The sequence below is a fragment of the Ranitomeya variabilis genome, chromosome 1, assembly GCF_051348905.1.
Source record: "Ranitomeya variabilis isolate aRanVar5 chromosome 1, aRanVar5.hap1, whole genome shotgun sequence".
Lineage (NCBI taxonomy): Eukaryota > Metazoa > Chordata > Amphibia > Anura > Dendrobatidae > Ranitomeya > Ranitomeya variabilis.
In genome coordinates this window covers 586,616,483-586,733,002 of record NC_135232.1, presented here as the reverse complement: position 1 = coordinate 586,733,002, position 116,520 = coordinate 586,616,483, and the positions used below count along the sequence as shown (strand labels likewise).

Sequence of the window (116,520 nt, the reverse complement as noted above, 5' to 3'; positions counted from 1 at the left end):
GGTAATCCATTTGGAACAAGGGGCCCAAATTTGGGGTGCTTTCCCTGCGGTCACTGCCTTGCCTGCGCCAATGTCCTTCGATGTTCAAGTTTCACGTCTGCTGATGGAAAAAAAGAATTCGATATTAGAGAGCGGATCTCGTGTAGTACAACCAACGTGATCTATTATGCGACGTGCCCGTGTCCTATGATCTATATTGGACTCACCACACGGGAATTGAGAGTCCGTGTTCGTGAACATGTGCGGGACATTGGTGCGGCCAAGACAGTGACCGACACTTCAGATCTTAAACCAATCCCACGTCACTTTCTGCTAAAACATAAATGTAACACAAATTTATTGAAAGTGAGGGGAATTGATGCTTTACATTTGGGTATTCGGGGTGGGGACAATAAAAAGCTGCTTGCCCAGAAAGAAACAAGGTGGATAGTGCGACTTGGCACTATGTCACCAGTGGGCCTTAATGAGGCTCTCAGTTTTGCCCCCTACTTATGACATGGTTCCATTCTTCCCCCCGCCCTACTGCTCGGGGGCATGTGCCTGGTACGGTTCCTCGTCCCGCAGCTTCTCTGTTATTATTAATCTATCATTGTGGTCCCTCCCTCCTTGGATGTCCTCATTCCCGCCATCTGGTGGACTTTTGGTTTTAACATTTTTTATGTTTTTCTGTATTTTTTAATTCTTTTTTTGTTCACATTATTAGTGAGATTTATGGACCCGATACTGCATCATGCACCTTGCAAATATATTTCTGGCTTCAATGGATACCACTCTAGTTTGGCGAAAGTGGAGTCACCATTGGATCTGCACAAAGATGAGACAAGAAACCAGCACCTTTATGGACATGTATCTAACAGATGGAGATTGGTCTCACGGATCCGATGTACAGAAAATGGACATTTTTTATAATTTAATTTATCTTGTGCATCGGACTGTTATGAGTGCAGCTTTATTTGGTGGACTCCCTAAACCATTTGTGTGATGGATATCGATAGCACATTACATTGGTGCTCTCATACAAGAACTTTCTCACTTATATATTACTTGTAACTGTGGCCGTGCGCATCGCGCTGCTGCCCGCCTCGTCCTGGTGTGGATCGGCGTCTCCTGGCCCGGTGGGCACGCTCCGGTACTTCATTTGCCCTGCGCGTGCGCACTCGGCCTGACGCCTTGATCCACTGCTAGGACCTGTCGGGCGCAGTGCGCATGCGCCGACAGCGCTACTTTCATTGGCCGCCGGTCATCATGTGACCGGGGCCATGGGTTATTTCAAGGTCCTCTCATGCAGTAACGTGTTATCCCCCTGAGGAAGTGGTCCTGTGTGGCCACGAAACGCGCGTTGGGGTTTCTCCCCACCAGTCTCCCCACCCGGTCTCTGCTCATGGTAGGTTGAAGCATTTGCTTCATTTATCCATCAAGGGATTTTCACCACTGGGTCCCCACTTGGGTGATTGTGCCCGGTTATATGGGTGCTAATATGCACCTACGGTGCTTTTCCTGCTCTTTACATCCCCAAATTAGGGGAGCATGATAGTGATCTATGTTATGGGCTTCATACCGGTTTTACATCTGGGGAGTGGTGTATGGGGGTCCATGTTAGCATTTTTCGGGCACTCGTTATGTGTTTTAGCTATTTACTACTTATATCTGCATTGTATGTATTTATTACTATTTGTCTAATTAAAATTTGTTTCAGTAAATCATTGCTCAGTATTTTCCTCCTTGTGTTTAGAGCTAGAGTATAGTAAACAATTCCAAGACCTTTATTTAGGCAAAAATATGAAAGGTCCATAAACGATCCACCACACAAAGAATAAAATAGTCCAGAACACGAATGCAGTTCAGTAACAGGATAAAAGTCCAACAATCCAGCAGAGGAGGATAGCATAGTCCATATACTCTTCCTTCTCTCTGATATGCTGTGTCCACATCATCAGTCCACACAGGACTGATCTGTGTCTCACCTCCCTGATATTTTTAGTCTCCCTCCTCATTCACAGGTCAGGTCAGGAGGGGGAAGGTCAAAGGGGCTCATTGTTTCATCAAGCTAGGTCACCATGTCATTAGCATACAATACAGTATTGTGGGGGCTGATATCAGATGGCAGCAACAGCCATTCATCAATTAGCAAATAACTCCTTCTACAAGAGAACACCATGAAAATAAGTAAAATAGAAATATACACACAAATGATGCACACATAGCATATCACACCATCACATGTCCTCTGCCAATTTTTCTAACCCAATCCTCCAATTGTCTGCCACTTCCACTTCCCCTACTTCCCCAACAACTCCGAGCCTACCATCACAGCCCGGCACTCCCCAGGTCCACCATGTCACTCCTTCCCCCAGAACCCAAAAGTTAATCACACTTTTTTTTTTTAAATTTAAAATTGTTTTTATTTTTGTTAATAAAAATTCTTTTGATTCACAATAACTTTCTCACTGTGTTTTCTTCAGCTTTTTATTTAAACATGTTTGTATTGTTGAGTGAAGTATTTATCTCTTTATTTAAAAATGTGTGTATTGTTGAGTGTATTGTTGAGTGAAGTATTAACGGGTGTTACAGTTAAGGTGTTATTGAAGTTACATTCAAGGTGTCAATATTACAGTCAGAAAAAAGTACAGGTACATAAAATTTCAGGTACATTTTGACTAAACCATTTAATCTTGCCATGACACACGTCCAATATCAGAGAAAAAGTAGGCACCCAATTTATCCCTCATTTGGGCAACTTCCATTGTAGTCCTCAGAGGGCGAGCATGATAATCCGGCAATGTGGTATTAACTGGTTCCTCAAGTTCGAAGTGGGGTTGCTCTTTTGCCAGGATGTAATTATGCAGAACACAGGCTTTCACAACCTTATCAATTGTCTCTACTTTCAGATTGATTAGTGTTCCCAAAATGCACCATTTAGCTGCCAGCAAACCAAAGGCACACTCTACAGTTCTTCGTGCTCTTGTCAGTCTGCAGTTGAAAATCATTTGGTGTGATTCAAGTCCTGACGAGTATGGTTTTATGAGGTTGGCACACATTTGAAACGCCTCATCCCCAACAACAAATGGCATTGGCGGTCCTTCAGTGTTCGTAAGAGGTTGTGGCATTGGAAAATTAAATACTAGGCGGACGACACCTCACCTAACGATGAGTACCAACTTTATTTACATACTCCAGCCTCTGCGGCATATTGTTCACTGAATTTGGCAGAGGTCAATTGGTTATAGGTCTACCATGTATATCTGCATTGGTTGGTGTTCATCATTTTTTCTATTCGACATCATGCTTGTATGAAGACATATATTCATTTGGCCCAGAGAGTATTAATCGTTGGTTTTCTGGTCAGCTTTGATCTGTTCGGTGGAAAATGCTTGTTTAAGTGTATTATAGTTGAGGTTAATGGAAAATGCAGTAATCTGTACAAAGGTACTTTTATCATAAATTATCCAGAATCGGAGGTACAAGTGCATTTTCATTTCCGTCATATGCCTACTAACATGTTCTCTTATTGTTTTTAATTGCAGGTGTGGGGTATAGGTCTCCCTATTTATAGGTGTGTTTTTGGTTTAGTCCATAGGGGTGCCTTTAGTATATTATTGTGTGGGTAGAGGGACCCAGTGGGCCAATCAGGGTCAATATAGGGACCCCAGGGCCAACCGTCGCCGAGCGGGGGCGCCAATACGCTTCCCTTAGGGCGCCAACCCCCGCAGACAGGCAGACTTCAGCATAGACACACATTAGGGTATGTCTCTTTTCCCATCCCAGTGTTTTCACGGTGTGTTTTTTATTATTTTTTGGTGTAGCCACAGGTTGGTGGCATTTTAATTATATTTAATAAAATTTATTTTTTAGGGTATTATATGATTACATTGAATGCAGATTGCACATTTTCTGTTAGTACAATAAACCTCATTTCAAGGCAGAAACATTACTGTGTCCAACAGTTATTAGATATATGAAACTGAAATAGCTGTTGCAATAAAAACAATTTTTATAAAACATTAAGCTTAAGATTAATAGGGTTGCCCAAACTTTTTCATATAGCTGTACTTACAGAATTAAACTACAAAATATAAAAACACATATATATGGCACACAGATGAATGACAAATGGCAGTTATTTGAACTTTTCTTTTCTTTGCTGATCAGTGATGTACAGCTTCTGGGTTGTCTCTCATCAAGCTCCAGCAATAGTCAGCCGTCATATGTGAGTCCCACCGGCCTTGATACCGTTCTTCCATTGTTTTAATGTCCTGATGAAAACGCTCCCCTTGTTCCTTGCTCACATCCCCAAGGTTCTCTGGAAAAAAGTCCAAATGGCTGTGTAAATAGTGAATCTTGATACTTATTCTACATCCAAGATTTCGCAGACTCATTAGTAGCTCTTCCACAATCTCTTCATAGTTGTCTGCTTTCTTATTCCCTAGAAAAATCTGCACCACATTACAAAATGCATTCCAAGCTTTGGGTCTCTCATAAGTGTTCTTATTTGAGGTCCATCAAATATTCCAGCCTTTTTCTTCTCTTCACTAAGACCAGGAAAAGTTGAACATATATAGTTAAAGCATTCTCCACTGTGATTGAGAGCTTTGACGAACTGCTTCATCAATCCAAGTTTTATGTGTAAGGGAGGAAAGACAATGTCCTTCCTATCCACTAGAGGATCATGGATGACATCCTTATCACCAGATGCCAAACTCATTGAGGCCATTCAGTTTTCACCCAATGCTCTGCTGTAGCTCTACTGTCCCAGTAGCACAGAAAACAAGGGTGTTTTCATAACATATGGGAATTATGCATGTTCAAAGAAAACAAAGATATTCTCACATTTATTGGGAGACTAAATGAAAACTAAATTTACCTTAGTGAACCGTACAAACCGGCACTTTTCATACACTACTTATATTTATCATGGAATTCTTGAAAATGGGCTATATACCTGTAGCGCAAAAACGTGATGTGATAGAGAAATTATAAGATCAGATTTGAATTCAGCACCCTCAAATTAGTCTAAAACTGTTCTTAACCCCTTAATCCCATATGACGTACTATCCCGTCAAGGTGACCTGGGACTTAATTCCCAGTGACGGGATAGAACGTCATATGCGATCGGCCATGCTCACGGGGGGAGTGCGGCCGATCGCGGATGGGTGTCAGCTGACTATCGCAGCTGACATCTGGCACTATGTGCCAGGAGCGGTCATGGACCACCCCCGACACATTAACCCCCGGCACACTGCGCTCAAACATGATCGCAGTGTACCGGCGGTACAGGGAAGCATTGCGCAGGGAGGGGGCTCCCTGCGTGCTTCCCTGAGACGATCGGTACAATGTGATGTACTCACCTTGTACCGAGCGTCTCCTCCCTGCAGTCCCCGGATCCAAAATGGCTGCGGGGCTGCATCCGGGTCCTGCAGGGAGTACTTCCGGGTCCACAGCAGGTGCTGGTAAGCCTGCACTGCTGTATGTCAGATCGCCGATCTGACAGAGTGCTGTGCAAACTGTCAGATCGGCGATCTGTGATGTCCCCCTGGGACAAAGTAAAACAGTAAAAAAAAAAAAATTTCCACATGTGTAAAAAAAAAATAAAAAATTCCTAAATAAAGAAAAAACATATATATTATTCCCATAAATACATTTCTTTATCTAAAAAAAACCCAAAACAATAAAAGTACACATATTTAGTATCGCCGCGTCCGTAACGACCCAACCTATAAAACTGTCCCACTAGTTAACCCCTTCAGTGAACACCATAAGAGAAAAAAAAAAAACGAGCCAAAAAACGCTTTATTATCATACCGCCAAACAAAAAGTGGAATAACATGCGATCAAAAATACGGATATAAATAACCATGATACCGCTGAAAACGTCACCTTGTCCCACAAAAAAACAAGCCACCATACAGCATCATAAGCAAAAAAATTAAAAAGTTATAGTCCTCAGAATAAAGCGATGCCAAAATAATTATTTTTTCTATAAAATAGCTTTTATCGTATAAAAGCGCCAAAACATTAAAAAATGATATAAATGAGGTATCGCTGTAATCATACTGACCCAAAGAATAAAACTGCTTTATCAATTTTACCAAATGTGGAACGGTATAAACGCCTCCCCCAAAAGAAATTCATGAATAGCTGGTTTTTGGTCATTCTGCCACACAAAAATCGGAATAAAAAGTGATCAAAAACTGTCACGTGTCCGAAAATGTTACCAATAAAAACGTCAACTCATCCCGCAAAAAACAAGACCTCACATGACTCTGTGGACCAAAATATGGAAAAATTATAGGTCCCAAAATGTGGAGGCGCAAAAACTTTTTTGCTATAAAAAGTGTCTTTTAGTGTGTGACAGCTGCCAATCATAAAAATCTGATATGAAAAACTCTATAAAAGTAAATCAAACCCCCCTTAATCACCCCCTTAGTTAGGGAAAAATAATAAAATAAAAAAAATGTATTTATTTCCATTAGGGCTAGGGTTAGGGCTAGGATTAGGGCTAGGGTTAGGGTTAGGGTTGGAGATAAAGTTAGGGTTAGGGTTGGGGCTAAAGTTAGGGTTGCGGCTAAAGTTAGGGTTAGGGTTGCGGCTAAAGTTAGGGTTAGGGTTGGGGCTAAAGTTAGGGTTAGGGTTTGGATTACATTTACGGTTGGGTTTAGGGTTGGGATTAGAATTAGGGGTGTGTCAGGGTTAGGGGTGTGGTTAGGGTTACCGTTGGGATTAGGGTTAGGGGTGTGTTTGGATTAGGGTTTCAGGTAGAACCGGGGAGTTTCCACTGTTCAGGCACATCAGGGGCTCTCCAAACGCGACATGGCGTCCGATCTCAATTCCAGCCAATTCTGCGTTGAAAAAGTAAAACAGTGCTCCTTCCCTTTCGAGCTCTCCCGTGCGCCCAAACAGGGGTTTACCCCAACATATGGGGTATCAGCGTACTCGGGACAAATTGGACAACAACTTTTGAGGTCCAAGGTCTCTTGTTATCCTTGGTAAAAAAATAAATTTGGGGGGCTAAAAATCATTTTTGTGGGAAAAAAAAGATTTTTTATTTTCACGGCTCTGCGTTGTAAACTGTAGTGAAACACTTGGGGGTTCAAAGGTCTCACAACACATCTAGATAAGTTCCTTGGGAGGTCTAGTTTCCAATATGGGGTGGGGGGTTTCTATTGTTTGGGTACATCAGGGGCTCTGCAAATGCAACGTGACGCCTGCAGACCAATCCATCTAAGTCTGCATTCCAAATGGCGCTCCTTCCCTTCCGAGCTCTGCCATGCGCCCAAACAGTGGTTCCCCCCCCCCCCCCCACATATTGCATATCAGCGTACTCAGGACAAATTGGACAACAACTTTTGGGGTCCAATTTATCCTGTTACCCTTGTGAAAATACAAAACTGGGGGCTAAAAAAATAATTTTTGTGAAAAAAAAGAGGAATTTTTATTTTCACGGCTCTGCGTTATAAACTGTAGTGAAACACTTGGGGGTTCAAAGCTCTCAAAACACATCTAGATAAGTTCCTTAGGGGGTCTACTTTCCAAAATAGTGTCACTTGTGGGGGGTTTTAATGTTTAGGCACATCAGGGGCTCTCCAAACGCAACATGGTGTCCCATCTTAATTCCAGTCAATTTTGCATTGAAAAGTAAAATGGCGCTCCTTCCCTTCCGAGCTCTGCTATGCGCCCAAACAGTGGTTTACCCCTACATATGGGGTATCGTTGTACTCAGGACAAATTGCACAACAACTTTTGTGGTCTAATTTCTTCTATTACCCTTGGGAAAATAAAAAATTGGGGGCGAAAAGATCATTTTTGTGAAAAAATATGATTTTTTATTTTTACGGCTCTGCATTATAAACTTCTGTGAAGCACTTGGTGGGTCAAAGTGATCACCACACATCTAGATACGTTCCTTAGGGGGTCTAATTTCCAAAATGGTGTCACTTGTGGGGGGTTTCAATGTTTAGGCACATCAGGGGCTCTCCAAACGCAACATGGCGTCCCATCTCAATTCCAGTCAATTTTGCATTGAAAAGTCAAATGGCGCTCCTTTCCTTCCGAGCTCTGCCATGCGCCCAAACAGTGGTTTACCCCCACATTTGGGGTATCAACGTACTCAGGACAAATTGTTCAACAACTTTTGGGGTCTATTTTCTCCTGTTACCCTTGGTAAAATAAAACAAATTGGAGCTGAAATAAATTTTGTGTGAAAAAAAGTTAAATGTTCATTTTTATTTAAACATTCCAAAAATTCCTGTGAAACACCTGAAGGGTTAATAAACTTCTTGAATGTGGTTTTGAGCACCTTGAGGGGTGCAGTTTTTAGAATGGTGTCACACTTGGGTATTTTCTATCATATAAACCCCTCAAAATTACTTCAAATGAGATGTGGTCCCTAAAAAAAAATGGTGTTGTAAAAATGAGATATTTCTGGTCAACTTTTTACCCTTATAACTCCCTAACAAAAAAAAAATTTTGTTCCAAAATTGTGCTGATGTAAAGTAGACATGTGGGAAATGTTACTTATTAAGTATTTTGCGTGATATATCTCTGTGATTTAAGGGCATAAAAATTCAAAGTTGGAAAATTGCGACATTTTCAAAATTTTCGCCAAATTTCCATTTTTTTCACAAATAAACGCAAGTTATATCGAATAAGTTTTACCACTAACATGAAGTACAATATTTCACGAGAAAACAATGTCAGAATCGCCAAGATCCGTTGAAGCGTTCCAGAGTTATAACCTCATAAAGGGACAGTGGTCAGAATTGTAAAAATTGGCCCGGTCATTAATGTGCAAACTACCCTCGGGGCTTAAGGGGTTAAAGTCCATGCCAGAAATTTTTTCTTTATTTTTGTAGACCAGTGTTATATCACATAAAAAGGGAACTGCAATGGGCACGGTTTGTGAACCCTTTTACGCTATTTTACTTTTGGTCAGAAAGTGAAAATGTTTTAAACTATGCTTTTGGCCTGAGTTGTTTTTTTGCCCTAATTTACTCTATTTTCTTCTGTAAATTATATTATTTTTGTCAGGCAGTGATAGGCAATACCTCATTTTCACAAAGTCCCACTCACTTTTAGAAATTAAGCAACAATTTACAACTTTTATATTCCAGTCTTCTGGGATTATATTATAGCTTTAAAGGACATTTTGACCCTTGACATTAAGGCCATGTGCACACGTTCAGGATTTTTCGCGAAAAAAAACGCTTACATATGCCTCCTATTACTTACAGGGTATTCCGCATTTTTTGTGCAAATGTTGCATTTTTTTCCGCGAAAAAATCGCATCGCTGAAAAAAAAGCAACATGTTCATTAAAAATGCGGAATTGCGGGGATTCCGCACACCTAGAAATGCATTGATCTGCTTACTTCCCGCACGGGGCTATGCCCACCATGCGGGAAGTAAGCAGATTATGTGCGGTTGGTACCCAGGGTGGAGGAGAGGAGACTCTCCTCCACGGACTGGGCACCATATAATTGGCAAAAAAAAAAGAATTAAAATAAAAAATAGTGATATACTCACCCTCTGATGGCCCCCGAAGTGTTCCCGCCTCTCCGGTGCATGCTCTCTCTTCCATTCCTATAGATGGTGTGGTTCAGGACCTGTGATGACGTCGCTGTCTTGTGATTGGTCGCGTGACCGCTCATGTGACTCACGCGACCAATCACAAGCTGCGACGTCATTGAAGGTCGTGAACCACACCGGCATCGATAGGAACGGACGCCGCTGAGGAGATTGGCTGTCTGCAGAGGGTGAGTATAAGCATTTTTTTTTATTATTATTATTATTTTTAAACATTCTATCTTTTACTATAGATGCTGCATAAGCTGCATCTATAGTAAAAAGTTGGTCACACTTGTCAAACAGTATGTTTGACAAGTGTGACCAACTTGTCAGTCAGTTTTCCAAGCGATGCTACAGATCGCTTGGAAAACTTTAGCATTCTGCAAGCTAATTACGCTTGCAGAATGCTAAAAAAAACGCGAAAAAAACGCAAAAAAAAAAAGCGGATTTCTTGCAGAAAATTTCCGGTTTTCTTCAGGAAATTTCTGCAAGAAATCCGGACGTGTGCACATACCCTCATGGCGTGTCAGTAATGTCGTATCTATGATAAATTACAGTTCACTTCTAGCACTAACTGCTGAATGTAGATGATAAAGCTACCACTGAAGCCTAAAGTGGTAACAATAAATATGCATTCTGTTCCTTCTAGTGAAGGACACAGGGAGCAACTTGATAAAAGTATACTAGAAATAGTAAAGGGATTTAACCCCATAACCGCCACATTACACATACCCCTACCACTTTAAAACATCACTTTGTAGCCCGATAAATGGTTGACACAAAAATGGCAAAATGTACTATTTTGTTTTAAAATATCATTCTGTGTCACAAAAGGACAGAAATATAATTTTTTTTTAATCTGTAAAATGTCCATTTTGAAGTACAGATTACTGTTTGGTTACTACTATTGTTGAGTGATACCTTCCGATATTGGGAAATATCGGACCTGATTGGATCGGACTGATGTCTAAAAAATATCAGATATCGCCGATTCCGATACCGGAAACCAATGCAAGTCACTGGGACACAAATATCGGAATGAAAATAAACCCTTTCTTTCCTTGTAGGTTAAAAAAGATCTGCAGTTTTGCTGTGAGAAACGCTGCAGATCCGGAGGGGGAGAAGTGCGTGGGCGGAGTGTGGGCGGTGCATGGGCGGAGACTTTGTATGTGCGGGGAAGATGTGCGTGTCTGTGTGCGGCAATCACGAGGGTCTGCAGGGATCGCGGGGCTGCTGGGGGTCTGCGGCGGGCTGTTGGGTGTCTGCTGCAGGCTGTGAGGGTCTGTGCCGGACTGTGGGGGGTCTGTGCTGGGCTTTTGGGGGTCTGCGGCGGGCTGTCGGGGGTCTGTGCTGGGCTGTGGGGGGGTCTGTTCCGGGCTGTGGGGGGTCTGTGCCGGGCTGTTGGGGGTCTGCGGCAGGCTGCCGGGGGTCTGCGGAGGGCTGTGGGGGGTCCTTGGTGGTGTGTGCGCATGCAGGCATCGTTCGATGGGACTACAAGTCCCATCGGGCTATGCCTGCTACAGAGACAGTGATTGACACATTAGCCAATGATGGGACAGTAGTAGTCCAATCATCCGGCTAATGTGTTGAATGTAAAAAAAAAAACACAAATATACAACAGAACATACAACATATAACATATGACAGAACATACTGTACAACATATGACAGAACATACAACATATGACAGAACGTACAACATATGACAGTATATAGAACATACAACATATGACAGTACATACAACATACAACATATGACAGTACATACATCATACAACATATGACAGAACATATAACATATGACAGTACATACAACATACAACATATGACAGTACATACATCATACAACATATGACAGAACATATAACATATGACAGTACATACAACATATGACAGTACATACAACATATGACAGTACATACAACATATAACATATGACAGTACATACAACATACAACATATGACAGAACATACAACATATGACAATACATACAACATGCAACATATGACAGAACATACAACATATGACAGAACATACAACATGACAGTACATGCAACATACAACATATGACAGTACATACAACATATAGAGTACATACAACATATGAGAGTACATACAACATACAACATATGACAGTACATACAACATATGACAGAACATACAACATATAACATATGACAGTACATACAACATATGACAGAACATACAACATATGTCAGTACATACAACATATGACAGAACATACAACATATGACAGTACATGCAACATACAACATATACAGTACATACAACATATGACAGAACATACAACATATGACAGTACATACAACATACAACATATGACAGTACATACAACATACAACATATGACCGTACATACAACATATGACAGAACATACAACATACATACTACATACATATAGACATACAATACATACATACAGTACATTCATACAATACATACATATAACATACAGTACATATAACATAGATTACATACTCACCATCACTTGTCACTTTGTTCCCCAAAGCCAGTGTCACCTGTAAAAAATATTAAAATAACAAACAAACAATATACTCCCTGATCCGCAGAAATCCACGAGTGTCCCACGACGATCTCCCGTGCAGAGCAGCAGCATCAGCTGAGGAAGGTATCCTTCTGCTCTGTATTCCTCCGGCACTGTAAAAAATAGTCCCTAGTCTCACTTTTGGCATTGCTGTGTGAGAAAGTTCCCACGCAGCAATTGCCATAAAGTGAGACCAGTGAACTACAGTAACCTCTCAGTGATGCACTGCAGGAGCTATTGTCTCCTGTCAGTGTGTCACTGGGGGTCCTATAGAGCAGTGACATCACCCAATGTCACTGTTCTATAGGGGAGATCGTCGTTAGACACACGTTATTAATTGGACTGCGTCGGACAGGGAGTATATGGTTTATTATTTTAAATTTTTTGCAGGCGCTGAAGTATGGTAAGTATGGTTAAATTAAGAATAATAAAATACTTTTTTCTGGCTGTGTCTTTATTTTGTTTTGAACTCTTTCACTACTCTAGGATTAAGAATGGATAGGTGTCTTATTAACGCCTCTCCATTATTAACCCGGCTTAATGTCACCTTACAATAGCAAGGTGACATTAACCCCTTATTACCCCATATCCCACCGCTACTCGGGAGTTGGAAGAGAGGGGCTAAGTGCCGGAATTGGTGCATCTTACAGATGCGCCATTTCTGGGGTGGCTGTGGACTGGTATTTGTAACCGGGGGGCCAGTATCCATGGCCCCTCTCTAGGTTATGACTATCAGCCTGCAGCTGTCTGCGTAGCCTTTCTGGCTATAAAATATAGGGGGACCTCACATCATTTTTTTGGGGGGTCCCCCTATTTTAATAGCCAGTAAAGGCTACGCAGACAGCTGTGGGCTGATATCCATAACCTGGGAGGGGCCATGGGTATTACCCCCTTTCCAGGCTACAAATATTGGCCCCCCGCCGTCGGCTTTTCCCCTCTAGCGCCGAAAGCCCACGCCATTTTTTCCCCATTTTTTCTTTATGTTCATTAATCAACATTGGCCTATCTATAGATATATATATCTATAGATATATCTATAAATACATAGATGTTTCTATCCATATATCTATCTGGCTAATTTCACACACCAGGTTTTTGCCATCAGGCACAATCCGGCGAGTTTTGAAAAAAAAAAAACGATCCGATCCAGAAAACACATACAGAGGAACGTTTTTTCTGTCCAGCGAAAAAACGCACAGCGACGGATCCGGCGAAAAATGTATGAAACTGAGATGTTAAATGATGAATCCGGCCTCCGAATCTGTTTTTTCATGCATGCTTGCATTCAAATCATGCACATTTTCCGTTTATTTATTTCCAAAAAGTGCATAAAAACCGCACCAAAAAGTGCATCAAAACGGCAACAAAAATGCATCAAAAACACATCAAAACTGCACCAAAAACTGCATCAAAACTGCATCAAAACTGCACCAAAAACTGCATCAAAAGCGCATCAAAAACTGCATCAAAACGGCACCAAAAACTGCATCAAAACCTGCAAAGTATTATATGCAACGAACACCCGCTCATAACCTGCATCAAAAGCTGCATCATAACTACACCAAAAACTGCACCAAAACCGCACCAAAAACTGCATCATAACTGCACCAAAACTGCATCAAAACTCGCACCAAATACTGCATCAAAAATTGCACCAAAAACTGCATCAAAACTGCACCAAAAACTGCACCAAAGCTGCATCAAAAACGGATCAAAAACTGCATCAAAATGGCACCAAAAATTGCATCAAAAACTGCATCATAACTGCACCAAAAACTGCATCAAAACTGCACCAAAAACTGCATCATAGCTGCACCAAAACTGCATCAAAAACTGCACCAAAACTGCATCAAAAACCGCAGCAAAAACTGCATCAAAAACTGCACGAAAAACTGCATCAAAACTGTACCAAAAACTGCATCAAAAACGCATTAAGGCTATGTTCACACTTTGCGGTTTTTGCTGCGGATTCGCAGCGGATTTGCCGCTGCGGATCCACAGCAGTTTTCCATGCAGGGTACAGTACAATGTTACCCTATGAAAAACAAAAACCGCTGTGCCCTCATTGCGGAAAATCCCTTTAAAAACCGCGCGGAATTGCTGCGGAAAAAAAGAAGGAGCATGTCACTTCTTTCTGCAGATTCCGCGGCGGTTTTCAACATGCACCAATAGGAAAGTGCTGTTGAAAACCCGCAGAGGAATCCGCAGATGAAAACGCAGGAAAATCCGCAGTGAAAACTGCAGCGGTTTTTGCACTGCGGTTTTTCCAAATCCGCTGCAGAAAAATCCTCAGCAAAATCTGCAAAGTGTGAACAAGCCCTAAAAACTGCACCAAAACCACACCAAAATCTGCACCAAAACCGCACCAAAAACTGCATCAAAACTGCATCAAAAACGGCATCATAACTGCACCAAAAAGTGCATCAAAACTGCACCAAGAACTGCATAAAAAACCACATCAAAAACTGCATCAAAAATTGCACCACAAACTGCATCAAAACTGCACCAGATTTTGATGCAGGTTTTGATGCAGTTTTTGGTGCGGTTTTTGATGCAGTTTTGGTGCAGTTATGATGCCGTTTTTGATGCAGTTTTGATGCAGTTTTTGGTGCGGTTTTTGATGCAGTTATGATGCAGTTTTTGCTGCGGTTTTTGATGCGTATTTAGGCTATGTGCACACTTTGCAAATTTCCTGCAGATCTGCAGCTTTTTTTCATGCAGAAATGCTGCAGTTCCGCAAGAGATTTAGGGTATGTGCACACGTTGCGGATTTTGCTGCGGATTTTTCTGCAGCGGATTTGGAAAATCCACAGTGCAAAACCACTGCGGTTTTCACTGCGGATTTTCACGCGGTTTCTTCTGCGGATTCCTCTGCGGGTTTTCAACTGCACTTTCCTATTGGTGCAGGTTGAAAACCGCTGCAGAATCCGCAGAAAGAAGTGACATGCTACTTCTTTTTTTCCGCAGCGTTTCCACGCGGAATTTTCCGTAGCATGTGCACTGCGGTTTTTGTTTTCCATAGGTTAACATTGTACTGTACACCGCATGGAAAACTGCTGTGGATCCGCAGCGTCAAAACCGCTGCGGATCCGCAGCAAAAACCTCAGCGTGTGCACATAGCCTTACAGTACAATGTAAATCAATGGCAAAACAAAAATGCTGTGCTAATAGTGCAGAAAAATCTGCACAGAAAACACAGCAGATTCAAAAAAGGACCATGTCAATTCTTTTTGCAGACCTGCTGCGTTTCTGCACCTATTCCATAATAGAAATGTGCAGGGGTAAAAAAAGAAAGAAATCTGCACAAAAATCTGCAACGTGTGCACATACCAAAAAAAGGTGCAGATTCTGACCTGCGTTTTCTGACAAGAAATTCAGAATCTGCACAGAAAATTCCACAGTCAAATCTGCAACGTGTGCACATAGCCTTATGTAGTTTTTTGTGCAATTTTGATGCAGTTTTTGGTGTGGTTATTGATGCAGTTTTGGTGCAGTTTTGATGCACTTTTTGGTGCAGTTATGATGCAGTTTTTGGTGCAGTTTTGATGCAGTTTTTGGTGCGGCTTTTGATGCAGTTTTGATGCAGTTTTTGGTGCATGATGCAGTTTTTGATGCGGTATTTGGTGCAGTTTTTATGTATTTTTTGGTGCAGTTTTGGTGCAGTTTTTGGTGCAGTTTTGATGCAGTTTTTGATACAGTTTTGGTGCAGTTATGATGCACTTTTTTGTGCGGTTTTTGATGCGCTTTTATGCAGGTTTTTGTGCAGTTTTGATGCAGTTTTTGGTGCAGTTATGATGCAGTTTTTGATGCAGGTTTTGATGCAGTTTTGGTGCTGTTTTGATACAGTTTTTGATGCATTTTTGATGCAGTTTTGGTGCAGTTTTTGATGCGTTTTTGATGCAGTTTTTGTGCATTTTTGGTGCAGTTTTGATGCAGTTTTTCCTGCAGTTTTGATGCATTTTTGTTGCAGTTTTGATGCAGTTTTTGGTGCGGTTTTGATGCAGTTTTTGGAAATAAATAAATAAACAGAAAATGTGCATGATTTGAATGGAAACATGCATGAAAAAACGGATTTGAAGGCTGGATTCATCATTGTGCATTTTTTTCCCTGGTTAGAAAAAAACGTTATCTGTATGTGTTTTCTGTCCGGCGGAAACAGCTTTTTTGACGAATCCGGCAAAAAACAGATGAAACGTGTGGCCATCAGGCGCAATCCGGCGCTAATACAACTCTATGAGAAAAAACGGATCCAGCAGAAAAAAAACGGATAGTTTTTTTTCAAAACTCGTCGGATTGTGCCTGACAGCAAAAACCTGATGTGTGATATTAGCCAGATAGATATATGAATAGAAACATCTATGTATCTATAGATATATCTATAGATAGATATATCCATAGATAGGCCAATGTTGATTAATGAACATAAAGAAAAAAATGGGAAAAAAATGGCGTGGGCTCCCACGCAATTTTCTGCACCAGAGGGGGAAAGCCGACGGCCGGGGGCCAATATTTGTAGCCTGGGAAGGGGTTAATACCCATGGCCCCTCCCAGGCAATGAATATCAGCCTGCAGCTGTCTGCGTAGCCTTTACTAGCTATTAAAATAGGGGGACCCCCCAAAAAATGACGTGGAGTCCCCCTATATTTTATAGCCAGAAAGGCTACGCAGACAGCTGCGGGCTGATATTCATAGCCTAGAGATGGGCCATGGATATTGCCCCCCCCACCCCGGCTACAAATACCAGTCTGCAGCCGCCCCAGAAATGGTGCATCTGTCACTTCTTTATAGGACCTTCAGTGACACACTGACAGAAGACAATGGCTGAGAGGTTACTGTAGTTCACTGGTCTCACTTTATGGCAATTGCTGCTTTGGAACTTTCTCACACAGCAGTGCCAAAAGTGAGACTAGGGACTATTTTTTACAGTGGCGGAGGAATACAGTGTGGAAGGATACCTCCCTCCCGTCATTGTATTCCTGGAGCCCCTAGAGAGCGGTCGCATCAGCTGATGCTGCTGCTCTCCACGGGAGATCGTCGTTGGACACTCGTGGATTTCTGCGGATCAGGGAGTATATTGTTTGTTTGATATTTTAATATTTTTTACAGGTGACACTGGCTTCGGGGATCAAAGTGACAAGTGATGGTGAGTATGTACTCTCTGTTATATGTACTGCATGTCAATATGTATGTAATGTATGAATGTACTGTATGTATGTATGAATGTAGTATGTACAGTACAGACCAAAAGTTTGGACACACCTTCTCATTTAAAGATTTTTCTGTATTTTCATGACTATGAAAATTGTCCATTCACACTGAAGGCATCAAAACTATGAATTAACACATGTGGAATTATATACTTAACAATAAAGTGTGAAACAACCAAAATTATATCTTATATTATAGGTTCTTCAAAGTAGCCACCTTTTGCTTTGATGACTGCTTTGCACACTTTTGTCATTCTCTTGATGAGCTTAAAGAGGTAGTCACCGGGAATGGTCTTCCAACAACCTTGAAGTAGTTCCAAGAGATGCTTAGCACTTGTTGACCCTTTTGCCTTCACTCTGTGGTCCAGCTCACCCCAAACCATCTCGATTGGGTTCTGGTCTGGTGGCTGTGGAGGCCAGGTCATCTGGCGTAGCACCCCATCACTCTCCTTCTTGGTCAAATAGCCCTTACACAGCCTGGAAGTGTGTTTGGGGTCATTTTCCTGTTGAAAAATAAATGATGGTCCAACTAAACGCAAACCGGATGGAATAGCATGCCGCTGCAAGATGCTGTGGTAGCCATGCTAGTTCAGTATGCCTTCAATTTTGCATAAATCCCCAACAGTGTCACCAGCAAAGCACCCCCACACCATCACACCTCCTCTTCCATGCTTCACGGTGGAAACCAGGCATGTAGAGTCCATCTGTTCACCTTTTCTGCGTCGCACAAAGACATGGTGGTTGGAACTAATGATCTCAAATTTGGACTCATCAGACCAAAGAACAGATTTTCACTGGTCTATTGTCCATTCCTTGTGTTCTTTAGCCCAAACAAGTCTCTTCTGCTTGTTGCCTGTCCTTAGCAGTGGTTTCCTAGCAGCTATTTTACCATGAAGGCCTGCTGCACAAAGTCTCCTCTTAACAGTTGTTGTAGAGATGTGTCTGCTGCTAGAACTCTGTGTGGCATTGACCTGGTCTCTAATCTGAGCTGCTGTTAACCTGCGATTTCTGAGGCTGGTGACTCGGATAAATTTATCCTCAGAAGCAGAGGTGACTCTTGGACTTCCTTTCCTGGGGCGGTCCTCATGTGAGCCAGTTTCTTTGTAGCGCTTGATGATTTTTGCCACTGCACTTGGGGACACTTTCAAAGTTTTCCCAATTTTTCGGACTGACTGACCTTCATTTCTTAAAGTAATGATGGCCACTCATTATACTTTACTTAGCTGCTTTTTTCTTGCCATAATACAAATTCTAACAGTCTATTCAGTAGGACTATCAGCTGTGTATCTATCAGACTTCTGCACAACACAACTGATGGTCCCAACACCATTTATAAGGCAAGAAATCCCACTTATTAAACCTGACAGGGCACACCTGTGAAGTGAAAACCATTCCGGGTGACTACCTCTTGAAGCTCATCAAGAGAATGCCAAGAGTGTGCAAAGCAGTCATCAAAGCAAACGGTGGCTACTTTGAAGAACCTAGAATATAAGACATAATTTCAGTTGTTTAACACTTTTTGTTAAGTATATAATTCCACATGTGTTAATTCAAAGTTTTAATGCCTTCAGTGTGAATGTACAATTTTCATAGTCATGGAAATGCAGAAAAATCTTTAAATGAGAAGGTGTGTCCAAACTTTTGGTCTGTACTGTATGTAGTATGTATGTAGTATGTTGCATGCATGTAGTATGTATGTTGCATGCATGTAGTATGTATGTTGTATGTATGTAGTATGTATGTTGTATGTATGTAGTATGTTGTATGTATGTATGTTGTATGTATGTAGTATTTATGCAGTATGTTGTATGTATGTTGTATGTATGAAGCATGTATGTATGTAGTATGTATGTTGTATGTATGTAGTATGTTATATGTATGTTGTATGTATGTTGTATGTATGTTGTATGTATGTAATATGCATGTTGTATGTATGTTGTATGTATGTATGTAGTATGTATGTTGTATGTATGTATTATGTATGTAGTATGTATGTTGTATGTATGTAGTATGTTGTATGTAGTATGTATGTTTGTGGGGGGTTTTTACATTCAACACATTAACCGGATGATAGGACTACTACTGTCCCATCAGTGTCAATCACTGTCATTGCAGCAGGCATAGCCCCATGGGACTTGTAGTCCCATCGGACGATGCCTGCGCACACACACAAAGACCCCCGAGAGGCCCGCACAGATCCCCAGCAGGCCCGCACAGACCCCCGGCAGGCCTGCACAGACCCACGGCAGGCCTGCACAGACCCACGGCAGGCCTGCACAGACCCCTGGCAGGCCCGCACAGACCCCCGGCAGGCCCGCACAGACCCCCGACGGTCACACACAGACCCCGCCCGCACACACAGACACGCAGTTTCCGCCAACGCACCACCCACACTCCATTATAGTGCATCATGACATCATTTCAGCAGCCAATCACAGCCATGCCATTAGTTAACATGGCTAACATGCCTAACAGGATGTGCCCACACTTCTTAGGATCCTCATTGGCTGAATAAAAGCAAACTGGCTCATTGCATTATGGGAACTTCCAATTCCGGTATTCGATATCCTAAAAGTATCAGAACTCAGTATCGGAACTCCAATAGAGCGAATATCGGTCGATACCCGATATTTCAGTATCGGAATGCTCAACACTAGTTACTAGTGTATTGTTATATGACCACTTACGTTTTGATTACTTCTTTTATGTATTTTGGCCATAATTTAACAGTTATTTTGCCCCTTTTTTGGAGGGAAAAGTGTTTTGTTTTTAGGCACTTTTATCTTTGTCCCAAATTGATTATGGATTTTGTGCCATTTTTACATTATTTTAGTACAAATTTTGGGAGGTTTGCTTGATAATGTAGTAGTTGTTTTTATTATCTGGATGCTTTCGGCTAGCTCATCATTTGCAAGTTTTCCAAATGTCCCAACATTTTTTGACAAATGTGCTCCAGTACCCTAATGGAGCTCAAAACCTGTCTAAATCAACACTCCATTTTCTTTTATATTTCAAAAAGTATTGAAGGGTCATGCAATATTTAATTATGAAAAGGAGGAAAAGAGCAAATAAAAATGCACTAAATTTATAATTTTCATGATTTTAGCACAAAATCTACCAGTGTGAAAAAAAAACGAAGTTAAGACAAAAATTGACTTAAAACCCCTAAAATGATGAATTGGGGCTTTTGTGTTTTACAAAATGTTCTTTTATTTTTATAAATGGTGGCTCATGGCAGGAAGACCTGTAGGCGTCACTGTTGTTACATGTCCTTACATAGTAAAATGTATGAATTCTTTAAGAACAATAGGAACTTTCATGAGTCCTTCTCTGTCCACAGGTCACCTATCTGGTCTGTGCGAGAAGTGGACTGCCCTGGAGCATCTGGAAAATTTTGGCTGGATGATTCCCTCTCACTCGCAGCAGCCAAAATAGAATGTCACCGGTCCAGTCTGTCAATGTTCCAAGCAATCTTTTCTCTTAATCTGAAACGTCAGCCAAGTCCACATTAAAAGGCCTCTACCGTAGGTAATTTTGGACATGTCTTATTCTCAAGATGCTTTTTGAGGATCCAGAAGAACTCGAGATCATGTTTCAAGCATTTTTTTCAGCTCTGCATTCTGTATCACTAGGGCAAAATGTGCCCCCGTTCTATAACATCTTGTTACATACCTGTCTCGGATTTGTTCCTTGCTTCCCTCACCTCAACCCACTAGACACTGCTGTGCTCCACGTCAGGCTTAGCAGACAGCCCTGCGTGATCCCATATGAGCATCCCCCCGGGCCTATATAAGGCCTGTCAGGACACACACCTGTGTCTTGATATTAAGACTTCAGTGTTGCTAGACTCTGTCTTGCTGTATATACCTTGACCTGCTCTCAGGTACTGTCTGCCGTCTCCTGGACATTGCTTGCCTGCCTGTGATTTCCTGTATTACGCCTACCTGCCTGCAGTCTCCTGGACATTTCCTGCCTGCCTGTGTGTTCCAGCATCCTGCCTACCAGCCTACGTTTTCCTGCATGTCTTCCACCTGCTTGCAGTTTCCTACCTGCCTATGGTCTCCTGAACGTCTCCTGCTTGGCTGCGGCTTCCTGCACCCCGCCTCCTGCAGTTCCCTGGACTTCGCCTGCTTGCGGTTTCTGCTATCCCACCTAACTCCCTGTGGTCTCCTTTATCCAGCCTACTTGCCTGCAGTCTCCTGTGTACCCACCTATCTTCTGCACCAAAGCCCGTGTGCCCACTCGGACTTTGGTCTTGGAGGATCCACCTCATTTAGGGAGTCTTACACATCCATATTTTTAAAAGGGGACTTGGTGTAAATGCCGCTGTACTCCTGAATCCAGCAATGTTTTTGTTTTGTTCCTGTGCTTTTCCATTCCTGAGATATGGCCTCCTCTTCTCTTTATGTAAATCTATTCTACTTAGCCAATTGGGTATGACCTTCAATTATCCTCCAAGGGTGTCTGGAGGTTCCCACCCAGATGGCTAACAAAAAATAACTAGATTAAGATACAGAAAGAAAAGGCCATATCTCAAGAACAGAGAAGCGCAGGAACAAAACAAAAACAATGGAATAAGATAATCAATGTGTTCATTCACTGACAACAAGCAGAGATCTTAAAAATGTGAGAAATCGGAAAACCCTAATTGATGCATCATTTGGTCATTTTTGTGTCTTCACTTCCTTTTAGCCTTGGCTGATTTTACACCAAATTTATCAGAATGGGGCACAACGTTTATTGAATTTTGTGCAAGTGTAGTGATATTTTTGCTCTTTTTTGCTTGTTTCGTGCTTTTTTTAGTGTTAATATGGCACATTAGTCTTCCACTGCTCTAAAAAGATATCGAAAAGATATGACAAGTGGGTAGTGAAATACATTTCCCCTTCAAAAAAAATTTGCAACTCTATAAAAAGTCACCAGAACTTGAAAAAAAAAGAATTCCAGACTCTTTTGGAAAGTTTCAGACATTTCCTTATGGAAAGTTTTACTGCAGTGATATTCCTAGCTTTTCATCTTAGACGAGGGCATGGTTCAGTCACACAGGGGCAGTCACTGCTGACCCCTCCTATAGGCAGCACTAAGACCAGCAGCACATCAGTGTCTCAGTAGAAACCATGATCTCAGGGCTGCTACCTCTCTGGCTTCTTCTACATCTGGTTAGTCCAGGTAAAGGACTCTTCTTATTTTAATATTTACTATCGACCTTCTATGTTTTTTAATTTATTCTTTTGACCTTTTTTAGGTTTTTTTTCCTACTCTGTTGTTGCTTTCTCTTAAGTTTTCCCTTTATATTTGAGCTTGAAGCCTCCTGGCACACTTTAAGAACTTTCCCCCATAGTTTATCTCTGGATAAAAGACCATAGGTTTACTTTTTATTTCTTTGAGCTGTATTACACCTTTTCAGGCTCAGGTATAGAGTTGGAGTTACTAGAATAAACAAAGACAAATGGCCTGTAAATTATATAACTTTTGTAAAGTTGGATAACTTCTTTAACAAATGTTTATTATCCCTATTCGTAATGAATGGTTGGGGTTTTCACCCAGTCTTAGACCGTGTGCTTGTTGTTGTTTTTTATTTATTTATTTATTTTTTACATTTTTCTGCTTTATCAGTTTTTCACACATACCCCCCTCAAAAAAATGGATGGAGTTTTCTGAAGCGTCCAGAAACATCTGGCCTGTGAAAAAAAAGACAGATCTTCAATGCTGTCTATGTATTTGCTTGTTTCTTTCGTGGACCTATTCACTGAAATGGAAGAGTTTGGACATCAAAACTGGCCAGTTTCAGGCATGTTTTCCCCCATAGAATAAGCAATTGTTAAAGTCAATAATGACCCTTTAAAAGGCTTGTCATATGACTTAGGATAAGAAACCAAATCAGACACTCAGTTTGCAAACACATGTTTCGGGGTGATTACCACTCATCAGTGCAAAGCAGAAAGTCTGATTCATCTAGGTGAGAGTCCTCTAAAAGGTGATTTAAGAGGTAACATATCTCCTTGTGGAGTGTGCCATATCAGTTTAAGAAGACGCATAGACCATGCAATGCTACTCTGGGAATCCAACAAGTCAATATCGAACCCTTTAAGAGCTTTGCCATGTGACTTAGGATAAGAATCCAAACCAGACACTCCATTTGCAGGCACGTTTTGTGGTGTTTGCCACTCATCAGTGCAAAACAAGAGATTTATTTAGCTGGGTGAGATGCCTCTGACATGGGGTACAACAGGAAAAGTTTCTCCTTGTGGAGATTGCTAAATCAGCATAGGAAATACATATTTTTGACATTTTCGAGGAGAATTGAATTCCACGCAAATAAATTTGCTCAACTTTAAATTAAATCAATGAACCTACAAAGGCATGTATACAGAGTTTTTAGAGAAGAAACTGAGAGGAAACTCTCCAGATCCTCTTCAAAAACTTGGAGCTTCCACTCCAAAAATTCTGCAAAAAAGACTCAGTGTGCACATACCCTTACTCCAAAGGAAGGCGTACTGGATTTTTAATAAGGATTCTTTAACACCAAAAGGGTTAATTGAACAGCATTGCCCAAATATGGTTTTTTTAAAGTTCACAGTTGATGAATAACATCTTGTAGTTTCATTTTTTTTTTTATTGCCAAATTTAGGTTTTGAGAGATTTCTCATAATATTTTATTACCTAGACGTATTGTTACCATCTTAGAGAACATACGGTTGGATTTTGATTATCTCGTGATATTCTGTAGTGCATGTGAAAATTAACATCAGGATTGTCTTGTGATCTCGTGTGTATTTGTAAGGGTATGTGCACACGTTGCGGATTCTCTGCGGATCCGCAGCGTTTTTTGCAGTGCAGAAACGCTGCAGATCAGCAATTGATTTACAGTACTATGTAAATCAATGAGAAAAAAAAAAGCTGTGCACACGTTGCGGAAAATCCGGTGCGGAAACGCTGCGGATTAAAAGAAGTAGCATGTCACTTCTTTTTTGTGGATCTGCAGCGTTTTTGTACCCATTCCATTATAGAAATCCACAGGGGTAAAAAATGCAGTAAATCCGCAAAAAAATCCGCAGCAAAAACGCACAAAAAACGCAACAAATTCGCAGCTGCGTTTTCTGCCAGGAGAGGCAGAATCCGCACCAGAAATTCCTAAGGCTAATCCGCAACGTGTGCACATAGCCTATAGGGTGCAGGGTTGAGTATGTCACCATGGAACAGACAGACCAACTGTTGGGGGGAATTTATTAACAGGGACAATATTCTCCTCGCAGGGAGAAAACAGTAGAAAATGAACTGAAAAGATAACTGTGCAAAATATGGGCGTCAAACAGTGTAACACAATTAAGTGGGATTTCTTGAGGAAAAGAACACTTATCAGTCTGATGAGGACTTGCTTGAAGGGTCGTCTTCTCCAACGTAGGCGCCGAGAAACAGCGGCACTTTTTGTCCCTCTGTTGTCCGTGGGCTGAGTAGTTTCTAGGAGCCCGCTGGCTGGGGTTTCGGGAGTGTGGTATGCACAGGCTCTGAGTCTTTAGCTTTTGCAGCACAGCCTATCCCGGGAAAACGATGCTCAGTCTATTATTAAGTCTCTTAACAGGAATCAGGGGCTCTGCACTGTTACCGTAGGTACCAGGGGTCATAGTCTCTGCATGGCCACTGTCTCGGCACGGGTGTCAAGGCGCCCCTCTCCAGTCACAGCAGAGTCCGCTTTCATGTACTCACAAGATGCAGTGTTTCTGGGCAATCTCCCCGTATTTGTCCTCTGACCGGGAGTCCTCTCTCCTCCCCGGAGCGCAGCTGCGTCGTGCCCTGACCGCTGCTCACGCTGCTCTGCCACTTGCACGCGCGCCTTTCCCGCTCTCTGCCCGGCTTCCTTCCTGTCCCAGTCTCCAAGTCTGCCCCCCGGGGAACCTATAGCACAGCTCAATGGTTCCAGGCATGGAGCAGAGAAGGTAACCACCCCCGGACTCTTCTTGTGTTCCATCTCCTTACATATTCATATACACTTGTACACAGGTTATGAGGGATCTCGACAGGAGGTTGTACCAAACATCTTGGCGCACTGACCCTAGACCTCCTGTGTATGAGGCTTGTGCAGATCCTTCTTTCTCTTCATGTGATCCCACAGAGGGGATGATGTGAGATCATGGATCTATGGGGCTGGATCATCACCTCCAGGACTTCTTGCTTTTCTTTACACTGAGGATAGTTCTTAAAGAAGTTGTCTGCTACTTGGACAATTCCTTCTTATACTACACGCTTGGCCCAGATTAAATAATAAAAACCATACTCACCTCCCGTGCCGGAGCAGTTCCCGCGGTGTCAACACTCACATTCCCGGTGCTCTCATGCGTTTGTTATTACAGGTGAGCCCGTGCTCAATCAGCCCTGGCATCATTGTCTCCACCTTTGGACAAATCGAACATCAGGAGGAAGTCCGGGCTGCAGCTGCACTTTCACTTCCCCTTGATGTTTTATTTGTCAGAAGGTGGGGACAGTGATGCCAACACTGATTGGGCACCAGGCTCACGTGTCATAACCACACAAGAGCCCTGGGACCGCAAGTGCTGACACTGCTGGAATGGTGCCGGCACATGACTTGGGTATAGGCTTTTATATTTAACTGGCGTCAAACATTAAGATCAAGAAGGGGTTGATTTAGTAGTGGACAACCCCTTTAATGACAATGGCTGGATGTTTGGGATCATTTCAGAATAAATGTGAAGGTAATCAGAAGCCTCGTGATGGTATTACATGATAGATAACTATCTGTATTTCCCAGCATTGAGGACATCATTAATCCTGACCAAATCCTCAACTCCATTTACTGAAATGCAACCCAAACTTCCAGGATCCACCACCACGCTTTACTGTTACTGCAGACCCTCATTATTGTGTCACTCTCCATCACATTGTGACTCATCAGTCCAGAGCACCTGCTGCCATTTTTCTGCACCAGGTTCCTATGTTTTTATGCATAGTTGAGTCACTTGGTCTTGTTTCCATGTTGAAAGTCTGGTTTATGGTCACAATTCTTCCGTTTAGACCACTTCTGGCCAAACTTCTCTGTACAGTACACGGTGTAGCTAAGTCCCACTGGTTGCTACTAGTTGTGAATTGATGGCACTGCTGGACATTTTCCAATTTCAAAGGGAGGTAAGCATGAAGTGTATTTCATCTGCTGCACTAAGTTTCCTTTGCCGATCACTGCGTCTTTGGTCCTCAATGCCGATTGGCGCCAAATTTATTCTGCAGCAGGACAAATGCTGAAAACATACTGCCAATGTCATTAAGATCTATCCTCAGTGTATAGAAGAACAAGGCGTTCTGGAGATGATGATCCGGTCCCCAAAAAGTCCTTATCTCACATCTGTTGAATCGTATGAAGAGATAGAAGGAGCAGCACAAGCCTCAAATGGAGGATCTGGGCTCAATGCTCCAAGAAGTTTGGACCAACTTCCGAGGATAGGAGCGGATACAAGTTCTGTGTGATGCTATTATTGCCATCTTTGAACACTTAAATCTGAGGGACACTGAAAAGCCTCTTTGTCATCATACGTAAAATGACCCCACGAGGGTTCGGTAGCTGACGGCACAACAAACAATGGGATGGAAAAGGGGGGAGGAGGGCCCTATCAATAGGGAAATGAAGGAATGGTCACCTCCTGCTCAAACCTGAGCCTGTCCCTGCGCTCCCCTAATGCCCTAAGTGGGTCCTTCCCCCCACCGCCGTCAGGATCCTTGTCCCTCACTGACACCTAGCACTGCCCTGGCTAGTGCACTGGCCGTAAAGGAGCACTAGCCTCACCACTGCAGATAGTAACACACAGGGGACAGTGACAAGCACAAAAGGGATGAGGAGCAAACACTACACTTAGCTTTCAGACAACGCTGCCAAGCTCCACACCTCAGATAGCACAGCAACTGGACTCCAAAACACCCGAAGTGGCTGACACCAGAGAGCTGCTCCTGCAAGGCTGGTGTCCATAGAAACTCTATCACCAACATTCAGCTGATGAATCAGGTGACCATTTAAAGGATGGTGAGAATGGTCACCACCACATCAGCTGACCTAACAGCAGTGCAGTTACATCAGATTGCCAGCTCTTCCCATACTCTCTGTCCTCATACTCATAGGGCTGTGATAGGTCAGTCAAAATGACTGACCGATCACAGCATGATTACGCAGGAGGTGCTGAAATATCAGCACCTCCAGCATGATCACCGAAGGAGCTCAGTGCTGCTAATGGCCGAGCTCCTGTAGTAACAGCCAGGGAAGGTGCCAGCACCACCCCTGGCTGTTTAACCACCTGAATGCTGTGAACAATAATGATTTCAGCATTTAGAAGTCAGGGAAAGAGAGGGAGCCCCATCTCCCTTCAGATCGGCGCCCCCACAACGTCATCATCATGACGACCACCAGGTCACCAAGCTACGGAACACACCTTAGAGTATGCTCAGAGTCTGGTCTAGGAAGCTTCTGTCAGTGCAGCACTGATAGGTATAAAGCATTGCAATGATTTTTACCATCGATCAAAGTGAAAAGGTAAAAGTCCTATAGAGGGACTAAGTAAAAAAGTAAAAAAAATTAAACAAATTGTAAAAATATTAAAACAAAATCACAAAATAAGAAAAATAAATAAAAAAAATTATACCCATAAATACATATTTTTACGTAAATAAAACAAAACATATAAAACTGTCACACTAGTGAACCCCTAGAGTAAATTCAGTAAAAAAAAAAAAAAATGTGGCAAACTATGGTTTTACATTATACTGCCAAACAAAAAGTGGAGTAAAACACGATCAAAACGACAAATGTAAATAAAAATGGTATAAATGAAAACATAATCTTGTCCAGCAAAAAACAAGCTACCATACAGCTCCATCAGTGAAAAATAAAAAAGTTTCAGCTCTCAAAATAAAGCGATGCAAAAACAATATTTTTTCAATAAAATAGTTTTCATTATGTAAAAGTGGCAAAACATAAAGAGGATAGAACTGTGGTATCACTGTAATTGTACTGACCCGAAGAATAAAGCTACCTTATCAATTTTACCAGACGGTGAACGGCATAAAAAAAAATCTGAGTTGCTTTTTTTGTTAATTCTCCCTCCCAAAAATTGCAATAGAAAGCGATAAAAAAATGTCATGTCAAATTATAACTATCAAAATATGCCTCGCAAAAACTAGTTTTTCCAATAAAAAGCATATTTTAGTGTTTGACAGCAGCCAAACAGAAAAAAACGATGTAAATCTGGTATCGCTGTAATCGCACCGACCCAAAGAATAAAGTCGCCTAATCACTTATACCACACAAGCAATGGCGTAAAAAATAAAAGCAATTCTTCACCTGCTGTTGATTTTTTTAATTCTGCCTCACAAAGATCGCTGTATGGCTTGGCTCATATTTATCCTGTGCTCTGTATTGAGTGCTTACACTGGGGTCTACCAGTAAATTTCCAAAATAAAGGATACGGACTGAACCCTTGGCAGAACATTCCCTATAATGAGGCAGATGGGGGCACTGTCGACGCCGTCTGACATGTGATCCCACAGTGTCCATCTTTTTAGACGTGCATAAAAGTGCGGTCAGCACAGTTTTTTGCACCTCTGTAAAGAAGGACACCACTGAACAGAGGCCAGACACAGTCCAGAGTAACTCTGCTGTCTCATTATAGTGAATGGATCCCTCGGTGGTTTCACCTGAATCACGCCATTCAGAGATTTAGATGGAAACCCTGATTAAGGGCTCAGCATAGAGCGCCAGATAAATGTGAACTGATCCAAATGGTTCTATACCCCAAAATGCCACAAATAAAAGCTTCTACTCAACCCACAAAAAAGCAAATTCTCACTCAGGTCCATCATCTGTTAAAAGAAATATAGGGGTGCCCTCATTACTGCTAGCACAAAGGTTCTGGAAAGGTGATGTGCCTCCCACCAAAAGAAATCCAGCAAAATCTGCGCTCCCAAATCACCCTCCCTTCTGAGCCCCAGTGTGCCTAAACCACATGTAGTGTCCATATCTTTGGCATTACTGTAGTGAAGAGAGCTAGCCTAATTTATAGGGTGCGTTTCTCCAGAAGCACAAGCTGGGCACAATGTACAGGCACTACAACAGACTTGGCACTACAATGTATTGGGGACTACAACGTACTGGCACTACAATGTATGAGGCACTATAACCTACTGGGTACTATAACGTACTGGGCACTACAACGTGCTGGGCACTACAATGTACTGGGCACTATAATGGCATATTTACATTTTCACTTAGCAACATCCATTGCTAGCAAACTCATCACTACATATGTTGGTGAATTTCCAGAGGGGTGTAATTTCCAAAATGGGGTCAATTGAGGTGATTCTGTTGTTCTGGCACTCAGCGACTCTGTATATTGAGTCTACAAACTATTCTACCAAAATTTGTTCTGCAAGAGTCAAATAGCACTACGTCCCTCCCAAGTCTTACCGTTTGGCTAACCAGTACTGTACAGTCACATATGGGGTATTGCCATGTTTACAAAAAATTGTGTAACTAATTATGTGGTCATTTTTACTTATTTCCCATTGTGAAAATGTTAAATCTGGGCTTAAAACAACATTATAGTGGTAAAAATGTAATTTTTTTCTCTTCACCGTTCAATAGTATAAAATGTTGTGAAACACATGTGGTGTCAACATGATCTCTACACCCCTAGAAAAATTCATTAAGAGGTGTAGTATGTAAAAATGGGGTAGGTTATGGAGAATTTCTGCCTTCCCGACACCTCAGTGGCTCTCCCAGTGGGTCATGGCACACACAAACATTCCAGCAAAATCTGTACTCCAATATAGTGCTTATTCCCTTCTGTGTTTTGCACTGTAGTAGTTTTTGACCACATATGGAGCACTGTCTTACTCAGCAGACATTGTGTAACTAATTTTGTGGTCAATTTTTATTTATTAGCCCTTTGAAAATTAATATCTTGGGGCTAAAACAACATTTTAGGGCAAAAAATTTAACGTTTCATTTTCGCAGCCCAATATAATACAATTCCATGAAATAACTAAAATGCTCACTATACCTCTAGAGGAATTCATCAAAAGGTGTACTTTCCAAAACGGGGTTACTTGTGAGGGGTTTCCACTGTTTGGGCAAACCAGGGGCTTTCCAAATGTCACATGGCATCCACTCTCGATTCCAGACAATTTTGCGTTTCCAAAGTCAAATGACGCTCCTTCCCTTATGAGCCCTGTCATACACCCAAACAGTAGTTTTCCCCCACATATGGGGTATCAGCGAGCTCAGGAGAAATTGCACAACAAATTTGTATTTTCCATTTTCTCCTGCTACCCTTGTGAAAATGCCAAATTTGGGGCAAATTGAAATTTTTGTGAGAAAATATATTTTTTTTTTCCTTCCACACTGCTTTAATTCCTGTGAAGCACCTATTTTCTCCTGTTACCTTGCAAAAATATAAAAGTTGGGGGGTAAAGTACAAGTTTTGTAAAAAAAAAAGTTAAATGTCTATTTTTTCTTCCACATTCCATTCATTCTTGTGAAACACCTGAAGGGTTTTTAACTTCTTAATTGCGGTTTTGGGATCCGTTTAAGCGTTCCAGAGTTATTACCACATTAAGTGACACTGGTAGGATTTAAAAAATGAGATCCGGTCATTAACCTAAAAAGTGGCTCGGTCTGTAAAGAAGCTGTCCACTTCTTGGACAACCCCTTCTCATACCCCATGCTAGGCACCAATAAAATAAAAAAATCCTATATTCACCTCTCATTTCGGCACCGTTCCTGCGGTGTTGGCACTTGCTCTCCCTGGAGCTCTCATGTGGTTGTTGTGACATGTGACCCCGGCGCCTAGTCAGCGCTGCCATCACAGTCCCTGCTTTAGGACAAATTGAATATGAAGAGGAAGTCTGGGCTGCAGCTGATCCCTGACTTCCTCTTCATGTTCAATTTGTCAGAAGGCACAGACAGTGACGCCAGTTCTGGGCGCTGAGCATCATGTGTCATGCAACGAACAAAAGCCTTGGAACCGCGAATGCTGACACCACAGGAATGGTACCGGCACGGTAGGTGAGTGTAAGATTTTTTATTTTATCAGGGCCATGCGTAGGGTATGAGAAGGGGTTATCCTTGTAGTGGACAGCCGCTTTAAGAAGTTAAAGGGAACCTGTCATCACATTTTTAAATATGGAAATAATTGTATGGCTGTATAGGCGCTTGTCTCCCAATTAAAAATTATTTTAGTGAAGAAGTCCTATGCAAATCAGGTTGAAAGTGCAATGGAAGTGTGTAGACCGAGTGCTTTGACACGCCTCCAGTGCACTTCCAGCCTGATTTGCTTAAGGCTTTCAAGTTAGATATCTCATGACTGGTACATTGCATGTCTAAAAAAAAAGTTTTCTATTGGGAGCGAAGCGCCTATGTAGCCATACCTGCTATAATTGAGCCCTAGCACTCGCATGGGGATGACAAACCAGGGGAGATGTTAAACCTACACATCACAGGTTCCTATGTAGACTAGGCTAACTTGCCCTTGATTTGTCTCTGTCTGACCCCAGAGGTTGGCACCCTAAAATTATGCAATGGTGCATTGGTTGACCCCGAATGTCCTCAACTGCACCCTCAACTATACACAGAGTGTAACCCAAAACCACAACAACAGAACGTAGTGCACACAGACAGAGGGTGAGACACAGGGCTAAGGACCTGTTCACACAGTCATACATGCAAGCAGGTACGGACTGGCACTGAAATTCAGCCTTGGCATTTGAAATCAGACAGGCCCATTCTGTCCCCAAGAACCAGATGGTGTAGATTACTAATATTACCCTGCATGGAGGAAAGCAAGATTTACTACAAGACATATATTTCTAATGATACCTCCATAACATCTTTTAACAGTATGGGTGTCTTGAGAACATAGATTCTGTTAACAGCGAAGCAGACAAGGTGGCCCACAACCAGAGAGGCCCTTCTGGCATTTGCCAGAATTGCCAAATGGTCAGTCCGGCCCTGCATGCAAGATGGAAGGAAAAGAAAGGAACCCAAAAACACCTTCAATATACGTGGAAACCTTCAGACCATGAATGTAAAAAAATGGGAAGAGTTCTGGGAAGGGGGACACGTAAGCAAACAGCAGGAGAACCAATAGAGAAATCCTCAGCAAGATAATCCTTCACTAGGGAGCTGGGACTCCAAACATCCATCTAACTTGGAACATAGCCAGCAAGGACTGCATGTACACTGGGGAAAAAAGTATTTAAAAGATGAGCGAGGCCTGTAATTGACATCATAGGAAGACCACAAGTATGATAGTCAAAATGAGAAAACAAATCCAGAAAATCACCTTGTCTGATTTGGCAAGATTTTGCAAATTATGGTGGAAAATAAGTATTTGATCATTAACAAAAGTTCATCTCAATATTTTGTTATAAATCCTTTGTTGGCAATGACAGAGGTCAAATGTTTTCTGTAAGTCTTCACAAGATTGGCACACACTGTTGGTGGTATGTTAGCCCATTCCTCCAAACAGATCTCCTCTAGAGCAGTGATGTTTTGGACCTATCACTGGTCAACACGGACTTTCAACTCCCTCCAAAGGTTTTCTATGGGGTTGAGATCTGGAGACTGGCTAGGCCACTCCAGGACCTTCATAAGCTTCTTACGAAGCCACTCCTTCGTTGCCCTGGCGGTGTGCTTGGGAGCATTATCATGATGAAAGACCCATCCACATTTCATCTTCAATCTCCTTGCTCATGGAAGGAGGTTAGCACTCAAAATCTCACGATACATACCCCCATTCATTCTTTCATATACATGGATCAGTTGTCACTGGTGCCTTTGCAGAGAAACAGTCCCAAAAGCATGACATTGCCACCCCCATGCTTCACAATGGTGTTCTTTAGATGCAACTCAACATTCTGTCTCCTCCAAACACGACGAGTTTTGTTTCTACCAAATAGTTCTACTTTAGTTTTAACAGACCATATGACATTCTCCCAAAACTCTTCTGGATAATCCCAATGCTCTCTAGCAAATTTGAGATGGGCCTGGATAAGTACTGGCTTAAGCATGGGAACACATCTGGCACTGCAGGATCTGAGTCCCTGGCAGTGTAGTGTGTTACTGATGGTAGCCTTTGTTTCGGTGGTCTCAGCTCTATGCAGGTCATTCACTTATCCCCCTGTGGTTCTGGGATTTTTGCTCACTGTTCTTGTGATCATTTTGACCCCACGGGGTGAGATCTTGCATGGAGCCCCAGATCTAGGGAGATTATCAGTGGTCTTTTATGTCTTCCATTTTCTTATTATTGCTCTCACAGTTGATTTCATCACACCAAGCTGGTTGGCTATTGCAGATTCAGTCTTCCCAGCCTGGTGCAGCGCTACAATTTTGTTTCATAGTGGAGTTTGGAGTGTGACTATTTGAGGTTGTGGACCGGTGTAGTGCAGGTAATGAGTGGAGGACAGAGGAGCCTCTTAAAGAAGAAGTTACAGGTCTGTGAGAGCCAGAAATCTTGCATGTTTTTAGGTGACCAAATACTTATTTTCCACCATAATTTTCAAAATAAATCTTGCCAAATCAGACAAGGTGATTTTCTGGATTTGTTTTCTCATTTTGATTCTCACAGTTGTGGTCTACCTATGATGTCAATTACAGGCCTCTCTCATCTTAATTGGTGGCTGACTAAATACTTTTTTCCCCACTGTACATGGTCAGTATAAGTAGCCCCTCCCAAGATGTGATAGGACAAACCAAACGAGGAGGTGAAAACAACTTAACAGAAGTAGCACAGCAAAAACTAGAGCATTAAAAGCAATATGTCAGAGACAACACAGGCTGTGGTCCAAACAGAGGGAAACCTACCCTCGGCCAGAGATCACTGGATCGAGCCCCTAAGTTGAGCCATGACAATACCACTATTTCCGTATGTGAAAATGTGCTGAGGAGTTTTCATATAACTCACTTTCCATGTGATATTTCGGCCTCACACCAGGACTTTTTTTCCAGCAATATGATACATGGATAAAGGAGCTATTTACTGTATATAATTAAATAATGTACATCAGTAAGAGCCAAAGACAAGTATATTTGTCTCTACTACAGCGCTGCACCGTTTCCATCACTCCCATTGAAACCAATACAAGTTATGAAGATGGCACAAGTACAGTGACCAAAAATTACACCCTCTGTAACTCCTATTCACTTCTGTGGGAGTTAGAGATCTAGTATGAACTAGACACGTGTGGTTCACTGCACAGTCTTCCCTTAGTGATGCTATTGTTTTTCATTTTTTTGCCAGATGTTCAGCGAACACAGTTAAAGGAGTTGTCCGGTCCAAATCGATAAGTCTGCAGTCACTCTGTGTGTCACTCTGTGTGACTGCGGACTTATGAATCCCCCCGTTGCACGCACTGTGCGCTGCGGGGATTCATCGGTTCCTGACCCGAGACTGGAGGGTATGATTGAGTTATACATACTCCCGGCCAGAGGGTGCAGCCTCGAACCATATACTTGTACGGAGAGAGGCCATGGCCACTAGACAGGCCCTGGCTGGGAGTATGCATAACTCATACTTACCCTCTGGCCAGCGAATCCCCGCAGCGCACAGTGTGTGTAGTGGGCGGATTCATAAGTCTTCCAATAAATAAAAAAGAAAAAAAGAGACCTCCGCACCGCTGTTTTTGTGAGGGGCTAGACTCTGTTATATGATATACCACCCTTTTAATAAGCCGACTTACAATCCTTTTCATACAGCGGGGTGCAACTTGCAAAATTGTACATAATAGTCCATGAAAAAAGTTTAAAAAAGTGCACTTACCCAAGTATGTAGAAAAGTCACAACTTTATTCGGACAAAAAATTACAACATGGCCAGGGAGAGTGTAAAAAAAATGCGGACAACGGCCGTTTCGTGCCTCAGCACTTCAACGGGTCCAGACACACCCGTCTGGACCTGTTGAAGTGCTGAGGCACGAAACGGCCGTTGTCCGCATTTTTTCTACACTCTCCCTGGCCATGTTGTAATTTTTTGTCCGAATAAAGTTGTGACTTTTCTACATACTTGGGTAAGTGCACTTTTTTTCACTTTTTTCATGGATTCATAAGTCTGCAGTCACACAGAAGTGACACACAGAATGACTGCAGACTTATAAATTTGGACCGTACAACCCCTTTAACTAGACAGATGATAGGCATGCTGTTATTAGTCAGCGTCATTGTACCAACATTCATTGCCAATAACTATAATTAAAATGTGTTCAAGGGGAACTCCTATATTTTTTAGACAGGCTGCTGATTTTAATGGATAATGTGTGATGTTACCTGTAGGGGGCGCTGCAGATGGCATTGCCATATAGACGTACAAACAAGTATTGATTATCACAAACCCCATCATACACTCCTCTTGACCTAATGGGTGTTACTACTCTGACTTTGTAATAAAGCAACCTTAATAATAAGGATTGGTTTTTGCTTTTGATTCTGAATGTTCGCAGTGGTCCTGATTTCCGCCTGATTTTCAGCGTTGACTCCCCGTTCCATTTCTTTTACAGGCTCTGCTTTGAAATGCGTTGAATGCTACAACATAACTTCCCCGCAATGCACTGGGCAAACCAAAGATTGTGATGGCGGCATCTGTATGTCTGGACTCATATCACTGGGTATGTCTTCCATATTTAAAGAGGACCTTTCACCAGCTCAAAAGTTGCTACTTTCTGCTATTTTTTTTATTCCTGCTTCTTACTTGAGTATTCTAGTTTTTGTTTTTTTAAAATCCGCTATACAGTTCCACAGATATGGGCCTTTATACTTAGTGCTTCTTTATATGGTCTTTAGCGGTGTGGCTCATGGGGTTATCTGGTGGCATGTCTTTAGACTGCTCTGCCTCCTTAGTACAGACCAGAAAATGTTGTACTAAATAAAAAGGCCTGTATCTCTGGAATTGTATGGCGGATTTACAAAAAATGAAAAAATTAATTATCAGGGGAGCAGAGGAAATCAGATAAGAGGAAAGCCGATTGCTTCTCGCCCAGTGACAGGTCCACTTTTATTATTATTATTATTATTATTTATTATTATTATTATTTATTTATATAGCACCATTAATTCCATGGTGCTGTACATGAGGCGGGGTTACATACAGAGTTATAGATATTGTTTACAATAAACAAATTTATGATGACAGACTGGTACAGAGGGGAGAGGACCCTGTCCTTGCAGACTTACATTCTACGGGATAATGGGGAAGAGACAGAAGGTCGGGCATGCAGCAGCTCCGGTTGTGGTGAGGCGGCAGCTCTGGTGATGGTGAGGCAGCAGCTCGGGTGATGGTGAGGCAGCAGCTCGGGAAGTGGTGAGGCGGCCGAATGGTTATTGCAGGCTGTAATCTTTCTTGAAGAGATGGGTTTTCAGATTCTGTCTGAATGATCCAAGGGTGGTGGATAATTGGATGTGTTGAGGTGTGGAATTCCAGAGGATGGGGAATATTCGGGAGGAATCATGGAGGCGATTGTGTGAGGAACGAATAAGTGTGGAGGGGAGTAGGAGGTCTTGTGAGGATCGAAGATTACGTGAGGGAAGATATTGGGAGATTAGTTCAGAGATATAGGGAGGAGACAGGTTGTGGATGGCTTTGTAGGTCAGTGTTAGCAGTTTGAACTGGATTCGTTGGGGAATTGGGAGCCAGTGGAGGGATTTGCAGGGAGGAGAAACAGGGGAGTAGCGAGGAGAGAGGTGGATTAGTCGAGCAGCAGAGTTGAGGACAGACTGGGGTGGTGCAAGAGCAGTAGCGGGGAGGCCAGAAAGGAGAGTGTAATTGAGACGGGAGATGATGAGGGCATGCACAAGAGTTTTAGTTGATTGAGGGCAGAGGAAGGGATGGATTCTGGAGATATTTTTGAGGTGGAGGCGACAGGAGGTGGCGAGAGTTTGGACGTGCGGTTTGAAGGACAGAACAGAATCTAGAGTTACTCTGAGGCAGCGGATTTCAGTTGAGGGAGAGAGCGTGATGCCGTTTACCATAATAGATAGGTCGGGTAGGGGAGGTACATGAGATGGAGGAAAGATGATGAGTTCAGTTTTGTCTACTTTGAGTTTTAGGAAGTGAGAGGTGAAGAAGGAGGATATGGCTGATAGACACTCCGGGATTCTGGACGCCAGAGAGGTAGATCTGACTGTCGTCTGCATACAAGTGGTACTGGAAGCCATGGGACTTTATGAGTTGTCCTAGGCCAAGGGTATAGATGGAAAAAAGTAACGGGCCAAAGGACAGAGCCTTGAGGGACTCCAACAGAGAGAGGGCGGGATGAGGAGGTAGTGTGGGAGTGGGAAACACTAAATGTGCAGTCGGAAAGGTATGAGGCAATCCAGGACAGGGCAAGGTCTTTGATGCCAAGGGAAGAAAGAATCTTTAGCAGTAGGCAGTGGTCAACTGTGTCGAAGGCAGAGTTCAGGTCAAGAAGGAGGAGGATGGAGAACTGTCTGTTAGCTTTGGCTGTGAGTAAGTCATTAGTAATTTTGGTCAGGGCAGCTTCGGTGGAGTGGTGGGGCGGAAGCCAAATTGGAGGTTGTCAAGGAGAGAGTTATATGAGAGGTGGGAGGAAAGTTGGGCATGGACATGCTGCTCAAGGAGTTTGAAAGCAAATAGGAGCAGTGATAAGGGGCGATAGCTGGGCAAAGCAGTTGGGTCAAGGTTAGGTTTTTTGAGGATGGGTGTGATGGTGGTATGTTTGAAGGCAGAGGGGAAGGTACCAGAAGATAGCGATAGGTTGAAGAGATGGGTTAGGGCTGGAATGAGCATGCTATTGAGGTTGGAGAGCAGGTGGGAAGGGATGGGGTCGAGTGCACAGGTGGTGAAGTGTGATTTGGAAAGGAGATAAGTAAGCTCTCCTTCAGTGATGTTGGAGAGGGAGGTTATTAGGGAAGGGCAGAAGTCTGGTATATGGAGTGGTTGGGGTGGTGGAAAAGTAAAGGTTTGCCTTGTTTGATCTATCATATTTTTGAAGAAGGTGGCAAAGTCCTTGGCAGAGATGAGGGGAGTTGGAGGTGGCTCTTTAAAGGGGGGTCAGTACTATGTATTGATAACATATCCATATCAAACACCCGGGTCCTCCATCGATTAGCTATCAGCTCCCCCGGATCTCAGCAGTGCGTGGAGACAGAAGCTTATATTCTATTTATTTTAATTGGAGCTGAGCTGCAGTACCGGAAACGGACACTTTACGGGGTTCCAGTTCCATATACAATACATATCCCACCATCACCGGGGCTAATAATAGCTGGTCTGTGCGCTCCTGACACCTGGTGCACCCACCCATCTGATAGGAATGACCTATAATCTAAATAGCACCCATGTTCTTTGTGATCTAGTGTAACCCCTCCCCTGACAATACAGCTATAAGAGAGTCTACAGATAATCTGCTGATAATAGCTGAAAAACTAGACAAACTACATTTCAAATAAAAATCTGACCTCATGGTGTCGATCCTGAGAATGTAGGAGTCAGTGACTGTTCCAGGAGTGGAAAAGACAGCGGTCACTCTTAGGCTTCTTTTACACTGCGTCCAGGAAAAATCTCAATGTACTCATTTAATGGATGCCATGTGCCACCTGTTACCCATAGATAACCATGGGAACAAATAAACCTATTAAATAGGTGTCTATGGATACTTTTAAAAAATAATTTTCAATATATTTATACATATACCCTGCTCAAAAAAATAAAGGGAACACTAATATCCCACATCCTAGATAACACTGAATGAAATATTCCAGTTGTAAATCTTTATTCAATACATAGTGGAACTCCTCTATTGAGTGTGTCTTGATAATTGCCAATAATTTCCATCTGTTGTCAATTCCATTTGCACAACAGCATGTGAAATTGATTGTCAAACAGTGTTGCTTCCTAAGTGGACAGTTTGATTTCACAGAAGTTTGATTTACTTGGAGTTATATTGTGTTGTTTAAGTGTTCCCTTTATTTTTTGAGCAGTGTATATACATATATACAACTTGCTCTGTGTGTGACTTCTGATCTTGCTGATGACTCTATATTTTAGACTACTCTTGTGGATTATCCCTTCTGCTTTTGATGCTCTCTGACTTCAGGCATCTGACCTCGGACTTGGCCATTAACTATCAGTTTGTTGTACTACCTGGTTTTGATGTACCCTTCTGGCATTCGACCCTGGATTGTTACCTGAGCAAGCCTTTGTCTCACCCCCCTGTACTACCAGCTCTCCTGGTATCTGACCTCGGACCTCCAGATTGCCCTGTCTCACGGGATGTCCGTGAGTAGTGATTCAATGTCGCATTATAACTGACCATATACTTTTTTTCGCCTGTATGGAGCCTGTTCACATGCTCTTCAACCAGGTGTCGAAATTGGCTGAGATGGAGCAGGATCTGGGTAACAAATGCCAGAGTCTGGGATAATCACAGTCCCAGTTGCAGGGTCAGATAATTACGCTGTGTGCAGAATTATTAGGCAAGTTGTATTTTGATCACATGATACTTTTTATACATGTTGTCCTACTCCAAGTTGTTCAGGCTTGAGAGCCAACTACCAATTAAGTAAATCAGGTGATGTGCATCTCTGTAATTAGGATTGGCGTTGTCTAATGACATCAAACCCTATATAAGGTGTGCTTAATTATTAGGCAACTTCCTTTCCTTTGGCAAAAATGGGTCAGAAGAGAGATTTGATGGGCTCTGAAAAGTCCAAAATTGTGAGATGTCTTGCAGAGGGATGCAGCAATCTTGAAATTGCCAAACTTTTGAAGCGTGATCACTGAACAATCAAGCGTTTCATGGCAAATAGACAACAGGGTCGCAAGAAGCGTGTTGGGCAAAAAAGGCGGGAAATAACTGCCCATGAATTGAGGAAAATCAAGCGTGAAGCTGCCAAGATGCCATTTGTCACCAGTTTTGCCATATTTCAGAGTTGCAACGTTACTGGAGTAACAAAAAGCAAAAGGTGTGCGATACTCAGGGACATGGCCAATGTAAGGAAGGCTGAAAAACGGCCACCTTTGAACAAGAAACATAAGACAAAACGTCAAGACTGGGCCAAGAAATATCTTAAGATTGACTTTTCAAAGGTTTTATGGACTGATGAAATGAGAGTGACTCTTGATGGCCCAGAGGCTGGATCAGTGAAGGGCAAAGAGCTCCACTCCGACTCAGACGCCAGCAAGGTGGAGGTGGGGTACTGGTATGGGCTGGTATCATCAAAGATGAACTTGTGGGACCTTTTCAGGTTGAGGAGGGAGTGAAGCTCAACTCCTAGACCTACTGCCAGTTTCTGGAAGACAACTTCTTCAAGCAGTGGTACAGGAAGAAATCGGTATCGTTCAAGAAAAACATGATTTTCATGCAGGACAATGCTCCATCACATGCCACCAACTACTCCACAGCGTGGCTGGCCAGTAAAGGTCTCAAAGAAGAAAAAATAATGACATGGCCCCCTTGTTGACCTGATCTGAACCCCATAGAGAACCGGTGGTCCCTCATAAACTGTGAGATCTATAGGGAGGGAAAACAGTCCACCTCTCGGAACAGTGTCTGGGAGGCAGTGGTGGCTGCTGCACGCAATCTTGATCGTTAACAGATCAAGCAACTGACAGAATCTATGGATGGAAGGCTGTTGAGTGTCATCATAAAGAAAGGTGGCTATAATGGTCACTAATTTTTTGGGGTTTTGTTTTTGCATGTCAGAAATGTTTATTTCTAACTTTTGTGCAGTTATATTGGTTTACCTGGTGAAAATAAACAAGTGAGATGGGAATATATTTGGTTTTTATTAAGTTGCCTAATAATTCTGCACAGTAATAGTTACCTGCACAAACAGATATCCTCCCTAAGATAGCCAAATCTAAAAAAATACCCACTCCAACTTCCAAAAATATTAAGCTTTGATATTTATGAGTCTTTTGGGTTGATTGAGAACATAGTTGTTCATCAATAATAAAAATAATCCTCTAAAATACAACTTGCCTAATAATTCTGCACACAGTGTAGTCTAATGAAAACTTCACCTAGGCATTCACTGCTATTGGAGACTGTGATGTCTGTCCCCTATGACATTCAGTTGGTTTCCCCCGAACCAGTAGTGGCCCTCCCTGATAAATTTTAGAGAGAAACCAGTTTAGGGTGTTCAGGGAGATTTGTAAACTATTCTTTACCCTACGACCCCGGTCTTCAGAGGATGAGTCCCATGCCTTTTTTGATGCATTACAGGTTATCTATGGCAAAACCCGACAGAATCCAGGTCACTGAGACTAGGATCATGATCCTTACACAGGGGTTCCGCACCGCTGAGGACTACTGTACTGAATTCTGACAGTGGTCCACTGAGGTTCAGTGGAATGATGCGGCCCTTAGGTGTCAATTTCATAGAGGTCTGTCTGAATCCCCCTTCCTCCTCCCCTTCCTGTCTTTTTCTTCTTCCTCCCCCCTTTAAACATCTTTACTTGCTTTAGCAGATTTGGGGGATCTACACACCTCTTATCAAGGGACTAAGTGAGAAAACAATACATAAAGGATCTATGTCAGGAAAGGGGTAGGTTTAATAGAATGGGGAAAGTTGAACATATGAAAAAGGTATATGTGAAGCCCATATTATTATTATTATTATTTATTTATATAGCACCATTGATTCCATGGTGCTGTACATTAGAAGAGGTTACAATACAAATTACAGATATCACTTACAGTAAGCAAACTAACAATTACAGATTGATACAGAGGGGTGACGACCCTGCCCTTGCGGGCTTACATTATACAGGATGGTGGGGAAAGAGACAGTTAGAATTGCATACATGGAGGAGATACACGTTAACTCTGTGTGTAAAAAGTACACAGTGATATAATGTGAATCATGTTTGTTGTATATAAGCTGGAGTGATCATAAGCGATATGCTTTTTACAATATAGTATTCTTACCAGGTGCCATTATATATATTGTGGCATAGCGACTGGTCATGTGATTGATGGACGGTATGTATCGCAGAGGTGGGGGGCCCTGGGATGGAAGCCTGGGTATGTTTTGCTCAAGCAGATCTACTGCTGAGGGATTTGTTTACGTTGGGAGGCTTCCAGGTGATTGGAGAGATGGGTGGGTTCAGTCACCTACAAACCCACCCAAAGAGGCGTGTCTGAACACGTAAGATGGTTTTGTGTGTAAGGACCTGTGGTGATGTCACGTTCACCTGACTAGCCATGTGACAGGTACCTGGGTGTGGTTACACCTATGTAAAGGAGGTGTGTGTAGCACATAGAGGGAGTGTGTGGGTGTGTGTCAGGGTGGACACTTCCAGGTGTCCTGGCTGGACACTGCAGAGTGGCCTGTGTGTTGGACGGTTCCACGTGGGGACAGACGTCCTGAACAACACACAGAGACCATCTTTAGGCTGGAGAGCCTACGTGCTGGACATAGCACGGTCTGTGAGCCCACAGACGAGAGAGAGCGGAGCTCTACTATGGACATTGGGGAATCACCTGTCTGACGTAAGACTGTTTACCTGTTGCAATATGGTTTATGGAGCAATAAACCCTGTGAACTTTTAAGGAAACGTGTCTCCTGAGTGTCATCCGCCGCACCTAAGCGAGTGTCCCCTAGACCTGTAGCGGGTGAAACGCTACAATTGGTGGAGAATGCGGGCAAACGTCTGGAAGCTGGTGATGTTCAGAGGAAGTTGGCTCTGAAAGCTGAACAAGATGGGTGTCTAATGACAGCTGAAGAGAAGGAGAGGTCCTTGTTCAAATGTATGATAGACGTACCTGAAGACCTGAGAGAGACCTGTTCCAGGCAGTCTATGCATGAAGACTCTAGAGTTCAAGAAGGCTGTGGGGGCATGTAAGGTGAATTGGTCCCCAGAAACTAATCAGTTGGTGATGCTGTCCACAACTGATGTCACAGCTAAGAGGGTAGCTACCCTGAGTGACATGCACCTGAGATATGTGCGTACAAAATGGATGGCTCAATCGCGGAATGAAGAAGCTGCTAGACGTCTGCAGCATGTAAGGAAAGCTCAGAGTCTTCAAGAAGATGTAATACAGGTACCCATTTCTAGGGTGAAGAAAGTCATTGGAAGGAATGGTCAAGCCATGCAAGAGATGGTGGATAAGTCTGGAGTGGTAAGGTTGAGAATACCTGGTTTCCATGAAGACCAAATACCCAGAGAAAAGGGTATGGTTCCCTTCTTCGTTGTAGGAACAGTGGAGAGTCTTAGCAAAATACGGACTCTGCTGGAGTATCGCATGGTATATCTGAAGGAAATGGAGCAGTTAAGGGTTGAAGGACGGCGCCTTACAGGACTGCGGCGGCCACTTTCGACCCAAAATGTGGACAAAGGGGTGGAAGTACCCAGCCTGAAGGAAGAGTTAGAGGCAGTGACTCCTCAGTTAGCTCAGGGCTGAGTGACTTACGTGGGAGACCCTGTAGCAGACGAGATGACAAGGGGTCGTCTTTATCAAAGGATGTGATGGAAATGGTTGGCGAATGCCGACGAAAGGGTTCAGTAACAGGCCCTGACTTTGACAGACGATTTGACTGTCAGGGGCGACAGAGAAGGTCTCTGGTCGGGTAATAGAAAGTGCCAAGCCCCACGGCTTTAGGCAGAGGGGGGGAATATGTGGCATAGCGACTGGTCATGTGATTGATGGACGGTATGTATCGCAGAGGTGGGGGGCCCTGTGATGGAAGCCTGGGTATGTTTTGCTCAAGCAGGTCTACTGCTGAGGGATTTGTTTACGTTGGGAGGCTTCCAGGTGATTGGAGAGATGGGTGGGTTCAGTCACCTACAAACCCACCCAAAGAGGCGTGTCTGAACACGTAAGATGGTTTTGTGTGTAAGGACCTGTGGTGATGTCACGCTCACCTGACTAGCCATGTGACAGGTACCTGGGTGTGGTTACACCTATGTAAAAGAGGTGTGTGTAGCACATAGAGGGAGTGTGTGGGTGTGTGTCAGGGTGGACACACTTCCAGGTGTCCTGGCTGGACACTGCAGAGTGGCCTGTGTGTTGGACGGTTCCACGTGGGGACAGATGTCCTGAACAACACACAGAGACCATCTTTAGGCTGGAGAGCCTACGTGCTGGACATAGCACGGTCTGTGAGCCCACAGACGTGAGAGAGCGGAGCTCTACTATGGACATTGGGGAATCACCTGTCTGACGTAAGACTGTTTACCTGTTGTTCCTGTTGCAATATGGTTTATGGAGCAATAAACCCTGTGAACTTTTAAGGAAACGTGTCTCCTGAGTGTCATCCGCCGCACCTAAGCGAGTGTCCCCTAGACCCGTAGCGGGTGAAACGCTACAATATATATATATATATAAATATCACCTAGGATTAGCATCTTGGTGTATGTTCTAATGAGGGGGTATACTTTACATTGGGCAATGAGCTCCGCCCTCTTTGATCCCTTCTTGGGTTAATAGTATGTTGTCGAGATATGTGTGCTTCAGCATGCGGTCCCATTACAGGAAGTGAAGCCACATAACATCTAAGTGTGGGGAGGTGCGCGCATGTGTCACTTCCGGAGGACTTGTGCTCCACAGTGCGGTCCAAAGACCGGAAGTAAGCATGAAGGCTGGATAACATGCGTGCGCATCACTTCCGGTGGATCTGCGTTTCACAATGCGGTCCAAAGACCGGAAATGAGGGTAGATGCCGGATGATATACAGGATTTGCACTCCGGGGTTCAATTAGAGACCGGAAGTGAGGACAGACGCCAAGGAACACAAGGGTGAGCAGGAAACTATTTAGGAGGGGCATTCCAATAAGGATTTTGGCTTACCAGGCTTTATAGGAAAACGAGTCTTAACCTAAACTGGTGGGACCTGATATGTGAATTGCCTGCCAATGCAGGAATTCATAAACTCCCACATTTACAATTTTTCTCTCCCCTGATGAATCTCCCAAATGGGGGAGGAAACACGTAGGGAGAATATACATGACTTGGTGGGTACAATTTTGTAACCTTACTTGGGGACTGTCCTTGTAAGGGCAGGAGAACTACAGGGGCATGACAGGGGATATTAGAATCTCTCCCATTTTCCCCTCTGGATTATAAAGCCATCTCATGGGCTCCTGCATACCTGCAACCTGGAGAAAAGGACTACAATTCTGGTGAGATCAAACCATTTATTATTGAGCACTGGTAACTTTTAGCACTTTGCCCTTTATCATTTTTGGTTTGTTTTTCTTTATTTATCCATTGTTTTTTAAAAAAATTCCCGCAATAAAAGTTATGTTTTAGTTTACTTTGTCTCTCCCGGCTAGTTTGGAGAAAAAACAGAGACAGGATCTTGGACTCTTGTTTCTACTGTGGTCTCACAGGACACTTTTCAATGGACTGTTCAGCCCACTCTCAAGCAAGGAAGCCATCGGGAAAATGTCTAAGTCTGGGTGATAGTCGAGGAGGTCGCCCAGACTTCCAGATACCCTTTTCTCCTCAGATAATGTACTGCTTCAGGGCTGGTTTTACACAAAGTAGGGTCCTGGGCAAATGTTGAAAGTGGGGCCCCAAGTGCTAACATATTGCACCATCACACAGAAACATTTTGGTTGTATTTACATGCTGTCACGACTCTGTTGTCGGGTGTCCTGGGATCAGGGGCTCCTTCCCTATCTCTAACTCTCCGGGTACCCTAGCTCACCCTGTTCTTCAGATTACTTCTGATGGTGAAGACGCCGGGGCAGCGAACATTGCCTTAACTCCTGAATACACCTTCAGTCTGTACTCTTCCCCACCCAGGGAAGAGGGGAGTAGTAGTGTACCGTAATACAACAACCAGACTAGCAAGGTAACACAAACAGGGATAAAGGAAAATACCAATCATACAAATTTACACACACTAACAACAGAGATAAACATCGGGGAGTAATAGATGAAGAAAACCATTCCTCTTCATAGTAACATAGTTATTAAGGTTGAAGGAAGACTATTAAGTTATTAAGGTTGAAGTCCATCTAGTTCAACCCATAGCCTGTTATGACCCCAATGGCGAGGGTCTCAGAGGAACGTGGAAGTCTGCAGAGTACAAAAATCCAGCTCATAGGGCAGTGGTAACTGGGTTGACCATATATCTACTCCTAACGCCAACACTAGAAGTAGCCGGGGATCATTCCTACGTTGATTCTAGATGACACGCGCCAGCCGGAGAATCTAGCTACCCCTAGTAGAGGAAAACAAAGACCTTTCTTGCCTCCAGAGAAGGGGACCCCAAAGCTGGATAGAAGCCCCCCACAAATAATGACGGTTAGGTAAGAGGAAATGACAAACACAGAAATGAACCAGGTTTAGCACAGAGAGGCCCGCTTACTGATAGCAGAATAAAGAAAGGTAACTTATATGGTCAACAAAAACCCTATCAAAATCCACACTGGAAATTCAAGAACCCCCGAACCGTCTAACGGTCCGGGGGGAGAACACCAGCCCCCCTAGAGCTTCCAGCAAAGGTCAGGATATAGATTTGGAACAAGCTGGACAAAAATACAAAACCAAAACAAATAGCAAAAAGCAAAAGGCAGACTTAGCTGATATAACTGGAACCAGGATCAGTAGACAAGAGCACAGCAGACTAGCTCTGATAACTACGTTGCCAGGCATTGAACTGAAGGTCCAGGGAGCATAAATAGCAACACCCCTAACTAACGACCCAGGTGCGGATAAAAGGAATGACAGAAAAACCAGAGTCAAAAAACTAGTAACCACTAGAGGGAGCAAAAAGCAAATTCACAACAGTACCCCCCCCTTAGTGAGGGGTCACCGAACCCTCACCACGACCACCAGGGCGATCAGGATGAGCGGCATGAAAGGCACGAACTAAATCGGCCGCATGAACATCAGAGGTGACCACCCAGGAATTATCCTCCTGACCATAGCCCTTCCACTTGACCAGGTACTGAAGCCTCCGCCTGGAGAGGCGAGAATCCAAGATCTTCTCCACCACGTACTCCAACTCGCCCTCAACCAACACCGGAGCAGGAGGCTCAGCAGAAGGAACTACAGGCACAATGTACCGCCGCAACAAGGACCTATGAAATACATTGTGAATAGCAAACGACACAGGAAGATCCAGACGAAAAGATACAGGATTAAGGATTTCCAATATCTTGTAAGGCCCAATAAAACGAGGTTTAAATTTGGGAGAGGAGACCTTCATAGGAACAAAGCGGGAAGAAAGCCATACCAAATCCCCAACGCGTAGTCGGGGACCCACACCGCGGCGGCGGTTGGCAAAGCGCTGAGCCTTCTCCTGTGACAACTTCAAGTTGTCCACCACATGATTCCAGATCTGCTGCAACCTATCCACCACAGAATCCACCCCAGGACAGTCAGAAGGCTCCACATGACCCGAAGAAAAGCGAGGATGGAAACCAGAGTTGCAGAAAAAAGGCGAAACCAAGGTGGCGGAACTAGCCCGATTATTAAGGGCAAACTCAGCCAACGGCAAGAATGTCACCCAATCGTCCTGATCAGCAGAGACAAAACACCTCAAATAAGCCTCCAAAGTCTGATTGGTTCGCTCCGTCTGTCCATTAGTCTGAGGATGGAAAGCAGACGAAAACGACAGATCAATGCCCATCCTACTACAAAAGGATCGCCAGAACCTGGAAACGAACTGGGATCCTCTGTCTGACACAATATTCTCAGGGATGCCGTGCAAACGAACCACGTTCTGGAAAAACACAGGAACCAGATCGGAAGAGGAAGGCAGCTTAGGCAAAGGAACCAAATGGACCATCTTGGAGAAGCGATCACATATCACCCAGATAACGGACATGCCCTGAGATAGCGGAAGATCAGAAATGAAATCCATGGAGATATGTGTCCAAGGTCTCTTCGGGACAGGCAAGGGCAAGAGCAAACCGCTGGCACGAGAACAGCAAGGCTTAGCTCGAGCACAAGTCCCACAGGACTGCACAAATGACCGCACATCCCTTGACAAGGAAGGCCACCAAAAGGACCTGGCCACCAGATCTCTGGTGCCAAAAATTCCCGGGTGACCTGCCAACACCGAGGAATGAACCTCGGAAATGACTCTGCTGGTCCACTTATCCGGGACAAACAGTCTGTCAGGTGGACAAGACTCAGGCCTATCAGCCTGAAATCTCTGCAACACACGTCGCAGATCCGGAGAAATAGCTGACAAGATAACTCCATCTTTAAGAATACCAACAGGATCAGCGACTCCAGGAGCATCAGACACAAAGCTCCTAGAAAGAGCATCGGCCTTCACATTCTTTGAACCTGGTAAATACGAGACAACAAAATCAAAGCGGGAGAAAAACAATGACCAGCGGGCCTGTCTCGGATTAAGGCGTTTAGCAGACTCGAGATACATCAGATTTTTGTGATCAGTCAAGACCACCACACGATGCTTAGCACCCTCGAGCCAATGACGCCACTCCTCAAATGCCCATTTCATGGCCAACAACTCCCGATTGCCCACATCATAATTTCGCTCGGCAGGCGAAAACTTCCTAGAGAAAAAGGCACAAGGTTTCATAACAGAGCAACCAGGGCCTCTCTGCGACAAAACGGCCCCTGCCCCAATCTCCGAAGCATCCACCTCAACCTGAAAGGGAAGTGAGACGTCAGGCTGGCACAAAACAGGCGCCGAAGTAAACCGGCGTTTCAACTCCTGGAAAGCCTCCACGGCAGCAGGAGCCCAGTTAGCTACATCGGAGCCCTTCTTGGTCATATCCGTCAAAGGTTTCACAATGCTAGAAAAATTAGCGATAAAACGACGGTAGAAGTTAGCGAAGCCCAAGAACTTCTGAAGACTCTTAACTGACGAGGGCTGAGTCCAATCAAGAATAGCTCGGACCTTGACTGGGTCCATCTCCACAGCAGAAGGGGAAAAAATGAACCCCAAAAAGGGAACCTTCTGTACACCAAAGAGACACTTTGAGCCCTTGACAAACAAAGAATTTTCACGCAAAATTTTAAAGACCAACCTGACCTGCTCCACATGCGAATCCCAATTATCAGAAAAAACCAAAATATCATCCAGATAAACAATCAAAAATTTATCCAGATACTTCCGGAAAATGTCATGCATAAAGGACTGAAAAACTGAAGGCGCATTGGAGAGCCCAAAAGGCATCACCAAGTACTCAAAATGACCTTCGGGCGTATTGAATGCGGTTTTCCATTCATCACCTTGCTTAATGCGCACAAGGTTGTACGCACCACGAAGGTCTATCTTGGTGAACCACTTGGCACCCTTAATCCGGGCAAACAAGTCAGACAACAGCGGTAAAGGATACTGAAATTTGACAGTGATCTTATTTAAAAGCCGATAATCAATACAAGGTCTCAAAGATCCGTCCTTTTTTGCCACAAAAAAGAATCCCGCACCAAGAGGGGAAGAAGACGGACGAATATGTCCTTTCTCCAGAGACTCCTTGATATATGAACGCATAGCGGTATGTTCAGGTACCGACAGATTAAACAGTCTTCCCTTAGGAAATTTACTGCCTGGGATCAAATCTATAGCACAGTCACAGTCCCTATGAGGAGGCAGTGCACTGGACTCAGACTCACTGAAGACATCCTGATAATCAGACAAATACTCCGGAACTTCCGAAGGCGTAGAAGAAGCAATAGACACAGGCAGGGAATCCCCATGAATACCACGACAGCCCCAACTTGAGACTGACATAGCCTTCCAGTCCAGGACTGGATTATGGGTCTGTAACCATGGCAGCCCTAAAACAACCAAATCATGCATTTTATGTAAAACCAGGAAACGTATCACCTCGCGGTGTTCAGGAGTCATGCACATGGTAACCTGTGTCCAATACTGCGGTTTATTTGCTGCCAATGGTGTAGCATCAATACCCCTAAGAGGAATAGGATTTTCTAATGGTTCAAGAGTAAAACCACAGCGCTTAGCAAATGAGAGATCCATGAGACTCAGGGCAGCACCTGAATCTACAAACGCCATGACAGGATAAGATGACAGTGAGCAAATCAAAGTTACAGACAGAATAAATTTAGGTTGCAAATTACCAACGGTGACAGGACTAACAACCTTAGCTATACGTTTAGAGCATGCTGAGATAACATGTGTAGAATCACCACAGTAGTAGCACAAGCCATTCCGGCGTCTATGAATTTTCCGCTCATTTCTAGTCAGGATTCTATCACATTGCATTAAATCAGGTGTCTGTTCAGACAACACCATGAGGGAATTTGCGGTTTTTCTATCACATTGCACCGAATTAGGTGTTTGTTCAGACAACACCATGAGGGAATTTGCGGTTTTGCGCTCCCGCAACCGCCGGTCAATTTGAATAGCCAGTGCCATAGTATCATTCAGACCTGTGGGAATGGGAAAACCCACCATAACATTCTTAATGGCTTCAGAAAGGCCATTTCTAAAATTAGCGGCCAGTGCACACTCGTTCCAATGTGTCAGCACGGACCATTTCCGAAATTTTTGGCAATACACTTCAGCCTCGTCCTGCCCCTGAGACATAGCCAGCAAGGCCTTTTCTGCCTGAATCTCAAGATTGGGTTCCTCATAAAGTAAACCGAGCGCCAGAAAAAACGCATCAAGATCAGCCAATGCCGGATCTCCTGGCGCCAGCGAAAAAGCCCAATCCTGAGGGTCGCCCCGTAAGAACGAAATAACAATTTTTACTTGCTGAGCAGAATCTCCAGATGAACAGGGTCTCAGGGACAAAAACAATTTACAATTATTCACGAAATTCCTAAACTTAAACCTGTCTCCGGAAAACAGTTCAGGAATCGGTATTTTAGGTTCTGACCTAGGATTTCTGATAACATAGTCTTGTATGCCCTGCACACGAGTAGCCAGCTGGTCCACACTTGTAATCAAGGTCTGGACATTCATGTCTGCAGCAAGCATAGCCACTCTGAGGTAAAGGGGAAGAAGAAAAAAAAAAAAAAAAAAAACTCAGAATCTTCTTTCTTATAATCCCTCTTCTGCAATGCATTAAACATTTAATGTGGGCCTGGCAAACTGTTATGACCCCAATGGCGAGGGTCTCAGAGGAACGTGGAAGTCTGCAGAGTACAAAAATCCAGCTCATAGGGCAGTGGTAACTGGGTTGACCATATATCTACTCCTAACGCCAACACTAGAAGTAGCCGGGGATCATTCCTACGTTGATTCTAGATGACACGCGCCAGCCGGAGAATCTAGCTACCCCTAGTAGAGGAAAACAAAGACCTTTCTTGCCTCCAGAGAAGGGGACCCCAAAGCTGGATAGAAGCCCCCCACAAATAATGACGGTTAGGTAAGAGGAAATGACAAACACAGAAATGAACCAGGTTTAGCACAGAGAGGCCCGCTTACTGATAGCAGAATAAAGAAAGGTAACTTATATGGTCAACAAAAACCCTATCAAAATCCACACTGGAAATTCAAGAACCCCCGAACCGTCTAACGGTCCGGGGGGAGAACACCAGCCCCCCTAGAGCTTCCAGCAAAGGTCAGGATATAGATTTGGAACAAGCTGGACAAAAATACAAAACCAAAACAAATAGCAAAAAGCAAAAGGCAGACTTAGCTGATATAACTGGAACCAGGATCAGTAGACAAGAGCACAGCAGACTAGCTCTGATAACTACGTTGCCAGGCATTGAACTGAAGGTCCAGGGAGCATAAATAGCAACACCCCTAACTAACGACCCAGGTGCGGATAAAAGGAATGACAGAAAAACCAGAGTCAAAAAACTAGTAACCACTAGAGGGAGCAAAAAGCAAATTCACAACAATAGCCTAACCTAACATGCCCTAACAGGTAATCCAGAAGAATGATTCCTATTAAATGAGCTGAACCGAGGATGAAACCTGTATGGTCCAAAGAACGGGGACTTACCAGTAGATTCAGGACAACGATTATTTAGGTAGAGGTAAGTAGATAACCCAATACTCATTTTTCTCATACACAAAACACCTAAGATAAGTCTCAAGATTCTGATGTATCCCCAAATAAGAGCAAAACACCCTCCAAAATGTGAAAATAAACTGCATCACCCGATCAGAAACAATATCGGTAGGGATCCCATGTACTTTTTCAATCTCTCTGATGAAAATTTGCACCAAGGTCTTGGTGTTAGGAAAAGAGGGTAGTACAATGAAATGTAACATATTACTGAACCTGTCCACCATAACCAAAATTACAGTACTACCTGCCGACACGCCTAGATCAGCGATAATATCAACCAATAAAGGAGTCCAAGGTCGTCTGGGAATCGGCAATAGTAGGAGAGACCCAGATGGACAAGTATGAGATGTTTTAGAATGCGCTCCCCATACCACCAAAAATGCAGAGTAAGAAGATCTGTGGTGGCTTTATTATTGGGATGTCCAGCCAAGACCAAATCAGGATGTTCACGAAAAACTCTCAGATGGAGATTCACAGATACAAACAGATTTGTGATATAGGAACCAGTTCACAATTGTGACCCCCAGGAAAATAACAAGATAAATGTTTTTGTTCCCCGGCCTATATGAAACAAAAAAGTTTGATGATGCCACACTTCAAAGACCCACTTGATTGCCAAGAGTTCTCTGTTACCAATGTTATAAGTTTTCTACGCAGATGACAGTTGCAGATGAAAAGTATGCACATGGACGCCATTTACCAGGAGATGTACCCTGTGACAATACAGCCTCCCCCCCCACTTCAGATGCGTTAACTTCTACAATAAATGGCTGAGAGACGTCAGGCTGTATGAGAATTGACGCACATGCAACACTCCTTCAAGGTATCGAATACCTTCCCGGCCGGAGTGGATGAAAAAGTTGACCCCTACCGAAAAGTTTTTGATAAACTTACTGTGACCAAATCAATTATTTCCCAGTATTGTGAAGTCTTTTCTCTCAGGAAAATAAGGAAAAGAATTCGGGTGAGTTCCTAAAGAGAATCCACTTTTGTATATATTTTAACATACAAAGGTTAAGTACATATAAAGATTAAATACATATAAAGATTAAGTACATATACTCACATCATCCATCACCAAGAGGCTTTTAACCCCTTAACCCCCGGAGCTTTTTTCGGTTTTGCGGTTTCCTTTTTTGCTCCCCTCCTTCCCGGAGCCATAACTTTTTTATTTTTCCATTAATATGGCCATGTGAGGGCTTTTTTTTTGTGGGACGAGTTGTACTTTTGAACGACACCATTGGTTTTACCATGTCGTGTACTAGAAGATGGGAAAAAAATTCCAAGTGCAGTGAAATTGCAAAAAAAGTGCAATCCCACACTGGTTTTTGTTTGGCTTTTTTGCTAGGTTCACTAAATGCTAAAACTGACCTGCCGATATGATTCTCCAGGTCATTACGAGTTCATAGACACCAAACGTGTAGTTTTTTTTTATCTAAGTGGTAAAAAAAAATTCCAAACTTTACTTAAAAAAATAAAAAAATTAAAAAACTGCCCAATTTTCAGAGACCCGTAGCGTCTCCATTTTTCATGATCTCGGGTTGGGTGAGGGCTTATTTTTTGCATGTCGAGCTGATGTTTTTAATTGGACCATTTTGGTGCAGATACGTTCTTTTGATCACCCATTATTGCATTTTAATGCAATTTCGCGGCGACCAAAAAACCGGAATTCTGGTGTTTTGAATTTTTTTCTCGCTACACCATTTAGCAATCAGGTTAATTCTTTTTTTTTTATTGATAGATCGGGTGATTCTGAACACAGCAATACCAAATATGTGTAGGTTTGATTTTTTTTTAATTATTTTATTTTGAATGGGGCGAAAGAGAGGTGATTTGAAGTTTTATTTTTTTTACTTTTTTTCATATTTTTAAAAACTTTTTTACTTTTGCCATGCTTCAATAGTCTCCATGGGAGGCTAGAAGCTGGCATAGCTTGATCGGCTCTGCTACATAGGAGCGAAGTATGTAGCTGAATTACAGAATTGCTATGAGCGCCGACCACAGGGTGGCGCTCCCAGCAATATGGCATCAACAACCATAGAGGTCTGCAGGAGACCTCTGGTTGTTATGCCGACGCACCGATGACCCCCGATCATGTGATGGGGGTCACCGATGCGTGCATTTCTGACAGCATGGCCGGAAGCGCTTGTTAAATGCCGCTGTCAGAGTTTGACAGTGGCTTTTAACTAGTTAATAGGTGCAGGCAGATCGCGATTCCACCTGCGCCTATTGCGGGCACATGTCAGCTGTTCAAAACAGCTGAATGTCCCGTCTTTGATGCGGGCTCATCGCCGGAGCCCACATCAAAGCGGGGTTTCTGCCATCGGTCGTACTATTCCGTCCAATGGCAGAAAAGGGTTAAACATCATCCGTCTGGAATATCAGAGAAACAACACCAAGACAGAGAACCCCTGGGAAATTCACAACACTGCACGGGCGTTTCTACTTATACAGGTATCATAACACTGTACACGTGTTCAGTTACCCAACTTTCTGCTTCTGTCTTAGTTGTGTTTCTCTGGCCTTATATAGTGATTTACACCATGTAACTCTAGTTTCACACTGCCCATCCAGTGGCCAGCTTTCAAGATAAGATGAAACCGAGATACCAGGCGAACCTCAAACGATGAGAAAAGCTCACATGGATTAGATAAAACCACCACAGACAGAGGTTAAATAAACCTTCATGTTTTACAATAACAAACAGAGAGAAACTTAGAACTGTTTGTGAGGTAAAGGCATTCAGACAATAAGTAAACAGTTCTCAAGATTGTGTCACTATGAGCATTGTCTGTCTGTCTGTAAATGTATGACTAGAAATGCTGCTTTGTAGTGGTCTGAATGCATTCTGCATATTTCAATATGGACTCAAAATAGCCATTTTTATATTCACACTACACGCCTTCAAATCCTCAGGACGATCCCAATCCAGTAATGTCCGGACTTTCGCCAGATCCATGTGAAAACCGGTGGATGATAAAACATGGCCTAGAAAAGGGATCTACCGAGAACATACATTTCTTTGGTTTGATAAATAATTTATTGTCTCTGAGTATCTTTAAGACCTGCCTGACATGTACCTGATGTGACTTAATGTCAGATGAATAAATTAATATGTTATCAAGATAGATCTAACTTGAGACAAATCTACCACCAGGTGAATAAAGATGCCATTTACTATGTGCTGAAAGACAGCGGGAACATTAGTCAACTCAAATGGCATCACAAGATTCTCATAGTGTCACTCAGGTGTATTGAAGGCTGCTTTCCACTCATCTCCCTCTTTAACACAAAAGAGATTATACGCCTCCCTGAGATCCAGTTTAGAAAATCATTTTGCTCCTACGATCTGATTAAAGAGGTCTGGTATGAGTGGGAGCAAATACAGATCCTGGACTGTGATGTGATTGAGTTTGTGGAAATCTAGGCAGGGGGGTAACCCCCCCCCCCCCAACCCCCCCGTCTTTCTTTTTTCTTCTTTACAAAGAAAAACCCTGCAGCTATTGGGGATGAGGATGGTCTGATATGACCCTTTGCCAAACTTTCCACAATATAGTTCTTCATGGCCTGCCTCTCTGGAGCAGAGATTTTATATCGTCTGCTCTTTTTTGCAGCTTGGCTCCAGGGACAAGATTAATGGCACAGTCATAAGGAAGATAGGGAGGAAGTTCTTGGCAACCCTGCTTTGAAAACACATCCCCAAAGTCAGACAGGTATTTAGGCACAGACTGGGTATCCACTCGATAGCTGGGTGCCCAAACAGTGTTTGTGACAATACTCGCTTCACTTTACCACCTCCCGAGTCTGCCAATCTACCACAGTGTTGTGCAGCGTGAGCCAAGGTAGTCCAATAACCACAAGAAAGGGCAGACCCTCTAGCACATAACAGTCAATACCTTCTAAGTGCAATGCCCCTACCTGTAGATGTAACCCTTGGATGACTTGAGTTATTCTCCCTTGTCTCAAGGGTGCATAGTTGATGGCTATTATGGGTATATGTCTTGACAGTGTACGTGGTTTGAGGCCATGGACCTGAACAAACCTAGCGTCGATCAAATTAAACCCGCCCCACTGTCCAGAAAGGCAAAAATAACCACCTCATTTTTTGCCCAGATGGATTTGAGCAGGTAGAAAAAATTGTGTTCGACCCATGGAGGAGATACAGTGAAGACCAAAAGGGTAACAATGTTTTGAACGTTGGAATTTCAGACTCCATTTGTCATTATCCACTTCAGCTTTGAACTTGAGACTGCCATCATTTTATAGACAATCATCTTCAGGGGTGGATTAAGGGTAGCCAGGGCCCCAGGCTGTTCAGACACTGTGGGCCCCCCCGGTCATGTGACGGGGGTCATGTGACGGGAGTCATGTTATACCCGAACCAGATTATTCCAGAAAAATGGCCGGGCCCTACTCTACTGTAACCTATTAAATATGTGTTAAAATCTGCAATACAATTTAGGTATATTTTGACCAATAATATCACATACAAGGAACAAATACCACCGCGCCATGACCAGACCACAAATTACAACCACAGTGATCGAATAATATCACATACAATGAACAAATACCACTGCACCATGTCAAGACCACATATTACCACCACTTGGTGACCAAATAGCACATTCAAGGGACAAATACCACAACACCATTTCCAGACCACATATTACCACCGCATAGTGACTGAATACTACAATACTGATCAGTAATTAAAAAAAACCAAAAAAACACAATACTATCACCATAAGTGCCAGTATTCACAGGAGATCTGTACTTAGTATGCAGTGTCTGTGTAGAGGTAATACAGAGATCACCGGTGGTATTATACACAGGAGCTCTGTATATAATGTATAGGTAATACAGTGATCACTGGTGACATTGTACACAGGACCTCTGTATATAGTATACAGTGTATAGTGTCAGTGTATAGGTAACACTGACTCACCAGTGACGTCTCTAGGTGAAGTCCTTCATCTTTCATCCAGCACAGACCACCATCACTTCTTCCAGCCAGGATTCGTTTCTGCAGGAAATAACACAGTTATCTCGAGCTCTGCTTGCAGAACACATTACTTAATTTTTCACAACTTCTACATTACACCACATGGAGAAAAAAAGGCGATATAGTGTCACTCTGCACAGTAACAGGACCGCCCCACCACCCACATTTAAAACAGTATACTCAAAAAATAAAATAAATACATCACTGCAGTAATAATATCCCTTAATTAGCCCCTATGGTAATAATATTCCCACACCCTGGCCCCGTGTGTCTCATTCCTGGCTCCAGCCATATGTTCTCCCATCCTGCACTCATGAGTATCCATTCTACCCCATGTGATCTCCCCATCCCGCCCCATCTGTCTCCATCGTATCCATCCTGCCCCATGTCTTTCATTCTGCCCCATGTCTCCAATCATGCCCCGTGTCTACATTCTGCCCATGCCTCCAGTCCTGCCCCCAGTGTGTCCAGCATATTACCCCCAGTGTGTCCAGCATATTACCCCCAGTGTGTCCAGCAATCTGCCCCAGTATGCCCAGCATATTGCCCCAGTATGTCCAGCAATCTGCCCCAGTGTGTCCAGCATTGCCCCCAGACAGTGTCTCCAGCAATCTGCCCCAGTGTCTGACTCCAGCATATTGCCCCCAGTGTGTCCAGCATTGCCCCCAGACAGTGTGTCCAGCAATCTGCCCCAGTGTGTCCAGCAATCTTCCCCAGTGTGTCCAGCATATTACCACCAGTGTGTCCAGCAATCTGCCCCAGTATGTCCAGCATTGCCCCAGTGTGTCCAGCATATTACCACCAGTGTGTCCAGCAATCTGCCCCAGTATGTCCAATTGTCCAGCATTGCCCACAGTGTCTCCAGCATTGCCCCAGTGTCTCCAGCATTGCCCCAGTGTATCCAGCATTGCCCCCAGACAGTGTTTTCAACAATCTGCCCCAGTATGTCCAGCAATCTGCCCCAGTGTCTCCAGCATTGCCCCAGTGTGTCTAGCATTGCCCCCAGTGTCTCCAGCAATCTGCCCCAGTGTCTCCAGCAATCTGCCCCAGTGTCTCCAGCATTGCCCCAGTGTCTCCAGCAATCTGCCCCAGTGTCTCCAGCATTGCCCCAGTGTCTTCAGCATTGCCCCCAGTGTGTCCAGCATTGCCCCCAGTGTCTCCAGCAATCTGCCCCAGTGTGTCCATCAATCTGCCCCAGTGTCTCCAGCATTGCCCCCAGTGTGTCCAGCATTGCCCCCAGTGTCTCCAGCAATGTGCCCCAGTGTCTCCAGCAATCTGCCCCAGTGTCTCCAGCATTGCCCCAGTGTCTCCAGCAATCTGCCCCAGTGTCTCCAGCATTGCCCCAGTGTCTCCAGCAATCTGCCCCAGTGTCTCCAGCATTGCCCCCAGTGTGTCCAGCATTGCCCCCAGTGTCTCCAGCAATCTGCCCCAGTGTGTCCAGCAATCTGCCCCAGTGTCTCCAGCATTGCCCCCAGTGTGTCCAGCATTGCCCCCAGTGTCTCCAGCAATCTGCCCCAGTGTCTCCAGCAATCTGCCCCAGTGTCTCCAGAAATCTGCCCCAGTGTCTCCAGCAATCTCCCCAGTGTCCCGCACATCAATAGGAAACCGCCGCAGCGCCGGAAGGGGCCCGGTGAGCAGATGAGACGGGGCCCGATGCGGGCCCCCTCTCTCTGCCCACCGGGTCCAGGGGCACATAAATGCCGGCGCCGGCGGGCATTCACAGTACTCGGGCGGATTATCAGAGGGTCAATCTGTGCGGTAGCCCAGGGCCCCCCCACACCACTGGGCCCTGGGCTACCGCCCATATTGACCCTCTGATAATCCGCCCCTGATCATCTTGGATATCTCATACTTAAATGTGACATGCAACTATTTAGTATATGATTAGTTATGCAGATTGTTGTCATGTCACTGCATTGTTACTGTTTTGCTCCTAAAGATATAAATTTTAATTTGTATTATTTTGTTAATCCACCTTTGGCTTACAACACGTGTCGACCAAAATTTGATCTCAAGTCTCTTCTACACTTTCCCAAAAATGGTGCATACTGGTCGACTCAATTGGGTATGTATACAGTTTTTCTTTCAATTTTACCCACAAGTGTTTGTTTAGTTTGAGGTCTGGGGACTGTGGGTGCCAATCCAGCACCTCTACTTCATTATCACTGAACCATTTATTCGCCAATCTCAACACATTTTTTGTGTCTTTCCATACCCATAGTACTTGAGTGCATGAAGTAAATAATCTTGTAGGATACTCACATATAGCTCAGCATTGAGACCACCATCAGTCTTGGTCAAGTTTCCAATGCCTTTAGCTTCCATATAGTATAATGCCCCATAGTCCTCCATATAATAACATACACTTCCCATAGTCCTCAATATAATATGATGCAACCCATAGCCCTCCATATAGTATAATGCACCCCATAGTCCTCCATACAATATAATACACTCCCTATAGTTCTCTGTCACGGTTCACGGGGAGGATACCCTTATCACCTCCACCACTCACACCAATTTGTCTTGAACCGGGGTTGTTTGATTGCCCCGGTTCCTTTCTGAAGGGGATTTATCTATATCCCACTTCCCAGTTCCGGTTTGAAACTTGCAGCTTTCTGGCGCCCCCCTTACCATCAGGTCAGACAGGGTACTGCACCTAGCATAATAAGTGGCCAGAAAGGCTACCTTACTGTGTACTGGCTAATGGGCACACTGCAGTGAGGGTGATATAACTACTTCCACTCAGGAGGGAACAATAATTATCAACGCCGCCAGTCGCTACAAAGCCTCCCAAACGCACAGGACAAATCCGCTGCCACCAGCTCCGATTTCTAAATTATTAACGGGTCCGGAGCCCACCCAAATTAGTAGCGTAATTCACTTCAGAGGACGTGACAGTTCGTTATAGAGCAAGGAGAGACAAAGCTAGTAATTGTATATATTTTACTCCAAAAAAGGTAGGCAGTGTTTACAGAAGTATAAAAAGATATTATAAAGAAGACAAGTATCGTATGTACAGTACAATTACAAATAAAATGGGATTAAAGTTGAAAAAACACTTACATTTAATTCAGATCATTTCATCTCATGGCTGACCATGTGCTCAGGGGACACATCAATATGCATTACACCCCTGTCTCGCAGCTAGACACAGGACAAAAGACCCTCAAGACTGATGTCCCACTCAGTTATCTCCCAGCCCAAAACCACGGCACTCTCCCTGTGGTGACATCACTCAGAGGCTGAATCCTCCCCTTTCTTAGAGCTAGGACAAACCATTTCTATGCCTAACTCGCTGTATGAACCTTGTATACGAACGACACCATGATCAGAGTGTTCACCACATCAGGGGGATTCTTTTAAGTGTAAACACTGCATAGATACATGACCCACTTATGGAGAAACCCGCTCCTTGCCCTCGTTGGGTTGTTGGGTTTAGCTCCTAGAGACTTCAGTGAGCTATAGATCTCTCAATTGACATCTGGAATATATAATCCTTATATCTCTAGCCCTAATTGGTGGCATTATACATAACTTTAAAAGAACAAAGAGTCCCATGCAGTTTCTGTACAAGTTTTGGCTGGTATTAGGCGGGAGGGGGTAATGAGGAGTTTAAGGACCCTGGCTTTCGCAGCACAAAGCCATATAAATTCTTCAGTGAATGTGCTGGCTGGTCGCACATTGCACTATCTTGCAGGGGGGAGGGAGTTGCCTGCAGGCAAAAAGAGGAAAAGAACTTTCTAGGCAGAGCGAAGAGGGGAAGTCAGAAAAGCCCACAGCGTGTGTCTGAAAAGCCATGGACCCTTTAGTTATATACTCAAAACATGACATATTCATATTATCGTGACATCCTACGTATAGTATAATACACTCCCCATGGTCCTCAATGTAGTATAATGCATCCCATAGTCCTTCATATTGTATAACGCACCCCCATAGTCCACCATTTAGTAGAATGCACTCCCCATAGTATAATGCACCCGATGGTCCTTGATAAAGTATAAGGCATTCCTCATAGTCCCCTACACAGCATAATGCATTCTCCATGGTCCTCCATACAGTATGATGCACCCCCATATAGTATAACGCACTCCAAATTGTCCTCAATAGATTATAAGGCAGCCTCCATATAGTACTCAAAGTATAATGCACTCCCTATAGTCCTTGATAGAGTATAATGCAGCCCCCATATAGTATAACGCAGCCCTCATAGAGTATAATTCAGCCCCCAAAGAGTATAATGCATGAGTGTCACGGTTCACACCGTGCTGCCAACAATATGTCATGGATCCCAACAATATGTCAGGGATCCCGGGGAGGATATCTTTATCGTCCCCACTACTCACACCAATTTGTCACGAACCGGGGTTGTTTGGGTGCCCCTGGTTCCTTCTGAAGGGGATTGATCTACATCCCACTTTCCAGTTCCGGTTTGGAACTTGCAGCTCTCTGGCACCCCCCTTATCCTCAGGTCAGATTAGGTACTGCACCTAGGGTAATTAGTCGCCAGACCTGCTATGTACTGGCTATTGGGCACGCTGCAGTGAGGGCGATATAACTACTCCCACTCAGGTGGGAACAATAATTATCAACGCCACCGGTCGCTGCAAAGATGCCCAATTGCACAGAACAAGGTCACTGCCACCAACTCCGATTAACGGGTCCGGAGCAAACCCAAATCAGTAGCGTAATTCACTTCAGAGGACTCAACAGCGTATAGAGCATGAAGAGACAAGCTAGTGAAATTATATATTTTACTCCATAAAAAGATAGGCAGTATCTACAAAAATATTAAAAGATATTATAAAAAAGACGAATCATGTGTATATTACAATTACAAATAAAAAGGGATTAATGGTGAAAATTTACTTATGTTTCTTTCATATCATTCAATGGTACTCCGTGTGCTGGCTGGGGGAGGGGACCTCCCCCCACTTATTCTTAGGTCAGATTGCACAGCCTGTCGTAGCTGAATCCCCTGGCAAAAGACACTGCAAGAATCCTGCTACACACAGATATCCCCTGCCCAAAGCCCAGGCACTCCCCCTGTGGTGACATCACTTAGAAGCTGAACCCTCCTCTTTACTTACAATATGAAAACCATTTTTTACCCATAAATTGCTATGTGAACCTCAAATAAGTACGACATGATGCTCATTATGTTCTCCACATCAGGGGCATTCTTGTAAGTGTAAATACGGAGCTATTACATGAACTGCTTAAGGAGAAATCCGCACTTTGCACTTGTTGCGCCTAGCTGCTCGCGCTTTCCGTGGGTGATAGGTCTACCGATGGACATCCAGAATATGTAATTCGTATATTTCCAGCCCAAATCGGTGCCGCTATATATAACTTTACTCGAGCAAAGAAACTCAGGGCTTACACCAGTTCCAACTAGTACTAGATGGGAGGAGGGAGGGGTAGTGTGCACAGAGCCTGGTATTGGCAGGGAAAGCAATAAAAAATATTTTTCACACACACACAGGCAGCCAGCAGAGAGAAAAGAGGGGGGGGTCAGAATAGCCCGCAGCGTGTGTCTTTTAAAGCTAGGCAGATTCTCAAACATGGCATATTCACATTATCGTGACAATGAGTAATAACATTAAAGATTTTGTATCCACCTGTGAAGTCTGCACAAGGGATAAAGTTTGTCATAACTGGCCAGGGAATTGGTTCCATTGCCAATTCTGGAAAGACCATGGACTCATTTGTCCATGGATTTCATCATGGATTTTCCTGTCAGATGGGAAAACTGTTATTTGATGTCACGATTCCTCCGCTCAGGGAATGATTGCTATGCTGTTCTATGGAAACTGTCCTGCTGAGCTGTCTGTGTCTTGATTGACAGCTTGGCTGTTCAATACTGTTATGGGCTTGCTGAGCTGTCGGTGCCTGTCCAATCTGTGACTGGGATGTGCGGGACTTTCTGCAGGTGTTCAGTGTTCTGGTGATTGCCCAACTGAGCTGTCTGCCCCTGTTCCCCAGACATAGTTTGTGCTTCTTGGTGAGTGTTAGCCTGATTCTGTTGCTCTGAGTTCTGATCTTCTGCTGCCTGACCCTTTCGATCATATTCTGACTATCCCTATGTCTTTTCCTTCGGCTTTTGATCCGTTATCTTTTGTCGTTGACCCTGGACTGTGACCTGACTTACTCCTTTGTTTCTTCCCTTGGTTATCTACGTACTCTCTCAGCGATAAGGAAGGTAAACAAAATAGGAGAAGATGGGGACTGTGCACACAGCCGAAACACCAAGCAACAGTCACAGAAAAATTTCCAAAACACCTCTACCAAACACCAATTCCTCCACTCCTTCACCAGGCAGTACAAGACTAACACTGGCAATCCAAATTGCCAGAGGTGAGAATATATAGGAGAGGGAAGTGGCTGATACTGCACAGCTGAGATCTTTCAAGCAAGGCTTCAGAGACTCCAAGCTGAACAGTTTAACGCCTGCACTGCTGAAAGAAACCTGCAGGAGTACATGAAATCAGACGCTGCGGTCTTCTGGCTCCTGTCGCTGCATACCTGTGACACCAACAGTCAGACTTGACAGGACATCTCAATCTTTGGAGCAAATTTTGAGGTGTTTTCTTGTGGCTCAGCAGAAGCTCTGGTCCTCATTTCTACCTCTTGCAGAGTTTGACTTTAACAGTAGGCTCAATCAATCCACTGGAACTTTGGCATTTTTCTGTAATTATGGTTTTCATCCCCATTTTGGTGAGTTTTCCAGGGGGTGGAGGTCGCTATACAGAAGCTTGGGGATGTTTGGTAGGAAGATCAAAGGAATATTGGGTTGCTCAAGTTCGCCAAAAAAGGAAGGCTTATAGAAGATGTTTGGAGGGTCCTGTTTTTAAAATGGGTAATATGGTCTGGCTGTCATCCAGAAGCATTAAACTTAAGGTACCATCGGCGAATTCATCGGTCCCTATGAAATCCTGGAAGTGGTCAATCTGGTGTCATTTAGGTTGAAGCTTCCTCTATCTCCCTGCATCAATAATGTCTTCCATAGATCCATGTTGAAGGAATTTGTACCCCCGGTGGTGTTGCCATCGTCCCCGCCTCCTCCGGTTGCTGTCAATGACAAACTAGAGCACGATGACTCCCAGTGGGTCTGAAATTCCCTTCAGTACCTGATATATTGGAAGGGATACAGACCGGAGGAGAGATACTGGGTTCCAGCCGGAGCCTCTAGCGCCAATCGATTGATCAGGGCCTTTCATGCTAGGTTTCCTAGGAAGCCTGGGGTTCCGGTAGCCCTTCTAGGACAGTGGGTACTGTCATGGTTTCATATCTGACTGTGATCTAGGGACTCTGTGAGTAACAGCTCAGCCGCTCTATAGGATTTGTGGTGGCTGGACTGTCGATTTTGTGAGTGACAGTCCAGTCATCCAATCTAATCCTGGGGCATGCTGTGCTGTCAATATTTTAACTGACAGCCATGCTGTTCAATCTGGTTTAGTCTGCAGGTGTTTAGAGTATTTAACTGGCTTGCTGTGAGCAGAAGATTGTCAGTTGTAGATTTGCTATACCTAGGTGGGTATACTTGCTCTGTGTCTGACTTCTGATCTTGGTGATGACCCAACTTTTGTGGATTATCCCTTCTGCTTTTGATGCTCTCTGACTTCAGGTATCTGACCCCAATCTTGGCCTCTGACTATTTGTTTGTTGTGCTCCCTGATTTTGATGTACCCTCCTGGCATTTGACCCCGGACTGTTACCTGACCATGCCATTGTCTCACCCCTCTGTACTACGAGCCCTCCTGGTATCTGACCCCGGACCTCCTGATTACTCTGTCTCACGGCTTGCCCATGAGAAATGACTCAGCTTCACACCAAAATCCACTAATCCATTGATTGATTGGAGGAGGTGCTATGTTTAAATTATAAAAATAAAACAGTAAAAGGTCACGTAACATTAACATACGCTGTGTTAAAAGATCCATATGAGAAATGGGAAAAAAATTGAGTGTGCTAAAATTTCCCAATGATTTTAATGTATTCATTTAATTCATTTTTCACATGATTATGAAAGGAATATTTTTCTTTTTAAAGCACCCCATTACAATGTACCATATTATTCGAAAAGGTGTTTATCCTGTGATAAATACATGATTGCTGGCGGTCTCAACCGATTCTGAGATTTGGGGTCCGTCATACAGCACATGCATGATCACTAACCCTATAGACAATTCTACTTAATTCACATAGTAGATATAGAACCCCAATTCGTGTGACTGGTATGGGTCCAAGTCGTTGACTTCCTTGTCTGGTGATGATCCTTGGATTTGCTCTAGTTAAAGTTTAACCAATCCAGAAGATAATCTGCTACAGCTACAGCTACAGCCATGACATACAAAGCCATCCACAACCTGTCTCCTCCATACATCTGTGACCTCGTCTCCCGGTACTTACCTACACGCAACCTCCGATCCTCAAAAGATCTCCGTCTCTACTCCCCTCTTATCTCCTCTTCCCACAATCGCATACAAGATTTCTCTCGTGTATCACCCCTACTCTGGAACCCTCTACCACAACACATCAGACTCTCGCCTACCATCGAAACCTTCAAAAAGAGCCTGAAGACCCACCTCTTCCGACAAGCCTACACCCTGCAGTAACCACCGATCAACCAAACCGCTGCATGACCAGCTCTATCCTCACCTACTGTATTCTCACCCATCCCTTGTAGATTGTGAGCCTTCGCGGGCAGGGTCCTCTCTCCTCCTGTACCAGTTATGACTTGTATTTTTCAAGATTATTGTACTTGTTTTTATTATGCATACCCCTCCTCACATGTAAAGCGCCATGGAATAAATGGCGCTATAACAATAAATAATAATAATAATAATAATAATACAGCTGTACATGGAATAATAGTCCTGGATCTATTACTCAACATACTCAGGAGGTTAAAAAGGAACAACAATTCTTTTGTTTGCAACTTAACCTTTTCACTGCCAAACAAGTACCCATCACTAGTCTAAAATGACTGATATCAGGGAACAATAGATTACTTTGAAAGCCAATTTGTGACGGCCCAGATCACTTACATAAGCATTCTTCATAATGTATGTTCTTCCCCATCTCTAATTACAGGAGATTACACTCTGTTTGGACGATCGTGTGCACCCAACGCTGCAACATGTGGAATTTTTGGAAGTATTACCTCGACATCACGGGCTATGCTGTCCACATCTTGCTGCACAACCGCTGGATGTATACCGGAGGAGCTTAAATGTATGTATAGCTCATTTTCATTGATTATTTACAAGGCTATGCCTCATACATACGTCAGAGCCGCCTATGCAGAGCCGTATGGCGTCATAAAGAGTTCCTGTGATGCTTCCAATGAAGAATGCCTGCATCAGACAGAACCCTTCATATGAAATCAGACCTGTAGCAGGGACTCCGTAGACCTCTATGAGCACCATATTATGGCTTTGTACAAATAAGTTCTTTAAATGGGGCTGAATTCTTCCAAAAAACAGCGTCACATCTGTCCATGGGTACCACACATGGAACAGGTGTGATGCTGTTTTTGTATAAAATTAAAAGGCAATTATTTTAACATTCCTTTTATAGCTAATGTTTTCACACATCCAAAAATATAAAGAAGACCTGCCATTTACCATAAATATGTACTGTTTTACTTGGTGTAAAAGCTGCTGTTTTCCTGAATCCGGCGATATTTTTCTTTTGCTCCTGCGCCTCTCTGTTCCTGAGATATGGCCCTCTCTTCCCTTGATTTATATATACTCATGTTAGCCAACAAGGAGTGGTCATCAACAATTGTCAGTGGGTGTGTTCTTATGGACCGCCCCCACTTAGCTAACAAGACTCGAATTGTATGCTTTGAAGAAGAGGCCATATCTCAGGAAAGGAGAGACTCGGGAAGAAAAGTAAAACATTGCCGGATTCAGGAGAAGAGGAGTGTTTACATCAGGAAAATAAATTACATGTCCATAACTAGTGACAGGTCCTCTTTGCATCACCACCAGTCTGGTAGCGGAATATGGGGTTGTTTGGCTGGGGTTTTTTTTCAGCACCTTTGTGCTTAAAAAACTTTATTTAGAGGAGTAGGTAGCCTCTTTAAGAAGACCTACACAGAAAATCATGGAATATCACCTTTAATATTAGACTATCAATTTATACCCCTAGTGCCACCCACCAACACACTGAAGAATGGTGTGACCTGCCCGACGTGCACCTCGTCGCAGGACCAGTGTAAGATTGAGTGCATGGGAGATGAGAAAAAATGCGCTAGCGTGGACCTGACCACGGGTAAGTCCAGGACAAAAGTAGTGTCAAATACAGAGAGGCATTAAAGTCCATGCTCGTCCTTACCTTTATTTGTATACTAGGGCACTGCTTTATTAGCAATTTGCTTAACATTTCCTAAATATTTTAATACTAGATCGTGGCCCGATTCTAACGCATCGGGTATTCTAGAATATGTATGTATGTATATAGCAGCCACATAGTATATAGCACAGGCCACGTAGTATATAGGAGTACTACGTGGCCTGTGGTATATACCATGTGGCTGCTATATACATACATATTGTAGAATACCTGACGCGTTAATATAGGCCACGCAATATATAACAGTGGCCACGTAGTATATAACACAGCCCACACAGTATATAGCAGCCACGCAGTATATAACACAACCCACGTAGTATGTAACACTGACCACGTAATATATAACACAGCCCACGTAATATATAGCACAGCCCATATAGTATCTAACAGTGGCCACGTAGTATACAGCACGCAGTATAGAACACAGCCACGTAGTATATAACACTGCCCACATAGTATATAGCATCCATGTAGTATATAACGCAGCCCACGCAGTATAGAACACAGCCCACATAGTATGTAACACTGGCCAGGTAGTATATAGCAGCCACGTGGTATCTAACGCAGCCCACGTAGTATTTAGCAGTGTGGGCACATATCCCTGTTAAAAAAAATAATTAAAATAAAAAATAGTTATATACTAACCCGCCGGGATCCACCGAAGATCCAGCGAACCACTGGTGATGCGTGCGCACCTGCCACCATCTTCTCGCGAGACCGCTAAGTCTTCTGGGTAATTTCCCAATGCATCTCTGGGACCTGAAGCTGGCGGCAGGCGCGAGTGCATCGTCGGACTACGGAGGGTGAGAATAGCAGGTTTTTTAAATTATTTTTAACATTAGATCTTTTTACTATTGATGCTGCATAGGCAGCATAAATAGTAAAAAACTTGGTCACACAGGGTTAATAGCGGCGGTAACGGAGTGAGTTACCCGCGGCATAACGCGGTCCGTTACCGCTGGCATTAACCCTGAGTGAGTGGTGACTGGAGGGGAGTATGGATCGGGCACTGACTGCGGGGAGTATGGAGCGGGCGCCGGGCACTGACTGTGGGGAGTATGGAGCGGGCGCCGGGCACTGACTGTGGGGAGTATGGAGCGGGCGCCGGGCTCTGACTGCAGGGGAGTAGGGAGGGACTAATCGGACTGTTGCCGTTGCTGATTGGTCGCGGCAGCCATGACAGGCAGCTGGCGAGATTAATCAGTGACTTGGATTCCATGACAGACAGAGGCCGCGACCAATGAATATCCGTGACAGACAGACAGACAGAAGGACAGACGGAAGTGACCCTTAGACAATTATATAGTAGATATCCTAGAACTTTGTAAAAGTAGGAAAATGAAGCTGTGTGAAGGCTTGGTATATTATGGATGGGCCATAACAAATACATTTTATTATTTTCTTAACTGTTGTAATATTGGATTGGAAAATTGGGGGTGATTTATATTTTTCTATATTTTTTTTAATTCCCCTCCCCCATCCTAGGGGAAGTGAACCTGGTTTGATCTCTTGTACTGTACCACATATACCACATACCATGTTAGAGCTAAATTAACAATCTCTCTTACCTCAAGCTGGTGTAGGAGTATTGTTCACAATCCTGCAGCAAAGGTCCTAGCAGCGGAAATGGCAATTCCCATGTCTGCTCACTGTTGCCTCCTTGTGAGCAGCAGATGGTTCCACCAAATATTCCCCCTGCCTTGTCCATGTGAAATAAAGATGGACCGCCACCGTGTTGCCAGCCTGCACGTTGGTCACATGATCCCCCTGGTCTGCAGCTAAGTCCCTTGAGAAAGTCTCCATCCTCTCTTCTGACCTTGGCAATGTATATGGTGTTATAGCTATCATCACATGAAAAAATGTGGAAGCTATGGGACCTGTATGTTTCAGAAACAAATGTGACACACACTATTATTCTTCCAAAGCAATGTGTCTGTATGGGAATAAAGGAGGGGATGAATAAGCCCCTTATTACTTTTTTTTGCCAAAACTGGAGCTTTCCTTTATAACAAACCGACATGTTTATGATGCATCTTTCCGTGTCAGGGATATCTCCACAAGTCATACGAGGTTAGGACAGAGTCTATCACTTCATCTCTTGGACTCTGAGACTGCATAGAGTTTCTGACCTCTGCACCTGTCGGAGAACAGGCGGCACATCTAGGACAGTGCAGAGTTCGCCAGTACGTCCGTATGCTGTGGATGGACGGATACTGTTTATAGATGACAGGTAGTGTAGATGGATAGATGAATATGGTTTTAGTATTGCATCATCATTACTCTATATGACTATGCTACATATTTTTAAAAAAATCATACTTTTACCTTTTTTCACAGTGGGACCCGGTCTTGGTACGAAGATCCGGGGCTGTGCAACAGATTCAATCTGCAATTTTGGAGATCAGACCTTTGACATTGACGGAGCGGTCATTCATCTGGGCATTGTTTGCAGCAGCGCCTTCACAGTTGTCCTCCAGTACTGCACCTTCTTTCTGACCTTGGGATTTGCCGTGTTCACGGCTAAACTATTCTTCTAAGAATGTGTAACATCATTTCATGAACGTTTGTACCCTCGGCATTGGAACATGCTGTGTCTTTACGATATCGGTCACTGAGTATGATTCACTATGGTGGTGGGGAGCTAAAGGTTTTCATGCACTTTATACTAATGAAAGTCTCAGATGATCAGAATGTACCAGCTTATGTTGGGTGTAGGTTTAGAAAATTGTAATTTTTTAGGTACCTCACTCTAACTTTAGTGACAAGTAAATATTCTAGTCACTGTGTAGAAGTCTTCATCGGTTCCTTATGTGAGTCTCATGTTGCCTATTTCTGTTTAGTTGTTCCTGTTATACATTATGGAAATATATAGGGCCTCATGTCAAATTTATATTAAAGGGTTTGTCTATTTTTCTTTATTTTGACATGTGTGTCAGAAACATGATTTTGTAGCACTCACTATTATATAAGCACTATAAGTTCCCCTCTGGGGCGTAACTAGAGTTTTATGGGCCCCAGTGCAACTTTTGGATTGGGGCTCTCCCCTCACATCTACCAGACTGCAGCTCTGATGCCTGCGCCCTTGTGGCTTCGCTTGGGTCTACAAAGATATAAGTTCCTTCTCCCTCAAAAAAAGAAGAAAATACAAATATATGTAGACCACATAATCTTACAGTCAGCAAATAACACAACATGTAACAAATACCGGAATATAAAATCCAGTGTATTAAGAGCAATACAACCATCAATACCACTATATAAAAAAAATACCGCCACACCATGATCCAAACATACCAACATAGTGGGCATTAACAAAAAACTTTGAAAGAAGGAATATAAACCAGCTCACCCGTGATGCATAAACCAATCCTCGGGAGCACGGACCCGCTGTGTTCAGGCGTATAAAGTCCAAAAAAGAAAAGAATGTCCAGCTTCACCGAATCCGTAAAAAAGAGTTTTCTTTATTCACATACTTTTAAGCATAGAGGATACAGACTTCAGCACAACCATATGGGTAAGAATCTCAACGCGTTTCTGGAGACTAAGCTCCCTTAATCATGACCTGACCATAAGGAGGTAGGTACCTCTCTGACCATACTCATTGAATTCTCCTGTCCTCCATTTGACCCAGATTGTCATTTCTTGTTTCTACAGAATATAAAGCCCTACATGGTAATAATTCTACCCCACTTTGCCCCCCATAATGTCCACCAAAAGTAACAGTGCACCACATTTAACTCCAAAGTTATATATAGTGCCCCCTCTCTGCCTCCAGACAATTATAGTGCCCCTGTGGAGGTTACATCCTCTTCTCAATGTCTCCTTTTTGCCCCCATACAATAATTATCTCCCATTTTTTGAACCCATACAATAATTATCCCCCCCTCTATGCCCTCATACAATAATTATTTCCCATTTTTTCTGGAACGCCCGCAAGGGCCGTGGGGTACTCGGTAGGGATGTGTAGGGATGTATCACGGTGGCGGCGACCCGGTCTGTGGCCCTGGGCGCCCATGTAAAAGGAAAGGTCTTTAAAGGGGTTTGAATAAAGTTTTTTCGTGACGCCACCTGTGGTACTCGGTCAGGGGTGACCGACGCTGCTTAAAGGGGTCCTCTGGGGTTGATGGCACTGCAGCAGGGATGGTATGGCTTCCCACAGGTGAAGCTGAGTCCCCAGGGCTCCTGGTGTGTTTGGCAAGGATGGGGTGGTGCTGGAAAGAAACGGAGGACACGGGGTTGCAGTATCTTTACCTCTTTACTGAAGGGTTCAGGCATCCACAGTCTAGGGTACTGGATCGCAGGTGTCGATGGTCCGGCCGACTTGGAAGTGAGTCTGGAATTACCGTTACCAGGTGCGGGTGGAAGCCTTCCCTCTAGCGCTGTGATGTTGTAGTCCCTTGCTGCCTTAGGCCTCACACAAGGTCCTCACGTTTTCTCTCTGTCCCCCTTCAGGTAGGACACTACCTGTACGACCGGTAACTTGAGCCTTTTTACAGGATCTCTATCACGACTCGGGCTGTATCTGCTACTGTGTCCTCAGGTGTCAATGGTGGACAGGTAACTTGGAATCTGCTGTCTGCCGGTTTCCGCAGTGGGGCATGAAGTTACCCCCCACCACCTCGGTCTTCCGGCTACCGGTATCTGAGCTCAGCTATCCATCTTCCTCTTGATGCTTCAGCAAGGCTGGAATTGGGAAGGTTGATCTTTGCGAAGGACGTATGAATCAAGCCGTATACAAGGATACAAGGTTATACTGGAAGAACAGTTGATTCTTTCTGCTCAGGCAATGTTCCCCAGCTCTGAGGACTGTTTTTTCCAGCAGGACAATGCGCCATGCCACACAGTTAGGTCAATCAAGGTGTGGATGAAGGACCACCACATCAAATCCCTGTCATGGCCAGCCCAATCTCCAGACCTGACCCCCATTGAAAACCTCTGGAATGTAATCAAGAGGATGATGGATAGTCACAAGCCATCAAACAAAGAACTGCTTACATTTTTGCGACAGAATCAGTGTGAAAGACTGGTGGAAAGCATGCCAAGACGCATGAAAGCTGTGATTAAAAACCATGGTTTTTCCACAAAATATTGATTTCTGAACTCTTCCTGAGATAAAACATTAGTATTGTTGTTTATAAATGACTATGACCTTGGGTGCAGGAAAGAAATATATCTTGGTACCGTGTTAGCCAGTAGATAGAAAAATATTTAGAATTGAGAGTCCTCAGTGGTTGATACCTTTTAATGGCTAACTGAAAAGATGGTAACAAATTGCAAGCTTTCGAGACTACATACGTCTCTTCATCAGGCAAAGACTAAAACAAATTCTGAAGAATCACATATTTATGCACAACATAGTATAGAGAAAAAAAAAAGAGGGGAAAAAAACCATGGATAAGCTAGGTGACATGAAGCAGAATTACCATGGGTGATAAACAGTTACGTCCATACATATTGGGCCAATTCTTAGATAAGGATTGTTTTATTGTCCTGTGATTAGGGTCTCGTTCTGTTGTGATGACCCCACATGGTCTGAGGGGCAAGTTCATTAGTTGATGTAAAAAGACATAAATCCGTGTGACACATTCATTCCTGCATTTAGAGTGTCAAAGGTCGTCATCAGTTTATACTCCCAGACTCTTCTGTCTCTCTGAGTTTTGAAGTTACTTTTCAATACAAGTAATTTCATGTCCATAATGCTATGATTTGGGAGACAGAAATGTATTGCCACAGGTATATCCATTCTTTTTTCTTTTATTGTATGGCGATGAGAGTTCATCCTTGTTCTCAGTTTCTGCCCTGTCTCCCCCACATACAGACCCCCAGTTGGACATTTAGTACAAATAATTAGGTACACCACATTAGAAGTGATGCAGCTGAATGTACCTGGTATCTTGTAGTCCTGGTGTGAATTGGGGATCTTTATCTTGTCCGTGGTCATTATAAATGGACAGGTTTTACATTTTTTCTGATTGCAGGGAAAGGTACCTGCAGCTGTTGGAGAGGACAGGGAGCTTCTGACAATGATGCTTCTTAGATTTGGGGGCTGCCTAAAACACAGTAGTGGGGGGTCTGGAAAAATGGATTGTAAGCGGGCATCTTTTTGCAGTAAAGGTTGTAATTTCCGTGCAGCTCCCCTTAGCGCCTCCAGATTTGGATTGTAGGTGACCACTAGAGGCACCCGGTTATTTTCTTCTTTAGTTTTGTAATGTAGCAGGTGATTCCTTGATATTCTGGTGGCTCTTGTAATCTGATTTTCAATTGTTCTTGGATGGTAGCCCTGATTCAAAAAGGTCTTTCTGAGGCGACCCAGGTGTTCATCTCTATCCATTGGGTTGGAACATATACGATTGTATCTGATGGCTTGGCTGTAGACAATGGAGTTTTTTATGTGTTTTGGATGGAAACTGTCCCATTTAAGGTATGTTGGACGGTCGATTGGCTTCTGATACAGGGATGTCTCTATTTTATTGTTCTGCAGCTTAATGATGGTGTCCAAAAAGTTAATTTCAGTGCAGGAGTAGTTGAGTGTCAAGTTGATGGTAGGATGAAATTGATTAAACTGTTCATGGAACGTCTTTAGCTGTGGTTCAGACTCCGTCCAGATGATTAAAATGTCATCAATGTAGCGGTAGTACGCCAGAGGCCTGGTGGGACATGAGGACAAAAAGTCGCTTTCAAGCTTGGCCATGAACAGATTTGCATACTGTGGGGCCATTTTACTTCCCATTGCTGTGCCAGTCTCCTGTAGATAGATCTTCTTGTCAAACTCAAAGTAATTGTGGGTGAGGATAAATTTTATAAGTTTCACCACAGAATTTGCATCAGTCCCTGTGTTTTCCAGGAAGAATTTGCAGGCATTTAATCCATCCTGATGTGGGATATTGGAGTACAAAGATTCCACATCCATGGTGACCAGGATGGTTCCTTCTGGTAGAGGACCAATTGCTGATAGTTTATTCAATAGGTCAGTTGTGTCCTGAATGAAGCTGGGTGTATCTTTTACTAGGGGTTTAAGAATACCCTCTACCCATCCAGATACCTGCTCAGTAAGGGTGCCCACACATGACAGTTTCCATCCAAAACACATAAAAAACTCCATTGTCTACAGCCAAGCCATCAGATACAATCGTATATGTTCCAACCCAATGGATAGAGATGAACACCTGGGTCGCCTCAGAAAGACCTTTTTGAATCAGGGCTACCATCCAAGAACAATTGAAAATCAGATTACAAGAGCCACCAGAATATCAAGGAATCACCTGCTACATTACAAACTAAAGAAGAAAATAACCGGGTGCCTCTAGTGGTCGCCTACAATCCAAATCTGGAGGCGCTAAGGGGAGCTGCACGGAAATTACAACCTTTACTGCAAAAAGATGCCCGCTTACAATCCATTTTTCCAGACCCCCCACTACTGTGTTTTAGGCAGCCCCCAAATCTAAGAAGCATCATTGTCAGAAGCTCCCTGTCCTCTCCAACAGCTGCAGGTACCTTTCCCTGCAATCAGAAAAAATGTAAAACCTGTCCATTTATAATGACCACGGACAAGATAAAGATCCCCAATTCACACCAGGACTACAAGATACCAGGTACATTCAGCTGCATCACTTCTAATGTGGTGTACCTAATTATTTATACTAAATGTCCAACTGGGGGTCTGTATGTGGGGGAGACAGGGCAGAAACTGAGAACAAGGATGAACTCTCATCGCCATACAATAAAAGAAAAAAGAATGGATCTACCTGTGGCAATACATTTCTGTCTCCCAAATCATAGCATTATGGACATGAAATTACTTGTATTGAAAAGTAACTTCAAAACTCAGAGAGACAGAAGAGTCTGGGAGTATAAACTGATGACGACCTTTGACACTCTAAATGCAGGAATGAATGTGTCACACGGATTTATGTCTTTTTACATCAACTAATGAACTTGCCCCTCAGACCATGTGGGGTCATCACAACAGAACGAGACCCTAATCACAGGACAATAAAACAATCCTTATCTAAGAATTGGCCCAATATTTATGGACGTAACTGTTTATCACCCATGGTAATTCTGCTTCATGTCACCTAGCTTATCCATGGTTTTTTTCCCCTCTTTTTTTTTTCTCTATACTATGTTGTGCATAAATATGTGATTCTTCAGAATTTGTATTAGTCTTTGCCTGATGAAGAGACGTATGTAGTCTCGAAAGCTTGCAATTTGTTACCATCTTTTCAGTTAGCCATTAAAAGGTATCAACCACTGAGGACTCTCAATTCTAAATATTTTTTTATGACCTTGGGGTTTTTTTTGCATTATTTGAGGTCTGCAAGCAATGCATTTTTTGCTTTACTTTGACCATTTCTCATTTTCAGAAAATAAATACAAAATGTATTGCTTGGAACTTCAAAGACATGTTGTCAGTAGTTTATAGAATAAAAGAACAATTTACATTTTACTCAAAAATATACCTATAAAGAGAAAAATCAGGCAAACTGAACATTTTGCAGTGGTCTCTTAATTTTTGTCAGAGCTGTATATCTTGCTCCCGCAGGCATGCTGTGGCTATGTTGGCAGGATATTTGCAGGTACCAATTCCAATTTTCACTATGAATAATGGAGAAACACCAGATTTATGAAAGATACATTTAATGGACAATACATGTGCACACATTCGTGGGTCATGGTTCCCTCTGTCAGAGAGGACGTGTAGGACAGATAAAGATGGCGGCCACGCTTGCTGCTGACTGTCCACATCATATCATATAATCCTCACGCTCATAACATAATATGCAATTATATGTCTTCTGCCCTGCACAGCAAAAGTAAAGCAGATCGATAACTCCCCTTGGCTTCACTCTGGAAGAGAAATGTGTTATATCACTACATATGGACCGTTAAAGGGAATGTATCTTATTGTGTAAAAAATAGTATTTTATAATGCAGATACATATTGAAACTTCTGCTGTTGGTTAAAGAAATAGATTTATAATTCTCAGAAGGTCTAACTGTAACTGTAAAAATAAAGATTATTATTATTAACCCAATTGTTACATAAATTTCTCACTTGCAGTACCATTTCTTACCACTGTGGTTCACAGGTGCTTAGATGTATTAAAAAGTGCAATAGCGCCCCCTCCTGCTCTAATCTTTAAAATAGCATTGGAAAAATGCATTCCCAATAAAGTATCTTAAAGGGAACCTGTCACCCCCAAAATGGAAGGTGAGCTAAGCCCATCGGCATCAGGGGCTTATCTACAGCATTCTGTTAATAATGCTGTAGATAAGACCCAGATGTAGCCTGAAAGATAAGAAAAACAGGTTAGATTATACTCACCTCACTGCACACTGCAGTACTGTGCTCTGCCCTCAACAGGTCAGACAAAGCACGCCTGCGCCGGAGCCGCAGCATGAAAACAACAAGAGGACGTCATTGTAAGAAAATAGGAGGCCCCGGACCGGACCGCGACACCCATTGGACCCGGACCGCAGCGGGACCGCCCCTGGGTGGGTATAATCTAACCTCTTTTTCTCCTCTTTCAGGATACATCGGGGGCTTATCTACAGCATTCTAGAATGCTGTAGATAAGCCCCTGATGCCAGTTCCCTTTAAGCCCCTGATGACAGGTTCCCTTTAAGCAATCTGTAAAAAATAGTCTTATTTTATTGCTTTATAGAAATATTCATTAAAAAGTGGACTTTCCCTTTAAGATTTTTTATGGCTCAAACAGACATTACCTGAATGGTTGAATAGAGGGATTTTCCATATTTCCTTCTATAGGCCACCCGGATACTCAATAAATCAACCTCACTCCGAGAAATGAGGATACGTATAAGAGTACTGTCATCCGTCCCCAGTCCCTGTGGGAGGAGGTCAGTGACATGAATTAGAAATGTTTTAAATACAAGGTAAAAATAGAAAAATGTTAGCTGCCTTTGTGGTTATTTCTGTTTTCCATACACATTGGCAGAGTCAGCAAAAAAGATATGACTTTTGACTGTGGGTCCTGCTTCCCCTGCCTACTCGTAGGCAAAGCCTGTGAGTCCTGCTTCCCCCACCTACTCTTAGTTGCAGACTGTGAGTCTTGCTTCCGTCCTCCTACACTATAGAAATCCTGTAAGTCATGCTTCCCCCACCTACTCATAGAGGAAGCCTGTGAGTCCTGTTTACCCTGTCTACTTGTAGAGAAAGCCTGTGAGTCCTGCTTCCCCTGCCTACTCGTAGAAGAATTGTGTGAGTCTTGCTTCACCCCACCTACTCATAGAAAAAATACTATGAATCCTGCTTTCCCCTGCCAATTTGTAGAGAAAGCCTGTGAGTCCTATTTCTCTCGCCTACTCGTAGAGAAAGACTGAGTCCTGCTTCCCCCTACCTATTTCAAGAGAAAGCCTGTGAGTCCTACTTCCCCTGCCTACTCATAGAGAAAGCCTGTGGGTCTTGCTTCCCCCTGTCTATTTTTAGAGAAAGCCTGTGAGTTCTGCTTCCCCTGCCTACTCATAGAGGAAACATGTGAGTCCTGCTTCCCTGCCTACTAGAACAGAAAGCCTGTGAGTCCTGCTTCCTCCCATCTGCTGGTAGAGGAAGCCTATGAGTCCTGCTCTTCTTGTTTACTAGTGGCAGAAGTCTGTGAGTCCTGATTTTCCTGCCTACTCATAGAGGAAACCTGTGAGTCCTGCTTCCCAGCCTACTAGTACAAAATGCCTGTGAGTCCTGCTCCCCAGATTGCTTGCAGAGGAAGCCTGTGAGTCCTGCTTCCTCCTATCTGCTCGTAGAGGAAGCCTATGAGTCCTGCTCTTCTTGTTTACTAGTGGCAGAAGTCTGTGAGTCCTGATTTTCCTGCCTACTCATAGAGGAAACCTGTGAGTCCTGCTTCCCAGCCTACTAGTAAGAAAAGCCTGTGAGCCCTGCTCCCCAGCTTGCTTGCAGAGGAAGCCTGTGAGTCCTGCTTCCTCCTATCTGCTCATGGAGGAAGCCTATGAGTCCTGCTCTTCTCGTTTACTAGTGGCAGAAGTCTGTGAGTCCTGATTTTCCTGCCTACTTGTAGAAGAAGCCTGTGAGTCCTTTAGCCCCTCCAATTCATGCAGAAAGCCTATGAGTCCTGCTTTCTCGGCCTACACAGATATGGTCATACTCCGTGTGTTATCTGGTCTGCTGGAAATAAAAATTAGCAGCCTGAATAAGTGACAGCTGATAGGAAATATAAACAGGTGCTGTCCATGTGAGGTCAAAGGGGACCAGAGCCCCCAAAACAAGACCAGAGATGTTAAAAAGACCTTTACCTTCACTGCACTGTACAGTCTGTCGGCGAAGAAGAGTGGAGTGTCCTTAATCACGGCCACTAGGACGAGAACATAAATCAGATTGAATGTGTAGGTCTTGTGTTTTACCATCACTTCTTTGCTACAAGGGTCCAACAAAACTAATAAAATCTCATCAATTACACGGTGGAAGCTGCTCCTATAAAAAAATGACCCCTTTATTAAATCTGAATCCCCTATGGGCTCATTCATTGGTTTGTAACAACTTTTTATGATACCTGTAACCTTTTATTTTTCCAGTAGATTAAGCTGCTGGAGGACTAAGGTTATCTGACTGATACAAAGTGCAGAGCACGTGTCATCTGGGCACTCACCTAATGTTAGCACTCCTTTCTGGAAGTCGCCTTTAAAATTTCCCTTAATCCTTTCCTCAATGTCTTCTGACGTTGATTTCTTGAAGTGATCAAACACTAAATTCAGCATAGATAGCCATTAATAACTCATTGCATAAAGCCTTCTACTTTAAAGGGTTATTACCCATCTTCATAAATGGGTTTTTCAGATAGTGCTAGTAAAAACAAGCACATTTGCGATTTACTGCTTGTTAAAATTTTCAGCTGTTCTTGAGATATTAACACTTTTCTTTTGTTTACAGCTTGTTGCCTAGGAGACCGATCACCGCTGTCATCTAGCTTGCAAGGACTGTGCTGCAGCTGGTTGATACTAGGTGTTAACAGTGTGCTCTAGTGATCCTGGCCAGCTTCAAAACAATGCTTACAGGCTCAACAGCAAAAAGGTTGTAAGCACTTTGCAGATTCTACTATCTAGCAGCGGTGGTCGGTCTCCAAGGAAACAAGCCGAAAACAAAAGAAAACTGTGACTATCTCAAGAACGACTGAAAATGTTAATAAACAGTAAATTGCACAACTGCTTGTTTTTTTAAAACACTGTCCAAAAACATCCAATTAAGGCTTCTTTCACACTAGCGTCCGGCTCGGCCCGTCGCAGTGCGTCGGGCCGAGGTTACCGACGCTAGCGTTGTATACGCTGCACAACGGGGGCAGCGGATGCATTTTTCCAGCGCATCCGCTGCCCCATTGTGAGGTGCGGGGAGGTGGGGGCGGAGTTCCGGCCGCGCATGCGCGGTCGGAAAAAGCGGACACATCGCACAAAAAAAAGTTACATGTAGCGTTTTTTGTGCCGACGGTCCACCAAAGCACGACGCATCCGTCGCACGACGGTTGCGACGTGTGTCAATGCGTCGCAATGCGTCGCTAATGCAAGTCAATGGGAAAAAAACGCATCCTGCAGACAACTTCGCAGGATGCGTTTTTTCGCCAAAACGACGCATTGCGACGTATTGCAAAAAACGCTAGTGTGAAAGTAGCCTTAGAATACGGAAAAAAAAAAACATTTAAAGCCTTTAAAGGAATATTCCGGCCAGAAGGTTATTTCACATATTGATCTGCCGAACACTTGCCCAACCATTCTACTCAAAGCCTACTGTAATGGTGGAAACAGCTGCTTCATTCAGACACCGCTTTGCCACAGTCTTGCAGCTGGGGGCAATATAGTGACCTGTGTTACCAAAACCTTTTCAGGCTGGAATACCCCTTTACTTTAAAGAAATGGTTCATAATTATGAATAACGATAGACCGACCATAACGCCAATCAGTGTTTGACTTTCATTAGGCTGCCATAGGAATCCAACTACCCTGGTGAATGGTGAGTACTCACCTTCCGTCGGCCCCCGGATACAGCCGAGGCCTTTACTGATGCTCCTCGCGACACTCCGTTTCCAGTAATGCCTAGCGGCAATAACCCGTAATCATGTACCGGTCCGAGAGACCGCCACGTGATCTCAGGGCATTGCCGCAATGCATTCTTGGGACCGGAGCATCGCGAGGAGCGGGAAAGGCTGCGGAGGACTTCGGAAGGTGAGAATATAATGTTTTTTCTTTTTCTTTATTATTTTTAACATTCTATGTTTTTACTATTGATGCTGCATAGGCAGCATCAATAGTAAAAAGTGAAGCGGTGTTTAATCCCGCCACAATATCGCTGATTGGTCACGGCCGGCCAATCAGCGACCAATCAGCGACCCAGGATTTCGGTTACAGACAGACAGAAGGTAAAAACAGATGGAAGTACCCCTTAGGCAATTATATATATAGATAATACTTTAACACCATTGCTAACCTAGATGGTCAATTGATGGTGAAATGGTGAATTTACCTCTCCTAAGGTGTCCATGGCTTCGTTCTGTCAAAATTTTGATCCATTGAGTGCTGTTGGCGATATTCTTAGGTCCCAGATCGCTCAGAATCTGCCATTACAAGTGCAAACCATTAAAGGTGTAATTCTCCTTTAGGCCGGGATCACACACAGCGATATATGGCCGTCTCGCTGGTTAAAACCCAGCTCTGGCACCGGCACTCCGGAGCGTAGCGTGCAGCCGCACAGCAATACATGGAGCTGCACGCTCCGCTCCGGAGTGCCGGCGCAAGAGCTGGGTTTTCACCTGCGAGACTCGGCCGTATCTCGCTGTAGTGTGACTCCGGCCTTATTTACTGCTGTACCAGCTTGCACCACAAGGCGGAGCCATATGAAACCACATACAACCTTTGATTCCTGCTCAATGAGGCCGTAGTCAATTATCCCAGAATCACTTTCTCTCTTGCCCTGGAATTAAAGATACATCACTAGCATTATCCTTATAAATCATAAGAAAGCGACTACCGGTGTTGGCGGTCACCTTGGCCAGGGCTAGGAGGAGTCCAGTGTACGGCTCACTGGTGTCTGATGAAATGTTCTTCTCCAGTTCAGCTTTATACTCTATAATGAAGACGTATTAAGAAGATTTCAGACCACATTGGCTGAAGGCAGCAACTAAACAAACCCCAAGTCCCTCACAGTTAATGTTCCCCAGATCTGTTCTCCAGGCCTGTATTTTTGTAGCATTTATTTAAAGTGTGCCTGAATTTGTTCTCCTCTGTAGTCTTTATCTCTAATTTTCAGTTGTCTCTGAGCTAGGGTGTAGAGAAGATCTACTATATTGCACATACACTGACAAAGGATTCCTACTCTGCTGTCTGAATTTAACACACAGACATGAGGGATTCCTGCTCTCCTGTCTCCATGTAACACACAGAAACATACCTCCCAACTGTCCCAGATCCAGCGGGCAGTCCCGATTTTGACAGTCACCCCTGCGGTCACGGGCGGGACATTAGTTTTCCCGCACTGCAATGTCAGCCTCAGCCTCATCGGGACTGCCCCGCTGGATCCGGGATGGTTGGGAGGTCTGCTCATCCCTCCACCCACAGAGCAGAGCGCACCACATATATGGCTGTTCTGTGCGCACAGGACCTGTGAGGAGATCACAGGAGGGGAGGAGTCAGGGGTCACATGATCGGGGCCTCCGGGTATGCATGCAGGGCTCTGCTGGTTGTCATGGTGCTGAATAAGGGTAAGTTTATGTGTGGGATCAGGAGGTGTTTACAGTGTGGATGTAGCAGAGCCATGTGTGTACGAGGTGTACGGAACGGAGCAGCGTGTGTACGAGGTGTACGGAGCGCAGCTGCATGTGCAAGGTGTATGGAGCGGAGTCGTGTGTGTACAAGGTGTACAGAGCGGAGCCGCGTGTGTACGAGGAGTACAGAGCGCAGCCGCATGTGTATGAGGTGTGCGGACCGCAGCCGCGTGTGTACGAGGTGTACGGAGCAGAGCCGGGTTTGTACGAGGTGTACGGAGCACAGCTGCGTGTGTACGAGGTGTACGGAGTGGACGCTAGCTGTGTCAGATCGGAGCAGATATTGCTCCTCGCTCTGACACTGGCACTGGAGACACGGAGAGGTCTTTATCAGTGGCGTACTGGAGCTGCAGCGTCGTGAGCAGTCACCGGTGCGGCGCGGCAGGATGACATCATTCAGCGCTGCGGGAGTGGAAGCTGCCGGCTGCTGTGAGGGAGCGCGTTGAAATGTGTGTGTGTGTGTGTGTGTGTAGTGATGGAGAAGGCAATGATGGGGGTGTGAGGGAAATGATGGGGGTGGGATAACCATGTGTGGCCATTATACTGTACCCAGCATCATGTGGGGCCATTATACTGTACCCAGCATCATGTGGGGCCATTATACTGTACCCAGCATTGTGTGGGGCCAGTATACTGTACAAAGCATCATGTGAGGCCATTATACAGTATGCAGCATCATGTGGGCCCATTATATTGTACGCAGCATCATGTGGGCGCATTATACAGTATGGAGCACTGTGTTGCGATTAAACAGTATTGAGCATCATGTGTGGCCATTATGCAGTATGGAGCACTATGTGTAGCCATTATACAGTATGCAGCATCATGTATGGCCATTATACGGTATGGAGCATCATGTAGGGCCATTATACAGTATGGAGCATCATGTGTGGCCATTATACAGTATGGAGCACTATGTGTGGCCATTATACAGTATGAAGCATCATGTATGGCCATTATACGGTATGGAACGTCATGTGTGGCCATTATACAATATGGAGCATCATGTAGGGCCATTATACAGTATGGAGCATCATGTGTGGCCATTGTACAGTATGAAGCACTGTGTGGCCATTTTTTTTGTTAATAAATTATTGTTTATGAAACAGTGTGATCAGCAGTGCTAAATTGGTGTGGTTGGGGTGTGGATATGGGTGTGACTAGTTGTGAAATGGGTGTGGTCAGAGGCGTGGCCTAAAATTTGCCATGGTGTGCTGCGCGCGCCTCAAACTTTGTCCCTCTTTCCCTTCTTCAAAAGTTGGGAGGTATGCAGACATGAGGGATTCCCGCTCTCCTTTCTCTATGTTACACCCAGACTTGAGGGATTCTTGTTCTCCTGTCTCCATGTAACACACAGACATGAGGGATTCTTGCTCTCCTGTTTCCATGTAACACCCAGACATGAGGGATTCTTGCTCTCTTGTCTCTATGTAACACACAGACATGAGGGATTCCTGCCCTCCTTTTTGTATGTAACACACAGATATGAGGGATTCCTGCTCTCCTGTCTCTATGTAACACACAGACATGAAGGATTCCTGCTCTCCTGTCTCTATGTAACACACAGACATGACGGATTCCCACTCTCCTGTCTCCCTGTAACACACAGTCATGAGGGATTCCTGCTCTCCTGTCTCTATATAACACACAGACATGAGGGATTCCTGCTCTCCTGTCTCTATATAACACACAGACATGAGGGATTCCCGCTCTCCTGTCTCCATGTAACACACAGACATGAGGGATTCCTGCTCTCCTGTCTCCATGTAACACACAGACATGAGGGATTCCTGTTCTCCTGTCTCCATGTAACATACAGACATGAGGGATTCCTGCTCTCCTGTCTCCGTGTAACACACAGACATGAGGGATTCCTGCTCTCCTGACTCCATGTAACACACAGACATGAGGGATTCTTGCTCTCCTGTCTCCATGTAACACACAGACATAAGCGATTCCTGCTCTCCTGTCTCCATGTAACACCCAGACATGAGGGATTCTTGCTCTCTTGTCTCTATGTAACACACAGACATGAGGGATTTCTGCTCTCCTGTTTGTATGTAACACACAGACATGAGGGATTCTTGCTCTCCTGTCTCTATGTAACACACAGATGTGAGGGGTTCCTGCTCTCCTGTCTCCATGTAACAAACAGACATGAGGGATTCCCGCTCTCCTGTCTCCATGTAACACACAGACAAGAGGGATTCCTGCTCTCCTGTCTGTATGTAACACACAGATGTGAGGGATTCCTGCTCTCCTGTCTGTATGTAACACACAGATGTGAGCGATTCCTGTTCTCCTGTCTCCATGTAACACCCGGACATGAGGGATTCTTGCTCTCTTGTCTCTATGTAACACACAGACATGAGGGATTCCCGCTCTCCTGTTTGTATGTAACACACAGACATGAGGGATTCCTGCTCTCCTGTCTGTATATAACACACAGACATGACGGATTCCCACTCTCCTTTCTGTATGTAACACACAGACATGAGGGATTCCTGCCCTCCTTTCTGTATATAACACACAGACATGAGGGATTCCTGCTCTCCTGTCTCCATGTAACACCCAGACATGAGGGATTCTTGCTCTCCTATTTGTATGTAACACACAGACATGAGGGATTCCTGCTCTCATGTCTCCATGTAACACACAGACATGAGGGATTCCCGCTCTCCTGTTTGTATGTAACACACAGACATGAGGGATTCTTGCTCTCCTTTCTCCATGTAACACCCAGACATGAGGGATTCTTGCTCTCTTATCTCTATGTAACACACAGACATGAGGGATTCCTGCTCTCCTGTCTGTATGTAACACACAGACATGAGGGATTCTTGCTATCCTGTTTGTATGTAACACATAGACATTAGGGATTCCTGCTCTCCTGTCATGTAACACCCGGACATGAGGGATTCTAGCTCTCTTGTCTCTATGTAACACACAGACATGAGGGATTCCCGCTCTCCTGTTTGTATGTAACACACAGACATGAGGGATTCCTGCTCTCCTGTCTCTATGTAACACACAGACATGAGGGATTCCCACTCTCCTGTTTGTATGTAACACACAGACATGAGGGATTCCTTCTCTCCTGTCTCCATGTAACACACAGACATGAGGGATTCTTGCTCTCCTGTCTGTGTGTAACACACAGACATGAGGGATTCTTGCTATCCTGTTTGTATGTAACACACAGACATGAGGGATTCTTGCTCTCCTGTCTCTATGTAACACACAGACATGAGGGATTCCTGCTCTCCTGTCTGTGTGTAACACACAGATGTGAGGGATTCCTGCTCTCCTGTCTCCATGTAACACACAGACATGAGCGATTCCTGTTCTCCTGTCTCCATGTAACACCCGGACATGAGGGATTCTTGCTCTCTTGTCTCTATGTAACACACAGACATGAGGGATTCCCGCTCTCCTGTTTGTATATAACACACAGACATGAGGGATTCTTGCTCTCCTGTCTCCCTGTAACACCCAGACATGAGGGATTCTTGCTCTCTTGTCTCTATGTAACACACAGACATGAGGGATTCCTGCTCTCCTGTCTGTATGTAACACAGACATGAGGGATTCCTGCTCTCCTGTCTCCATGTAACACCCGGACATGAGGGATTCTTGCTCTCTTGTCTCTATGTAACACACAGACATGAGGGATTCCCGCTCTCCTATTTGTATGTAACACACAGACATGAGGGATTCCTGCTCTCCTGTCTCTATGTAACACACAAACATGAGAGATTCCCGCTCTCCTGTTTGTATGTAACACACAGACATGAGGGATTCCTGCTCTCCTGTCTCCATGTAACACACAGACATGAGGGATTCTTGCTCTCCTGTCTGTGTGTAACACACAGACTTGAGGGATTCTTGCTATCCTGTTTGTATGTAACACACAGACATGAGGGATTCTTGCTCTCCTGTCTCTATGTAATACACAGACATGAAGGATTCTTGCTCTCCTGTCTGTGGGTAACACACAGACATGATGGATTCCCACTCTCCTCTATGTAACACACAGACATGAGGGATTCCCGCTCTCCTGTCTGTATGTAACACATGGTCAGAAGCAGCAGCAGCATGGAAAACATTATATAGCAATACTAAGCAGTGTACATGGGAATCCAGCTTCAGGGTAACCTAAAACAACAAAGAGCATCAGCAGGGATCAGGGATCTGTGTGTGTGTGTATGTGCCTCTCTTTTATTGTGCTTCTTCCCTTTTTATGTACTGTACTTCAAAAGGCAACTACAATCTATCACCATTTGACAAAGACGGATTTTAACACTTTTTCAAAGTGAATGATGAGTCAGGAGGCAGGAGAAGGGAGAAGTAGCTATTAAGTGGAGAAAGAAGCACATTTCTGTGAAAAGATTTATTATAAAGTTTCTTATACTTGCTTATACTATGAAGATTTTTTTAAAGAAAATATTCAATCATTTCAATATTCAAACTACATCAGACACAAGATGGTGACAACATTTCCTGTTTTGTAATTTTTTTCAACTGCATTATCTGTTTTGCGGTATAGACAGGGTCCCAATAGGCAGAGTCATCTCATTATCAGTGAGCAGTGATTTAATTGCCGTTCAATGGTACTGCCTAGATAAAACAGGACAGAAACACACTGATATTATTCTAGATAACGCCCCCTTGCCACTTTCTGATCCTGTAGGCTTTAATAATCTATAACATATCTCTGTCCATTAGTTCCAACCATGAAAGTTATCACCTATCTAAAGGGTAGGTGATAAGAAACTGATTGGTTGAGGTCCAACCACTGGGACCCCCGTTCCTTCAATCCCAAAGAGCATTTCATAGATTTAGCAAAAAGGATAAAAAACAACAACACCATTCCATCTTTCCTGACTTGTATCTAAAAACTTAAATAAATGATTACATCCCCTTAAGATCCTCTTCAAGACTCTCGTAGCTTACAGAGGTCTGACCTCATTTTCTCCACTTACCTTGCCTGTAACATGTCTGAATTTCTCGGAGCTGATCATTGGATCTGGTGGAGAGGATTTCTGTCAGTGTTGCTTCATTGGTACCTAAACCCTGTGTCACAAAATAGAAATACTAATAGTGGAGGATCCTATATTCCCATCTGGGCTTTTTAAAAAAATATATTTTAGTGGTTACAAAAAATGGTGAAATGTAAATGAAAATTTGGGTTTGTGTCACAACTTTCTGAGACCCGTAAGGCTACGTTCACATTTGCGTTGTGCGCCGCAGCGTCGGCGCCGCAGCGCACAACGCAAACAAAAACGCAGCAAAACGCATGCACAACGCTGCGTTTTGCGCCGCATGCGTCGTTTTTTTCATTGAATTTGGACGCAGCAAAAATGCAACTTGCTGCGTCCTCTGCGCCCCGACGCGGGCGCCGCAGCGACGCATACGGCGCAAAACGCAAGTGCGCCGCATGTCCATGCGCCCCCATGTTAAATATAGGGGCGCATGACGCATGCGGCGCCGCTGCGGCGCCCGACGCTGCGGCGCTGGCCGCAAATGTGAACGTAGCCTAAGTTAGTTTTTCATTTTTCCATCGGCGGAGCTGTATGCAGACTAGTTTTTTAGATTTTGAGTTGTAGTTTTTCTAGGCTATATTTTGGGGTACATATATGAATGGCAGAAATGTGATATGTGTATGAGATCGGAATGGCTACTGAGTGTTCCAATCAGCAGGATATGCCATGACCTTGTGATCGGTGGTGGTATCACCTTTGGGAGATCCCCAGTGCTGCGCATGAAAGGGGCGCATTGCTGGAGTAGTACTTACCTCCATCCAGGCATTCGCTATGTCGGGAACTGCTGCCGGACACATTTACATGAATGTGATAACACAAAACATGGCACTACCGTGAAGGTGCACGAGTATGGTTCCCAACCAGAAAGGTAGCGTAATACAACTTGGCACTCAACTTAAATTTTCAAAAGATGTAATGTTGTCCACAATTAGTACATCAATTTCACAAACGTTTAGGTCATATCTTGACCTTCTTCAGTGTACTAGGCATAAGATACTGGTATTGATCAAAAAAAATACTGTAAATAAGATCACCATCATGTATATGAAAAAAAACTGAAAAAAATGTATATAAATAAACATATATAAAAAAGGGAAAAAAGAAGGAACTTAAAGTTCAGGAATATTTCCAAACAATAGGATACAGTAAATCACTATTAATAGTGTAGAATATATAGATTATATATATACAATATATCTCACATGGCACTAATCTCCTATACAGGTACCACATGTCAGCAATTACAATAACCCTGAGGATTTTCCTTTGTCCATACCAGTGCCTTTACATATACAATCGGGTTGGTCCCCTTCCTTCTTCTCCTCAACCTGATTACCTATATATACCAATGGATAGTGATACTGTCATATGTATAATCTATATATTCTACACTATTAATAGTGATTTACTGTATCCTTTTGTTTGGAAATATTCCTGAACTGCTACTTTAATTTTTTTCTTTTTTCCCTTTTTTATATATTGTAAGATAATGTAAGACTATTCTTACTGAGTGTATTGAGGGACACTCGCTTGGCCGCGATATTCAGCACACGGGCACGGGTTTTTAAAACAAAACAGTCTATCTGGTTTATTATGGTATCATAAACCACATCGTGAACAGTCCATTTACACACTGTACCAGGACATCACATCACGTTTCATATCCTCAGTCTGTAGCAACTAAACATGCTGGTCCTCTCCTGACCAGTTGCAGTAGGTTACCACACAGTTCATAGAACATAACAAGCACCATCAGACAATGATACCTTATGGGAGCTCCTGCTCCATCTGCTGACTCCTTGTCAGTCCTCTCTCCTGGGGAAACTGCCTAACGGGGTTCACCAACTTGCCTGGCCGGCACACATCAGTCAGTCCAGAGCCACCGAAGGCCGGTAGCTTCCCCAACGCCGATCATCCAGGTTCACAGTCTCTCAAGTGCTCCAAAAAGACTCCACTCGCAGGAGCTTCTCACACAGACTGTGCCGGACCATGATCACACTGTGTTCTTCAGAACGTCCATCCCTCCTGGGACCGTTCAACACAGAAGCCGTGGCCTGTCTGGGTGCTATTCAGGACTCAGTCCAACACCACAGGCCACCAGCTCCAAGCCATGTGCTTTCCAGGAAGCCTCCTCCCAGGTCTTCCTACACGGGGCACACAGCCCAAGCACAGGCTTCCAGGACCTTGCACTTGGACCATTCAGATCCAACACAGGAACCACACAGAAGACCCACACAGGACCCACACAGGATCCACACAGGACCCACACAGGATCCACACAGGATCCACACAGGAAACACACAGAAGACCATGTGACCCACACCCTGGTCAGGTTATGTACCTGTAACCACACCCACAGTAATGGATCACCTGGGCTGGTCACGTGATCCTGACATCACTGCAGGTCGATTCTCACGGGCTCAATACGACTCCGTGCACATACCGGGGAGACCATGCAGCGCCCCCTACCTGTTACAGGGGTCACTATATCACAATATGTTTATTTATATACATTTTTTTTCAGTTTATTTCATATACATGATGGTGATATTTACAGTACTTTTTTTGATCAATTCCAGTATCTTATGTCTAGTACACTGAAGAAGGTCAAAATATGACCGAAACGTTTGTGAAATTGATGTACTAATCGTGGACAACATTAAATCTTTTGAAAATTTACGTTGAGTGCCAAGTTTTATTATGCTACATTTACATGAATGGTGCTGTGCTGCAGTTTCCCTGCATAGCAAGGGTCCAGGAGATCTACTGTGCAGAAAAAAGCCATGAAGGAACCTGAGGATATCTGAGGTTCTCACCTTCATTGACCATTTCAGTTCTTGGTTCTCAATATGTAGGGAACTACTCCTGGCCGCATTTACAAGAACGGAGCTGTGCTGAAGTTCCCCTGCACAGCAAGTGTCCAGGAGGTCTACTGGGCAGGGAAAAAGTAGTAAAGGGAACTGATGATATTGGTTCTTCTGACCTTCATTGCTGATTTTAGTTCTTGGGCATCAAATACAGCAGGAGTCTTCAGCAACCCAACAAGGACCTTCTCTAGGTCTCCCGAGACGGCTTTCTTGATGTCCTCCACCAAGTCCTACAGAGAAGAACAGACTTTATTTTACTATTGACGTGTGGCCTCTGGAGCAGAGAAGTTATTCAACTTTGTAGGTAGTATAAATCTCTAAAAATCTCTAGAAATGTCTTAGTAACTGATGGGGAGAATGGTATTTGTGGCAGCTACAACTTTCAGAGAAAATCAAGGTTTTGTCAACGTGTAGACATTTTTGTCTTCATACATCGAAAGTCATGGATTTTTCTCTTGCTTGTGGCCGTGCAACTCCGGTGCACGTTATGCAGCGCTTCCTCATGTGTTTTATTATTATAGTACATCAGTATGTAGAGTATCCGGCGGTGGCCTCTAAGGGAATACTTAGGGTTAGGGATTTGGTGCCAACTTTATGTTAGATCCCAGTTATTATATTTTGCATTTCTGTAGACCCAGAGGGCATTTGCCTCCACCCCATTGTGCAATTTAGGAAGGACTTAATAAAAGATACCTATAATAAGTATGGACAGTTCTGAAGGCCGTACCTTCTGAAGTTCAGTCTTGTAGAGTCGCGCCACTTCTTGTCTTTGATCATTGCTGAGACCAGTCACTGTGTTGATGATCGTCTGCACATTACCTGTCAGTAAACATAATGGAAAAGTGATAAAGAAGTGGGGCTCTGTGGCTGTCATTGGGCAGATGGCACAGCGACTGATATAAGAGGCACTAAAATGAACATTCATGTGACCACTGTAGCCAACCACTGGCCTCATTGGAAATGTCTATACAAATGACCAATGATTGGCTGCAGTGGTTACATGTATGTAAGATCATTGGCTGCCTTCAGTGGATGCATGGATGTATGGCCAGTAATTGGCCGCAGTGGTCACATGGATATATAGTAACTGAGTGGCTGCAATAATTGTCTGCAGTGGTCACAAGTTTTTATGGCTAGTCACATAGTTACATAGTTATTAAGGTTGAAGGAAGACTTTAAGTCCATCTAGTTCAATCCATAGCCTAACCTAACATGCCCTAACATGTTGATCCAGAGGAAGGCAAAAAAAAAAACCATGTGGCAAAGAGTAAGCTCCACATTGGGGAAAAAAATTCCTTCCCGACTCCACATACGGCAATCAGACTAGTTCCCTGGATCAACACCCTATCAAGGAATCGAGTGTATATAGCCTGTAACATTATACTTTTCCAGAAAGGCATCCAGTCCCCTCTTAAATTTGTAATGAATCACTCATTACAACATCATACGGCAGAGAGTTCCATAGTCTCACTGCTCTTACAGTAAAGAATCTGCGTCTGTTATTATGCTTAAACCTTTTTTCCTCCAGACGTAGAGGATGCCCCCTTGTCCCTGTCTCAGGTCTATGATTAAAAAGATCATCAGAAAGGTCTTTGTACTGTCCCCTCGTATATTTATACATTAAAATAAGATCACCCCTTAGTCTTCGCTTTTCCTAACTAAATAGCCCCAAGTGTAATAATCTATCTTGGTATTGCAGACCCCCCAGTCCTCTAATAACCTTGGTCGCTCTTCTCTGCACCCGCTCTAGTTCAGCTATGTCTTTCTTATACAGCGGAGACCAGAACTGTGCACAGTATTCTAAGTGTGGTCGCACTAGTGACTTGTATAGAGGTAAAATTATGTTCTCCTCATGAGCATCTATGCCTCTTTTAATGCATCCCATTATTTTATTTGCCTTTGTAGCAGCTGCCTGACACTGGCCACTGAATATGAGTTTGTCATCCACCCATACACCCAGGTCTTTTTCATTGACGGTTTTGCCCAGAGTTTTAGAATTAAGCACATAGTTATACATCTTATTACTTCTACCCAAGTGCATGACCTTACATTTATCCCCATTAAAGCTCATTTGCCATTTATCAGCCCAAGCTTCTAGTTTACATAAATCATCCTGTAATATAAAATTATATTGTATTGATTACCCTGCAGAGTTTAGTGTCATCTGCAAGTATTGAAATTCTGCTCTGAATGCCCTCTACAAGGTCATTAATAAATATGTTAAAAAGAAGAGGGCCCAATACTGACCCCTGTGGTACCACACTGCTAACCGCGACCCAGTCCGAGTGTGCTCCATTAATAACCACCCTTTGTTTTTTATCCCTGAGCCAGCTCTCAACCCACTTACACATATTTTCCCCTATCCCCATTATTCTCATTTTATGTATCAACCTTTTGTGTGGCACCGTATCAAAAGCTTTTGAAAAGTCCATATACACTACATCTACTGGGTTCCCTTGGTCCAGTCCGGAACTTACCTCTTCATAGAAGCTAATCAGATTAGTCTGATATGAACGGTCCCTAGTAAACCCGTGCTGATACTGGGTCATGAGGTTATTCCTCTCCAGATACTCCAGTATAGCATCCTTTAGGAATACCCTCCAGGATTTTACCCACAGTAGAGGTTAAGCTTACTGGCCTATAATTTCCGAGTTCAGTTTTTGTCCCCTTTTTGAATATTGGCACCACATTTGCTATACGCCAGTCCTGTGGTACAGACCCTGTTATTATGGACTCTTTAAAGATTAAAAATAATGGTCTATCAATGACTGTACTTAATTCCTGCAGTACTCAGGGGTGTATCCCATCCGGGCCCGGAGATTTGTCAATTTTAGTGATTTTTAGCCGCCGCCGTACTTCCTGCTGGGTTAAGCAGGTGACACTTAATGGGGAATTTTTGTTATCACTGATCATATTGTCTGCCATGGGATTTTCTTTTGTAAATACTGATGAAAAAAAGTCATTTCGCATATTGGCTTTTTCCTCATCCTAATCCACCATTTCACCCAGACTATTTTTAAGGGGGTCAACACTATCATTTTTTAGTTTCTTGCTATTTATGTAGTTAAAGAATATTTTGGGATTATTTTTACTCTCTCTGGCAATTAGTCTCTATGTCTCAATTTTTGCTGCCTTGATTTGCTTTTTACAGAATTTATTTAATTTTCTGTTGTCACGATATTGTATGAAATGTAATATGATTTCGTAGCTTTGCTGTGGGCTAAAAACCCCCCTTCTCTGTGTGTTTGTGTTTGCTGAGATGTGGATGTGTAGAAAAGGTTTTATTGCTCTAGTCGTAAATTCCAGGCTTTGGGCAACTTACTCATCCCTCCTCCATCTAGAATCAGCTAGAACTGGTCTGATCTCCCTTTTAAAACATGAAGCTCTTTGTTCTGTTATAGTAAGATATTGGGCCAACGGTTTTGTCTAGGAAAATAGTATGTCCAGTTTGGAAATCTCCATCGGCGGATCTATCGGCCACGATAAACGCGGGCTTCTAGTTCAAACAGGGACAAAATACAGATTTCTCTGGAACTGAGTGTCTCTACTAGCCCGAATTTAGTATCTATAGAGAGCAAATCTTAATACAAGATGAATGAGGGGTGTGTTATGACTCTGCCAGATTCTCCAGCGAAGATATGACAGTCATAAGAATGGTTGGAGAAAACTGTACAGCTGAGGAAGGAGGAGGGCGATCCTAACTCAACCCCTTTAGTGATGTCACAAGGCTGGAGGTTAAAAGTCTTAACTATTAACCCAGCCGGGAGTCTTAGAGTGTTTTACTGGAGGAGCTGTTCCTATCCTGATGCACTGGGACATTTGGGGTCCCGCCCACCAGCATGGTTTTGCCTGAAATGGACTGAGAACATGTGAGAGTTACCTTTTCTCATTTAATCCCTTTATTTTATAATTACCTTGTACATTTTCAATTGTCTCATATTGTAACATTTATATGCCTTTTTTGTAAACACTGCCTTAAACTTTCGGAGTAAAATATATAAAGTACTAGTTCGTTCTTCCTGTTCTAAAACGTACCTTAAGCCTTCTGAAGGGAATTACGCTACTGTTTTGGGTTAGCTTCGGACCCGTTTAATCGAAGCTGGTGGCAGCATCCCGTGTGCGGGCCTTTGGGTGTCGTTGTAGCGACTGCGGCGTTGATAATTATTGTTCCTGCCTGAGTGGGAGTATTTATATTGCCTCGCTGCAGCGTGCCCAATAGCCAGTACATAGCAGGCAGCCTTTCTGGTGACTAGTTACTCTAGGTGCAGTACCTAATCTGACCTGAGGGTAAGGGGGGTGCCAGAGAGCTGCAAGTTTCAAGTGGAACTGTAAGCGCGATATACATAAATCCCTGCAGTTCGTGGTATATTGAAGAGCAGTGGGATACCTAAAATAAGCCCCTGCTGTAAACTAGAGGTCAACAGCCTTGTGTGTGTTTTTTCATCAAATTATAGCAGTGGAGGGATAACTAAGATAAGCCCCTCTGCACATGTGATAGCCGTCTGTTGGCCTAACGTCACCCCGATCCGTGACGTAGGGGTGGCGGTCACGGTGTGAATCGTGACATATTGGTGGCAGCGGTGTGGATTCATGACAAATTGGTGGCAAGGCGGTGGGATCTAAAGGCCCCGTCTCACATAGCGAGATCGCTAGCGAGATCGCTGCTGAGTCACAAGTTTTGTGACGCAACAGCGACCTCCATAGCGATCTCGCTATGTGTGACACGTACCAGCGATCAGGCCCCTGCTGCGAGATCGCTGGTCGTGTCAGAATGGCCTGGACCTTTTTTTGGTCGTTGAGGCCCCGCTGACATCGCTGAATCGGTGTGTGTGACACCGATCCAGCGATGTCTTCACTGGTAACCAGGGTAAACATCGGGTTACTAAGCGCAGGGCCGCGCTTAGTAACCCGATGTTTACCCTGGTTACCAAAAAAAACAAACAGTACATACTCGCCTTTCGGTGTCCCTTGCCGTCTGCTTCCTGCTCTCACTGACTCCCGGCCGTACAGTGAGAAGTGAGAGCACAGCAGTGACGTCACCGCTGCGCTCTGCTCTCAGTGTACGGCGGCTCAGTCAGAGCAGGAAGCAGACGGCAAGGGACCTGGACACCGAAAGGCGAGTATGTAGTGTTTGTTTTTTTTGGTAACCAGGGTAAACATCGGGTTACTAAGCGCGGCCCTGCGCTTAGTAACCCGATGTTTACCCTGGTTACCCGGGTGCTGCAGGGGGACTTCGGCATCGTTGAAGACAGTTTCAACGATGCCGAAGTCGTTCCCCTGATCGTTGGTCGCTGGGGAGAGCGGTCTGTGTGACAGCTCCCCAGCGACCACACAGCGACTTACCAACGATCACGGCCAGGTCATATCGCTGGTCGTGATCGTTGGTAAATCGCTTAGTGAGACGGGGCCATTAGAGGATTAGTGATTTGGTTTGAGCAATCATTCCTCTCACTAAAAACTTGTAAAGTTCTTGCGAGGACTCTGCGCAAATAAGTTTGGAGAACGAACTCAGTGTTTATTAGTCCTGAGACAATTGTGTGTACTGGTAATTATCCCTTCCCTTTCTCTTCGTTTTTCTGTCCTATCTTTTATTTGGCAACCATGGTTGTGCTGGGAGAAACCTTTTATAAGAAGCAGTCCAAGAACACTCTTATGGCCTTGTGCATGTCACAGCAGATTGACTGTGCAGGCAAAACCAAAGACCAAATGGTCGCTGAACTGGTGCAATTCGAAGCACACCGCTCTCAGAGCCCAGTGGCCGCAGATCCCAGCACAAGCGAACATGGTGCTGCAGCAGAGGTCCAACCACTGAATACGGGCCCTACCAGCAACCAGGGCGGTTTGGACCCCAGTCTGCTGGCGGTCTTGGAACTACTCCCCGCCGATAACCGTGATGGACGTCGGCAGCTGATCCAGCAATACCAGGAGCGAGCCGAGCGGGAGGCCCAGGCCCAACGAGCTGAGCGCCAAGCCCAGCGAAAATATGAACTGGAGATGCTCCGGCAGGGAGTGATGCCCTCCACCGCCCGGAGCCAGGAGCCCAACAGCGCTCCGATACCGAAGCCCTGGCCCGATCACTTTCCTGTTATGGAAAAGGACGGGGATTGGACACTTTTCTGCTGGCCTTTGAGAAAGCCTGCAGACAGTACCAGCTGCCTAAAGACCAATGGGCACGATACCTGACCCCAGGGCTGAGAGGCAAAGCTCTGGAGGTGCTTGCTGCCCTCCCTCAAAAACAAGATGGTGACTATGAGGCCATCAAGCAGGCCCTCATAGGCAAGTACCAGCTTACACCTGAGGTTTACCGTAGAAAGTTCCGGAACCTCCAACGAGGCCCACACGACAGCTACGGCGATGTGGTGCATGGACTCAGGACCCACTTTAACCAGTGGATCCAAGGACTGTCGGTGACCACCTTTGAGCAGCTGGGAGACCTGATGATCAAAGACCAGTTCTTACACCTTTGTCCAGCTGAGGTGCGACAGTTCGTGATGGACAGAGAACCCAATGACGTGACGAAAGCAGCGCAGATTGCCGATGCCTATGAGGCCAACCGTAGATCGGAAGTGCGGAAGCCAGCCACCACCAGCTGGAGAGGGGGTAAGCCTGCAACCAACACCAGTACCCCTTCCAGCCAACACCCCAGAGGTCCAGTCCCTGTAGCCAACAGCATCAGACCTACCACCGAACCTCGCCAGTGTTACGTCTGCAAGCGGACTGGTCATATCAGTCCCCACTGTCCAGACAAGCAGAAGAACCCCCCATCCAAGGCCCCAGGGCCTAATGCAGCAGTTCTTTTGGTGGGTGGTGTGGCTGGGAGGGTGTGTGACAACGTACAGCACGTCACCGTGGGAGGCCATGTTGCTACAGGCCTCAAGGACACCGGGGCTGAACGAACCCTCATCCGACCCGAACTGGCAGCCCCTGAAGAAATCATTCCGGGGAAAACCCTAACTGTCACTGGGATTGGGGGCATCAGCTGTCCCTTGCCAATGGCCCGGGTTTATATTGATTGGGGTGCCGGGAGTGGGGTGAAGGAAGTGGGGCTGTCTGACAATTTGCCCACTGATGTTTTGTTGGGGACTGATTTGGGGAGGATGGTTGCATACTACGTCCCTGACACCCCTCCCCAATCTGCTAATAAGGATAACGTTAACCCCGATGATGATGATGGGAAATCGCATGCTTTACCTGACCATGCTTTATCCAGTAATGATGCCTCTGATAACCATTTTTCCCTAGGATTGATGGTGAGAATGTTGTACCTGTGCCAACTGAACCTGATAATGATTTTTCTGTGAAAGTTGATGTGTCCATAGGTACAGGAGTGCTCAGCTACGTCGCTCTGCGGAGTGAGACGGCTGAGGAACCCCTAGGAGGGGCAAGTGTCGGTGCTACAGGAAATGGGGAGATACATGGGAACCGTGAGGAAGGTGATGCCATGCAATTGACCAGTGCCACCAAGGAAGGTAACTGGCCCATAAGTAGCACTGCCCCTGAGGTAATGGGGGTGGATGGGGAGGTAGAGCCCATAGCAGCGCCGGCTGATGGGTCTGTAGAAATCCCCGGGGAGACAGCCTACATAGCTGCTGTCACCCGCAGTCAGAGTGCCCGGAACGCAGATAACTGTCTGCCTTCCGGACCCTTCTCAGTCATCATTGTGACTGAACCAGAGGTGGACCCAGAGCAGGTCCCAGAGGGTTCCCGTGGGGAAGGGACCCTGACATCGCTTCTGGCTTCCCCTAGCCAGGAGTTTCAGGCCGCTCTGCGTGCAGAGGCGAGCCTAGAGAGTTTGAGACAACTCGCTGAGACGCCCATCTCCGAGACTGATAAGGAGAGGGTGTTCTGGGAAAAAGGAAGGTTGTACCGGGAGACAGTACCCGTAAAATCGCAAAAGGAGTGGTTGAGGGAAAGACAGCTGGTCATCCCGCAGCAATTCCGGGGTGAGTTGTTACGGATTGCCCATGAGATCCCGCTAGCTGGACACTTGGGGATCAGCAAAACAAAGGCCCGGCTGTCTCAACACTTCTACTGGCCTAAGATGGGGACAGATGTGTCAAACTACTGTCGCTCCTGTGTCACCTGTCAAAGAGTGGGGAAGGCGGGGCCTGCTCTTAAGGCTCCCCTGATCCCTTTGCCAGTGATAGAGGAGCCTTTCCAGAGAATCGCGGTGGACATTGTGGGCCCGCTGGCCGTCCCCAGCAGCTCTGGAAAGCAATACATCCTTACTGTGGTAGACTACGCTACCCGGTACCCAGAGGCAGTAGCTCTGTCGTCAACTAGGGCAGATAAGGTGGCGGATGCCCTGTTGGCTATCTTTTCACGTGTAGGATTTCCCAGGGAGATGCTCACTGATCAAGGGACCCAATTCATGTCTCGCCTAATGGAGGCTCTCTGTAAGAGAATGCAGGTGAAGCACCTGGTATCGAGTGCGTATCAGCCACAGACCAATGGCTTGTGTGAACGCTTCAATGGTACCCTCAAACAGATGCTACGCATGCTGGTTGAGACACAATGGTGCGACTGGGAGTGGTACCTTCCACACCTGCTGTTCGCTTACCGAGAGGTTCCACAGGCCTCGACGGGGTTCTCCCCCTTCGAGCTCCTGTATGGCAGGTGAGTCCGGGGACCCCTTGGGTTGGTAAGAGAATCCTGGGACGAGGAGCCGAACCCTTCTGAAGTGTCCATAGTGGAGCATGTCATGCGCTTCCGTGACAAGATGCAGACCTTGACGCAGTTGGTGCATGACAACATGACGCAGGCTCAGGCTGACCAGAAGCACTGGTACGACCAGAACGCCCTTGAGAGGACCTACCACATGGGTCAAAAGGTGTGGGTGCTGGTCCTCGTGCCAACGGATAAGCTTCAGGCAGCCTGGGAGGGCCCATACGTCGTCCACCAACAGCTCAACCCGGTCACCTACGTGGTCACGCTTGACCACGCTCGGGGTAGGCGAAAGGCCTTTCACGTCAACATGATGAAGGCTCATCATGAACGTGAACCTTTCGTCCTGCCGGTCTGCAGCTTACCCGAAGACGGGGAGGAAGACACCCTCCTGGACATGCTGGCCCAAGCCAAGGCCGGTGGGTCCATCGAGGACGTGGAGGTAAGCGCCTCGTTAACTGAACCACAGTGGTTGCAGCTGCAAAACACACTGGAACCTTTCCGGGTCTTGTTCTCCAACTGGCCTGGAAGGACTGAGTTAGCAGTCCACGAGGTGGACTGTTGTGAATTCTGCTCTTGGGCTCCCTCCGGTGGTTGTTGGTGGTAGTGCAGTTGTCTTGGGGTTGTAATCCAGGGCAGGTGTTTCTGCTGATTGCAGCTCTATTAGGTATTTAGGTGTGCAGGATCCATGAGTCCTTGCCAGTTGTCCATTGTTCTTGGAGGGATTGCATCTCTCTCTGGCTCCTCATGCCCTGCTGCCAATTCAGCTAAGATAAGTGTCTGGTTTTTGTCTCTGTGCACACATGCAGTGTGCTTTGCAATTCAGTGCAATTCATTGTGTTTTTGTCCAGCTTAGACTTTGTTTGGATTTATCAGTCATGCTGGATTCTCAGGAGATGCAGATATACTTTCTATGTCTTTAGTTAGATGTAGAATATTTGTATTATCTGCTGTGGATATTTTTAGGATTTTAATACTGACCGCTTAGAATTCTGTCCTATCCTTTTCTATTTAGCTAGAAGTGCCTCTTTTGCTAAATCCTGTTTTTCTGCCTGCGTGTGTCTTTCCTCTTATACTCACAGTCAATATTTGTGGGGGGCTGCCTATCCTTTGGGGTTCTGCTCTGAGGCAAGATAGAATTCCCTTTTCCATCTATAGGGGTATTTAGTCCTCCGGCTGTGTCAAGGTGTCTAGGACGTGTTAGGTACATCCCACGGCTACTTCTAGTTGCGGTGTTAGTTTAGGGTTTGCGGTCAGTACAGGCACCACCTACTCCTGAGAAAGTCTCTCATGCGGCTCCAAGGTCACCGGATCATAACAGTGGACACCGGGAATCATGCCCCACTACGGCGAACACCCTATCGAATCTCTGACCAGGTGCAGCAGGTTATGCGCCAGGAGATCGATGAGATGTTACAGCTGGGGGTGATTCGACGGTCAAAGAGCGTGTGGGCCTCACCCGTAGTTCTCGTGCCAAAGAAGGACCGGACCACCCGGTTCTGCGTGGACTACAGGGGGCTCAACGCCATTACAGCCTCTGACGCGCACCCAATGCTGCGCATCAAGGAGCTGCTTGAGAAGTTAGCTGGCGCAAAATACCTGACAATAATGGATATGAGTCGAGGATACTGGCAGATTCCCCTGAGCCCCGAGGCGCAGGAGAAGTCCACCTTTGTCACACCCTTTGGACTGTACGAGTCCACGGTCATGCCCTTCGGCATGAAGAATGCCCCTGCCCTTTCCAGCGGATGGTCAACCTCCTGCTTCAGGGACTGGAGGAGTACGCCGTGGCATACTTGCATGACATTGCTATCTTCAGTCCCTCCTGGAAGGAACACCTGCAGCATCTCGAGGAGGTGCTCAGGCGAATTCACCGAGTAGGACTGACTATCAAGCCGGGAAAGTGCTAGATGGGCATGAGGGAGGTCCACTACCTGGGGCACTGGGTAGGCAGAGGCACCCTAAAGCCAGAGCCTGAGAAAGTGGGAGCGATCGTGGACTGGCCCACTCCCAGGACCAAGAAACAGGTGATGTCCTTCCTGGGCACCGCAGGGTACTATAGGCGCTTCGTACAGCACTATAGTAGCCTGGCAAAACCCTTGACGGACCTCACCAGGAAGAAGCTACCCACATCGTCAACTGGACCGACCACTGTGAGGGGGCCTTCCAGGCGTTGAAAACAGCACTGTGCAATGCCCCTGTGTTGAAAGCAGTCGACAGCAGCCAACCGTTCTTGGTACAGACTGACGCCAGTGAGTTTGGCCTTGGTAATGTGCTCAGCCAAGTTGACTTGGAGGATCAAGAGCACCCCGTCCACCATTGAGAAGGAGTGCCTGGCCATAGTCTGGGGCCTGCAGCGCTTGCAGCCCTACCTGTACGGCCGTGCCTTCACGGTGGTGACTGACCACAACCCTCTGCTCTGGCTAAATGCCATATGTGGAACCAACGGCAGGTTGCCACGCTGGAGCCTTGCCCTTCAGCAGTTTGACTTCACCATTGAACACAAAACGGGCAGGGAGCATGGAAATGCAGATGGACTGTCTCGCCGGGGTGAACCTACTGAGGTGCGCATGGAGGCATACCAAGGGGTTCTGCCTCCGTAGCGCAGACCAAAAAGGGGAGGTGTCACAATATTGTATGAAATGTAATATGATTTCGTAGCTTTGCTGTGGGCTAAAAAAAACCCCTTCTCTGTGTGTTTGTGTTTGCTGAGATGTGGATGTGTAGAAAAGGTTTTATTGCTCTAGTCGTAAATTCCAGGCTTTGGGCAACTTACTCATCCCTCCTCCATCTAGAATCAGCTAGAACTGGTCTGATCTCCCTTTTAAAACATGAGGCTCTTTGTTCTGTTATAGTAAGATATTGGGCCAACGGTTTTGTCTAGGAAAATAATATGTCCAGTTTGGGAATCTCCATCAGCGGATCTATCGGCCACGATAAACGCGGGCTTCTAGTTCAAACAGGGACAAAATACAGATTTCTCTGGAACTGAGTGTCTCTACTAGCCCGAATTTAGTATCTATAGAGAGCAAATCTTAATACAAGATGAATGAGGGGTGTGTTATGACTCTGCCAGATTCTCCAGCGAAGATATGACAGTCATAAGAATGGTTGGAGAAAACTGTACAGCTGAGGAAGGAGGAGGGCGATCCTAACTCAACCCCTTTAGTGATGTCACGAGGTTGGAGGTTAAAAGTCTTTACTCTTAACCCAGCCGGGAGTCTTAGAGAGTTTTACTGGAGGAGCTGTTCCTATCCAGACCTCCTGATGCACTGGGACATTTGGGGTCCCGCCCACCAGCATGGTTTTGCCTGAAATGGACTGAGAACATGTGAGTGTTACCTTTTCTCATTTAATCCCTTTATTTTATAATTACCTTGTACATTTTCAATTGTCTCATATTGTAACATCTTTATATGCCTTTTTTGTAAACACTGCCTTAAACTTTCAGAGTAAAATATATAAAGTACTAGTTCGTTCTTCCTGTTCTAAAACGTACCTTAAGCCTTCTGAAGGGAATTACGCTACTGTTTTGGGTTAGCTTCGGACCCGTTTAATCGAAGCTGGTGGCAGCATCCCGTGTGCGGGCCTTTGGGTGTCGTTGTAGCGACTGCGGCATTGATAATTATTGTTCCTGCCTGAGTGGGAGTATTTATATTGCCTCGCTGCAGCGTGCCCAATAGCCAGTACATAGCAGGCAGCCTTTCTGGCGACTAGTTACTCTAGGTGCAGTACCTAATCTGACCTGAGGGTAAGGGGGTGCCAGAGAGCTGCAAGTTTCAAGTGGAACTGTAAGCAGGATATACATAAATCCCTGCAGTTCGTGGTATACTGAAGAGCAGTGGGATACCTAAAATAAGACCCTGCTGTAAACTAGAGGTCAACAGCCTTGTGTGTGTTTTTTCATCACATTGTAGCAGTGGAGGGATAACTAAGATAAGCCCCCCTTCACATGTGATAGCCGTCTGTTGGCCTAAAGTCACCCCGATCCGTGACGTAGGGTGACGGTCACGGTGTGAATCGTGACATATTGGTGGCAGCGGTGTGGATTCATGACAATGTATTTATTTAATGCCTCATCACTACCTACTTCCTTTAATTCTCTAAATGCTTTCTTTTTTCCCTTATTGCGCCCCTTACAGCTCTATTTAGCCATATTGGTTTCCTCCTATTTCTAGTATGTTTATTCCCATACGGTATATACTCTGCACAGGTCCTATCCAGGATGCTAATAAACGTCTCCAATTTTCTTTGTATATTTTTATGTCTCAGGATATCGTCCCAGTTATTTGCACCAAGATCATCTCTCATCCGTTGGAAATTTGCCCTCCTGAAGTTTAGTGTCCTTGTAACCCCTCTACTACACATCTTATTAAAGGATACATGAAAACTTATTATTTTGTGATCACTATTCCCTAAGTGACCCCCAACCCTTATATTTGCTATGCGGTCTGGCCTGTTGGTTAATATTAGGTCTAGTAGGCCCCCCTTCTTGTTGGGTCCTGAACCAGTTGTGAAAGGTAATTGTCTCTCATAGTTGTCAAAAACCAATTACCTTTGCTAGAACCTCAGGTTTCTGTTCCCCAATCTATTTCAGGGCAGTTGAAGTCCCCCATAATAATGACTTCTCCTTGGGTCGCAGCTTCATCCATTTGCTTTACGAGGATATTCTCCATTGCTTCCATTATTTTTGGAGACTTATAACAAACCCCTATCAGTAATTTATTATTTTTTCCCCCTCCCCTTATCTCCACCCACAGGGACTCTACATTTTCATTAGATTCACCTATATTATCACGCCGGATGGGTTTTAAGGTCGATTTTACATACAGACACACCCCTCCCCCTCGCTTATCTGTACGGTCATTTCTGAAAAGGCTATAGCCCTGCATGTTAACAGCCCAGTCATGGCTCTCATCCAACCATGTTTCAGATATCCCCACCATGTCATAATTATGCTCCAACAACATTAATTCTAATTCCTCTATTTTGTTGGCGAGGCTTCTGGCATTAGTATACATGCACTTGATGTTCCTCTCTGTACCTCTATTCTTTCTTAAATTATTAACTGTTCTAACCCCACCCCCCATGCCACCGCCACCCCCAACTTCCTTATTTGTGCCCAGGTCTCTATCTGCACTATCTTCCTCTCCTATAAATTGAATACCCTCCCCCCCAATCCCTAGTTTAAACACTCCTCCAACCTTCTAGCCATTTTCTCCCCCAGCACAGCTGCACCTTCCCCATTGAGGTGCAGCCCGTCCCTAGCGTAGAGCCTGTAGCCAACTGAGAAGTCAGCCCAGTTCTGCAGGAACCCAAACCCCTCCTTCCTACACCAGTTCTTGAGCCACTTATTAACCTCCCTAATCTCCCGTTGCCTCTCCGGCATGGCATGTGGTACAGGGAGAATTTCGGAAAATACCACGTTGGAGGTCCTTGCTTTCAGCTTGCAGCCTAATTCCCTGAAATCATCTTTAAGGACCTTCCACCTACCTCTAACTTTGTCATTTGTGCCAATGTGCACAATGACCGCTGGGTCCTCACCAGCCCCTCCCAGTAATCTGTCCACCCGATCAGCGATGTGTTGGACTCGAGCGCCAGGTAGGCTGCACACCGTTCGACGATCCCTGTCTTTGTAACAGATTGCCCTATCTGTTCCCCTAATAATTGAGTCCCCCACTACCAGCACCTGTCTGGCCTGCCCTGCTCTCCTATTTCCCTCCTTACTGTAGCAGTCACTACTCCGGCTTTCAGAGGACATGCCTGGCTGCAGCAGTGCTACCCCTGTACTGACACCCCCCTCATCTGCCAACATAGCAAACTTATTGGGGTGTGCCAGATCAGGACTAGCCTCCCTGGCACTCTTCCCTCTACCCCGCTTTCTGAATGTCACCCAGCTAGCTACTTCACTGTCCTGCAGCTCCATCCTACCATCCCCCCCCTCATCTATCCCATTGAGCGTCTGCTCAGTGAGCAGAAGACTCCTTTCCATATTGTCTATGGATCTCAGTGTTGCCAGCTGCACATTTAGATCCAGAATCTGTGTTTCCAAATGCACAACGTGCTCACATCTCGCAAAGCAGTATGCACCCTCGACCGGCTGATCAAGGACTGCATACATGTGGCAAGATGTGCACTGGATGGCATTAACAATAGTGGAGCACATTTCCTAATGGGGATTGCACCAGACAGAAACGTTAAATAAAAATAAATGCAAAGTATTAGTAAAATACAGACAGCAATTCAGCAATTCCTCCCTTGGAAACTCCCTGAATCCAAAGTCACTGAATCACAAGTCACACTTACCGCCGTTCACACTTACGCTCCGGTCACACTCAGCTCGTTCACACTCGCTAAGCTGAAGATTTAAAGATTTTTTTTTTTCCCCTCTGCAGCAATCCACCTTGCTGTTCAATGCACTTCCAAAAAGGAACTGATTGGCTGCAGTGGTCACGTGGATATATGACCAGTACTTAGCTGCAGTAGTCACAAAGATGTACGGCTAGTGATTGGCTGCAGTGGCCACAAGGATGTACGGTCAGTGATAACTGCAGCCAAAGTGACTGTCGTGCACCACTAGAGAGATTGCACTGGAGCAATAGGTTGAATAACCGGTGTGTACCGTGTTTGTTTTTTTCTATTTTTATAACATACTCTGCTGTTTTATATTTGATCCGGAAAAAACATGATTACAAGAGCAGTGTGGGTAAAGGAGAGTGGTGTGGGTATACGAGGGCGGTGTGGGTATATGAGGGTGGTGTGGGTATACGAGGGCGGTGTGGGTAAAGGAGAGTGGTGTGGGTATACGAGGGTGGTATGGGTATAAGAGGGCGGTGTGGGTATACGAGGGCGGTGTGGGTATACGAGGCCGGTGTGGGTATACGAGGCCGGTGTGGGTATACGAGGGCGGCGTGGGTATACGAGGCCAGCGTGGGTATACGAGGCCAGCGTGGGTATACGAGGCCAGCGTGGGTATACGAGGCCGGCGTGGGTATACGAGGGCGGTATGGGTATACGAGGGCGGCGTGGGTATACGAGGCCAGCGTGGGTATACGAGGCCAGCGTGGGTATACGAGGCCGGCGTGGGTATACGAGGGCGGTATGGGTATACGAGGGCGGCGTGGGTATACGAGGCTGGCGTGGGTATACGAAGCCGGCGTGGGTATACGAGGGCGGCGTGGGTATATGAGGCCGGCGTGGGTATACGAGGGTGGTGTGGGTATACGAGGCCGGTGTGGGTATACGAGGCCGGTGTGGGTATACGAGGGCGGTGTGAGTATACTAGGGTGGTGTGGGTAAACGAGGGCGGTGTGGGTATATGAGGGCGGTGTGGGTATACGAGGCCGGTGTGGGTATACGAGGGCGGTGTGGGTATATGATGGTGGTGAGGGTATACGAGGCTGGTGTGGGTGTACAAGGCCGGTGTGGGTGTACAAGGCCGATGTGGGTATACAAGGCCGGTGTGGGTGTACAAGGCCGGTGTGGGTGTACAAGGGCTTTGGTTGTAGGCCTATTGGAAAAATATCTCCTTGTTGAGATCTCATTAGAAGAGCAGTAGGACTTGTCCACTTGCAAAAATTATTAGGTGTGTTACTAATAGGATTATTCTAATATGTTTTTTGTTTTTTTTCGTGTTCGGTGTCTCCTTATCCAGCCCTGTGCACACAGCTTGCTCCATACACCAGTCCTTCCCTCTCCTGTCTCCCACATTTGGGTGGTGTGATGTGGTTATGATCCTGGGGTACACACAAGCCTCACCTTTATTGTCCAGCGTTTCCGTAATTTTTTCCACATCGGATTCCGGCTCAAAATTCTTAAGGGGTCTGATGGTGCCAAGCGTTCCCCAGGCGCTAACCTGTTGAAGAAGATGGACAGGAATTAATTACTGTAGTTCTTGATATTGCTCAGATGGCAGTATGGAAAGTAATTTGACATTCACACCAATTTATGCATATACTAACTCCAGAAGGAAACAGGGATTGGGCATGTTGGATTTCAACATGCCCAATCCTTTGTCTTCAAGAGAGACTGTCAGCAACTTCTTCTCCTGTCTGCATTATTTAACACATGCATGCTCGGATGAACTCAGCATGTATGGGTGTAGGAAAAACAACTACAGGTCATTGGCCAGCAGCTGTAAAGGTAAAGTAGCCACGTGGCATCACTGTATGGAGCAGGCTCAGGAGCTGAGCCCGCTCCAAACAGCATAGGTGCCGCCTCAGAGACTAACTGATGTGTTTTTATTATTATTATTATTATTATTATTATTATACATTTTTATTGGGACATTTATTCCATGGCGATTTACATGTGAAAAGGGGGAAAATATAGACAAATACAATAAACATGAGCAAAAAATAAGGCACTAGCAGGTACAGAAGGAGGGAGGACCCTGCCCCCGAGGGCTCACAGTCTGCAGGGGATGGGTGAGGATACACTAGGAGAGGGTAGAGCTGGTTGTGCGGCGGTTCAGCATACTAAGGATCAGCTATCTCTGATCGCATCAGTTTAATCTCAACTGCGGCATTTAAAAGGACTCCAACAAGATTAATAAAAAGTGTAAAAAAAATCAGAAAAAACAAAATTGAAAGAATAAAAAGAAGAATAACATAAAAAGTTTCAATCACCCACTTTTCCCTAAAAATTAAATAGAAAGATGTAGAAAAAAAAAAAATGATGTGTTGGAATTGCCATAACTAATATAATGGTGAATGCCAAAATTAAAAAAAAAAATCAAAACCTAAAATGGTATCAAGAAAGAACAATGTACTATGAAGACAAAGCACAAGGAGTGGACTGCTGATGGAGTCATTGCTTCAAGAGCCACCACACAGACGTATCCAGGACATGGGCTACAAGTGTCGCATTCCTTGTGGCAAGCCACTCATGACCAATAGACAACGCCAGAAGCGTCTTACCTGGGCCAAGGAGAAAAAGAACTGGACTGTTGTCAGTGGTCCAAGGTGTTGTTTTCAGATGAAAGTAAATTTTGCATTTCATTTGGAAATCAAGGTCCCAGAGTGGAGAGGCCACAATCCAAGATGCTTGAGGTCTAGTGTGAAGTCTCCACAATCAGTGATGGTTTGGGGAGCCATGTCATCTGCTGGTGTAGGTCCACTGTGTTTTATCAGACCTAAATCTGCGCAGCCGTTAACCAAGAAATTTTAGAGCACTTCCTGCTTTCCTCTGCCGACAAGCTTTTTGGAAATGGAAATATTATTCTCCAGCAGTACTTGGCATCTGTCCACACTGCCAAAAGTACCAATACCTGATTTACAAACAACAGTATCACTGTGCTTGACTGGCCAGCAAACTCGCCTGACCTTAACCCCAAAGCGAATCTATGGGGTATTGTCAAGAGGAAGATGAGACACCAGACCCAACAATACAGACGGGCTGAAGGCTGCTATCAAAGCAACCTGGGCTTCCATAACACCTCAGCAGTGCCACAGGCTGATCGCCTCTATGCCTCGCTGCATTGGTGCAGTAATTGATGCAAAAAGAGCTCCGATAAAGTATTGAGTGTGAGTTGTCCGCCAGGGCCGTTGGGTACCTGGCACCAGGTCCAGTGTTCACAGGGGGATGTCACGGTGGCGACCCAGTCTGTGGCCCTGGGCACCCATGTAAAAGGGAAATTGAATAAAGTTTATGTTCGTGACTCCACCTGTGGTATTCGGTCAGTGGGGACCGACGCTGCTTTAAGGGGTCCTCTGGGGTGATGTTATGGCAGCTAGATGGTATAACTTCCCACAGGTGAAGTATATCCCCAGGGCTCCTGGTATGTAGGTGAAAGATGGTGAATAGTGCAGTAAAGAACAAGGATACAGGTTTGCAGTCTCTTTACCTGGTTTAATGAAGGCTTCAGGCAGCCACAGTCCAGGGTACCAGATCACAGGATAGGCAGAATCCGGCCGGCTTGGAACAAATGCAGTTTCCCTTTATCAGGTGGAGATGAAAGCCTTCCTCTAGCGAGGTGGTGTTGAAGTCCCTTACTGCCTATGGCTTCTGATAAGGTCCTCATAGTGCTTCTCTGTCCCCCATATAGGATAGGACACAAACCCGTATGACAGGTGACTCGAACCTTTTTACGGGATCTCTATCATGACGCGGGCTCTATGTGTCACTGTGTCTGCAGGGCATTAGGGCAGACAGGTAACTTGCAGTTGAGCTGTCCTGCCGGTCTCTGCTGTAAGTCTTAGAGTCCCTTACAACCTTGGTGTTCCGGCTACCGGTGATCTGCGCTTCAGAGGGAGATAGTTCATTCGCAGCTGTCCTCCCCTGATATCACTCTCCTGTGCTTTGCTCTCCTGCACGCTCACTGAACGATGTTCTTTCCTTCTGTATATCTCTTTCTCCAGGGGCTGTAGTACTTCAGACTACAGAGCCCCTTCAGACCTTCTGACACTCTGTCGGTCTGCACTCTCCTACCTCTCAACTTTCTCTCCCTTTTCCCTCCAAATCAGAATTTATATAGGGAAGCCACCCATAAACAGGGCGTGGGCTCCCTCTTCTGGTCTGGAGTATGAACATGTTGTGTGCATTGTGATTACCTGATAAAGAGATATCCTTCATCGCTTCCAAGCGTAACATCACTCTCCCCGTGAGGAAAGCAATGTCACTGTGACGACCAGGACCCTGGGGCGTCACAAGTGCATTTACTGAACATACATTGTAGTAGACTAACATTTCGGATTTTGAAATCATTTTTCAAGCTGGTGTTATAAAGTATTCTAATTTACTGAGATAATGACTTTTGGGTTTTCATTGGCTGTAAGTCATAATCATCAACATTATCAGAAATAAACACTTGGAATAGATCACTCTGTTTGTAATGACTCTATATAATATAGGAGTTTCACTTTTTGTATTGAAGAACTGAAATATATTAACTTTTTGATGATATTCTAATTTTGTCAGAAGCACCTGTAAGTCTGATCTGATATGACAACCGCCTGCCACCACACAATCGCATTGGGGAGGGGAGATGGCCGCTGGAACGGACTGCACTGCTTGAATGCTACTACAGAATGAAGCCGGCATTTATGAGGTTAAACAGCGATCGGTGTCAGCTCTGATCTTGCCCGTTATGTCAGCTGTGCTCCTAACATACTCCATACGCCAAACATCTGCATTACACCTGGAATATGGGGGCTGTTGTACTATGGTATTCTGTATTTTGTGGGGTTGTGGTTTGTACAGGCAGAGCAGTTTATCCTCTGTTTGGGAAAGGGTTAATTGTACAGAAAGTGACGTGTGTCACCCGACTGCTTTGTGAACTTGCTGGATATTTATGGAGAGGTGGACAGGTGACACGTGTGAGTAATGGAGAAAGGAAGATGCTACAAAGAAAGGGTCATAAAATCAAGAGGTCGCCCAGAGAAAATGGTGGCCCCCGCCAGCTCAGAGTAGTAGAGTAGTAGCCAGCCTTGGGAGCCAATCGTCTTCCAAAAAGAGTGACCATACTCAACGCTATAGGTTGGCAGCAAGGTGCAATGGTGGTGGTGATTAGACGATAACCTAGAGGAACAGGTAGGCTAAAACTGGGTGGGCAAAATGAAGAGAGACCAAAACCCACCCTATGGGGACCGATAAGAGCCGAGAAGTCGGGGGCTTGTATCTTTATGACTGTGAGGGCCATGAGTGAGAAGATGGTACCCCATAAAAGCCACCCATACACAATGATCGTTTGAGCCGACTGCAGACACAGCTGGGAGCTGCTCTCCTCTCTTTGGACTCTTTAGTGGCATCTTATCTCCCGGAGAAAGAAAGTAATGCCTACTGAAAATCCAACACGTCTCTTCTTCTCTCCCCCAAGAGTGAGAAGCCCCATACACATTATAGGTTGGCCGATCCCACCCATATCAGCGGACTCCCCTGATGTTAGTCTAGTTTGCATGGGAGCCTTAAATGGGTATTCCCATGCTCCATTCTCTGTACATTGGCTGTAATGGTGATATCACAACTACAGTGCACATCACCACTGCAGCCAATCACTGAACTCTAAAGCTTTGCCGATGTAGACACAATGAGCTGCTGAGCTCAGTGACTAGCTGCAGCGGTGATGTTCTCTGAAGTCAGGATATCACTGCTGCAGACAAAATTCAAGAAACCAGAGCAATGGCAGAGGAACCTGGACTTGAGGAAGGTGAGTACTTGTATGTAATAAGAGTTTGGCAAACACTGTTCTTAAAGTACAAAACCCCTCTAAAGTGCCCACACACTTGGTATAGCTGTCAGTCAAGCATTCATGGAGCAGACAGCTATCTCTTCTGAAACCCCCTTGTGATGAGGGAGCAGCCGCCATCTTGGATACGCGCATACTAACAGAGATTGGCATGACTCCATTTTGTCTCCTGGTCACAGGCCTGCAGAGATGAGCACTCCTGGCCCCCACCTTGTCTCATGAATAAAGTTCCTTTTAGCATGGTAATGGAATTAAGCTCAGTGTAGCAGGCAGAAGGTACTTCAAAGCTCAATGAGGAAGCCACACCAGCAGGGGACAAGGAGGCACCTGGGGGCTCAATTAAAGCACGCATGTCAAGTGGCCACAGGATACACGTCTATTGTGGCCTTCCAGTCGAACCGTCTCCAACATGGAATCATGAATTATGGACGCATCGTCAGAGGTACAGGCTCATAAAAAATATCCCCCTCACCCTAAAGAAATTGCGCATCTGACAGTGCAACTCCCGGGTCCGTGGGAGTTCTGGAACTGGAAATATAAAGACCAGCCTCCCACAGCGACCAAATGGGTCTGGGTTTGGTCCCTGTGCGACCGGCAGAACAAACCTCCTGCGCTGGTACCGCCCGTGTGCTGATCCGATCATCCTGAGAGAAGTTATCCCATTTATTAGATATTGGATACAGATCTTGCAGGGAAGCTGGGGGTGGAGATTCTTAGCCTGCCCAGGTACAGGGGGGAGGGACACAGCAGGGTTAAGAGCTGGGACCCTTGGAGAGTGGGGAGAACAGAGGAAGATGACTAACTAAGGAACTAAGGGAGAGGGTATGCCAGCCAGAGGGGAGCAAGCACACGCTTTCTGGGGGCTGCCCAGCAACTAAGTCTTGGACCTGCGGAACGCTGAGCCCCTCGGCTTCCACAAGCGACCTTCAACCTGGTAAATTGACCTCCAGATTTATACCTTTAAGCCTTGTATTATTATTGTTATATTTTACTCTGACTGTAACTCTTGATATATTTTTACTGTATATTTTTGTAATTACCTAGTGCGCCCTTAAGGCAATTAAATCATAAATTAATTTTGGGCTGATCCTTTTACTCTGATTGCGAATCTTAGAATACCCAGCGTGGGTAACAGGGCAGTCTCACCGGCGGTCATTTGCTCTAGGTGCAGTTCCCTTATTGACCTGAGAGACAAAGGGGGCGCCAGAGAGCTGTGCCTGTGTAGTTACGTCACGGATTGGTGACGTGGGAAGAACCGAGGCTTCCTTCACACCCCTCTCTTCCTCCTTTTATGCTGAGCGCTCATAAGTTTTCAGAAGGGAGAAAGGAGAAAGTAGCTGCCAGACTCCCCTGACAGTGGCTTATCCTCTGAGAATAAAAAGACTGTGCATTAGTATCCTAATGTGGGGATTCTTGTCTGATATCATATGTCGGAAGAGTCAGAAGGCCCCCTAATGCATCTAAGTATCTGGAGATCACACCAAAATCGGTGTGCTCGGACCACTTTCATCTAATGTGTTTGGGGGACTTTATATAGTTGGCGGCTGGAAGTTTATTTGTCCTACAGGTATTGTCCTACAGGTAGTCCTCCCAGTTCCCCCCTCCACCACCTATGTATCTACGTCAGGCATACATGTTTACTCAAGAGAAAATGACCAGAACATCCAAACTAGTGTGAACAGGTACCAGGTAAGACACTGATTCCAAGGGAAAATGTAACTGCATTCTGCAATATTAAAAATAATAAACTTAGAAAACTGGAGCCACAATATTGCTATAGAAAAATGACAGTAAGGCACGGAGCATGTAGATTGTCCAATATAATGGGGAAAGCTAAAGCTAGAAAGTGAAATAAAACAAGTACAACAGGACGGACGAGAAACAGATAATGCTCCAATACTGGGGTAAGAGAGCGGTCGACATGTTCTAATCTAGAGGAGCGGACGGAGAGAGATCCGTCCACAGATCTTAGGATTTGTAAGGAGATGGTCTTCTTCATACATATGAGCCAGATCCTCCTGGTCTCCCTGCTGCTGTCTATTCCTACATAACAGCCCCGTTGATCAGAAAGTAGTGGAAAGTTTCCTGACCTCCTTCTAACAGCCCTGTTGAGCAGAAAGTAGTGGAAAGTTTCCTGACCTTCTTCTGCCCCTCTAAAAATGATGGTGCCCATACACCTTAAAAAAAGCTTTTAGCTGTAAAAAAAGTGCTCCCCCATAACCAACATAGCAGATACTCACCCTCTCTGGGTTCAGCATTGCCTCTCCACGGATGCTCTGTTCTCTCTAAATTGGCTGCAGTGGTGACATCACGACTATAGCACACATCACCGCTGCAGCCAATCACTGAGCTCTAAAGCTCTGCCGATGTAGAAAGTGCGAGCTGCTTAGGTCAGTAACTAGCTGCAGCGGTGATGTTCTCTGAGATCAGGATATCACTGCTGCAGCCAAAATGCAGAGACCAGAGCAGCGGCGGAGGGAACTGGACTCAGGGAAGGTGAATACCTGTATGTAATAAAAGAGTTTGGCAACCACTGTTCTTAAAGTAGGAAAGGGCAGATCTTTTTTTATAGTCCATTGCCTTGATTGGCCACCAATGAAGAGTTTGGCCAGTCATCTGCGCGGTGCACAAACCTAGGCATCTATGATCTCCTCCAAGTGCTCAGTTCAGTTGTTGGGTTCCTTCAATCTCCATGGCCCTTTGAAGCAGGAACAACTATTCTAAAAGAGAACGATTTCACTCTGCAACATGAACAGGATGCAACTCACCTTATCTACCAGGTGTAGAGAGCTCAGGATTTCTTGAGTCAACGTCATTGCTCCTCAAGGGTCTATCTGAAATATAGATGGAAGTTGTGGGTGAAGTCACTGTAGGATCCTGGTGATTTCGGCCAGAAGTTCACTGCAGTCCTCGATATGACTTTTATTGACAAAGAATAACAGGTTTTGGCTGTTCTTAAGCAAGCACGGAGCCTGTCCCAGTGCGAGGAACGAGGGGAGTGGACAACACTTTGCTCTCGAATGGAAAAATGTCAAAGAATGTGGAAGTAACTGAGAAGCTCGGTGACAGGCCGGTCCAGGATGACTTGCATACCTTTGCATGGAGTGACCCCCTCCCACCGACTTCATACAAATACACTGCATTCTTAAAATTATACAACTAATCGCTTCCGCTTCTTCTTGCTGAAATTTGTTGCTTCCTCCCAGAAATGAAGTCAGAAATGTCCATTAGACCAAGGAAAACATGGACCATCACCAGCCGTGATACCTCAGAGGGAAAGGTTTTCCTATCTGCTTGACAATCAGGCTGCGGAGTTTCTGACACAGACAAATCAGATTACTTTTTCGAGCAGAAACTGCTTGAAGAAACACTTCTTTTTTTGTGAGTTTTTGGAAGAGTTTTTTTTATCTGGAGGATATGTGTACATTGAGTCTTTATGATGGGTTTTTGGAGTAAAAACACTCAAATTTTGAGGAAGATTTGGAGAGTATCCTCTCAGCTTCTGCTCAAAAAAACTCCTCAAAAACTCATTGTGATGCTACCCTTTGGGTATATGCATACACAGAGTCTTTTTTTTCTGAGTTTCTGGAGCAGAAACAGAACAGAACTTCCAAGTTTTTAGTAGTTTTGAGATTTGGAGTAGGATTTGAAGAGTTTCTGTTATGACTTCGTGCACAGGGAGTCTTTTTTTCAGCAGAAACTCTCAGAATCCTCCTCAAAAACTTAGGAGTTTCCACTCAGTTTTTGCTCCAAAAACTCCTCAAAAAACTCCTCCTGAAAAGTTTTGGAAGAGTTTTTTTTCTTGAAGAGCGTTTTGTAGCGTTTTGATATGACAGCGTCTAGTTTGGAGAGGTTTCCTTCAGGATCTGCTTCAAAGAACTGACATATGATTTCCATGCTGATTTTACTGTGAAACTGTAGCAGGTAGCCCCACGTTGATCAGCTGTAATAACTAGGGCTGATACATGTGACTATGGAGTGATCAAACAGCAGCTGCCAATTACATGCATGCAGTGAATCCTCTTTCTATAGGTCACAGAGAGACTCTTGCTATTTAATTCCCGGACATGAATCTTGTGTACTGCACTGGGAGCTACTTGCTGATTGTTTCCTTGTAAGCTTTTTCTCTATTTCACAGACACTTTCTGATAGGTTCTCTTATTCTTTTACTATGCAGTAAAGAGAGATGATTTATTTTTTGCTATAAGGGTCACCAAGCTGCTGCAGAAGCTCTTAGCCTCACAGTATAGTCGTACTGTAGACTAAGGCTGCCATCACACTAGCAGTATTTGGTCAGTATTTTACATCAGTATTTGTAAGCCAAAACCAAGAGTGGGTGATAAATGCAGAAGTGGTGCATATGTTTCTATTATACTTTTCCTCTAAATTGTTCTACTCCTGGTTTTGGCTTAGGCTGCCGTCACACTAGCAGTATTTGGTCAGTATTTAACATCAGTATTTGTAAGCCAAAACCAGGAGTGGAACAAACAGAGGAAAAGTATAATAGAAACATATGCACCACTTCTGCATTTATCACCCACTCCTGGTTTTGGCTTACAAATACTGATGTAAAATATTGACCACATACTGCTAGTGTGACGGCAGCCTGAGGCCCATAAATCTCCATGCCTTAATCAATAACAATAATCATTGGGTTAATGTAGGACCTGTGCATATACGAAGGTGCACGCAGTGGTGTGGAAATCATTAATAAAAAACCTACTTAGGAATATGTATCAGGAACAGCTGCGTAATCCCGAGGGGTACGGGTACATGAGATGCATTCACCTGCGGAGGGTTGTACATGGCGGACATGAAACATCTAGTACTTACATGGAGGTGTGCTGATGAACAGTATCTGATCTGGGTGGTGATCCCGCTCTATTCACTGGCACAAGGGCGGATTTGGGGAATCAGGTGACCGGCTGCCCTCATTGTGCTGTTATCCACCCTTTCCTGTTAGTTGCGAATCCCCCCTCCCATTACAGGCAGAGAATAGCTTCTATACTACTGTAACCTGTTCACCACTGTCATCATAAAGAAGCAGTCAAAAAGCATGGCCTTGATGCCCTACACCTTCACAAAAAGATAATGCTTTTAGTGCAAAGCTCAGTCTAAAATGTCCGGGAGCTATCTTAAAGCCAGGGTCACACTTAACGTATGAAAAATCGGTCTCCCTGCCGAGAGTCACACAAGTGTAATGCAAGTGTCATGCGAGTACAATCCGATTTTTCACACCAAGCATCCGATTTACATTATTATTATTTATTTATATAGCACCATTGATTCCATGATGCATTACATGAGAAGGGGTCATATACAAATTATAGGTATCACTTACAGCAAACAAAC

The 116,520-nt window shown here is 44.5% G+C and overlaps 2 protein-coding genes across 3 annotated transcripts; one reads left to right on the top strand and one right to left on the bottom strand.

Annotated features, from left to right (window-relative positions):
* The first annotated feature begins 22,409 nt into the window (after positions 1-22,409).
* Positions 22,410-70,555, top strand: LOC143769431 (phospholipase A2 inhibitor and Ly6/PLAUR domain-containing protein-like). The gene is made up of 5 exons (XM_077257947.1): positions 22,410-22,503; positions 35,877-35,984; positions 66,366-66,506; positions 67,428-67,550; positions 69,969-70,555. The coding sequence occupies exons 1-5, from the start codon at positions 22,452-22,454 to the stop codon at positions 70,166-70,168; spliced, it is 624 nt and encodes a 207-aa protein (XP_077114062.1). The 5' UTR covers positions 22,410-22,451; the 3' UTR covers positions 70,169-70,555.
* A 5,696-nt stretch (positions 70,556-76,251) lies between these two features.
* Positions 76,252-116,076, bottom strand: ANXA9 (annexin A9). 2 transcript variants are annotated; one of them, XM_077257932.1, is made up of 13 exons: positions 116,002-116,076; positions 113,937-114,002; positions 106,743-106,839; positions 91,048-91,139; positions 90,437-90,550; positions 87,394-87,484; positions 81,635-81,714; positions 81,502-81,561; positions 81,115-81,205; positions 79,253-79,348; positions 78,900-78,958; positions 77,358-77,480; positions 76,252-76,478 (listed from the first exon to the last, which is right to left on the bottom strand). In XM_077257932.1, exons 2-13 carry the CDS (start codon positions 113,982-113,984, stop codon positions 76,416-76,418), a joined length of 1,014 nt encoding a protein of 337 aa, XP_077114047.1. In that variant the 5' UTR covers positions 113,985-114,002; positions 116,002-116,076; the 3' UTR covers positions 76,252-76,415. The 2 variants fall into 2 exon arrangements, with proteins under 2 accessions (XP_077114047.1, XP_077114038.1); XM_077257923.1 differs by lacking the exon at positions 116,002-116,076 and having other exon boundaries at positions 113,937-114,117.
* Positions 116,077-116,520: the final 444 nt, after the last annotated feature.

What these genes read in the sequence shown, in the direction of transcription:
- LOC143769431 (XM_077257947.1), top strand. Translation starts at nt 22,452, where the DNA reads ATGATCTCAGGGCTGCTACCTCTCTGGCTTCTTCTACATCTGGTTAGT. An exon ending in GTCTGGACTCATATCACTGG is followed by an intron (nt 35,985 to 66,365) that starts GTATGTCTTCCA and finishes CTCTAATTACAG; the next exon opens with GAGATTACACTCTGTTTGGA. An exon ending in TAGCGTGGACCTGACCACGG is followed by an intron (nt 67,551 to 69,968) that starts GTAAGTCCAGGA and finishes CTTTTTTCACAG; the next exon opens with TGGGACCCGGTCTTGGTACG.
- ANXA9 (XM_077257932.1), bottom strand. Translation starts at nt 113,984, where the DNA reads ATGACGTTGACTCAAGAAATCCTGAGCTCTCTACACCTGGTAGATAAG. An exon ending in ACAAGACTGAACTTCAGAAG is followed by an intron (nt 90,551 to 91,047) that starts GTACGGCCTTCA and finishes TCTTCTCTGTAG; the next exon opens with GACTTGGTGGAGGACATCAA. An exon ending in TCCTCCTAGCCCTGGCCAAG is followed by an intron (nt 81,562 to 81,634) that starts GTGACCGCCAAC and finishes CTTTAATTCCAG; the next exon opens with GGCAAGAGAGAAAGTGATTC.